A 139,356-nucleotide genomic window follows, 5' to 3' on the forward strand; every position below is an offset into this window, starting at 1 on the left:
TCAAATCCTCTGACATCGGTGAATGAGGGGTTCAGAAAATATGAGCCTCTCCAGCCTTTGTTTCCCGCTGTTCTCTTTTTTGCCGTCGTCTCCTCGGTACGTTTATCACCACAAGTATATGAAGTATTCACAGTGCAGCTGCCATCACTGCTCCCATTTCTTTTCCTCGGCATTTGAAACCATATGTACGCTTCGTTTAGTCTGTAGGTGCTGTCGCCCCGCAGAATGCTCTTCATGAATTTCTTGTCAAAGCCGTCGTCCAAGCCCTTGGCCCGAAAGAAAATTCCCGCCATGGTTTGCTCGCCGCGCATCTCGGCTATATACTCAAAACCTCGTTTATTCACAAAGAACACGAGGTTGTCCTCGGCAAGGATATCCGGTGCAAGCTAGAGTGAGTTTACTTTTTGAGTTTGAATGCACTCGCCCTGCTCTTTTTTCTTCATCAGACGCAACTCTGGTTTCGGCGCAAATGCTGGCTCAGACGCAAATCTGGTTTCGGCGCATGTGTTGGCTTTGATGCTGCTTTGTTCTGCTTCGCACGCTTTTTTGCAACGTAGAAGACGCTCAAGGATACCGCTTTGATAAAGCTGATTTAAAAAAGGCTTCATTGGATCGCATATCGCGGCGAAGTTGCAATCGAGTCATTAGTTTATACCAAAGTAAATACTTTTAGTTGAGCGTACATCGAATACTTACATAAACGAATAAGGGCAAGTAGCACACCAACCGCTGGCTACGTAGCGTCCAGCTAAAGAACGGGTCGAAAAGCAGCACTGTAGCTCCCTCTACAACTTCGCTTCTGTATGCGCAAAAAAGCTCCCCTCCACCCAACTCAGACAATACCCTTCCGCCACGGACGATTTGGTACGGCTCAGCGCATGCATCAGTCCACGAAATGTCAGGAAAGTTTCCTTTTAAAGAAAATACGGGTCTCTCCTGCGTTTGTTTCCCGCAATTTTGGTTTTGTCCGTGGGTCGTGCGCTCCTTGAATGCCACTCCCTCATTTCCTTTATCAATCTCAATGAAAGACACTTGCTTGTACAGTACCCTCCCAGTCTGACTGCCTTTCTGTGCAAATTACTAACTACATAGCCGCGTGTATGGCACTGAGCCGCTGAAGTCGCAGCAGATACATCGGCTCTCCCCTGGATATAGCCCCACATTTAGATTATCCTACAAACTATTGAGAGTCATGTAGATACAGGATCATAGTGTTGCCTTTTCACACATCTGGTTACAGCCCCGCATTTACGCATTCTTTAGCTTTGAGTCCTCGACAGCTGTATAGTATATCCAGCTCAGAAATGCACAGCCCCACAAACACAAAAGCGCGGGAAATTAGAAGCGCATGCACACCGCCATTTGCATATTTGCAAGCCTCAAGCCCAATATCAAACCCAAGATCCCCCTCCCAGCAAAACCTACCATGCCCTCCAGCACCAGACCCTCCGCCATTGCCAAGATCAAGGCTGCGGCAGCACCATGCCCTATGCTGCCGCGGCCGGTGGACGTGCAAGCAGAGATGGGCTTGAGCGACACCACGGTCGACGGCCTCATGGACGCCGCGTCGTCCGCGTCCGACACGTTGGCGAGGTGCCCTCGTCCTTGCTGTGCCCGAAGTGTGCAGAGGACATGAGACTGGTTCAAGTAGAGTTGGCGGTGCTAGCGATGGCCGTGGCGCACAGAGCGAAGCGTGCGCACAGGTTCCTTCTTCGCCAAGAGCAAGTTGCCTCTGCGCAAACTGGTCCGCCTGATCTGCCATTGGGCAGCTCGGACGGCGGTCACCAAATCCGCCGAGATTGTCGGTGTCAAGTAGAAGGCAGCCATGGAGTGGTACCATTACTACAGGGGTGTTTGCTCTAAGGAGTTGCTATCAATTCCTATGCAAATAGGTGGGGAGGGGCATGTCGTTGAAATAGACGAAACCTCTCTCAAAAATAAGTCTAAATACAACAGAGGCACGCATTTTCCCGACTACTGGCTGTTCGGCGGAGTTGATCGCACCATCAATCAATGATTGGCATCGTCATGTACGAAGATCGCACGAAACCGACACTGTGGTTCATCATCAAGAAGCACATAAAAGCAGGGTGAGGGCGTACCCTTTTCTACTTCTTTACTGAATCTAACGTATGTGTATGTAAACATTTGCAGCACGTGGGCCCCGTCTCAGGAGCTCACACGAGCCACGTGGAGGGCGCATGGGAGATCCGTATCAAGCAGCACATCAAGGCGATGCACGGGATGAAGAAATCTCGGCTGCCCATGTAACCTGTAGCGTACATGTTTCGCGCCCCCGCAAGCTACTGTGGCGAAAGTCCTGAGAGCTAATGTCCGCGGCATCGCTAAGTACTACTCAGGGCTCGCGGTTGATGGGACAGGAATCAATGGTATATGGTAAATTTAATATACCACCCATCGTTCCTCAGAATAAGGAATAAACCGCAAGAATGTATAGTTGAACGTTTTTCATTACCACCATGGAGAATGTCATTAACAGCAGCTACTGCTACAGCGCTACTCACTCCTACCGCATACTTAGTAGTAGACGTAGTCCTCATCCTGATTGTTTGTCGCCGCCTCTCCCGCCTCTTCGACAGGGACGATCTTGTCCAGGAAATTGAGCATGTCGTTGGAGCTGTTCTTTTGATTGAGGACGATGTGTACCAGATTCTCCACACGCTCAGGGGCCAAGCGGTTCCGCAGTGTTAAGTGGATATATTTATTGGCTGAGAAGTACCTCTCCGCCGCCGCGCTCGAGCAAACAACGTTGAATCCGACTTCAGCTACAGACTTTAGCAGAGGAAACGAGCCCAAGCCGTACCAAAAGTCAGTGACAGCAACTTTACCCTTTTTTAGCAGACCCATTTTGCGTAACCCCTTAATCGAAATTACGAGACCTTGGTAGCTTCAGTGCCTACAGTAATTAGTATATCGTCACAATTAGTCTGACTTCGTGGTCAGACTAATTCATGTAACTAAGGAATCTGTTGATTTAAAAATAGTCTGTCTTCACAAGGTTCATTATTAGCCTGTCATAAATGGGCTTGGCTTGGGTTAGCGGTTTGAATCCTGCCCGTTCATACACATGACCCGAGTTTAAATCCCCGTGTGTGGTGATTTAGCGGCACCAGTGTCAAGGCATTAAGAGCCGGTGAGATGAATTTCTTTCTTTCATACAAATGCGGGTGGGATGGGTGTCACTAAATGAACACTCGGTTTTAGCTATTTTTGTACCAGCTCTTTCTTTCTTTCCCAACTCGAGTACCCATTTCTTTCTTTCTTTCCCAATTCAACTTCCCATTTATTTCTTTGGATATACAGTATGCAAAGTGATAGTATGGATAGAAGGCTCTTTTTGCGGGAGAGACTTGTATTTACGAACGCCACTCGTGTATAGCAGACCGATAGAGGCAGTTTAATCATTTCCCAAACTGCAGAGGATGGGCAAGGACACGGGCGGCCCTGCAAAGTGTGGTGGCTGTGGTGGCAATGTCCGAGAAGTCCATCGTTGCCCAGATTGTGATGTCTCTATGCATCCGTTCTGTGGAACACCAGTCGGTCCTCACGGATTTGGTCAAACTATAAGATGTCCAAGCTGTACGACGAGACGCGATATCGCTGTCGAGGTATTACCACACAAACCGCAACAACTACAGCACAAAACTAAGTTACTGTCGCCATCGCCTATCATCGCTGCATTTGCGCGTGCTAAAAGGATTCAAAATGCCGCCCCAGCACCAAATGCATATTGTATTGACAACAGAGCGCGAGATCAAGTCCAAGCAGTAGATCAGTCTGTGCAATCCAGCGTCGGTACAAACGTCGTTCCGGTAATAAGATCGTCGGAAGAAGGTTCATGGACAGCGCGCTTTTTAAGTCGCCCTTCAGCTCAAGTTGCTACAAACATTACTCAGAGGAGAAAGGTGTTACGCTGGATGAAGCCACTGAGGAACGACACGGCGATAAACTTCTCTTCTCTAAATCTGTAGACAGCTTTCCTGCGATCTTCAAGTCAGCAACGCGTCGAGCTAACCTAGCAAAAGCTGCAGACTGGTGGCGTAAAAGAGCGAGGTATCTTAAAGCTGCGCGTGGTACGACGTCACCTTCGGGGCGTAGAGACGGTGATCGACATCGTGTTAACCGTAAATGCATTCAAGGTAGAGGACGGCGACCAAGTGCATGGGTTACATGGCTGTATCCGGTGCTTCTGGAGGAGTTTGATCGATTAAGGAAGAGTCGCTTAAAAATTGACGCACCACTTCTGCGCCAGGTTGCCCTCAAGCAGTTTCAAGCTCCATCAGCGCCCTATTCAGCTTTCTATAAAGATGCAAGTGGTGTGCCAGAATTACAACGAGGTGGATGCAAGTTTTCATGGAGAAGCACGAGATAGTACTTCGCGCTCACATGGGTAAGCGACAAGTAAGCCCCGAAAAGCAAGATCAAATTGAACGAGATGTGGCGGTACATCTAGGTCGCCTGAAGCGCGACTTTGAAAGCGGTCGCCTCGATAATGTGCCGTGGAGAACATCGATGAGACGCATTTTGTTATCGATTTCGATAATGGGAGAACTCTCGCTTTTGTTGGACAGAAGCAAGTCAAATACGCTGACGTAGCTTCAGGTGGACAAGGCATGACTATGGTTGTTCGTTTATCGGGGGGTGCGAGTGGATATATCCACCCTCCGATGACGATTTTTACAAATGCAGATCGAAGTTATCCGATTCGTGGTGTGGACGATAATGTCGAAGGCGTCTGTTATCGAACAGGACCAAAGGGGTGGATGGACAAGAAATTGTTCAGGGAGTACCTGCAAGAACCAAAAGCTATTCGAGCTGACACGCATGGTCGAACCAAAACGATCTTTCTGGATAATTGCTCAGGACATTTAGCGGAAAGTGAGTGTAAAGAGGAGCTTCAACGGATAAATGCGAGACTGTCCTACCTACCAGCGAACTCAACTGATCTATGTCAGCCAGCTGATTCATTCGTTATTGCCAAAATTAAGGATGCCTGGGCGCGCATGTGGAACAACAAGAAAATTAAACTGATAGAAGATAAAGCGTGGCAAAATCAGGTAAGGAAAGACGGCAGCTACTCTGGGAAGTTGAAAAACCCGGGCAAAAAGTTTTTCTTGGAGCTTGCAGCTACTGCAGTAAGAGAGGTGAACCAACAGCGTGACGAGAATGGAATTAGCCATGCACGAAAGGTCATGATGCGCTGTGGTCTGTCACTTAGTGTCGACGGGACATGGTCAATCAAGCAGCTTTTTCCACACTTACAAGAGATCGTGAAGAAGTACCCACATGAATTTGCGGGTGTCGCCGACGAGAAGGGAGCAGATCATTCTAGTGATGAATGCGAGGATCATGAAGCATGAAGTAGAGAGAACGTCGTAGTGCCAGTTGTGGTCATGAATGATGAAGGTACTGAGGCCCTAATGTAGATATTGATACACATTTCGTAGACCAATTTTGCGTTCACAATTAGCATGCCTTCAAAATTAGTCTGTGTCATTTGATGACAGACTATATGTTGTAAGCGCATCAACCCCCCCCCCTTACAAGAATTAGTCTGGGTCAGACTAATTACTGTAGCCATTGTAGTAAGCTCCACTACTACTAATTCATAGTGAACGTGTTGAAGTAAGCATCTCCGATGTGATGATGACTAGTGAATATAATTGTGCTATTTCATATAGACAAATCGTATATAACTGGACTGGTTGGTGGAGAGTAACTCCCCTCCAGAACACCAGACTCTATAATTCATCACTTCTCCTTATACTAAGTCCGACACAAGCGTCTTCTCCTTTTACCAAGTCCAACACAAGCGTCTTCTCCTTCTACACTCAAGACTTCCTCTCCACTATGGCCGCCTAGACCACTCTACTTTTGTCCTCCCTCCGTACTTGTGACGGGGTCACACAGCACCTTGCGCTAGAGGAAGTTATCTTCCGAGAGTATACAAACTCTCAGTGAACGGCAGCTCACATGTCCCCTCTATATTTAAAGAGAGCGAAGTGACCTAAATAAGGTAGATTGTAAACTGAGTATATTTATAGGTAGGTTAAGTTTGGGTTTAATACAAAATATAAGCTACCTATAGAAATGCAATGTCGTTTGACCGTTGGCTCTGAACGATCTTGGTACCCTGTACCAAATATCCCGGAGTATGACGTGTCATACACCTGAAGTGTGAAGTGTCACACTTCATGTAACCAGGGTACACTTAGGGCTACGTGCCCCGTTACATCCTCCCCCACTTAGGTTCTGTTTACCGACCAATCAGAATGAAGAGGTGTTCGTCAAAAACTCTCATTCTCAAAGTCGAAAACTATTGACTTGGCCGCGCGAGCGCGGCGGAGGCTCACTTTAACAGTTAGAGCCTCGAGCAGCAACCTGTGCGCTCTTCGTCTAGGTCTCCAATTCGACCGGTACCATGCCTCGTGGCACTGCAGAGAGCGGTGCTTAGACACGCTCCAAGGCTGCGACCGGTAAGGCGCAAGTCAAGAGCACTAAGCCTCACGGCAAAGGCTCGGCACTCAAGGAGGCTACTCAGGTGGCCTCCGAGGCGATCGGTTCCTCGGGTGACGCGGCTGTGGCCAAGCGAACAAGCAATCGCCGCAGTCCGTCGCCCTCGTCTTCAGACAATCGTCCGAGCCCTCGGTTCGTGGAACGTGAGTTCAACTCGGGCAGTGAGGACGATGCCGAGTCCGAGAGCATTCACGATGCTCCTGCGGGCTCTGTAGGAGGACACAGCCCAGTGCCCAGTGAGCACAAAGATGACAGCGTGCAGTCGCTCGCTAGTGATCAAGGTGATCACAGTCCCAGAACGTATGTGCGCTCCGTGGGTCCGGCCGTCAAGGCTAAGGGCGCTCCCAAAGCCGGTGGCGATGAGGAAGAGAATCCTCGCAAACGTCTCTCGCTTGCCGAGGGTCTTGCGCGTGCTAAGGCCTCTAAAGCCGAAGGCGCCCAGCCCTCAAAGAAGCGTACAGCCTGTAAGTCTCCACTCCGCGAGGAGAAGGAGACTCGACACTCCTATCAGAGTATCTTCGACTCCTCGGATGAAGAGGAGGAGAAGGAGGAAGAAGAGGAGGAGGATGAGGAGGGCGCTATCGTTGAGCCCCGGGAGGTCTCGAATGACCTCGACCAGCAGCAGGAGGATTTCCAAGCTGTCCAGCGTGTGCGTGGGGGCTCGGTGGAGACACCCGTCAGTCAGGGAGCTGCCATCAGCTCAAGAGGGTATTGGCCTCCCGAGGAGAGCTCTGGGGCTGACCTCTTCTTAGAGATTCTCGTCGCTCCTCGTGGCCTTGTGGGCGGCTACACCTCTAGGGGCATCTATGAACGAGCCCTTGCTCAGAAAGAACAGCTGTTCGCTGACAACTTGGAGGCTGCTCGGTGTGTGTTTCTCGCGCCACACCGCATTCCCCTTAAGGACTTCACGACTTGTCGTAAGAAGCCCGAGACCCGGGTGGTCTCTATCCTCTTTGGGGATAATCCTGGGTTATGCCCGAGAGCTGTCCCACGTGGCGTTCTTGTGAAGACATGTTCTGGGCATGGGTGGGGACTCTTAAGTACTCCCACGGAGTTACGGGAGCTCCATGAAGATCAGCTGCTGTCCCGCATATTGGACCAGCGTGATCTTCGTGTGAGGTTTGCCCACTTGATCAGCAAGCGCATGCTGCCAAGGGACATCCTGAAGCGCGCGGCTTCTAGCGCTCACGATGAGCGCGGGTACGGAATGTATTCATCGTCCGTACCCCGTTCGGGCAAGAAGCCCCGGACTACTTATGGAGCTGCCGCCGCTTCTGTTCCCAGATTGCGACAGCCTTCGGGCAGTCAATCAGGAGCCGTTCAATCGGCTCCCACGAGTTCTCGGAGTGAGCATAACCCCTCCACCTCACGAGGAGCTGTCACTTACCGCGACGCCGTTGCTCCTGGAGGATCCGCTCCACGTGGAAGCGGACCTCTCCATTCCGGTCAAGCAGGGGCGGAGGTGCCCTCGTACGAGTACGAGTACTCGGCTCCTCCCGAAAGCCACTCTCGTCTGAGTGCTCCGACTGCGGGTCCGACACAGGGCCCTGAGGTTGACCGCCTCCGTCAACGTGTCCTCGTGCTTGAGATTGCACTTGGCCTTGGGACTGGCGGTAATGCTGCCGCCCAGGCCGGGAATTAGGGCGAGCTCGCTCGTCTTGCGGGCCGCCTGGACCTGGTGGAGCGAGAGGTCGCGAGCCTGCACCTGCGGGTGGATCGCCGGGCCTCTTCGTCCGATCTGGACGAGGCCTTTCGCATGATCCGACGGATCGAGGCTTTGTTGCCACGTCTGGAGCCGCCTGCGGCACACTCCCGAACGTACGCGTATGGTGCGTACCCAGCGTACTCGGCGTATGGCGCCGGGGTCCGTTCGTATGGAGCCCCTCCGGCGTACGGTCTTGACCGCAGCCTTGCCGTCCCGACCGAGGCTTGGGTGCCTGCTCCGACGTCGTCGTCGACGACTGTGACCGGCCCTCGCTTCGAGGAGCTGGGTCAAGGGGGGTCTGCGAGTCAGCAACCCCCTGCGGGTCAAAGTACCGCTTAAGACGTCCAACATAGAACGTCGGGCGCGTCGTCATTGACTTTGGAAGGTCGAAGGTGTACGACGCACCATGTCTGGCCAGGACTGCAAAAGGTCCGATGAAGCGGTGCTTCAGCTTGTTGCTGCCGACAGAGCTGACAGTGTCAAGGGGTAGGCTCCTCGTGTCTAGCAACACTAAGTCCTCAACCTCAAATGTACTTAAGTTTCCTCTCCCATGTTTGTCTGAGTACTCCTTTTGTTTATCTTGGGCCGCTGTCATGGCATCGCGGACCCTGCTCACAATGCTCAGCTTGGTATCCATTAAGAATTCCACCTGTTTTCGCAGCGAAACTGGTCTCGCATCCGATACCTGGGAGATAAGGGCTTTCCGAGACTCTCCCCCACTTAGAATAGAGGAGTCAGTGTCTCCTCGAAGAGTGAGAGGCACTCTGTGGTGGCGGAAGCCGTTCAAGTAGAACGGCGTGAGCCCCGTGGACGCGTGCACAGCGCTGTTGAGCGCAAACGCAACAGCTGGAAGCTGCGTCGACCACGTACGTGGTGCTGCCGCGCACACACTGCACAGAGTGTCCTCGAGCACTCGATTGACGTGCTCTGTTTGGCCGTCTGTCTGCGGGTGGTCCGCAGTAGACATCTGCAGACGAGTTCCCAGTAAAGGGAACAGCGTTTTCCAAAACGCAGCAGTGAACCGCGGGTGTCGGTCCGAGACAATTGTCTCCGGGAGACCGTGATAGCTGAACACGCCATCGACGAGCAACCTTGCGGTTTGTTCGCCCGTAACAGTGACGGGAACTGGAGCAAGATGTACCATCTTGCTCAGCCGACACACGAACATCAAAATTCCGGTGTTGCCGTGTCCGTCGGTGGGAAGCCCAAAGATGAAGTCAAGACTCATCGACTTCCAACAGTCAGCCGGTACGGGCAGGCTATGAGTGGAGCCGAAGAATGCCCTGCGGGTTTGACCCGCTGACATGTTTCGCATGTCTTTACGTACCGGGCGACCCACTTGTACATGTAGGTCCACCAGAAGGACTGAGAGACCGACAAAAAGGTTTTTTCGCGGCCCAAGTGGCTGCTGGAGGGCGTGTCATGCGCCTCCGCGAGGATATCGAACTTCAGATCCTCGTCGTTGGGTACGACCACCCGTGGAGGATCAGTGGGCTCCACCCGGTAATAGAGGAGACCCTCTTTAAACTTATATCGGTGGAGCCGTGAGCGCTGTCGCGACGAGAGTCAGTCAAACTTCGCGCTCGTTCCGGCCATAAGGAACTTGACGATAGGCGCGACAGCCTCATCGTCCCGATACGCCATGCGTATCCGATCATATAGATCCGTTGTCACCCGCGTGATGTGGGCCAACTCATAGTCAGGACGCCGAGAGAGGGCGTCCGCAAGCACGTTGAGCTTGCCCGGCTTGTATTCGACGCGGAAGTTGTATTCCGCGAAGAAGGACAGCCACCTCGCCATCCTTTGGGAGAGGTGAAGCAAGCTAGTCGCCGTCCTCAAGGAGGCGTGGTCTGTGTAGATCACAAAGGGCCCAGAGCCCAGAAGGTGAACACGAAACTTCACAAGGGCATAAATCATTGCCAGAAGCTCCTTGTCGTGGACAGGGTAGTTCCGCTCGGCGGCTTTGAGTTGCCTGGACTGGAACGAGATGACTCGTTCGTGTCCAGCCGTGTCGGCCTGCAGCAATGCACATTCGATGGCGTAATCGGAGGCATCGCAGACGACGCTAAACGGCTTCGTCTCGTCCGGCAGGGCCAGGACAGGGGCCTCTTGGAGACTGGCCTTGATGCTGTCAAAAGCATCCTGGTGCTCCTGCTCCCAGCGCCAGTCGACGTCCTTCTGAAGAAGGCTCGACAAGGGCTTAGCGAAGCCCGCGTACCCTGCGATGTACTTGTGAAGGTAGTTGGCCAAGCCCAACCACTTTCGAAGATCCTTCTGGGATCGAGGCGTCGGCCATGCTGCTATGGTCTTGACCTTGTCTGGGTCAGCCCGAACGCCCACATTGCTTACGAAGCAACCGAGTACTTTAATCTCTAATGACGTGAAAACGCACTTGTCGATATTGGCGTAGAGCTTGTTCGCTCGCATTACGTCCAACACTCGACGGAGGTATCCTAGATGCACCTCCATGGCCGTCTTGCCTCCCTCGACACGGCTATGGACGAATATGTCGTCGAAGTACGTCTGTACGAAGGTACGCAAAGGGCGGAACTATTGCGTCACCAGGCGATTGAACGTCGCCGGGGCGTTAGACAAGCCCTGCGGCATGACGAGCCACTCCCAAAGCATGCCGCTTGGAGTGCTTACCGCGGTGAGCGGGATGTCGCTCTCTCGCATCAGGATTTGGTAGTATCCGTCTACCAAATCCAGCGCACTGTACAGTACGGTCCCGGCCATGTTGTTCAACAACACATCCTTTCGTGGGATTGGTGTTTGGGCCGGCTCCGTTGCGTTGTTCAGCTTGTTATAAGCGTGAACCAGACGCCACTTTCCGCTCGGCTTCCGAACGCAGAAAGTCGGCATCGAGTGCGGAGATTTCGACTCCCGCACCATGCCTGCCTTCGCTTTCGCGGCGAAGAAGGCATCAATGACCTCGCACTGTTCGCGCGGGAGAGGCCATTTTGCCTCGTGACACTATATTTTGTGCCGGGCACGAGATCAATCTCGTGCCGTACGCCTCGATCCGGTTGGAGTTGGGTCGGTGGGTGTTTGTTCACCACGTCCGCATGCTCCTTCACCAAAGGATACACCGGATCCTTGGGGCTCTTAAGAATCTCAGAACCCAAGCGCGCCTGACGCTGCTTGTTCAGGTCTTTCACGACGTTCTTGTCCAAAACAGAGGAGGCGTTCAGCTCCTCCCGAGTGGTCTCAGGTCTCATGAGTACCATCTCAGCAATCTCTCCAGCCTTGAGGTTGGTCAGGAAAGCCTCAGTCTTAATTTCCTCGTGGTGCAGTATCTCTGCAACCTCTGGCAACGGTTCCAAGTGGACACCAGATGCCTTGACGGGCAAACCGGTCTCGCCATCGAAGATGTGATAACACTCTTCCACTGGCCTTGTCGGAGGAGCCCGGGCCCTGGACTCCGAGTCGCTTGAAGCGACGTCGATCTGAACGAAGTTCGGATCCAACTTGAGGCGGCGGCGGCGTCGTTGACGACGGCGACTGTGACGGGGAGCATGTCTAGGGATGTCGTCGCTACGACACCCGAGGCACTCGTGGCCTCGTGTGGTACTGTGGTACCCACACAGGAAGCGTGTTCGACGCCTTCCTCTTCAGTTAAGGTCTGGGCGACCGCGTGTGGCACTGTGTTACCCACACAGGAAGCGTATCCGACGTCTTCCTCTTCAGTTAAGGTCTGGGCGACCGTGAGTGGAACTCTGCTACCCACTCTGAACACGCTGTTCTCAGTGTTCGTGACAGCCGCAGCTGTCTGCGGAACTAAGTTACCCGCCTGTGGACCTAAGTTACCCACTTGGCCAGCGCCTCGTCTAGGCGTTGCCACCATAAAAACATCTTCGGAGTCGTCATATACGTCGACGACTCCCAAGCACCTGCCAAATGCTTTGGTACCCTGGCAGCCCTTGCGGGTGCCCCGGGTCCTGACAGAGGTGGGAATATGAGTCACCAATGCTCTGTCGGACTGCGCAGGGCGGCTGGCACCGATTGCCTTGCCTCGCCAGTAGATCCAGGGCTCGTGCTTCTCAAGCCAGGGAATGCTCAGGATCATATCATATGGATTCATAATGAGAACAGTGAACTGTTCGAGGCTGTCAAAGTCTTCAAACTTGACGGCCAGATCCACTTGGACGTTGGGGACAGTGACGACCTTCCCGTCGGCCAGTCGCACTGACACCGTCCCGTTGCCCTTGCTGTCTCTCAAAGCATCGGACAACTTGTTGTTGTTGCGAGCAGCCGTCTGGCGGCGTGCGAAATTCTTCGACGCCCCAGAGTCAATCAAGATTCTAAAGGGATGATCGTATCCCCGTACACATCCGTGTGCTACGAGCAACCCGCCGCTGCTCTTCGCCGATTCGAGAGTGCGAAGACTCTCAGGGGCTAAGTCCCCGTGGTACGCGCCACCCGCGCACCCATCACGAAGACTTATTTTCTTTCCCAGTAGGGCGCCCCGCCCCTACTGGTTCCCAGCGTTCCCCTGTCCCCGGAATCCTGGCTTCTGCCAGCGACCCTTGAGGACGGGCTTGGGGAAGGACCGTCTGCGGAGTCTTCCGCAGGACAGTCGCGCTTGAAGTGGTACATCTTCCCGCAGCCGAAGCAGCGGATGTCACGCTGTTCGGCAGACCCGAGCTCCATGGGAACTGGTCCGTTGGGGCTTGTTCGGCCGGGAGCCGGCAAGGAACTCCCAGGCCATGCTGAGGCCGGCGTACCCGCCTGGCGATGGCTGTACTCTTCTTGAAGAGCCACTTGAATCGCCTCTTCAAGAGTGCTTGACTGCACCCGGAACAGCTGAGTGCGTGCGGGGCCCACTCGAAGGCCGTCCATGAACACAGTCATCTTGACGTGTTCGTTGAGTGGGTTTCCCACTAGGGACGCCGTGAGCATCCGTATCTCTTGCACATACTCGTGCAGTCGCGCCTCCCTTGCTTACACGAGAGGAAGCGCGAACGCTGGCGGTACTCGTAGCTCGCCGGGAGGAACGCGGCTCGGAGCTGCTCGCACAGCTGAGCCCAGGATGTGAAACATCCAGGGGATGTTGCTTCCCGTGTGTACATTCAACTCTTAGCACGGCCGCTAAGGTTGGAGAGTGCAAAAGCAACACGCAGTTGCTCGGTCGAGATCAGAGCCGCGTCCATCGCGAGCTCTACTTCTCGGACCCAGAAGTGAAGGTTCTTGCCTTCCTTCCCTTCATACGGCTTAGCCTTCAGCCGTATTGGCTTCAGGTGAGGCGAATTTGCTTCCGCCGCCGGAGCCTGCAGGTTCTCCCGCACATGCGCGATGAGGCCCTGCTCGTACGCGTCGAATGCATTGACGCGCTCGAGCTGCTCAGCCGGTGTTGACACCACCAGGCTCTGCAGGGCCTCCATCCCGAAGATGCCTGCCATCTTCCGAACCGACTCGAACTGAGAGTCGTTCATATGAAAAAGTCGTTCCTATCCATGGCAACGAACTTCGGAGAGGTTCAGGTAGTCTACCCGCGGTGGCGTGGATTGACTACTAGTGCTACCAAGTGTGACAAGGTCACACAGCACCTTGCGCTAGAGAAAGTTATCTTCCGAGAGTATACAAACTCTCAGTGAACGGCAGTTCACAGGTCCCCTCTTTATTTAAAGAGAGCGAAGTGACCCAAATAAGGTAGATTGTAAACTGAGTATATTTATAGGTAGGTTAAGCTTGGGTTTAATACAAACTATAAGCTACCTATAGAAATGCAATGTCGTTTGACCGTTGGCTCTGAACGATCTTGGTACCCTGTACCAAATATCCCGGAGTATAACGTGTCATACACCTGAAGTGTGATGTGTCACACTTCATGTAGCCAGGGTACACTTAGGGCTACGTACCCCGTTACAGTACTGTACTGCCCTATTTATCCCGGTCACCAAAGCTTGGACGAACTTTGAGACACAAAGTTACCCCTTTCCCTACATAAAACCCATATCAACATTTAGATATAAGGGGTAAGAACGGGCGTAGATTCCGATTTTGATGTCCGTTTTTACGTATAATTAAGGCTTCCTATTCATTTTAGCCGTTTACAAAGTCATCTTTTTATTGCAGAATTGTTTGCAATTTTGAGACTGCCACGTGCACCAAATCAGCGAGTCTATTGGTCAAATCAAGATAACATGTGGCGATTTAAGTCTGAATAGAAAAGTTACCGCAATTTGGCGATTGTTAATCGGATTATAATCGTGTTATAATAAACTTGCGTATGGAATATACAATCGGTAAAAAACGGGCAAGCGAAAACTCATTCAGAGTCACTTCCTTCGTCATCTTCTGCACACTCACTGTCTTGGTCGTCCCCTTCGTCCTCTGACACAAGATCGTACTGATCAGCTAGCTCCATGTATCTTGTTTCATACTTTTGAGCGTGTGTATACGCTTTAGTCCATGTGCTCGACGTGAGCGACGCAAATCCGTCGATAATTTTGTTTTTCAACTCGTCCATGTTGGACGCCGTGGTAATCATCATCGTGCTTGCGCTTTAAGTTGGACTGCCAAACTTCTTTGGATTCTGGTATCAATTCGCCTACAATTCCATTTCTTTCTCGACGAATGACCCCAGCAGCTACAATACAAAACCTGTACCACATTTATTAGCAAAATTTCATAATAACTATTAATGTTTTTTTTAAACACACTTACCTGGGCCCGCGACCACTTTTGGAGTACCTTACCTTGTCCTTATCAACCCACGACAGTTGGGCCGTGTGGTTGAGATTGCAAAATGTTTCGTCGAGATATACTTCAGGACGTACCGGATATTCTTTTCTGTTGAGGTTGGATATTTTTTCTTTAAATACTGCGTTCGGAACGCCACATTTGCCGTAGATTCTGCCACGATATTGCGTGACTTGCCCTTCACAAAGCGCATCCCCATCCTCCACAAAACACGGCGAAGGGAACGAACAGAAATGTTGATGTTGTGCTCTTCCTTTAGGCGCTTCACTAACTTTGGGGCTGCAACAGGCTTGCCACTTGAGTTCAGTTCAGACACGAGTTCACGTACGAGCGGCTGTATGCTTTCACCGAACGTTCGAGGCCTACCAAATGGTTTTGAACCTTTCATCTGTCATAAATCATATTACGACCAGTGAAATTGTTAAGTATAAATAATAACAGAAACGCCACAAACCACCACTCACCGACGCAAACTTCTGGTCGTGGTTCTTCTCCCAATGGCTCCATATCGCTGAAATCGTGCCCGTCGCGAAGCCCAAACTCTCGTGAACGTGATCCCTTACATCCCCCTTCCACAGCTGTGGCGAAGCAGCCTTTTTCCTCGGATGTATTCGTACGTCTTTACCACCAAATATTTTTCAGCTGCAGTTAATTTCTTACCGGCGACCATTTGCTCAATAATGCTCCGCTGTCGAGCCTATGAAGCTAGGAAATGCATATTTAGACTCAAGGCTGTCGAATGCAGTTTCCTAGAGCTAATTCGAGTGACCGAGTATCGAGAAATACGCATCTATATTTAGGTCACATATATTACTGTTTTCCGTCCAAGCCTTTATGGCCGGGATAATAACAACTCTGCGCAAATCATCACTTCAACAGCATGCAGGTGACATGCTATATCTAGGTTGACCTACATTTTGGATCTGGATGTGAGGCTATATTTAGGGAGAGCCGATACCGGCATCCTCCGCTTTTTACTGACAAGCATGTTTGGGTACAAAACAAGGGTAAAAAAGGTGATGTTTGCCGCGCGTTGTGAATCACGAGAAAGTGCATTGATTATTCGAGCAGCTCGTCAATGGTGTCGTGCTCGTCAGCTACCATGCCGATTTTACCATCTACAAGACTAAAGCTAGCTGAAAGCTGCTGCAAATTTGTCAAGGTCTTCAGGGCTGATTTGGCCCTGACGAGTCTTAGCTCGCATCGAAAGCCTGTGCCGCGCCTTAAAATGTTTCATCCAGGACCACGAAGCTTTAAAATCGGCAACCTCGTACGAATTAGCAACATCTATAGCTTTAAAATGCAACATCACGGAGGGAATAGGTACTTTCTCCCCCCGCAACTCGTTCACCCAGGCTACCAACTCCTCCTCAGCCTCGGCGGTGAGGGCAGTACCTGTGCTGAGCTGCCGAGCTGCCGAGCCTTCTTCTTGGCTCGTCCTCGAGCCGTCTTGCACGCTAATTCGATACTTTGCGCTTATCGCGCTACTGATACAACAGCTTGCGTCGCTGCTCTTGCGCAAACGCATCTAGATCACTATAGAAAGCTACCATAACAGCATTGATGTTGCCGCACTGCCGCCAGGCATCGAGCGCTGCTAGCTTTTCGGCTGCAGTAACAGAGGCGCGGTGGCGCCCCGGTGGCATCTTGAGAAGTGAGTGGCGCACAGCCGATTTATGTTTTCCCGTCCCCATTTTATGTGTTGTCAGTTACGAGTGAGGGACTGCGGTAGCGGTATTTGATTGGCTAAAATCGTTTGTCAGTAATAAGCGACCGTCAGTAAAAGAACGGAGGCCATCACCTCCCGTTGAAAGTTTAGGAAGCCTCCACGTAAATTTCCACTCAGCCAGTCGCACAATTAAATTAAATCAGTACGAAGCGCAACTTTTTCCGGCGAATTTCACTTTTGTTTTTGCAATTGTTTGGTCACTTCTGTTCGCACCTGTGCAATTGAAGGCGTAATGTTCGATGATGCATTCACCGCTGATGCCCCTCTACTGCAGCCCTTTATTCACAACGCCGCCATGCGTCCGCTCCTCCAGTTCGCCGCGTCCAAAGAATTTTCCTCCGTTTCTCCATCCTGTGGCAATAACTTCACGAAAGGCGTCAAGGTCTCGCCCGATGGCTTGTGCATGCTCACCAACAGCGACGACCACCTCCTGCGTCTCTTTGAAGTGAACAACACGTCGGACAGCAGCAGCATATTGCAGGCCAAAGAGGGCGGTGCAGTGTACGACTACGAGTGGTACCCGTTCATGTCGTCAGCGGATCCTAACTCGTGCATCTTCGTAAGCACCAGTCGAGACCAACCCGTGCATCTGTGGGACGCCTACACGGGCGAACTCCGAGCTTCCTATCGAGCTTTCGACCATATGGACGAGCTGGCGAGCGCTCAGAGTCTGGCCTTTAATTCCACAGGCACCAAGCTCTTTGCCGGCTTCGACCGGATGATTCGATTCTTCGATCTTTCGCAGCCCAGTAGGGACTTCAGAGCGAGGCCACTCAGCAAGACTCGACGCTCACGTAAAGGCCAACGGGGACTGATTAGTACGCTGCACTTTAATCCGGACCACTCTAAAATCTATGCTGCTGGGTCGTATGCGGGCACTACGTGTGTGTACACGGAAGATGAAGGAGAAGAGCTACTGGCACTACGTGACCATGACGGACGGGGGATTTCTCAAGTGAGATTTTCTCCATGCGGAAGGTTCCTGTTCACGGCTGCACGACGCGATGCGCGTATCCATTGCTGGGATATTCGTGCTACGAACGAGATTCTCCACACGTTCAACCGAGTGGCGGACACGAACCTGCGAGTGGAATTCGATCTGCACTGTGGCGGCAGATATTTAGCTACGGGTAGTCGAACAGGTCGCGTGATGTTGTATGACGTGCTGACCGGTGCCCTCTTGGATGAAAGTATTAATTTGCCAGACTGTGCGAATGGAGTGTCGTTCTTTCCGGACCCGACGAGAGCAAAGCTAGCAGTTTCCAGTGGTCAGAGGCACTATGGCTTGCCTGATGACATGCAGGAGGAGGATGAGGTCGTCACCAATGGAATGGATGTGGACATGAAGATTGTAGCGAGCTCAAAAGTGCGCAATGTGCTGCAAGTGTTTGACTTCCAAATGCCTCAAAGTGAACAAGTTAAGTAGTAAAACAAGTACACTTGCACTTCGAATTATTTTTTTTAGCATGTGGCAATTAGCGAGTGCGACTCATGCCTCCAAAGCTCTTGTCTTCCCTTTTTTCTCTTTCCTCACCTTGCCGTTTCCTATCGTTATCGCGTCTAGGTTGCGGAGCTGAGGGCTCCAATCTGCCTCTCCATCCAGTGGCACTTGGCTGTGGGGCTTCACTTTCCTCCTCCCTCTGTACTGCCTCCCTCTCTTCTTTAAGTCGCTGTTCCTGCCGCCTCTTCTGTACTTGTTCAAATATATTCTGTTGCTTCTTTTCGATCTTCTTCATCTTTTTAGCAGCTTTCTTTGTCTTCTTCTCCGCTCTCTTTCTCTTTTTTCTCTCCTTGTGCGTCTCCTCGGGAGCTGCAAACACGTCCACACCCTTGTGCAGATCAAAGTCGGACGCTAACTCTTTGCCTTCGTAGGCGTGACCAGGCAGGCCGCGCTGCTTCTTTTCTTCCTCGTCCTCCGAGTCGCTGTCTTCCTGCAGCTCCTTGGGCAGTTTGTATTTAAGCACGTGATCCACACGCAGCACGCGCTCCAGCAGCTTGAAGCCATTCAAATTGTCCACCGCCAGGATGGTACTGCGTTGGTCCTCGAACTTGATGAAGACGAAGCCCTTGGACTTTCCGGTCTTTCCATCGCGCACCAGGTGGATGTCCTCAATCTCGCCAAATTGGCTCAACACGCACAGCACGTCGCCTTCCGACAGCTCAAAGGGCAGGCCACCGACAAAGACCCATGCAGATTCGCTGTACTTCTGGTGCCACGATCCCGATAGAGGCACATTCAGCTCCAGCTCGCGCTCATTTAACCGCTGGATCTCCGCCACCACGTTCATTTCAATTTGTCGAGTTCAACAATCGAAAAATTCGAAGAAATTGCATTTATTCTCGTTGATAGTTTATTTTTAGTTGACGGAAATGGAAGTTGAGGCGAAGGAGAATGCATCAGCTGCGACGCCGTGCGGCTTGAGCTCTGGGGATTCAGCAACGGTTGTAGACGGATGTACGTATTGCGCAGATAATGGACTATTTTCTGGCAATGCGATAACGTCTGAGTCGACTGAGGGGACGCTGCAAACTACGACGAAGGTGGTGTTTCTAACCGTGAACGACGTCTACGAGCTTTTTCCAGACGTTAATGGTGTCGGTGGGATCGCTGAGCTTGCAACCATGCTGAAATCAATTAAGAAAAGAATTGCACACGATGCGCACGTTATTGTTACACTGAACGGCGACTTCTTGTGGCGCTCGGAGCTCGATCGCAAGGACAAAGGGTGCGTCACAAACTTTAATATGGTCACTGGGTGGAGACTAACCGCAGTTTGTTTCAGATCCGTTATGGTTGACATACTAAACAATATTGGCATCAAGTACGCAGTGGTAGGAAACCATGAGTTTGACTTTGGAGCGGAGCATTTGCGCGACCTGCTCGCTGGCGCTAAATTCACGTGCTTCGGATCGAACGTCCGAGCTAGTAGCAGCAGGGAGTTGTATCCTGGTCTGGTAGATACTCACATTATCCCTCTGAGCAATGGGATTAAACTCGGGATGTTTGGTGTGGTGACGACGGTCACTGGGAAGGACCCGTTTGCAGGTCCTAGTGTCGTCTTCGATGACGAGCGACCACATGCGCAGCGATGTGTCGAACACCTTCAGGCTCAAGGAGTCAATGCAATTGTAGCACTCACACATTTCAAGGTAGCGGGTGATATACGGCTTGCAATGCAGGTGCCGGGCATTAATCTCATTCTGGGAGGGCATGACCACTTTCCGGTGACCTGTGTTGCTGGAGTCGACACGCTCATCCACAAGTCAGGAATGGATGCGCTATGGCTGGGCGCTGTGGAGGTGACTTTGACCACACTGACAGCATCTCATAGTCCAGATCAAGTCGCAAATGTTCAAGTGGGTTTTCAATGGCAAATGTTGCTGAATCGCGGATATCACGCCCATCCGGCTTGCCTCGCTATCCTAAACAAGTATATTAGTGATGTGGAGCAGGAAGAGCTGGCAAAAGGAAAGCTCGAGCCATTAGGAACTGCTCTAACCGCCTTGGATGGGCGCCGTATCACGTGCCGTACGCAGGAAAGCAACATGGGAAACCTCGTGGCGGATGCACTGCGAGAAGGACTGGAGGCAGACGTCGGACTCGTGAATGCAGGGTACATTAAAGGTGATAAGCTGAATGACCCTGGGCTTATAATCACGAGGAAATGGCTGGAGAAGTACTTGCCGCTGATGAAGCCAAGTGTGGTCGTGGAAGTGTCCTTGCGAGAGCTGAAGAACGCACTTACCTACTGGTTACGCCGATACCCTGCTATGAGCTCATCGCAGCCTCATTTTTCCGGTATTCGTATCATCTACGACGTCACAAAAGCGACAACTCCAGTTATATCGTCCATTCGGTTATGTAAGGAAAACTACGAAGCTAGAGATGAAGCATCAGCAAGCGCGAGAGGTGAAGAAAGCGAAGAGCAAGAGGAGGAAGAGATGGACCGCTTGGTTAGCGTCGGAGTGCCTTTAGTTAGTAGCTTGGACGGCTGGCATTTCTTCGATAGTGCTCGTCAACTGCGATCGGGCCCACTTGTGCGCGATCTGGTGGAGAAGTTTGTCATTCAACGCCGCCAGGTCGACTATCCTCCGAAAGAAGACCGGCTTCGTGTCATTGAGCCTGCCTTGCCACAGCAGATGGCTCATAAAGCATCAGCGCTGTGAATTCGAACAGTGTACTTCGAAGTACTAAAGCAAGGATTGGCTGCATCGAAGGCAGAATCCGTGGGCCGTCGCGTACTCGTGTGGACTTCTGGCTTTCTGGAATTTAAATCGTGATACGTGCTATGTGTGTGGCACGGAGATCGCATCTTATCACACTGTCGAAGGATAAACTTTCGTTACCTTTTATTTACCTCTGCCCCCAAAACTTTATGAGCACATATCAAGCGCTGACTATCATGTCGACGCCGTCTCCAGTCTATCTCCAAGCATTTTTACGAAGCGATGATCCTTGCCGTGGGTGATCTGCAAGATACGCTGCGCCTCAGCCAGGTATTCCGCTGATTTTTGCTTGCTATCCTCTGCTCCTGTTCCTGCTTGTGCCTGCTGGCCATACAGGTCGCCCAGGGTAAACACATGCAGCCCCGTCATCGGATGGTTGGGGTTGTAGACACGTCGATAGAACTCCAGCATGCGCTCCCCGTATCCAATGGCTTCCTCCACGCTCCCACGCTCCATTTCGGCACTAAAAATCGTTGCTAGCGTCTGCAATCGTGCAACGCTGTGACAGTGAAGAATAGTACTCTGACGGTCTGCCAAGTTCTGTAGTGCATCGATGCATTGCTGCTGCTGTACAGCAAGGTCAGCCTCGCTGGTAACAGCACTGGTGGCATCGCTGACTTCCTTGAGTGCCTGCTCCACCTCTTGTTGGCGCTCCTCTGTCCACCGCTCTTGCGGAACACCATCAATATCTGCATCGAGATAAGCATCCAAACTTCCAGGTTCCTGAAGAGGTTGCGAGCAGCGCGGACAGCCGCAAGTAAAATGATATTTGCGTTGCAGACGTTGTTGTCTCTCGCGCCGTGGAAGCGCAATGTCGACTGTTAGATGCACAATAAACTGGTAAGTTCGACCATAGCTTGCGTAGGGTTTTCGACCCAACGTACCGTATGTCTGCGTGATCTCTTCGCCGGACTTGATGGGCTTCATCGCTCGGAACTCCATGTCAAGAGTTTTAGGAACAAACCTACAAGATGTCAACGTCAGCATGTCAAACCCACGAAATATCACTTCAAATATACCGTACGTACGTGACAGCGCAGTTGGGATCACAACTGTGGTTAATCATCGCACCGAGTGGGAAGCAGCCTGCGCCTAGCTCCAACAGCAGCTCGTCGCAAATGGAGAAGTTGTTGTTGCGAAAGCGACTTAACATGCGCGCCATCTCGTCCATCGAGAACGATTCTGCAGCAGCCACGCAAACGTTAAACGTATTCACAGTAGCCACACACCTTCCTCTTGCTATCCTTACCATCCACCAAGTTGATTTTCTGTGCCAGTGCCGCCAGGAGAAGAAGTTCTTGGTCGTCCATGTCCTCTTCGTACCACACGAGCTCTGAAGGCTGCAGTCCTTCGCCACCTTTACGTCTTAAGACGCGTCCCAGTAGCAGGACATCTGACACCTGGTCACTTCGCAGGCCGATTTGCGCCAATTGCGCCATACTCTTGCATTCCCTGCGATGGTCTGGCGCCCAGTCAGCCTGCTGACACGCCTTGGAGCCTGAGCACCAAGCAGCCAGCATGAATAACTTAAAGAGGAGAAATACACAGACGATCGACCGCTGGCGTACAGTAGAAGGCAGTGTGGCAGCGGCCGCAGCGGCTGAGCCGAACACCTGTGGCAAAGCACTTGTGACAGTGCGAGCCCCAGAGCTCGGGCAGCAGCACGGCGGCACTAGCGGAAGCACGAAGAGCCAGATCGCCCGCATTCAGATCAATCTGCGTCTCGACGCGTCGGCCACGGTCCCCTGAGACGTCCTCGGACGCGTCGACAGCGCTGTCGCTCACGATGCGCATCTTGGTGGTCATGAGAAATGGCTACCTTCACGTCGATTTGGATATCTCCAGATTTAGTTGGTGGTCTATCAATTTCCAGAATCAGAATTCAGATTTTGAAGACAGAAATACTCTGTGAGTCGCCGTCAAGTCGAGACTGACACCTTTGTCCAGAATTCGAGCAGTTCTTCGAAGTGGAACAGAGGATGATGCGTCGGCGCGGCAACGTGCTGCAGAACTGGCAATTTACCAGTGGTAACCACCAACGACCTGAGCAGCCGTCAGAACGAAGATTGCTTGAATGGCACCGGTGGACGACAGGAGAGGCGGGAATATTCCCAACAAAGACGATGATTTGGTAACAAATAATTACTACACGGTTACACCTACGAGACGACAAGAGGCGCTCCCGTTAATGCTGGTTTCTCCGACGCTTCACAACTCAGTAAATTTGCTCTGCGCCTAGATGGGCTTGTGCGTTATCGATATCTAAGACTTCGCAGATGACGGAGAACAGTGGCATCTAAACGAGTCAAGTGCAAGTACTGTACAGCTTGATACTAAAGAAGAATAGCTAATGTAAGGCGGCGTGACTTGCATGGAACCAAGGGCACTATCTGGGGCAAGGCCTTTCTGTTGAGACGGTGGCTTATCGCTCCATATCAACTGGAAGGTAGACACGTGGTCAGATGGGTCACATGCAGCAGGCCAAGCTCGTCTTTTGTCGCAACCAACCACTGCACTGCCGAATCTCAAGTACGCGGTGCTGCTCCTGATACGTTGGGGTCTCTGGTCAGTGGCTCAAATGGCTCTAAGCTCCGTTCACAAACCTCCGAGAAGACGAAAACTTCCGCACAAGACCTCTCATCCAGCTCTTACCTTGAAGTGATGGACTCAACAATATTGATGACGCTAGAAACGTCCCTGTGCTTTACTTGACGACGCCGAAGCCGATCTCCCAATCCTGGTGCAGGCACAACTCGGTGTTTCTATGCACCGGCTCATGTGTCTGCATCTTTGCCATCGTCGATATCCTCGACATGAGCACGATGTGGGATGAACAAGATGACAATCAAGTCGAAGACGACGACGAACGTCTGGCTGTAGTCGTGGAGCAGTGATGCACTTTTGCTTTCGCCTGCAATGGAGCTACCGGTATTGTTGACGAACTTGCTCATTTTATGTACACCACACTAAAATGTGCGCCACACGAAATGCTTCTTCCTTATTTGACAATTCTCTGGCGGAAGCCTCGTCCGCCCTCACAACAGTCGGCCCCGTGCGCCGTCGGCCTGCGACCTGCAGCGGGCATATTCTACTGAAACGCGGAAAACTATCATCTACGCAACCCCATATCTGTCCCAGGCGACTCCCGCGGCTTGTTCTCCTTTCTGGCCGCCGCAAGACAGAGGTAAGAAATCTGTAATTTACTGAGGGGGGCGTTCCCGCCCTCACGATTCTGGGGCCGCCAAACATCCAAAAGCTCTGAAATCAGGCCAACCTGGCCAGATGATCCCCGGAAAGCTGTCTTGGCAGCTTTTTGGGTTCATTTTACATGTTTGGAAGTGTCTCGTCAGGCCCGGTCAAAATATATTACCACTAGTGTGGTAATTTATTTTTTGGATCGGACGAGGAAGGAGTTATTGGTGTCATAGCAGGGAATATATGTTGCCAAGGGAACCAGGAAACTAACTGATGCTTTTGTGCTTGCTTTTTGTCGCGCTAGAGCCGAGGCCTTCCGGGCTAGTCTTTTCCTCACGGCTCAAGAGAGATTTCGCAGCTCAGAAGACCTTCAGTGAACCCAGACAATTGCCGCTACTGGAGAAGAGAACACGGCGGCTACTGAGAGCCGGCTCAGCAGACAATTTGATTAGCTCATGTCCGTTCCGCAGCAATCTATGCCCCCTGTTTCTCAGTATGCACCCAAGCCGGCAGTAGCTGATTCCACGTCCACCACTACAACCACACCTGCAAGCAACGTACGTTTTACACTTCTGACTGCTCGGATTAAGCGTGAGATGCGATCTTAATAGTGTTTTTGGGTAAACAGGCCATGAGTACTGGCACTTCCGCAGCCCCAGGGTCGCAAGCAGCGTCTACTACGAGCTCGAGCGCCATAACTGCAACAAGCACAAGCACCGCTACGCCTACCCCTGCTACTGTGGCCCCAACAGGGGGCGGGCCAGGAGCTACTACAGCGGATTGGAGAGATAAAGACGCCGATCGAGGCGCCAGACAGCAAATTGCGCGGATCATGTACGTAATTGTTGCGGTAGTTGAGTTGGATTTTGGTCGACTGAACGCTGGCCACTTACTTGCCTTACAGCTTGACGTTGATAATGAAGAGCGCGAACCGACCGACTTCTGCGAATTACAATCCCCGAGAGATCGCAAGGAGACTGGAGCACACGCTGTACATGGGAGCACCGTCGAAACAGGAGTACAGCAATGTGCAGACGCTGAAGGCGCGACTGCAGCAGGCGTTGGATAACTCGAGGAGGAGGCAAATGCAGCAACAGCAGGCGCGATTACAACAGCAACAGCTTCAAGCGTCGGGGGCAGGTGCCGATGCCGCGCAGCAGCAAGCCCAAGCTCAGCTTCTACAGCAGCGGCAACTCGCAATCCTTCAGCGACAACAACAGCAGCAAATGGCTGCGGCGCTGCACAACCAACGGGCCAATTTCCAGGCTGTTCCGTTCCCTGGAGCGTCAAGTGCAATGAACCAGCAGCCTTCCATTAGTCAGCCGCTGCAGATGCCAGTGGACATGTCACAAATGGCAGTGAAGACCCCTGGATCTATCGCAGCGGTGAGTACAGCCCCAATTACGACGGCTTCTTCGACTGCTAATGGAGCTGCGGTAGCAGGCACCTCAATTCTCGATGAGTTGGAGCGTGAGGCCGATGAAATGGCCAATGGAGTGAATGACCAGCCGTTGTCCATGCCGGAGACCGAGCTACAAGCTGCGACGACGCCCACGGGGACAGTAAACCCCAGTGCTGCCAATTTTGTGAACGTGACGCCCCCAACGGCGTCGCCAACGGTGGTCGGTAGTGCCGGGACAGGATCGTTCAACGCGATTCCATTGAGTATGCCGACTGACATCGGTGTTACAGCCTCGTCTGGAGGCCTGGTTCAGCCAACACCTTCAATGATCAGCGCTGCTTCGGCGGCTGCGACGGGAACCAACATGTACCACGGAATGAACCTGACAGGCCCACAGATTCAACAGATCCAGCAGATTCAGCAAATGCAGCAGCTCAGACGGATGCAGCAGCTTCAGCAGATCCAACAGCAGCAGTTAAACGGCAAAGTCAGCGCTGCTCAACTGCAGACTGGTGCGCCTGTCGTGACGACTCCGACGTCTGCGAACGCGAACGGTGCGAGTCCAGGAATGATCCCGATGAACGACGTGTCTATCGCTCAGAAGCGGGAGGAGCTTAAACGGCGTCTGATCCAGCTCAAGCACGCGCGGACATGCACGAGTGGAGAATGCGCGATCGACTACTGCAGTCGCACAAAGGCGCTGCTGTCCCACGTGTCGCGATGTGCCAATGCGCAGTGTACGACACTCGGCTGCAAGTCGACACGACAGCTGCTGTCGCACTTCCGCAAGTGCCGCAATCTGCAGTGTGACGTGTGTAGCGCTATTCGACCTCCGATGAACGAGAACGAGCAGCAGTTGGTGCTTCGACGGCAGCAGGAGCGGCTGTGTATGCTACGTCATGCCAGCACGTGTACAGCGCAGCAGTGTATCCTCCCGTGTTGCGCCGGCATGAAAGTTCTGTGGAAACACATCTGCGAGTGCCACCAACGTCAATGCCGAACGGACCACTGCATCTCGTCCCGTTACGTGCTTTCGCACTTCAAGCAGTGCAACAAGATGATTTGTGAGGTGTGCGGTCCTGTGCGCAAGGCCATCAAGGTGGTTGACTCCTGCAGAGGAAACTTTACGCAGCTCCAGCTAGCAGCGAGCCAATGTCCGGAAGGTGTGCGTGGCCTCATCAAGATTATGAACACGACCACAGCTGCAGGTTCGACACCTACTCCGCAGACAGCGGCGGGGGGTGACGCGGCTGTAAACGTCAAGACTGAAGGAGCGTCTGCGTCGGCTAGCCAGTCCAAGTCTACAAAGGAGACGACTGTGCTGGAGGAGATGAAGAAAAAGCCCCTGAAACTTCAAACCGAGAAGGAGAAAAAGCTGCGACGCAAGGAACAGGCGAAGATCGCGAAGGCTCGTGCCCAGGCAAAGGCAGCAGCGGCCGCGGCGGCTGCGCTTACGAGGCCTGTTGCTGCAGTGGCTCAACCTATCATCCACAACGGTCTTGTTGTTCGTGGCACCCAGGCGGAGCTTCGTGGCGACCACGTGTCGCATCAAGACATCTCGTTCCTGGACTCGATGTCGGGAGGTCAGCTGGATGAACACATCCGCTCGCTAAGGTTCAACTTCTGCGGCCACATTACGATCACCGAGCTGAAGAACCGACTGATGCCGCTGCTCCAGAAGCTGATGGACAGCGAGTACGGCTGGACGTTCAATAATCCAGTGGATCCTGTGCAGTGGAACATCCCCGACTACTTCGATATCATCAAGTGCCCGATGGACCTCGGTACGATCAAGAAGCGACTGGAAGCGGAGCACTACAACAGCGTGGAAGCGTTCGCTGGCGACGTACGACTGGTCTTTGAGAACTGCATCGCGTATAACAGCAGCACAAACAAGTTCAACATTGCGGCAAAGCAGCTACTGGCCTCGTTTAACAAGTCGTTGGCGTCGCTGAAGAATCAGCTGGAGAAGCAGCTCTTTAAGCGCTGCGAGCAACGTCGCGAGGAGATGTGTCAGCTGTGTGGTGGAGACTCGTTCAAGTTCGCACCCTGCATGCTCTTCTGTAGCGGTCCGTGTGCCGGTCGCATTCGTAGACATACGCACTACTACAGCGACCCTCGTGGAGAGCACCATTGGTGCTCGAGTTGCTACAAGCAGATGAAGGATGGTCCGATCGACCTGTCGCTCTTGCCCCAGCTGTCCAGTGCGGCTACGGAGGTGGCTCCTCCTCCTGGAGCGATCCCATTCGACGGCGTGTTGAAGAAATCGTCGCTGGTGAAGCGCAAGAACAGCGAGGTGGCCGAAGAACCGTGGGTGGAGTGCGACTCGTGCAAGTTGTGGTATCACCAGATTTGCGCGCTGTTCAACGAGCGCAACCACGCGATTTCTGGTGAGCAGGAGCCGTTCGTGTGCCCGATTTGCGTCAAGAAGCAACGCATTGCGGGCGTGAAGCCGTCGATGGACAACGGACTCAAGGCCAAGCGACTTCCCATCACACGTATGGCCAAGTTGATCGAGACGCGTGTGATGGAGGCCATCGAACAGGCAGGCAAGGACGAGGCTGTGCGCATGGGGAACATGGGCAATTCGGACAGCATCGGCTTCTCGAACGGCGTCAAGGAGTCTAGATCTGACACGCAGTATGGAATCACGATCCGCGAGGTGCTCAGTATTGATAAACAAGTCCAGGTGAAGCCCAGGATGGGCAAGTTGCTGGCAGGGAAGTATGAGAAGGCCAAGAAGGGTGATACCGTAGCAGCTGCAGGCCAGACGAAGTCACTGAAAAGACCCAGAGCGACGTCTGCTGCAGACAAGAAGGCCGCGTCGGCGTCAGCGTCTCTGTCATTGCAGCTGACGTATCGCTCGCGATGTATCTGCGTCTTCCAAGAACTGGATGGTGTCGACGTTCTCATCTTCACGCTGTACGTACAGGAATATGGACCCGACGCGCTGTCGCCCAACGCTGGACGTGTGTACGTGTCGTATCTGGACTCGGTCAATTACTTCCAGCCCAAGAAACTACGCACATTGATGCACCAGCAAGTGATGCTTGGCTTCCTTGAGGACTGCAAGAACCGCGGCTTCCACACGTGCCATATCTGGTCCTGTCCGCCGCTGAAAGGTGACGACTACATTTTCTTCTGCAAGCCAGAGAACCAGAAGATCCCAAAGTCGGCGCGACTGCGTGGATGGTACCAGAAGCTGCTGCAGCAAGCCAAACACGACGGACTGGTGGTCAACATTTCGAACTTGTACGCTGAATACTACATGAAGAAGAAAGCAGCCCACGAACTGCCCTACTTCGAGGGGGATTACTGGCCGCGACTAGCGGAAGATCTGATCAAGCAACTGGAAGAGAAAGACCACGGTAACCGAGCGAAGACCGGTGCTCCAGACGCGAGTCCTAGTGGGGCGAAGACGCCTGCGAATGGCTCCAAGACTCCCATCTCTCGATCTCCGTCGCCTGGTGAGGTCAACAATGAAAACGGCGCGGTGGATGGCGCAGAGGCCAAGCCGGTGTCGTCGAAGAAAGGAGCGATGACGCCGAGCTCTAAGAGCAAGAGCAAGCGCAGCAAGAAGAGCACGGCCACGGAACCGTCTGTGACGCGGAGCAGTGCGTCGAAGGCTCGCTCCAAGAAAAGCGAGAAGTCGTCGCGCTCCACGAGCAGCTCGAAGAACGTGGTCAACAACGACCCGCTCATGCAGAAGCTGAAAGGCATTCTGGAGCCTCAGAAGGAGGATTTCTTCGTCGTGGACTTGTATCCCAAGTGCCACAAGTGCGCAGTTCCTATCGTGCAGGACGGATATTGGGAGTTGAAGACGATCCCTCCACCTGCTTCGGTCAATAATCTACTGGAGGCTGCTAAGAAGTCGCGCTCGTCGTCATCCAGCTCGCGTAACTCGCCACCGCGTCACTATCGCTACTTTTACTGCAAATCGTGCTACGAGACCAACAAGACGCAGCTACTGCATCGTGTGGAGGTGTCTGGGAACTGCGCAAAGCGTGCGAAGGAGCTGAGTGAGCGTATCTTGCCGCTCAACGAGAAGGCGGCAGCGGCTGAGCTGGCGGAGCTGGATCTGCAAGAGATCAAGTTCGAAGCAGTTCTTGCGTTTGTCGATCCAAATGAAGACGCGGAAGACGAGACGAAGGTCAAGCAGGAAGGTGCAGAGGTGGAGAAGAAGAAACAAGCTGAAGTGAAGCCGGAAAAGGAGATCGGCAGTGAAGAGAAGGACGCTGAAGCTGGTGGCTCTGGCACAAAGCTAGCCGCTGGCGACAACGCTGACAGCAAGACTGCAGACGCCGCACCGGCCACTGAGAAGCCATCTACGTCGCCGTCTAGTGAGGAGAAAACAGGCAAGACGGCAGAACCTCAAGAGGCGAAGACGGAGACCAGTGTTGTGCAGAAGAAGGTGAAGCGCGTGATTGGCGATGATCTGGACGACGTGATCATGCCGTGCGAGATCTTCGACACGCGGGAGGCCTTCTTGCTGTACTGCCAGAACAACCACTGCCAGTTCGACCAGATCCGACGCGCCAAGCACTCGTCCATGATGGTGTTGTACCACTTGTTCAACCAGGGCACCACTGGCTTCACGTTCAGCTGCTCCAACTGCAAGACGACTTTGCTCAGTGGCAACCGATGGAACTGCTCGATCTGCCCCGTCTTCAATCTTTGCGATGCGTGTCACGACAAGACCAAGCACGAGCATCAGCTGCACTTGTTCAAGGTGGTGCCCATCCCGCGACCTGGAAACGAGGTCTCGAATGAAACTGTAAGCACCAAGGTCAAGGGTGTCGTGTCCAAGGCTGGAGGCGCAGCAGGACGCGCCATTAAGCGCGAAGCAGGCAGTTTCGATCTCAAGCGCGCGAAGCATGCCAAGGAGGCGGGAAAGACTACCAACTCTCGTAAGCGTAAGCTGCCTCAGGGCTCTCCAGTCACGACACCGACAGCTGCAGCGGTAAAGTCGGAGACACCGACACCCCCAGCGGACGGCTTATCCTCAGCGACGACAGCTAGCACTGCGACTACTGCAGCTCCGGCGGCTAATGGCTCGAATGGCAACGCAGCGGATGGGGACGCGGCCAAGAAGCGACGGATCCACAACATTGACCCGCAGCTTTTGCTCCAGTTGGAACACGCGAGCAGTTGTACGGTACCGAACTGCACGTTCTTCAACTGCAACCGCATGCAGGCAATGCTTAAACACGGCGCGATATGTGAGCAGCGACTGGCTGGCCCGTGCGTCTTGTGCAAGCGTATCATCGGTCTTCTCTCGGCGCATGCAAGGCAGTGTACCAAGGACTACGCGGCGTGCAAAGTCCCTCGCTGCGCCGACATCCGCCGCCATTTCCTCGCGCAGGTTCAGGCTCGGCAGCAGCAACTCCAGCGCGCACGACAGCAAGCTAATGGTGCTGCTGGTACGGATGGAACTGCTGCTGCCACGCCTGCAGCTACAGAGGAGAAGGATGCAGCGGCGTAGAGCGTATCGAGTGGCGTGATGTGTGTCGTGGAATTCGGAGTGACGTGTTGAAAACCTGCCAGTGCAAAGAAGAAGAGCCGAGTCGAGTAGGTAGGTATAGAAAAGTTTAGGAATAGGTAAGCGTGGCGCCGGCGTTGTCTGGGCGTCACTCTTTTTTTGCTAAGGAATGCGTGTTTTGTTCAGTCGCGCGCGTTGTTGGTCTGGTGAGCGCCATCTCGGAGCCTAACGCGGTGGGTGGAGTGAGCACTAGACGTTCGTCGTCGCTGCAACTTGACCAGAATGCTGCAGGCACGAGTGGATTGATCTTGCTGGTAGTGATCGGATCTAAGAGGTGGACGGATTCGTACACGGCGGCCACGAAGGCAGCACTCAAGCGAGCTGTGACTTCAGCGACCCCCAGAGCGTCTAAAGCGTCACGTGACTCGTCAGCTTTGGGGTTGTCATCGGGTTGGCTGCGTGGCGACCTGGAGCTGGGTGTATCGTTAAGCTTTACTCCCTGACAAAAGAGCTACAAATTCTGGGGTTAGTGCTTCAAGAAAAAAAAAACAGTTGCGTTGGTTATCGAACCTCTAGCGCACGCTTTAGCAGCCGCCGAATGAGTGCTGGGAGCTCTTTCAGTGCATCACTTACAGCCTCACGATCTACATGTACTGGTTGCTGTCGTGGTGATCGCGGCGACGTTGTTTGGGTTGTGGGGAATAACAAGGTCTGCCATGAAAATGGACATGTTGACGCAAGTTGAACTGCCAATTCTCGAAGTGTTGCTGAGGGAGCTTTAGTTCTAGCGTCGTGGTGAAGTCGACGAATTGCAAACTACGAGAAATGACGAGTTAGAGAACGGGGTTCTGGAGTGTGAGTGAGGAAGACGTACTCGATCGTGAATTTGGGGCATTGCACTGACAACTCGCTCCTCGAAAGGCACAAATTGCAACCCATTCGCTGCAATTGATACAACATGCAGAGCTCCTTCGTGACGAAGCTGCAACTCGCAACTTTTGCGAAAAAGTCAGTATTTTTGTGAGTGATACCAAGTTGTAGCGTGCTCACCTGGTCCACGCTAGACAAGATGAGCAAAATGCGTCAGCCTTTATGAACCGGATCACCCCCTTAGCTACTGGTACGTACGCGGCAAGGAAGTTACTCGTTGCGCTGGGAATTGGCCACGCTGCATGCGCTGAATATCTCGAGCTACAACGAACTCAACCCCCACACGTAATGCAGAGTCCGCAAGCTTTTCCGCGAGCGAGTAAGAGATCGCCATCTTAAACATCTACTGCAGCAACCTGTCTGTCCGTCACACTAAATTGTCGTGCCTGTCACGCTTTTCCGGACAAATCATTGGATAAAATAATTTAAATATTCCTACTGGCTGCCGAGCGCAGCGAAGGTGGCCACGATTGGCCTAAAAGCTGCCGAGCGCAGCGAGGCGGCCCAAATCGGCACCTTCTGCAACCCTGCGGGCCTTTGGGCCCGCCTGAGCCACAATCTGCCAGCCTATCATGCGAGTAGTGAAGCGAGCCGTAGCGAGCGAAACGGAGGCAAAACACAAGGAACGACATTCATTCTTTCCTGCCGCGTAGCGGCGGCACTCGGCTAGTCTTCACACAGCGCCAATACGTCTTTGACATCGATTTGCGCTGTCGATGGTGGCGATGAAGACATGAAGCGAATCGAACTCCACGGGCTGCCCATGATGCTAACTCGAAAATAAAAACAGAACTAGTGAAACTGCCGAACATCCCAGACCTACAACATTAACAAGCAGTGGCACTGCTTGTTAATGTTGCCAGTGGCCAGAATGCGCCGTAGACTCTACGGTAGACCTGTTGAATTGCACATGGTTCAAGGTCACACAGACACGAAACCAAGCGGAATTAATACATGTACAGGTATTAAAAGTCGATGGGATCACGCAATGTTACATGTAGGTGGTTACAGAGGAGAACTTTCATCGGCGATTGCCTTCCCTTTTTGATTCATCTTTTTGCACCTACTGTACTGGCAGAGCTGTTCCCGAAACTGCAAGATGGGCGGAATTCTTCGTGAGCCCGTCGTACTACGACGTGCATGCTACGACCAGATAACCAAATATCATATGATATTTTTGATAGTAATAGTACTATTTTCGATATTATATTTTAATATTAACTCATTTTTGCAAAAGTTAACATAATATTTTAATATTAGCTCGGAGAGCTGAAAAATATTAGATACTACATGATATTTTATGATATTTTCCCACTTAAGTACGTTTCTTGCCAGCTTACCTCTGTGAACCGAGCGGAGCCAAATAACTTTTTCGATCAGGTTCTAGAAAAGCAGTAGGCTTTAAGAATGACGATAGTATTTCACTGTGACACAGACAAAGGCGATCGAGATGGAAAACTGCAAACGCTTGCAGCTGTTAAACGTTGATAGAGCGAAATCAAGACATTTGTTCTTGTTCTCTACCGATCTCCTCGTCCACATCGTGCGTCTAATAAACCTGCTGCCTGTGGCGCTAGATTAATGCGCTCAGCAGTGCCAACACACGACGCCAACCTTGCCGTCACTCTCACAATTGTCCCTCCCTCAGGGTTGATTAGTAATACTTCAGCTAGTCGAGCGTTAACGACATCTGATTAGTGAATTAATCCCGATTACGCAATCTTGGAAAAATATAATATAGGATTAACTAATATTAAGTTGATATTTAATAATAGCATATTGTCTCAGAAGAAAATATTAGGTGATATTTCTTATATTAGCTGGTCTACAGGTGATATTTTCACAATATTAACTTCACCGATTTTGGAGTACCCTGGCTACGATGCTCCTTGAGCGATTAATCGAAAAAATCACAAAACATGTACATGTAATGACCTTCTTTCTTTGAAATTTCGGAGATATCAGACCGCAACGTTCGACTACTGTAGTTAATTGGCAAAGTCTCCGCAAAAGACTTCATGGTCGTGACTCTACTTTCGTGCTGGCAAGATCGTAGTTCATGGTGCCGAATCTCAACACCAAGTACGTGTACGTTCATGCCCATTTACTCTCCGTTATCATCTACATGCCGAATTGCAGTACATGTAGTCCTCAGCGATTCCGGCATGTACCCGGCGATGGATTGATCAGTCCTCCGACTGCAGCTGTCATTAGTTGAACCGTGTTGCCAGTCGACGTCCACATGATTGGTGCTCTGCACAAGCCGCTTTGTGTTCATCCGTATGATTGGTCTGGGGCACCCCTCCTCGCATCACAGCATCAGCACTGCCTAGTCTCCGTTGCATGACCGATCTTGTTTTGCCGTTGCGACGCCAGTTGTCGACTATCAGGTCGCTCTTTTGCGTCGGGTTATCCAGTCACGCCGGCGATTGTATATGACCGAAAAGACCTGTCTTGACGTGACCCCATCCTCCCCCAATACATGTACACCCGCTCATTTTCTATGTCAAACCGCTCGTGTCATTGAAGCGCTCTCTGTGACGGTTCACCGCCTCAGCGTAATGCCCAATTGAGTCATGATTGGCGCAAGGCATGCGCTTGATACAGAGGAGCTCAAAAGCAGTGTGCCATCACGCCTCAAGAGACCCGTGCCACTTCTTCCGCTGGTGTCTCCATCGTTGGCTGGCTGCGGGGTGGTCAGTGGTCACCGGCAACGATGAATGCCAACGAGATGCTACTGCTTGGTTAGCTTCGGAGACCATTTCGAAACTCGCCTCGTCCAGCACAGCACCACCAAAAAAGGAAAGTGGAAAGGAGACAATGGTCTTGTCCGAACACGCTTCATTCCTGTCGACACCTCGGTTGAGCAAGAAGGTGCAAGGTGACGATGACTATCTCGAGGCCAAGTCGCCCAACCCGATGGCCAAGTTTGAAGAAGGCGCTCTACGTGAGGGCCCGCCCCCGGACACGAAGAGCAAAACCTACATGGGCTTCCTGTTTCAGTACGTCGGTGCTGGAGTAATCTACAGCATCCTGTACAGCTTGACGTACCCTTTCTTAAACAACTTCCTGCGCATGTCTGGTGTGGCTACTGCATCGGCTACTGTGTTGATCGCGCTTCCCTGGTCTCTAAAGACGTTCTTCGGTATCATCACGGACTGCTACCCGATCTTCGGCTACCGTCGTCGTCCGTACATGGTCATCGGATGGATCGTGTGTGGTATCTGCTCCTTCGTAATGGCTGTTCTACCCGAAGGAGATCCGTACTACCCGGACAACGCGTGGGCGTCTCTGACAGAAGCGCAGCTCACACCCGAGCAGCTCTCCGAAATCAACTACGACGCCCCCAACAACGGCACCAAGTTCATTCTGCTCATGGTTGTCGCCAATTTGGGCATGGTCTTATCCTTCACGGCTTGTGGGGGTACCTTGGTAGAGCTCTCGCAACGGGAGGGCGAAAAGCGCCGTGGTGACCTGCAGACGATGATCTGGGTCGCTCGTCAAGCTGGTGGCGTCGTCGCTTCGGCTCTTGTGGGCTTTGGTCTCAACTCCGAGGAATACGGTGGCACTTTTGCCGGTTCGATCCGTGTGGGAGGTCTTATGGGCGTTTGCACAGTCACGTCGTTTCACGGCCATTGTGGCGTGGTTCTTCATCGAGGAGGAGCGAATGGAGCGCCGCTCGATGACTGTGGAGGTCGCCAAGCTGTTCGACTTGATCCAGTACCGCGTGGTGTACCAGGTGCTGGCGTATCAGTTCTTTGGCAACATGTTCTCCTACGTTAGTGTGACCGCTGCGACTCCGTTGCAGAGCGTTTGGCTCACTATTACGCCTGTGAACAGCAACGTCGCCACCATCATCTCGACGCTAATTTCTATGGCCTCGCTGTTAGCGGTGCGTCAGTGGGGACTCAACTGGAACTGGCGCTGGATGATTGTGATCACCCAGTTTGCGGTCGTGTTCGTGGACTGTTTCCCGACCTTCTTGACGATCTGGGATGTCGTCCGAAGCCAGTGGTTCTGGCTCGGTGTGCCACTGCTGGAGCAGGTGCCGTACAACATTGGCTTTGTCGTTTCGACCTACTGCATGGTCGAGGTCATGGAGGAGGGCAACGAAGCTGCTTTCTACGGTCTCGTTGTAGCCATTTCCAGTCTGGCGTCACCGTTTGCCACGGTTATCACCAAGAACATCGACGCCAACTTTGACATTTCCATGGCTGATCTCCAGCGTGACGACACCCGAGTGCGCGAACAGGTCACATACGCCTACCTGTGCTCGTACGCCTGCAAGCTCTTCTCGACGGTGTTTGTGCTGCTCATTCCGCATCAGAAAGCCGAGACGCAGGAGATGCGTCGCAACGGCGGCAAGAGCAAACTTGTGGGTATCATTGCGGTGATCTTGATAGCCTTTACGTATGTGTGGACCATCATGACCAACATCATGTCCATCTACCCCAGCACTGCTTGCCTTAAGATTGCTGGTGGCGACGGCTGCTAGAATACTTACACAGATTTATCGATGTCAGTGAAATATGGATCTTCATTTAAGTCAATACAAGTTTTTTCATTTTACTTATAGCGGACCACCAGCACGGACAGCGATTGCATCACATTGACTACATGCATTAGCTTAATACCACAGTAGTAGTAGTAAGACATGAGTCATCTCAATCTACAGCACCGCACTACCGGTTCTTGAGTGCGTACAAAATTACGTTACCAGGGCTGTCAGCAGTGTTCTAAACGCTGGCGTCTTTGCATGGATATCCTCAATTTATCAATGCTGCATTTGTTGGCGCAAATACAAGTGGATGTTCAAGTCGGCAACTGCACCATCGAGTGTTCTGATAATATCCGAGCGACAAACTTTTGAGACACCGCTCTGCTGCGAGATTTAAAAAATACTTCGTACGTGTGAAAGCGGGGAGAATGAAGGCTGCTGGCAAGGATAATTTCGAGCTGTGTTTCTGCTGCGGCTATATTGAATCAAGCAACGCATGTATTGTTAGACACCGCACCTGGAGTGAGTGGATTCTCAACGTACCGTGCTGTCCTCTTTACAACAGACACCATCCCACAATCCGAGCTTTCCATTGGTTCTCTTCCCTTTTCCTTTCAAATTCAGCTTGTCATCATAGGTTCACTTGGGAATCTGTTGGCGACTGATTTGCCGATTTGCCTTTTCCCCTCCTATAATAGCCGTTGGCAACTCATTTACCCACTTGTCGCCCAGGCGCCGCCACCTCTCAATAGAGGCCCGTTAAATCCGCCAAAAGATCGCTCGGGCATACATGGCGTACCGAGCCGACGGAGGCGCCCGCGCGCCCGTGCGGCGTCAGGCCGAGAGCAACTACTTGGACGTCGACCGCGAGCAGGCGCTGCGTCGCCTTGAGAGTTTCCACGCGTCCGCGCGCGGCCCATTCGAGCTTTTGCAGACCAAGTTCGGCTTCCAGCGCAGTAGTGTATCCAATCAGAAAGAGAACCTGGGCTGCTGGATCACCAATTACCAGATGCGCGTGCGCGCCGAGGCCCCGCAGGGCGCCGCTGAGAGCGTCGACTTTGTGACTCGCTCGGCGCTCACACGCGTGCACAAAAAGTTTTTCCGCAACTATGTGGCATGGTGCAAGTTTTTGCGTACGGCGCCGCGCTGCTCGGACCCGGAGAAGGAAAACACGTCGAGAATGGAGAAGGAGCTGGCGCTGTTTCTGCTACTTTGGGGCGAGGCCGGCAACTTGCGCTTCATGCCCGAGTGCATCTGTTTCCTGTACCACAATATGGCTGCAAAACTCGAGTTTTTGGCGACTTTGCCAGATGTGGACGATGGATTTTATCTAAACGAAATTGTGCGGCCAGTGTACAATGTAATTGCGCAAATGCGCTTGGCAACTGCCCCGAAAGGCCAGCGACCGTTCGACCACCAAGATACCACAAACTACGATGACGTCAACGAGTTTTTCTGGACCAATTTGTGTCTGGAATGTGACGAAATGAACGTGGCAAAGATGCTGGAGGTGCAAGACCACAAGACGTTCAAGGAGAAACGCAGCGTGTTCAACCCCGTGCTGGCGTTCTTCCGCGTCTGGTACTTTCTCGTCGTGGTGTTCCACACGATGGTCGTCATCTCGTACGTTTCCTACATGGCCGAGGGAGACGACAACGGCGGCTTGGGATTCTTCTTCCGAGTCTTCTCCAGTGACCAAACCAAGATTCGCGCACACGCTTTCTACACGATTTTCTGCACAGTAAGCGGCCTATTGGCCATGAAGGTGGTGATGCAGATCTGGCTGTTTGGGCTGCGTCTGTACAAGGACATGTGGATGGCTGTAGGCGTCTTCTGTCGCTTGTTCTGGCACACGTTGTTCTTCGCTCTGTTTATGGCAATCAACTTCTCTCCGGACGAGTCCGCGCTCTTCGGCTCCATGAGCAGCATGTTGCCAGGTGGAGGCGAGGCCGGCACGTACCTGTCCATGGGTCTAGTGTACATCGTTATCTACTGCATCCCAGTGCTAACAGCTGCGACGATCCGGGCGTTCTTCCCTAATATTATTTGGGGAATCCGCATGATTAATGCACTGGACGGCACCAGTCGACAGTATGTGGGACGCAACACGGCGCAACCGTGGGCCAACTACACGCAGTACAGTATGTCGTGGTACATGATCTTCTTCTGCAAGTTTCTGTTCGCGCTGCAGTTCATGATTCGTCCTCTGATGGCGCCGTCCCTCGAGATCTACGACCTTGTGGTGGACGACGACGGAATCTTCCAATCAGGACACAACATCATGTTCATCCTGGCCTTGTGGGCTCCTATCTTCGTCGTGTACATGTACGACACGCAGATTTGGTTCATTTTGTACCAATCGATCGTCGGGTTGGTCATGGGCAAGCGGATGCACCTCGGACACTACGTTGGCTTAGCTCAACTGAAGGTCGGCATGGCCGCAGCCCCCAAGTTGTTCGACGACAAGGTCGTGTCTCTGAGGACCAAAAAACCAAGTCCGGAAGCCGTCACGCCGGTGCCTGGAGGCGGCGAGGGTGAGTTGCGTCACCGCGACGTTGTGCGTCTTCGCTTTGCGATCATCTGGAACCAAGTGGTGGACAATTTCCGCCTGAACGACCTCCTAGATGACCGCGAGACGGTGATCCTGCAGTACCGTATCTTGAACAAGGGAGAGCGCATCCAGGAGCCGATTTTCCTATTGGCTGGCAAGTTGTCGAAGGCGATTGAAGTGGCAGCTAAAAGTCGCTCCAACAAGTGGGATATTGCCACGTTAGTCAAGAACATCGCGACGGCCGATGCGTTAGAAGGCATGAAGAACGGTATGGAGCTAGTCCGCGACATCTTTTACTTGTTATTAGGCGAGGAGGAAGAAAAGGGAGCGCTGAGTGTGTTGGAGTACATCTTCTCGTCTCCAGACGTCGTGAGCCTGCTGGACTTGACGTACTTGCCTCAGCTGTCGGACAATATGGTGGAGCTTCTCGCTGTGATCCTGGACATGCCAGAGGACATTGCGTCCATCGACGACTTGGCAACTGCGCCGGAAGAATTGCGTATGGAGCTGCACGTGCAAGTCTCTCAAGTTGTGGATCGTCTACGTGCCATCGCGTTGACAGTGGAGCTGATGCTGAACGACGACGCCGTCTCGCGTAAGCTGCACAACTGCCGCTTCCTCCAGACCACAGCCGACTTGGAGTTCCAGGCGCAACAGCTCATTTCTCTGTACAAGGCGGACGCTATGACAGAGACAGGATTGATCGCTGTGCACCCGTGTGAGGGACCTGCTACTCCGCCGCCACGTTTCAACCCGGACGACTTTATTTCCAGCTGCACACGCCTGTTCTTCCTGCTCCGATTGGACGTCGCCAGCTCGCTCCCTCGCTGTGAAGACGCTAAGCGTCGTATGGGCTTCTTCCTGCACTCGTTGTCGATGGAAATGCCGCGCGTGGACTCGATGGAAGCCATGCCGTCGTTCTCAGTCATGACGCCGTATTACTCGGAGACGGTGTTGTTCACTCTGGACGAACTGAACAACCCCGTGCACTCGAATCCGCTGTTTTCTGAGCTGGAGAAGAAGCAGAAAGCCAAGGGATGGACGGAGCTGACGATCATGAAGTATCTTATCACGTTCCACGCTGAAGAGTGGAGCAACTTTCTCGAGAGAATGGGCGCTGGTTCGCTCGAAGAAGCTCTAGATATCAACGCCCAAGAAGTGCGTCTATGGGCGTCTATGCGAGGCCAGACTCTAGCACGTACTGTGCACGGGATGATGCTGTACGAAGACGCCATCCGTCTTCTGCGCTGGCTCGAAGTGTACTCGCTTCGAGACATGAGTATCCAGGAGAAACTGGACGAGATGAACCGCATCTCAGCGCTCAAGTTCTCGTACATCACGGGCTGTCAGATCTACTCGAAACAAGTGGCCAATGGCGACCCTCGTGCAGCCGATATCGACTATCTGATGAAGAAATTCCCGAGTTGGCGAGTGAGTTTCGTGGATTCAATCACGGAGAAGGATGGAGACGACCGCTTCGACTGTGTATTGGTCAAATCTGAAGGCGGAGAGATCGTCGAAGTGTATCGTTACGAACTGCCTGGCAACCCCATCTTAGGCGAGGGAAAGCCCGAGAACCAGAACGTCGCGCTGCCCTTTACACGCGGAGAATACCTGCAAACCATCGATATGAACCAGGAACATTACCTCGAGGAGTGTCTGAAGATTCCCAACTTCCTGGCGACCGCGACACAAAGCGAAGAAGTGACTGTGATCGGCATGAAGGAGCACGTGTTCACCGGCCGTGCGTCGTCTCTAGCTCGCTTCATGACGCTCCAGGAACTGGTATTCGTGACGCTGACGCAGCGTGTTTTGGCCAAGCCGTTGCGCTCGCGTATGCACTACGGACACCCAGATGTGTTCGAGAAATCGTTCGTCGTAACCAGCGGCGGAGTGTCCAAGGCTAGTAAAGGCATCAACCTGTCGGAGGATGTCTTCAGTGGCTACAACGTCACTCTTCGTGGCGGTCTGGTGACCCACGTCGAGTTCATGCAGTGCGGCAAAGGCCGAGACGTGACGCTCAGTCAGATCAACGCGTTCGAAGCCAAACTATCCAACGGATGCGCCGAGAGTTGCTTGAGTCGTGAAGGACATCGCTTGACCAACTCGTTGGATTTCTCTCGACTCAACTCGATGTTTTACGGCCACTTCGGCTTCTACATCTGCAACGCACTCACGGTCTTCTGCGTCTACGTGTACGCGTACTGCAAGCTGTACGTGGCGACGCATTCCGAGGTGGAGACCACGGCCATCATGACGACTGGCAGTCTCAACTCGCTCGCTAGTGTCATGACGACGCAGTATCTTCTCCAGTTCGGTATGCTGACGACGCTGCCTTTATTCGCGACTTTATTCGTGGAGTTCGGGATCAAACAAGCGTCGCTCAAGGTGATCGAGTTGATCTCGACGCTAGGAATCGTGTTTTACGTGTTTCTAACCGGCACGAAGGCGCATTTCTACGACGTGGCGCTGATCCGTGGCGGCTCCAAGTATCGCGGCACGGGTCGTGGGTTCTCGATCACTCGTGACCCGATGGTGAATTTCTTTAAAGAGTACGGCGTCTCGCACTTCCGCAAGGCTGTCGAGTTGATCGGAGTGATGGTCTTGTTTGGGATCTACGGCTCCTTTGACATCGGCTCGGACGCGCTGGAAGAATACTGCGCTACTGCCGATTTTGACTGTGATAAAGACCCCGACCAGATCCCGGCGAACATCACGTCGCTTGCGGCGTTCAGCGAGAAATCCCAGAGCTACGGGATCGCGTCGTTCGCCGTGCTGTTCCTGGGTGCGTGCTGGCTGATGGCTCCGTTCGTCTTCAACACAGACGGTCTGGTGCTGCAGAAATCCAAGGTGGACATCGCCAATTGGTTCGCGTGGATGATGCGTTCGCAACACAAAGACGACGGGAACGAAGAAGAGACGGGCAAAAACGCCAGTAGCGCTGCGTTCCTGCACCCGAAAGACGGCTGGGACGACTGGTGGAAGTCTGACGTCGACTTGATGCTGCCTCTGGGTCCCATGGGGCGTCTCACGTACTGCATTCGTGAACTGCGTCACCCTCTGGCCATGTACTATGTCTTTATGACGGAGTTCGATCTCGCGTGGTTCGCTCTACTGTTCGGAGCCATGGGAGCCACATGGGTGGTGCTCTGGTTCGGTAACCGAGTGCACCACTGTGTGTCTAAGCATCGCAAGCTCAACTCGCTGTCTATCCAAGGTATCTTGTACATGGTGTCTGTGATTGGCGGTATTCTCTTGGTCCCGTTGATTCTTGGAGCTATGGGCGGCTGGTCCGTGCACAAATGCTTCACCTTCTCCATCGCCATGTTCTTAGGATTCAACTCGATCGTGCAGTACGCGCTGGCATTCAACGGTGTGTTTGGTTTGGAAGTGGCGATGTGGAGTCCCATGATGGCGTTGGGGTTCCTGATGGACATGATTGTGGGTCTGTTCTTAGTGATCCCGCTGTTCCTCCTGTCGCTGTTGCCGTTCATGCGTATTCTCCAAACGCGCGCGATGTACAACGGTGGATTCTCGCGTGCGTTGAGCTCTGGATCGGAAGTGGCGGCGTCGCTCGTTATCCTGCTTGGCGTGATGGGAGGATTCATCCACGGCTTCATGACGTCGTTCGTGTACACGCTGGGATACATCAACGACTCGAGCGAGAACTTTATGAACCGATCATTTTACTACTTCGTCATCAACAAGCTGCCGGACAAGGGATCGGAGATGCTGAACTACATGGAAAACGGCTACTTAAAGATGACGTGCGCTACAATGAGCATCGTCGCCGTGTTGTTGTCGCTACTGATCGGACGCGTGCTCGGCCGACGCGTCAACATGGCAATTGGTGGCAGTTTGATCTTCGTTTCGGTTGGTCTAAACTTCATCCCAAGCACGGCGATAATTATCGTATCTTGTGGCTTGGCGGCGATGGGAGCGGCTATGATGGCGATGAATTATCTGCTCTGGAGCTTTGAGATCTGTACGAAAGGCTGGCGTGGCAAGAGTGTGACGGTCTTCTTGATGGGCTCAATGATCGGCTGGTTCGTGCACTCGCTGCTGATGGCCAACACGAACGCCACGACCATCTCGGAGGACTGGGACAACAAACCCACTAACATGTGGCGCTTCCAGCCTTTGTTCGTGCAACCGGCGCTGATCCTCGCTTTCTTCGGCATCTTGTGGTTCGTGCCGGAAAGCCCCGTGTGGCTACTGGCACACAAGCAGGACGAGCCGGCGCGCGCCGTGCTCATCCGTCTGCGTCGACGGCAGAACGTGACGCCCGAGATGGACCTGATCAAGGCCGAGCTGGTCCAGAAGACCAGACAGAACCATCTCATGTTCCGCTTGGCTATCGTGTTCGCGCTCCAGGCGGTCTTCGGTCTCATTATGTCTCAGACGCTGTTGATCCGTCGTACGCTCCAGGTGAACGCGGACGACAGCGGCAATGCCAACAACTACTGGCAAGTGTACTTCGCGTTGTGCTGTGCTACGGGCTTCGCGTTCGGCAGCTTCTTGGTGGATAATGTGCGTCGCAAGACGATCTTGAAGGAATTTTTACCGTTCGTGGCGTTGATGGCGTTCACGTGCGGCATCATTGGTGCCGTGTCGGAGGCAGACGGCGGGCTGGTGCAGGCTCTGCTGTGCTTGCTGTACATCTCGGCCGGGTTGAGTCTCATGAGTGTGGCGTGGCTGGCTCCACTGGAAATGTTCCCGGCGTCGCGTCGTCCGCTGTACTGGACATTGTCGCTGTGCGTGTTCTACCTGGTGCAGGTCGTCGTGTACTTCCTGGACCCGTCGTTCGCACTCGCGCACTTCATTCTGTGCATTTGTTGCATCGTGCTCACGGCCGTGCTGTTCCTGTTCTGCGCCAGTACGAAACTGGGTGCAATTCAGACCAAGGCCGAGAAGAAATACCAGCGATCCATGCGCGAGTCGGCGCCCGAGATGGCAGAGTCCATGGACGTGCACGAAGACCAGGTGGACGACTTACACAAGCAACAGACGCGTATCGCGCAGACGTCCGCGATGAACCGGTCTGCCGGCGTCGCCGGCGCGTCGGCTGGCCAAGTCAACTTTGGCATTTCGGGAGTCAGTCGTGTAGTCGGATACAACGGCCCGCCGGCTAGTAGCGCGGCTTCACACGCGCGGAACAACGCGACGCAGTTCGGATTCAGCGGCGTGAATGTGGATGAGAACGACGAGTCTGTTCGTCAGACGACGTCCGAAGCTAGAGATCACTTCAGCTTCCACCGTCTTGAGAGTGGTGAGGAACCGGGTAACCCACGTATGCTCCGTTATGGACTGAGCACGGGGTTGAGCAGCGCTAACGAGAGCTCTCAGGCCTCGTCCACCGACATGTCTGCCGCGGCTGCTGAGCAGCAACATCTTGCCAAGCAACTGTCGTCCAGTTTCGACTTCGAGGCCGAGTTCGAGGAAGAGCACATTGATGATTTGCGTCAAGGACAGGTTAGCTACCCGCGCGGCCAACCTCGCTCCGTTTCGTTCCTGCAGTCACAGCGGTATCCTGACGCCGACGTGCACGCAGAGACCCAGTCCGTTCGGCTGTAGGGAAGGAAGGGGGGAACGTAGTCAGATAGTTGCAACGCTGCAAGTATGAAACCGCAGAATATATTTTTCGTTTTATTTAATTAATGTTGCCGGTTCGGTTGCTGATGGTGGTGCACAACCATTTTAATATCGGTCCTCGAGTCGCGAACACTTCAGTCCTGCAACCTGCCACGAAGAACAAGAATAATTGCCTCAATATTTGAGCTCTGGCTCTCGCTGCGCGACCAGCAAGCCAAATCTTTCACCATGGAACGATCAGAGATGTGGATAGGACAAGGGACAGTCAGTGGCTTCGATCTATGATCTCTTTGGTTGAGAGCGTTCTCCGTCACCGCGCTATCCAACGCGGCAGTCCATCGACAATCCACGTACATGCAGTGCTCAGCTCGAGACTACATCGTAGACGGTTGCTCCTGCTACAGAGCGACAAAACGGGCGTGGCCATCAATTCTTTAGGCAAGTTGACGTTTCTGGCAAAGCTTCCTTTTGCACCAGTCACCCATTTGTGCCTTTTTGAGCAAAGTTCGTGCGCCATTTTTCCACATGTTCAGAGCCAAACAAGACTCCACAACACCGCAACATCTGGCGGCACGACGTCCCGATAGCCAAACACAGTTTGTTGGCCAAACGGTAAAAACCCGCCCAGGCCTTCCGCACCCCAGATGGTGCCAGACTCTGGCCCAGAGTGCGAAGCCATTGTCGTTTCAGGGATAAGACAGGCGCTCCGCCTCTTTTCCATTCCCTGGAGGTAGTTTCTCATTTGCTGCATTGCTCCCCCTTGTCGTTCAGTTCATAGCAAAACACCATGAGTGTGTGCGGATCAACACTCTTGGCACTGAGTCTAGTGCTCTCGCTGTTTGGCACCAGCTCAGCCCACTGGGAGGCACTCGCCGCCAGCTCCACCGCGGAATGCTGCGATACATGCATCGGCAAGACGTCGGACGCTGTTTACAGCTACGACCCCGTGGTGTTTGCCCAGTGCACTAACGTGACCGGCGGCGTGTGCTGCTTCGACTGTGGCAGCATGGGCGACCCGTCGTACGGCGACACGATCTCGTACGCAGACGACGGAGTGACGGCCGTTGTCAAGACGGGGACGTACATTTCCTTCACGTGGAGTGGAGTTGAGAACGTCACATACATTTCCCTCAAGACCGGGCAAAAGAAGACCGTGACGCCTACGATTTCCGACTCAAAGGCAACTGTCAAGTCGGACACTTTTCTCATCTGTGCCAAGTCGGCAGGCACCATTTACTTCCGCGGATGGGGCAGTGACAGTTGCCGCGAGGCGTCTCAGGAACACTCGGTCACAGTCGAGGCCAGTGACTCAACCACCAACACTTGCAACGCCGACGACGTGGTGGTCCCCACGGTGTCCCCCGACTCGGGTTCCGTCGCTAACGACGACACCGTGGAGAGCTGCAACGCCCAGCGAGCGACTGTCCAGGTCGTGGACGGTACGCGGACGTGCGTCTGTGTGTCGGATTGGGCCAATCCGCCTGAATGCGACCAGTGGCCCGTGTGGAAATGGCTTGTCACGATTGGAGGTGGTGTTGCCGCCTTGTTTTCCATTATCATTTCCGTTCGTGCGTTCCTCGCTAGTCGTAAGAAGAAACAACAGGCGGAATTTAATGAGAATCTGGCGCAGGGGGGCGCCAAGAGCGACGTCGAGACGCTCCAGGTGACGCCAGAGCACGGGTATGCTGGAAACACCCAAGCCCCCTACAAATACGACCCCGAGGTGGACCGCAACCCCGGAGGCGCACGGAAGGCCGACGACCGCGAATTCACGCTGTGAGAGATTCGTAAAAAATAACGTTAGAGCGATGATGACTCGAGCGAAAACTAGTTAGCTTCCCCCTTCTCACCTTGGACGTGGCTCCTGCTCGGCTGACATTGCTGCGATGTCGATGAGGTGGAAAGGATACTGCTGTAGTGGCCGTGACAAAAACAGCAAGAGAGCCGGCCGAGGTGATCGTATGTGAAATATACCCCCGTTCCTTTTGAGCTCTTGTTGCGATTGACAAAGTGGCGGTACTGACGACGACCAGCGGCAATTTGAAACGATTGACAATGAGAAATGTCTCTCGGACGGGTGTCGTCGAACACTGAGATCTCATCGACTACACGCGTGACAGGTACAGGTATTGGAGTCCAACGTCCAATTTGGACGTAGTGTTCTGCATTCACCTGATACTAAAAGTATTTTCGCCAGCTTTTGTTTTAATTTGCAAGCAACTGCTCCCTAGAGAATTACGAGCCTCACGGCAACTTGCTGTCAGCAAGTGCTGACTCAAAACAGAATGCCGATCTGCGCTCATTTGCGAAACGTGTACAGTACAGTACAGATGTAAGCAAATCTTCGAAACTCTCGACAAGGATTCCTTGCTGCTGGTAGATTTTCGAGATGGAAAAGATCGTTTTTGAAATCGGTTTTCCAGACGAAGCAACGTCCAAAGTTTTACCAGGCACGAAGTGACCGAACAGGCTATTGCGATAGTCACCACCTTCGTATGTAGCGGTCACTATCGTCGTCACGACACACGTCCCGCCTCTTTTATTCTGTGTAGTTTCACATTCGTGCATTCGTGCACTAAAGGAACGAAGCTGCCATTCGCTTCACTTCGCAGTAAAAAGCTTCGTGAGTACAATGGCCCCGCACCGATCGATGATGTTGGCGCTGTATGTAGTCGTGTCGGCCTTAACTCTCGGTGTCACCAAAGGCCACTGGGAGGCAATCGCTGCCAGCTCCACGTCGGAATGTTGCGGCACGTGTATCGGTAAGACGACAAGCGCGGCGTATTCCTACGACCCCGTTATCTTTTCTCAATGTTCGAACGTGACCGGCGGCGTGTGCTGCTTCGACTGCGGTAGTTTGGGCGATCCGACGTACGGAGACACAGTCTCGTACGCTTCCGACGGCGTGACGGCGGTCGTCAAGGCCGGCACGTACATTTCCTTCACTTGGGGTGATGTGGCGAACGTCACGTACATTTCCCTCAAGACCGGGCAGAAGAAGACGGTGACGCCCACTGTTTCCGATGCGTCAGCGACCAAGAAGTCCAATACTTTCCTTATCTGTGCCAAGAGTGCAGGGACGATTTACTTTCGAGGGTGGGGCAGTGATACCTGCCGCGAGGCGTCTCAGGAACACGCGATCACGGTCGAGGCGGGTGACTCCAGTGCTAGCACGTGTGACGCCTCGGAAGCGAGTATTCTAGACACAGAGGCGTCGACTTCCAGCGCTAAAAGCTCTGGTTCCAGCTCGCTTCCAGCGGACGACACGGTGGACAGCTGCAACGCCCAGCGAGCGAGTATTCAGGTGGTCGATGGCACGCAGACTTGTGTCTGTGTTTCGGACTGGACGAACCCGCCAGAGTGCGATCAGTGGCCCGTGTGGAAATGGATCGTCACCATCGGAGGTGGTGTGGCTGCCTTGTTCTCGATCATTATTTCAGTGCGCGCACTTCTGGCAAGTATCAAGAAGAAGAAACAGGATGAAGAAGACAAGGACAACCTGGCCCGGATCACTCCTAAGAGCGACGTCGCGACGCTAGAGGTGACGCCAGATAGTGGCTACCACGGCAACTCGATGATGATCCCTACGGCGTACGACCCGCAGACCGACCGCACTTCTGGTGCTCCTCGGAAGCCTGTCGACAACGAGTTCACACTCTGAGGAAACAAAAGCCCTATCAAAACCAATAAAAGTTTTAAGCGTAACCAGGTCCTGCCGGGTTGACTCGCCCCCTCATAAGTTCTCGTGTGAGTCGCTTTGAATACATGTAGCGACTACGACCAGGTCGAACAACGCGCTCCATGCCATAATCGATGATACCTTTTTGATCATGTCGAGTATTTTTTTTTTACTTTCTTTATTTGTAAGATGTCGGACTGACGACATCTTGTGTGGATTGAAACAATTGGCAGTGCAATCGGCAACAGCGAGCCCAACGATGCCTTGAGCAAGTTGCCTTGAGTCAGTTCGAAAACTTGCAAAAGTCGAACTTAAGTTGCCTTGAGTCAGTTCGAAAACTTGCAAAAGTCGAATTAAAGAAAAAACTAAGGAAATACAGAACTGAATTACTCGTGGCTATCAGAGCGGAGCTCGCATTCGGAACACGACAAACTCCTCATGACCAGGAAGCGAACGAGCTGTAAGACCGACGACATGCACCTCACATGCTTCAATGCAAGCAATCGACTAATTGCAGATTGTGAATATCAGATACTCGAGATTGAAGTGATACATTCCCGAGCACGTTGCCGTCCAAGAATTTGCAGGTCGTCGACTCTCACAGCTCACACATCACGACGTGATGTGTACGTGATTCACGTGCCAAACCTTCGGGAAAGGCAGTCGATAATCTGCCATCACCCTAACAGCCGACACCATCGTCGTTTCGAGACGCCACCTCCGCCTCTTTATATTCCTGTCGTAGTAGTTTTGTGCTCATGAAGCTCGTACACACGACTGCAGCGTTTGTAACTGCGCCCGTGCGTCATTTCTCTACTTGCAACGCAAGCAGCAGGATGAACCGCCGGTCGGCGGTATTTGCGCTCGTTCTTGTCGTCTCGGTAATTGCACTCGATGTGATTCAAGCCAACTTGGCCGCCAGTTCCTCCTCCGAGTGCTGCAACACTTGCATCGGCAAGACCTCGTCCGCCCCCTACAGCTACGACCCCGTTGTCTTCAATGACTGCACCAAGGTAACAGGAGGTGTCTGCTGCTTCGACTGTGGTAGCCTGGGCGACCCAGCCTATGGTGACAGCGTCTCATACGGAGACGACGGCGTGACGGCCGTCGTGAAGGCTGGATCCTACATTTCGTTCACGTGGAGTGGCGTGGAGAACGTCACGTACGTGTCTCTCAAGACCGGCCAGAAGAAAACGGTGACGCCTTCGAGCTCGGATACGGCAGCGGAGAAGAAGTCCGACACGTTCTTGATCTGCGCAAAGGCTGCCGGCACCATTTACTTTCGAGGGTGGGGCAGTGACGCGTGTCGCGAGGCGTCTCCGGAGCACGTGGTGACTGTGGAGGCGGGCGATTCCGGCGACAATACGTGCAATGCGAACGACGTAAAGATACCGACTTCGGCTCCGAGTTCTAGTAAGACTTCGGGCTCCAGCTCGCTCCCTGCGGATGAGACGGTGGACAGCTGTAACGACCAGCGAGCGAGTGTGCAGGTGGTCGATGGCACGCGGACTTGTGTGTGCGTGTCGGACTGGACGAACCCTCCCGAATGTGACCGGTGGCCTGTGTGGAAGTGGCTCGTGACGATCGGCGGTGCTCTTGCGACAGTGTTTTCAATTGCGCTCTCGGTGCGAGCATTCGTGCAGAGTAAAAAGAAGAAACAAGAAGAGGAAGAGAATTATCAGATGAACCTGTCCACGAAGAAACATGAAGAGGACTATAAAGAGAATCTGGCTCCGATGGGAACCAAAAGCGATGTCGGACCGCTGGATTTGACGCCCGAGACTGGGTACCACGGCGCTGCTATGACTCCGTCCAAGGAGGTGCAGCGGACTCCTGGAGGCACGCGGAAACCAGATGAACGCTTATTTTCGCTATGATCAGAGTGTTATAATAAATGAATTTATTGTACCGCGAGGATCGGTGCAACCGGAGGATTGCTCGTTTCCCTCATTCAATGAACCGTCCTGACTTATCAGCTGATATCCGGCTCTGGAAATTGATACAGAAGTACCCCTGAATAAGCGTACGGGGTCGTCTGATTAATTTGCAAAGGGAATTCACGGCGATCTCTTGATCTGTAAAAACCGTCCCCAGCCCATCTAATCGGATATAACAGGGTATACGAAGTACAGGCTACACTTATTCAGGGGGACTTCTGTACTGTAAAACCTGACTTCGCTCAGCGTGACAAATAATTAATCGGACATGTACCGTACCGTACGAATGGGATCTTGTTTAAAACAAATCAACTACTACACAATACGCTTCGTCTTAGAGCAGGACGGCGGCAACGACACTTGCGATGGCAACCATAATCGTTGTAGCAGGCATCATCGTTGGCACCGCCGAGTTCGAGTTCGATGCCGAAGACGTCGAGGATTCTGATCGTAGCGAAGACGCAGTCGATCCACCAGCAGACGAATCACCAACATCCACGGATGACGTTCCAGATGACGAGCTATCCAGAGAAGACGCGGTACTCGGCGAGTTGTCCGTCAGGGATGAGGACGAGGCGTCTGCGCCACTGGTGAAGGAACTTGAAGAATTGTTCGAGTTTGCCCCAGCAGGATCGTTATTTGATCCCGTGGCAGTACCAACGGCACTTGCAGTCGATTCCGTGGTGGCCGACCCCAAGGTATCCGATCCAGTCGGTCCTGCGGTACCATTCGACGTAATGGTAACCATTCCCGATACGTTGGTTGATGCACCAGTCGTTGCTACACCCGACGCGTCAGTGGTAGCTGGTCCGGATGCAGTGGACGTGGTGGCACCCGTTGGAGCCGTTCCTGACGCGTTCGCCGTGGCTGACCCAGTCGGGATACTCGTAGCGGAGCCAGTCGTAGTTGCACCCTCTGCGGGTCCAGACGAAGGCGAACTGGACGAAGTGGCCGAGCCAGGGCAAACCATCGCTTCACCGCTGCACATTTGGCCACTCGAGCAGTCGCTCAACGTGTACTGGCAGCTTGTCGAGCACAGGTGAGCAGTAGCTGACGTGTCCGTGGTGCACGTGCAATTTTGGCCACATTCCGACATGCTGTTACCGTCACCAACGCGGTTGCACAGAGCGTTGCAGTCTTTGGACGTTGAGACTCCGCCATTGACAGTGCAGACGCGACGGGCGCAATTGCCTTGCGTGGACTGAAGGAAGCGCCCAGCTGAGCCCTCGACAGAAATCGCAGCCACCATCAGCAGACTCACAAAAACTGGAATGGAGCGAACCATGATGACAAGGGTTGGTGACGGTCTTGGCTCTGAGAGGGAAGCTGGATGTCAACTCCGATAGGAATTGGAAAGTGAGGAGTGCACTCTTGAAAGTCCCGGGGAGATGAGCGGCAGCGAGAGAGAGGATCGTCTCTCTCGGACGGCCGGGTCTCGTTGTAAGTTCCTCTGAATCTTGTCCTCATTGTGAGCACATGTGGTATCCTATGCCTCTTTGATCAGATAATGAAATATGGCGTCGTACGGTACGAGTCGTACCAGATGTGTTTGATTGTCGTGGTTATCTTCTTTACCATACAAAATAGAAGCACACTGTGGTGCAGTTCCATCTCTAAGCCAATAGAAATGTTCATTGAAGTTGAAGAGAAAGGGCACGATGCACTAAAACGAGCTGCAAAGTTTATTGGGTTGTCGGTATCGCGCCGATTGAGCTGCTGAAACCCAATTCTTACGTTGTTGAAAGCTTAAGAGGGGCCGATGTCTTCTCCCAATGCTATTTCCTCAGGTCTACGAGCGATACCATATGTTGCTCAAAACGACCGGGTTTTGGACTTAAAAAAACCCGTAACTTCTTTTCGTTTGATTCGCAAACATGACCAATCAATGAATTCCAGGTAGGTACGTTGTGTAGCGTTGGTGTAACGGGATACGTAGCCCTAAGTGTACCCTGGTTACATGAAGTGTGACACTTCACACTTCAGGTGTATGACACGTCATTCACCGGGATATTTGGTACAAGGTACCAAGGTCGTTCAAAGCCAACCATTGGGCAAACGACATTGCATTTCTATAGGTAACTTATAGTTTGTATTAAACCCAAACTTAACCTACCTATAAATATACTCAGTATTACGATCTACCTTATTTAGGTCACTTCGCTCCCTTTAATTAAAGAGGGGACCTGTGAACTGCCGTTCACTGAGAGTTTGTATACTCTTGGAAGATAACTTCCTCTAGCGCAAGGTGCTGTGTGACCCCGTCACACTTGGTAGCACTAGTAGTCAATCCACGCCACCGCGGGTAGACTACCTGAACCTGAACGACTCTCAGTTCGAGTCGGTTCGGAAGATGGCAGGCATCTTCGGGATGGAGGCCCTGCAGAGCCTGGTGGTGTTAACACCGGCTGAGCAGCTCGAGCGCGTCAATGCATTCGACGCGTACGAGCAGGGCCTCATCGCGCATGTGCGGGAGAACCTGCAGGCTCCGGCGGCGGAAGCAAATCCGCCTCACCCGAAGCCAATCCGGCTGAAGGTTAAGCCGTATGAAGGGAAGGAAGGCGAGAACCTTCACTTCTGGGTCCGAGAAGTAGAGCTCGCGATGGACGCGGCTCTGATCTCGACCGAGCAACTGCGTGTTGCTTTTGCACTCTCCAACCTTAGCGGCCGTGCTAAGAGTTGGGTGTACACACGGGAAGCAACATCCCCTGGATGTTTCACATCCTGGGCTCAGCTGTGCGAGCAGCTCCGAGCCGCGTTCCTCCCGGCGAACTACGAGTACCGCCAGCGTTCGCGCTTCCTCTCGTGTAAGCAAGGGAGGCGCGACTGCACGAGTATGTGCAAGAGATACGGATGCTCACGGCGTCCCTAGTGGGAAACCTACTCAACGAACACATCAAGATGACTGTGTTCATGGACGGCCTTCGAGTGGGCCCCGCACGCACTCAGCTGTTCCGGGTGCAGTCAAGCACCCTTGAAGAGGCGATTCAAGTGGCTCTTCAAGAAGAGTACAGCCATCGCCAGGCGCGTACGCCGGCCTCAGCGTGGTTTGGGAGTTCCTTGTCGGCTCCCGGTCGAACAAGCCCCAACGGACCAGTTCCCATGGAGCTCGGGTCCGCCGAACAGCGTGACATCCGCTGCTTCGGCTGTGGGAAGATGGGCCACTTCAAGCGCGACTGTCCCGCGGAAAGACTCCGCAGACGGTCCTTCCCCAAGCCCGTCCTCAAGGGTCGCTGGCAGAAGCCAGGATCCCGGGGACAGGGGAACGCCGGGAACCAGTAGGGGCGGGGCGCCCTACTGGGGAAGAACTAAGTCTTCGTGATGGGTGCGCGGGTGGCGCGTACCACGGGGACTTAGCCCCTGAGAGTCTTCGCACTCTCGAATCGGCGAAGAGCAGCGGTGGGTTGCTCGTAGTACACGGATGTGTACGGGGATACGATCACCCCTTTAAAATCTTGATTGACTCTGGGGCGTCGAAGAATTTCGCACGCCGCTAGACGGTTGCTCGTAACAGCAACAAGTTGTCCGATGCTTTGAGAGAAAGCAAGGGCAACGGGACGGTGTCAGTGCGACTGGCCGACGGGAAGGTCGTCACTGTCCCCAACGTCCAAGTGGATCTGGCCGTTAAGTTTGAAGACTTTGACAGCCTCAAACAGCTCACTGTTCTCGATATGGATCCATATGATATTATACTGGGCATGCTCTGGCTTGAGAAGCACGAGCTCTGGATCGACTGGCGAGGCAAGGCAATCGGTGCCAGCCGCCCTGCGCAGTCCGACAGAGCATTGGTGAGTCATGTTCCCACCTCTGTCAGGACCCGGGGCGCCCGCAAGGGCTGCCATGGTACCAAAGCATCCGGCAGATGCTTGGGAGTCGTCGACGGATATGACGACTCCGAGGATGTTTTGCTGGTGGCCGCGCTCAGAAGAGGCGCTGGTCAAGTGGGTAACTTAGGTCCACAGGCGGGTAACTTAGTTCCGCAGACAGCTGCAGCTGTCATGAACACTGAGAACAGCGTGTTCAGAGTGGGTAATAGAGTTCCACTCACGGTCGCCCAGACCATAACCGAAGAGGAAGACGTCGGATACGCTTCCTGTGTGGGTAACACAGTGCCACACGCGGTCGCCCAGACCTTAACTGAAGAGGAAGGCGTCGAACACGCTTCCTGTGTGGGTACCACAGTACCACACGAGGCCACGAGTGCCTCGGATGTCGTAGCGCCGACATCCCTAGACGTGGGCAGCAAAGCCCGACGTCACGGTCGCCGTCGTCAACGACGCCGCCGCCGCCTCAAGTCGGATCCGAACTTCGTTCCGATCGACGTCGCTTCAAGCGACTCGGAGTCCAGGGCCCGGGCTCCTCCGACAAGGCCAGTGGAAGCGTGTTATCACATCTTCGATGACAACACCGGTTTACCCGTCAAGGCATCTGGTGTCCACTTGGAACCGTTGCCAGATGTTGCAGAGATACTGCACCTCGAGGAAATGACGGCTGAGTCTTTCCTGACCAACCTCAAGGCTGGAGAGATTGCTGAGATGGTCCTCACGAGAGCTGAGACCACTCAGGAGGAGCTGAACTCCTCCTCTGTCTTGGACGAGAACGTCCTGGAAGACATGAACAAGCAGCGTCAGACGCGCTTGGATTCTGAGATTCTCAAGAACCCCAAGGATCCGGTGTATCCTTTGGTGACGGAGTATGCGGACGTGGTGAGCAAACACCCACCGACCCAACTCCCACCGGATCGAGGCGTACGGCACGAGATTGCTCTCGTGCCCGGCACAAAGTATTGTGTCACGAGGCAGTGGCCTCTCCCGCGCGAACAGTGCGAGGTCATTCATGCCTTCTTCGCCGCGAAAGCGAAGGCAGGCATGGTGCGGGAGTCGAAATCCCCGCACTCGACGCCGACTTTCTGCGTTCGTAAGCCGAACGGAAAGTAGCGTCTGGTTCATGCTTATAGCAATCTGAACAGCGCAACGGTGCCGGCCCAAACACCAATCCCACGAAAGGATGTGTTGATGAACAGCATGGCCGGGAGCGTACTGTACAGTGCGCTGGATTTGGTAGACGGATACTACCAAATCCTGATGCGAAAGAGTGACATCCCGCTCACCGCGGTAAGCACTTCAAGCGGCATGCTTTGGGAGTGGCCCGTCATGCCGCAGGGCTTGTCTAACGCCCCGGCGACGTTCAATCGCCTGGTGACGCAATTGCTCCGCCTTTTGCGTACCTTCGTACAGACGTACTTCAGGGCTTGTCTAACGCCCCGGCGACGTTCAATCGCCTGGTGACGCAATTGTTCCGCCCTTTGCGTACCTTCGTACAGACGTACTTCGACGACATATTCGTCCATAGCCGTGCCGAGGGAGGCAAGACGACCATGGAGGTGCATCTAGGACACCTCCGTCGAGTGTTGGACGTAATGCGAGCGAACAAGCTCTACGCCAACATCGACAAGTGCGTTTTCGCGTCACCAGAGATTAAAGTTATCGGTTGCTTCGTAAGCAACGTGGGTGTTCGGGCTGACCCAGACAAGGTCAAGGCCATAGCAGCATGGCCGACGCCCCGATCCCAGAAGGATCTTCAAAAGTGGTTGGGCTTGGCCAACTACCTTCACAAGTACAGCGCAGGGTACGCGGGCTTCGCTAAGCCCTTGTCGAGTCTCCTTCAGAAGGACGTCGACTGGCGCTGGGAGCAAGAGCACCAGGATGCTTTTGACAGCATCAAGGCCAGTCTCCAAGAGGCCCCTGTCCTGGCCCTGCCGGACGAGACGAAGCCGTTTAGCGTCGTCTGCGATGCCTCCGATTACGCCATCGGATGTGCATTGCTGCAGGCCGACACGACTGGACACGAACGATTCATCTAGTTCTAGTCCAGGCAGCTCAAAGCCGCCGAGCGGAACTACCCTGTCCATGACAAGGAGCTCCTGGCAATGAAATATGCCCTTGTGAAGTTCCGTGTTCACCTTCTGGGCTCTAGGCCCTTTGTGATCTACACCGACCACGCGTCCTTGAGGACGGCGACTAACTCGCCTCACCTCTTCCAAAGGATGGCGAGGTGGCTGTCCTTCTTCGCAAAATACAACTTCCGCGTCGAAAACAAGCCGGACAAGCTCAACGTGCTTGCGGACGCCCTCTCTCGGCGTCCCGACAATGAGTTGGCTCACATCACGCGGGTGACAACGGATCTATATGACCGAAAACGCATGGTGTATCGGGACGATGAGGCGGTCGCGCCTATCGTCAAGTTCCTTAAGGCCGGAACGAGCGCGAAGTCCGACTGGCTCTCGTCGCGACAGCGCTCACGGCTCCACCGATATGAGTTGAAGGAGGGCCTCCTCTATTATCGGGTGGAGTCCACTGATCCTCCACGGGTGGTCGTACCCAACGACGAGGATCTGAAGTTCGATATCCTCGCGGAGGCGCATGACACGCCCTCCAGCAGTCACTTGGGCCGCGAGAAGACCTTTCTGTCGGTCTCTCAGTCCTTCTGGTGGACCCACATGTACAAGTGGGTCGCCCGGTACGTTAAGGCATGCGAAACATGTCAGCGGGTCAAACCCGCAGGGCACTCTTCGGCTCCACTCAGAGCCTGCCCGTACCGGCTGACTGTTGGAAGTCGATGAGTCTTGACTTCATCTTTGGGCTTCCCGCCGACGGTCACGGCAACACCGGAATTTTGGTGTTCGTGTGTCGGCTGAGCAAGATGGTACATCTTGCTCCAGCTCCCGTCACTGCTACGGGCGAACAAACCGCAAGGTTGTTCGTCGATGGCGTGTTCCGCTATCACGGTCTCCCGGAGACGATTGCCTCGGACCGACACCCGCGGTTCACTGCTGCGTTTTGGAAAACGCTGTTCCCTTCACTGGAAGCTCGTCTGCAGATGTCCACTGCGGACCACCCGCAGACAGACGGTCAAACAGAGCGCGTCAATCGAGTGCTCGAGGACACTCTGCGCAGTGTGTGCGCGGCAGCACCACGTACGTGGTCGACGCAGCTTCCAGTTGTTGAGTTTGCGCTCAACAACGCGGTGCACGCGTCCACGGGGCTCACGCCGTTCTACTTGAACGGCTTCCGCCACCCCAGAGTGCCTCTCACTCTTCGAGGAGACACTGACTCCTCTATTCTAAGTGGGGGAGAGGCTCGGAAAGCCCTTTCCTCCCAGGTCTCGGATGTGAGACCAGTTTCGCTGCGGAAACAGGTGGAACCCTTTATTATTACCAAGCTGAACATTGTCAGCAGGGTCCGCGATGCCATGGCAGCGGCCCAAGATAAACAAAAGGAGTACTCAGACAAACAAGGAAGAGAAAACTTAAGTATATTTGAGGTTGGGGACTTAGTGTTGCTAGACACGAGGAACCTACCTCTTGACACTGTCAGCTCTGTCGGCAGCAACAAGCTGAAGCACCGCTTCATCGGACCTTTTGCAGTCCTGGCCAGACATGGTGCGTCGTACACCATCGACCTTCCAAAGTCAATGACGACGCACCCGACGTTCTATGTCGGACGTCTTAAGCGGTACTTTGACCCGCAGGGGGTTACTGACTCGCAGGCTCCCTTGACCCAGCTCCTCGAAGCGAGGGCCGGTCACAGTCGTCGACGAGGTCGTCGGAGCAGACACTTAAGCCTCGGTCGGGACGGCAAGGCTGCGGTCAAGACCGTACGCCGGAGGGGCTCCATACAAACGAGCCCCGGCGCCATGCGCCGAGTACGCTGAGTACGCCGGGTACGCACCATACGCGTACGTCTGGGAGGGTGCCGCAGGCGGCTCCGGACGTGGCAACAAAGCCTCGATCCGTCGGATCATGCGAAAGGCCTCGTCCAGATCTGTCGAAGAGGCCCGGCGATCCACCCGCAGGTGCAGGCTCGCGACCTCTCGCTCCATCAGGTCCAGGCGGCCCGCAAGACGAGCGAGCTCGCCCTGATTCCCGGCCTGGGCGGCAGCATTCCCGCCAGTCCCAAGTCCAAGTGCAATCTCAAGCACGAGGACACGTTGACGGAGGCGGTCAACCTCAGGGTCCTGCGTCGGACCCGCAGTCGGAGCACTCGGGCGAGAGTGGCTCTCGGGAGGCGCCGAGTACTCGTACTCGTACGAGGGCACCTCCGCCCCTGCTTGACCGGAATGAAGAAGTCCACTTCCACGTGGAGCGAATCCGCCAGGAGCAACGGCGTCGCGGTAAGCGACAGCTCCTCGTAAAGTGGAGGGGTTATGCCCACTCCGAGAGCTCGTGGGAGCCGATTGAACGGCTCCTGATTGACTGCCCGAAGGCTGTCGCAATCTGGGAACAGAAGCGGCGGCAGCTTCACAAGTAGTCCGGGGCTTCTTGCCCGAACGGGGTACGGACGATGAATACATACCGTACCCGCGCTCATCGTGAGCGCTAGAAGCCGCGCGCTTCAGGATGTCCCTTGGCAGCATACGCTTGCTGATCAAGTGGGCAAACCCCACACGAAGATCACGCTGGTCCAGAATGCGGGACAGCAGCTGATCTTCATGGAGTTCTCGTAACTCCGTGGGTGAGTACTTAAGAGTCTCCACTCACGCCCAGAACATGTCCTCACAAGAACTCCACGTGGGACAGTTCTCGGGCATAACCCAGGGGTATCCCCAAAGAGGATAGAGACCACCCCGGGTCTCGGGCTTCTTACGACAAGTCGTGAAGTCCTTAAGGGGAATGCGGTGTGGCGCGAGAAGCACACACCGAGCAGCCTCCAAGTTGTCGACGAACAGCTGTTCTTTCTGAACAAGGACTCGTTCATAGATGCCCCTAGAAGTGTGGCCGCCCACAAGGCCACGAGGAGCGACGAGAAGCTCTAAGAAAAGGTCGGCCCCAGAGCCCTTATCGGGAGATCCAATACCCTCTTGAGTTGATGGCAGCTCCCTGGCTGACGGGTGCCGCCACCGAACCCCCACGCACAAGCTGGGCAGCTTGGAATTTCTCCTGCTGCTGGTCGAGGTCATTCGAGACCTCCCGGGGCTCAACGATAGCACCCTCCTCTTCCTCTTCTTCCTCCTTCTCCTCCTCTTCATCCGAGGAGTCGAAGATACTCCGATAGGAGCGACGAGTCTTCTTCTCCTCGCGGAGTGGAGACTTAGAGGCAGTACACTTCTTTGAGGGCTTGGCGCCTTCAGCTTTAGAGACCTTGGCACGCGCAAGACCCTCGGCAAGCGAGAGACGTTTGCGAGGATTCTCTTCCTCATCGCCACCGGCTTTGGGAGCGCCCTTAGTCTGACGGCCGGACTCTCAGAGCGCACAGAGGTCCTGGGACTGTGATCACCTTGATCACTAGCGAGCGACTGCACGCTGTCATCTTTGTGCTCACTGGGCACTGGGCTGTGCCCTCCCACAGAGCCCGCAGGAGCATCGTGCGTGCTCTCGGACTCGGCATCGTCCTCACTGCCCGAGTTAAACTCACGTTCCACGAACCGAGGGTTCGGACGATTGTCTGAAGATGAGGGCGACGGGCTGCGGCGCTTGCTTGCGCGCTTGTCCACAGCCGCGTCACCCGAGGAACCGATCGCCGCGGAGGCCACCTGAGTAGCCTCCTTGAGTGCAGAGCCTTTGCCGTGAGGCTTAGTGCTCTTGGCCTGCGCCTTACCGGCAGCGGCCTTGGAGCGTGTCTTAGCACCGCTCTTTGCAGTGCCACGAGGCATGATAACCGTCGAATTGGAGACCTAGACGAAGAGCGCACAGGTTGCTGCTCGAGGCTCTAACTGTGAAGTGAGCCTCCGCCGCGCTCGCGCGGCCAAGTCGATGGTTTTCGACTTTGAGAATGAAAGTTTGTGACGAACACCTCTTCATTCTGACAGGTCGGTAAACCGAACCTAAGTGGGGGAGGATGTAACGGGGTACGTAGCCCTAAGTGTACCCTGGTTACATGAAGTGTGACACTTCACACTTCAGGTGTATGACACGTCATTCACCGGGATATTTGGTACAAGGTACCAAGGTCGTTCAAAGCCAACATTGGGCAAACGACATTGCATTTCTATAGGTAACTTATAGTTTGTATTAAATTCAAACTTAACCTACCTATAAATATACTCAGTTTTACAATCTACCTTATTTACGCTCTCTTTAATTAAAGAGGGGACCTGTGAACTGCCGTTCACTGAGAGTTTGTATACTTTCGGAAGATAACTTCCTGTAGCGCAAGGTGCTGTGTGACCCCGTCACAGCTGGTAACATTGTGGTATGATATTCGTGTGGATCAAATATACACCGCAATTTAGACGAAGTTTTCAATATTCATCCGTTTGAACATCCATTCTCCACTTTGTTGTGAATATGCTGGGCCGAAGCGAAGCATGTTTGTCTTTCCTGTAGAGTGGATGATAATGGAAAACACTTCAGCTTTGTTGCATCAGGAAAACGTGATAACCCAACATATATATACTCGAACCTTCATTCTGGTGCATACAGGCAGCCTTCAAGTAAAAGGAGCACCCGTTTTAAAGTTGCGCATTGGGCTTTGCAAACAATCATCACGAACGCAAGACCGACAGTGTGCTGACAGTAATTTTTTTTTTGGATGAGGGCGCATTTTGGGTCACCATAATCAACCCCTAGATTAGTTCGATTGTGTACAGAACGATCGAATCCTCGTTTTTATTTTTGTTAAAAATTAACTAGCTGTGTGGAATACATTATTTAAGTGCACATTTATCAGGTTACACGAATGTTGACCCAGTTGACGACAAATTAATCCTCGTTGGGCTGCCCAATAGCTAGCTTACGCTACCTACCTCCCAGTAATAGCATGTTGATAAATTCAGTAGAGTACGACATGCTACACAGGGTAAAGTAGATTACATTAGTGCGAGGTCTGGTGGGCCAAATCTTTAACAGTAATTGGCCGATTCCGGACACCAGTCTGGAAGCGCGCCATACGGGCCATGCTGGATGTAATCCGACCCGATTATTTATTCCGGATGACAGTGGATAGGTTCAAATTGCAATTCAATGAATTGAAAACAAATCATTGGCTTGCTTTGCAACTATCTTCTCCCCCCTTCATTCTGCTTTTTTCAGCGCGGACCCCTCAAGTGCCGAAGGTCAAGTACAACCCCCCACATCCTCACGCCCCCGTAGATCAGCGGTCGAGCGGGAGACGATATCTCCAGGCCGCTGGTTCGAGCCCAGCCGGGGGCAACTTGTATGTAATGTGCTATGTGCTGTGCTCTGCTGTGTATTTGTGTGTAGGAAAGCGTGCTGCTATGTGTTATGGTTTATTTACTGCTGCCCACAAATGTGACGATGAGGTACATACATCAACAGCAGCGCCGCTTATTTTTGCGCAAGGAATTGGGCGCCAAGTGTCCTGTACGCCTCGGGATGTAACGCGCGCAGCTGGCTCCAACGCTTCCGCAGCGACGTTGCCTTGCGGGCTATATTTTTGTGGTCGAAGGCATGGAGCCTCTCGTTTGCGGCTGCATCCATTTGAATCGCCAATTCCCAGACTGAGAGCTTCCAAGCCTGGTACGCAGTGGGGTCGGCTCGTGACGGTAGCGCAGCAATGCTGAAGGGTTCTAGTAAATTATCATCATTACGCTTACTGCCGCTTTTGCATCTGCGCGTTTGTTATTCTCCATTTTACCTTTCACGGTCTCCCAAATGTTGTTTGCGGACCACTTTAAGGTTTAGGAAGATGCCCGCCAGTGTCGATGCTGTTGCAGGTGCTACAGAGAGTGTGCGTGCGGCTACAGGAGTAGCATTTGCCTCTGTTGGTTGCAGAGCACGTTCAAGGGTGGCAGGAAGCTCGGATGACTCAACCAAGGCATCTTCAACGCGGGCAATACGGTCGTTGATCGCCGTTAGCTGGGCCAAAATGTTCTCCAAGGTCGATGCAATCTGCAAGTCGCCTTCAGTAGCAGTGCGGCTGAGTTGCGCGTGGCTCATGGTGCGCCAACGAGCTGACAAGTGGGAGACCCATTCACGGCAAGTCGCGGTTGTGATCGCGCACCCCGGGAATGCGTTTGTGGCGGCGAGAGCTCGCTTCAGCTCGTACAAGTAGCATGGCACGTACGCTGGAGTAATAGCACTATTTGCTGTACTGTGCCAATGTGAATTAGCAGCGCTGCATACGTAACATTCACGACATCAATAGCGACATTCAGCCGGGCTTAATTTCCGTGGCCACATCAGCATGAACAATATGATGTTCCACAAACACACGGATATCAGATAAAGTACATCCCGGAAAATCATTGGTCTGCACATTTGAACGGAGATTCCGTTCTTCGATAGCACTAGCCATTTTGTCTCGAATTTTAGCAGCTCGCTTGGCTTCAGAGAGATATCCACTGTATCGATCGCATATTAAATTCACATTTGAGAGAAGCAAGGCTGTTGCCTTTGCTAGGAATCCATCAGCAGCACGAGCTTTTCCACTTTTCTTTGTCTGTTAAAAGATTGCAAGGGCTGTTGGTAAAGAGTAGAAGTTTTGCATCGGCCCGTTAGTTGCATTGGATAACAAGTTTTTTGTCTTAGGCGCTACTGCTTAGATCTGTTGATACCAGGAATTCATTGAAAATCTTTACTGCAGCGAGCTCCTGCTCTACCGTGCCAGCAGGCATGTCAAGCCCGCGATGCACCCTCCTCATCTTCTTCGTTACAACTAAAAGGAAAACAAGGAAAGCCGCTTCGTACAAATGCAATTCTCTTCTGCCTATACTCTAGAAACTCCTTTCTGGTACGCACTTATTGGATAAGGATCGTTTTAGCTTGACTTCACTATGGTATCTTACTATTCGACCCGGTAAGATTCAGGAATTAGGCTGGAATAGTTAACCCCTACCCCTATTGATGCATGATTGGTAGAAATGATATCTGGGTATACTCCCATTGGCTATTTAGGGATTACAGCTACAGAAGGGGTTGGGTGTCCGGCACAATAGAGCTTATCCTATAATTTGGTTTTAACCCCCCACCTGGAAAACCTTTTTGCCACCCCTTATAAACCATTTAGATAATGGTTTTGTGAAATCTTGGCACAGTGCTCAGAGTCGCACAATCAAAGAAGCCGACTGCAAAGCGACCAAAATGGTATGTCATTCACCGCCAATCTTTAATAAGCTAAATTTGTGGACAGCAACCAGTGTTCTTCCTGTCTACTCAGGTATCCACGGAAATGACGACGGTTTTGCGACGAGAAAAAGGAACGTCCACTACAGTTCATTGCCCAGGCGGCGTCGACAAGCACGATCAACTACGACTACAGTCGTACTTGCTTCAAACACCCTGCAGGTAAGCACTATTATGCTCTTCCGGAAGGTATTTATGTGCTGATTTTTACATGAGACAGATTGCGAAAGTACTATTGAAGCCTTCTGCTCGAGCTCATCGAACTGGCCTTACTAAATTGTAGTCAAGGCGATCCATAACATCATTAGCAAATAAGCCATCACCGACCCCCTCCGGAAGCCGTTCAGCAAGCGTAGAGCTAGCAGACCTCCAGGGATGCCTAACATAAACCCAAGTATAACTTTTTAAAGATAATAATAATTTTCTTTATACCTTTAAATGAACCAATACCCTCTTGTTTAGGCTTACGTTCATCCGCCTTATCCTCGCAAAACGCGTTATTGATATCAGGGTCATTCCTGCGGCATTTCTCACTATATCCGCATCGATATGCATTTCACGGCGACGGGAGAGCGTCTCCGGATTGGACAACCCTGCCAATAACGCCAACCGGGACCGCTCGAGCTACCTTCCGCCCGATATGGTATTCAAACATTGCCTAGTAGCTGTTGACACTGGACCGTATGCATCAGACCAAAACATTTATAATAACTGGGCATCGTTTAAGCTTTAAGGGCGAAGCGGCTTTGCTTTAGAGGCCCGCACGTCCGCCCCGTTTCTCGCTAATTCATGCGGTTCGGGATCAAATTTAATTACATTGTTGTTTGGCTACACTTTGTGTAGTTGTATTCAAACTTAAATAGCCCTCCCCGTGGCTATGATGTCTTTTCTTATAATATTTCAACCGGTATCACGATTTGACGAATTGATTACTCAAATTCAGCACCTCCTGGTTCAAGTAAGAAAGACGGATCGCTTTTACAAGAGATTAAGAGAAGAACCTCAAATCCTAAGAGCATCACGAGACGCAATGCTCAAGGACAATGCTCAAACCGCTATAGCAAGTGCAGCCCGTTCGTTCAGGAACAGACTACGGAAAAATTCGGAGCAAATAAGCTTATTCTTTATACGTAATAGCGAATGACAGCACAATCAAACTGTCTCGAATATGGAAGCATCGCTTAGACACGATTGTTCTGAAGAATATCCGATCGAAGAACGTATGGCTACAGAATGGAGTCACGTGTTTGGTGCCTCTCATGCTGATAGCAATCAAACTAATACACAGCAAGGAAAACAGTTTATACATGTGCCTTATAATCAGCAACTTTCGCCGAAAGAAGCAGAAGAGCTATTACAGAAACGAAACTTGGATGGCGGTAGAGCATCTAAAGAGCCATAAACGAGGTGGTACAACAAATCTGCCTCATGAGTTTTACAGGGACTTTGTAGCACTTTTAGTTACAGCCTTGAAATTTTTCAACTGCATTTTGAGTGGTGCGAGGGTACCCCAATCCTTGTTGGCAGCCACAGTGATTCCGCTTCGTAAGAGCGGAGATTCGCCGAACGCAATGGACAACCGATCTATTGTATTGTTAAATACAGCGTACAAGCTGTTCGCTCGAATAATCGCAGAATGCCTTCACAAAGTACTACCGAAGCTGAAAAGTGGCTCTCAACAGGTACTTGTTCGCAGGAGAAGTATTAACAAGACAGTAATGATATTGAGAAGTATTGTGGACATGAGCACCAGCGACGAAAAGATGAAATGGAACGATTCAGCTGCAGTACTTTGTCTAGACCTACGAAAAGCATACAATACACTGGATAGCAAATTTGTACAAGCAGATCTTGGAGCTTACAAATTCCTAATTACAACAGCAGCAAAGCACAAGGTTAACCCAGCGCTTTTGCTCACGCCAAGGCCACACGGAGGCCTCGAACTACAACAAACTAATGCAGCGCTACGAACAACCCGAGCCAATTTAGCTGAACGTTGACTAAACGAGGTCAAGACAATTACGCAACAGCATGGCATCAGGCGATGCACACAGGACGGCCAATGACGTCGGAATGCTGTTTCATTCAACCTACAAGTTTAAAAATGGTCAAGCTTTGTAAAAGATAGATTCATGGGAGCCCCAAAACAATAGACCAGAAATTGGGACTAAGTTGTGGTGGGCACACTCAGCAAGCATTATTCCAACTTCAGCGCAGCAGGATGATATCAAACAGCTACTGAGACGGGGGGGGGCTAAACTAAGCGCATGTTTTTGGATATGATGGAATTTACGTCATCAGATGTTAACACGGATCATCTACCAGATTACGTGGTTCCCTTCCTTCAAAACTCAACTTGGCACAATAGTGCGGCGATACTCGACGTTCAAAGAAACCCACATAGACAAAAGGATCCCCTCGCATTACTCTCCCAAAGTCTGAGTGACAGTTTCGCAAATATTGACATAGAGTAGACCCGAAAGGAAATTTGCCGGATTCAGATTTAGCCGCCGATCAAAACAATCATGTACAAAGTATGCCAAAGCGAGCAGATATTCAGATGGTGCCGAAGCTTACTCCTAAGTTTGCCGTGGATCCTCTACACTCTTGCACTCCGATACAAATATTTGCGTCACCTGAAGTAAACGAGGAGCTTTAATGGGAGGCAGTAGGTTCGGAATTCTGGAGAAACAGCTAGTAAACGTGAGCTTGTAATGAGGGGTACTCTCGAAATAATGGGATGAACCTGGTACATTAGTTACGCGGCGGATGTCTTTAGACAAACCAATGACGTTTTGACACGGAGAGCGTGAGAAAAACGGGAGGGGGTAGCCTTCATGGCTCACCCTCAAACTGCGAAATATCAGTAGACCGTCCCTCCATTGGCATAAGCGCTTTACCTCGGAGAAATTGTTAGAAAGCAACGTTACACGGAGATCAAGTGCATGCAGAATCCTAATTACGCGCTGTAATCCAGAAGATTCAAAGCCATAAAAAAACTCAGCATGGCAACAGAAAGCAATATCGCAAACAACAAAACAACTTTGGGAACGAAATGGACTCTTTACGGATTTTCAAAACTGGACAATATATCGGATAACAATTGGAGCTCTCAATCCGTTTCATGAAGGATACCTCTGTCGGCATTGCTGCCACTACGCTGGTAAATCCAACTTGGAGGGGAAGGGGCCGTGCAAGAGCAGGAGCTAGAGTTAACAGGTCGCCAGTGACGGATGTCACTGGGGTAGCCCACCGAGGTGAACCACAACAGGGACCGGCTTAGGGAGAGGACATTTTTAGGCAGCTCGCAACCTCGGGCAGGTCTTTGAGCCCGGCCTCGTGCCTCACGAAACCCGAACATGTAAGATACAAGTGAGCTCGGACCCTTCCTGTGCGGAGGTCAAGCTCGCACCCGCTCTAGGTCTTGTGCTCCACGGCCATGAGGTCAATAAACAGTCCCCTCTGCCCACGTGGTCGCTAGCCACGTTCCCAGCCACCCTATGTCTCGCCAACTCATCATGACTCGCCTCACTTAACTACTAATGCACTACGTTCAATTAGACGTACACGCTCTCCGCTGGCTTCTCGACGCCGGCGAACCTCACTAACGCTCTACGGAAGAGCGCTCGGAAACCTCGTGTGTTGTTGGGTAAGACTGGTCCTCACCGCAGCACCTTACGCGTAGTTATATTTAGCTGCTTGATCTGAACACTTTCCGTCCAAATGGCAACTGAGAGGTGGGTGCGCCAGACCGCTCACCTATTGCTCTAGTTCCTAAGTCCCCGCCGCCTATACTACCGCCTATATCTACAGCTTGGACCTTGTCGAGCGAGAGCTACCCCCTCAAACTTCTCCTCACCTGCTCGTTCTGAATCCAATGTCGCCCCGCCTGGCGATCATACACCTTGCTCGTTCTCCTCTGTGTCTGCTCTCCTCGGGATCTTCCAGCACGTCAGCGTCCCTTCCAGCTTCAACGTGCCTTGATCCCCTCTGGTGGACGCAGCGCCTCTCGCCACGAACACCACACTACTCGTCACCGAACGCTTCGACTGTGCGTCACCTCACTCATCCCCGTCCTTCGTCAGGTCAACCGTTACTACCACGCGGTTCGCCACTGACATGGCGTGCTCTTCACGTGCCCAAAAACACCTATGTCCACAGCCACAATGCAAAAAATGCCCAGAACCCACTTACTCATCAGCTGACGAAACAGTCGACTATATCATTTGGGAGTGTGACAAAGCTCATGGGGCATGAAAACATTGGATGGACCATTGGCTAGCTAATGATACGGTAATTGGTGAAAGATAAGCATTACAATCATTCACAGCTGCAAGCCAACCGCCCGCGACTACCGAATAGTTTCTTGCAAGCGGCCAGCAATGTATACGTAGATGGACACCGCAACATGAAGTCGCTATGAATATATTGTGGATCATATGGTCTACGATAACACCAACGCTGCTATAGAGACTACGCTATCGACATGCCTTCAATAACCTCACTTCCAACATAAAGGGAACAGCGTCCATCATATGCGCAGCAGGAACTTTGCAAGTCATGGCTATTGCCAGTGCGTGGAAAGCGCAACCTGAAAGACGTATACACGGATATTGCTTAGAAACGTATCATGCAGTAATAAAACTTTCAATTCAGGAGGTCACGCACACAGCTTTTTCGAAATAGCGGCTAATGTACCACAAGCAAAGCTTTGTTCAAGGAGGATGATGGCTGGTCTACCGTTTAAATAGAAGGGGAAATAGAGGCTGACCGCAGCAGGATTAGTCGTGTTTCATGCTCAAGTGCTAAGCAACAATTATGGAAATGTCTTATTTAAGCAAGGCGCAGCAGACATAGCTATGAACGAAGAAGCTAGTATCGTTTTCTACACGTAGAAAGCCTGGAGAGACCACCTTCAGTCGAACACAGCTTTCCAGAAGGTACTTGATCAAACACAGAACAACTATACATGTTTTTTTGGGTCCAATGGGTCAAGCCAACACACAATATTCTGCGAGCAGCGAAGATGCTCGCTAGGAGGAAAGAGTCAAAGATATATATCTTATCAAAAGACAGCCGCAACAATGATCCAGTGAGTGTATTCCTAGAGACAGAGGCGAGAAGTCCACGAAGCGGCCCAACCACGGGGGAAACAATCCGAAAGACGACCACTCTGATTGATCGTCTTAGTGCATATGAGGCTTCTATTAAAAAAAATAAACCAAATAGAAGGATACCTTCTATATCTTATTATCGTTTGGCTTGGGGCCTGTCTGCTCGGATGTCAGACATTCGATTTAGGTTGATTCGATGATAGCATCGTTGCAGCGAGCGTTGATCGAATTGCTAGCCAAAAGACTGCGGACTCTACCAGCTCATACAATTCAATGTAATTAAGGTGTACAAGCAGCACAATCAAAATGGACAACCCCGCCCACCGTGATCCATACAGCGCCGAAAGCAGTTTCGTCACCGTTATTAGTTTGAGGTCACAACACCTTCATTTCCGCAGGACAATCAGTAGGATTAGATCCGTTGTTTGGAGCACCTAGGCTGGCGAGTTTCCCGCGAGCTCTTAAGTGATACACGTCTTATTGGCCGTTCCTAAGCGTCATGCACAGCTGCTCATCCCTGTTTCCTGAACAGCGTGAATTGCCAACATGTACTAAGCGGCCTCTTCAGCTGTTCGCTTCTGTGCAGCTGGAATACGTGGTTCTGAAGACACGTCGCCGACGTTATGACTGCACATAATTGGAGCTAATTAATTTTAATGCGGTTGCTCCCCTTGAAACCCTGCAATAGGCTGGATACTGAAAAAGAATATGCGAATTTATCACGTTGATTTCTATTTCGGATCAACCCAACTGCTCGCTGAAACCAAGTAAACTCTTTCAAAAGATGTTGTGGTGCCGGATGCGGAGTAGAATCAAGTATATTTGCGTAATTTATATTTACTGTGGGATATCTACCTTCAAAATCCAAAAATAACGCTGCTACTAAAACGATGAGCAAGGAAGTACATGCAGTACTTACAAATGTTTTTATACCTCTTCGACTTGACGTCAGTTGATACTTAGGGGCTTCCAGATTTGTTTAAATATCTCGCTGTATTGATATTATTTTTATTAGCTTTTAGCAAACGGAACTGTTGCTGGCCAGGATTATAAACATGGTAATGTACAGGATGGAAACCTGTATGCATCCAGGATTATGAAATACAAATTACTTTCCAGCCCTTCTAATTCCGACTTTTCTTATTTCCGATCGAGAGAAAAATGGGTTCTCATTTTGGTTTCGAGGTCGAGGATGAAACGTGTCTCAAGCGGCGGAGGCGGCAGCGCCGGAAGCGACCGCGCCGGCAGCAGCAGCGGTGGGACGAACGCAGGGGGATCAACGCGTACATCGGGTGCGTCTGGTGGTAGGCGAGTGTTTTCGCTCCCGTGTCGTGGCCCGGAACTGTCAGCAATGGAGACGAAGATAACTGGTGGTGAAGAAATAGAGATTTCGAGCGATTGTGGGGGCGGGACCGGCAGTGGACCGGATTATCGATCAGGTTCGGTAACAAAACGTCGACACTGGCCTCGTCCCTCTCAACTTTATAAATTTGCACTGGTGCTGTATTGTGGTGAAGGCTCGCGTCAAGCGCAGCTTCTTCTATGACCCGCTGAACCAAGGGCCATCCATGAAGGCATCCCAAGCAATCGCTACGCAGCTGAAAATTAGACTACTTGACTACGAAGTTATTCCGCAGAATAACCCCATCCAGTTCGACGGGTATAGCTGTGAAGTGTTCGTCGCATGGATGTTCATTCACCAAGTTTTTACCGGACCTCCCCTGGACATTAGCGAGGCGTCGTTACCACGGCGTAGGCTCGAGTTATTCTACTACCTGTTAGCGGGGAATCTACTCCCCGCTCAAACGAAAACTCAAGCTGCACAAGGTGAGGAGATGCAGGACAAGATGGCTGTACCAACCACTACTGAAGATCAAACAGGAGACGACGATGTTCCACCAACTCAAGTGGCGCTTCAGGTACACACAATAGCTTAAACTTGAAGAGTACACGTAGCTTCGTGTTTCAAATGCATCCAGTGTTGGATTTCATTTTTGTGTTTGACAGTCAGTATCTTGATCTCGAAAGGACTTAGATCTGTCCGGTCCGCAGTTAAACCAGGATTTTACCATGATAGCTTCATTATAATCATGTATAAATCGTGGATCAGGATTTTCACTGTATTATTCAGTATCTTTCCGTATCTTCCCAGGAAGGGTACTGAGTTAACACAATATTTTATTGTCCAGGATTAACCCTGTATCAATTCCTGGATATAACCATGATTATAATCTTGGACCGCAACAGCTGCCTTTAACAAATGAGGGGGCCATTTTTTGTTTGCTTCTACATAGAAAAAAAAAATAGCTAGTAATATAACCTATTAATAGGAGCGCACGGTCCGATCCAAAGCGAAAGGCTTTGAGGCGAAGCTCCTAACGCGCGCGTCTAGGTGAATGCCCCGAGCACACCGGCATTTTATCTACGAAGACACGGACCATCTAGGCTGCATTCAGCGAAAAGAGCTCGCTTGTCAGGGCTCGTTTTTATCTTATTAAAGCGTGTGTTCATTGGTCAAAATTGCTCACCGCAATGAAACCCTTTGGTGTGAACCACATCGATTAAATTTGTACAGTTATTGTAGCAATAAAACTGCAGGTATGATACAATACTCTTAAAATAAAGAAAAAGAAAAACATTATAGCCTCCCATACTCTATTTTGTTAAAGCTGATATTTGACATCGCGTGAAAATACACGTCGTTTTAATTGCAAGGTCATGAGTTCTTGTTTCCAATAACTTTGCAGACCATAAAGAACCCTGGTCAGATGCCCTCTATTATCAAATGACATAAACATCATTAATTAGCTCTTACTTGTATGAAAGCTATCTATCGCCGAGCCTATAACTAGAGTCACTACACTTCGAGGAGAATACTGACCCTCTATAAGCATTGCGTGAATCGATGTCTTCCGCCCTTGTGCTTGTATCTCCTTTTCGGATAGCAATCTCCACAAAGATCATAATCGAAGCAATCACTGTAAGCAGGACAAGAAAAACATACTCATGAGATTCATTTGTACTCAACACAAATAGAAACTCACGAGACGTACTTGCAGCGGTAATGGGTAGTCTTGCATCCCGAGCCAGGCTCTGCTTCTGTGTCAATCTGGCGTTCGCAACGATTGCTGTATTGTACACCAAACAGCTAGTCGTTAGACGATAAAAAACCATGCCTCAAACGCGTACGACCAACGTACCACACGATATCCTCCTCAATTTCTTCCTCCGTCTGCTGCTTCTCTTCTTCTTCGTCGTCATCGTCGTCATTCATACCAGCTGCTAGTTTATTTTTGCACTGGCACTCTCCAAAGCAATAGATGTGCTTGCCAGTTGCATCCTGATGCGATATTACCTGGCTGTTAATCACGAGTGGCTTGTTCTTCGCTGCTTGCGTCGCGTCTGAGCCAAGATCCCAACCAGCTTGGGCGCAAAGGTAGCGGATAATATCGTCGCAGTCGCCCAAGAGCGACATTTCGAACTCCTCTTCCTCGTCTTCCTGCTTCTTCCCGCCGCGTTGACCACTGACGCGACTCATTGTTCCACCCGCTGAGAGTTTTTTCGACTTTAATTTCTTTTTCTTCAACGCCGTCTTGTTGATCACAACTTGAGGGATGTGCGAGGGCAAATAACCTGGCATTTCCATGACGGGGGCAACTTTAAGTGACGTGCCCATAACGAGCAGTAGATCGGCCTGTAGCCGGTCCTTTGTGATCATGGTGCTCACTTTGTCGTCCAGAATTTCGCCAAAAAACGTAATCTCGGGCTTCAACACACCACGGCAGTTTGGCTCGGAGCACGAAGGGATGACCCCTGCCTGAATCACTGGCATCAACGTGCTCGTCGGCACGCGCTTCTTACAGCGCATGCAGGCCGAATAGGCAAAACTCCCGTGGCAAGGAATGCACCTCGTCACCCCGGCAGCTTCCTCTAGTCCGTCAATATTTTGTGTGTACACACGCAACAACTTCTTCTTGTCTTGAAGTAACTTCAAGAACCAGTGTGTAGGCGACGGTTTGGGTGAGTTGGCAAAGGCATTGCGCACCACTTCAAAGAACGGGGCCGGGTCTTCTCGAAAGTAGTCGATCTGGAAGAGACACTCTGGCTCTGGCAACACAACGTCCATGTTGCGAGCCATGGCGTAGATTCCGTCCTTGGAACGGAAGTCTGGAATGCCGCACGACACACTAATGCCTGCTCCGGCGATGACGACGATCTTCTTGGCCTTCTTGAGCACCTTGACAAAATCCCTGATGGAGTCCAGTGTCTTGCGAGGTAGAGCACTTAGCGAGTCCACCTTGGCTTCTTGAAGACACTCGTAGCAGCTCGTGTTGCCGAGGATCGAGGTCGACTGGAAGGGCTTGCCACACGCCTGGTGGTACCTGTATCATTATATGTGAAAAGAGCATTGTAATAATTGCGTTTAGAGCGTTTCCTACAGGTATTTGCTTGTTCCAAAACAAATTGATGACCTACATCCTGGAACAGCTGTCACATTGTAGCATGGTCTTTTTGTAGGTTCTAGGCGGCCGATGGCAGATAAAGCACTCGGCGCCTTGTTTGCGCCGCTTCTTCTTGTAGTTGGAGCCGTAGCTCTCGTCGTCCGAGTCGTCGTCCGAATAATCGGGGATTTGTTGGCCCGAGGATAGAACGGCATAGTCCACGTCAGTTCTTTTGGCCTTTCGAGTGGGCCGCTCGGATAGCGCCATCATTATCTGTTTAGGCTGTTTTTTCGATAAAAAAATGCTGGACAGGTCGCTCTGTGAAGGTGAATCTGGGAGTGAGGCCGGTACAGAGGGGGGCTATCGTCGTTTTTTTTGTGTTTGGTTTTTCTTAGTTTCCAAGAGATTCGATTAAGTACGATTACACCCAGACACTTGGAGCTAAAAAGGAGAGGCGAGCGCTACAGACCACCGGTTGGGATGGGAAGGAACTGGAAAGCGACGACAACAATGTAGCACGATGATAAACATGGCAATCAAAAACTCTGTTTTATTCTAATTTTGCGCGTCGAACAAAGAGAGTTTGTAGTTTCTGGAGCTCAAACTGTCCGTGAATTAATGCCACGAGCGATACACAGCTACGTACTTTGCTGTCAAACCATCTTTTTCGGGCAACGGCCACGTGGGGAGCGATTCGCGATCGGCAGGAGCTGTTGTGCTTCTTAATCGGTGATACGCCGATTTTACGAGCCAAAATTTGGACAGCAGATATGTGTATCAATATTATAAATTGCTCTATGGGTAGAGAAGACTTTGAAATTCGAGCTTGTCTAATCATCTACGCTCAATTCAAGCTACTGTCCGCAGCGAGTAGTTGTGGTATAGTCATGTACGTACCCAACGTGTACACTCTCACAGAACGGAGATGAGCGGAATCCAGGAAATCACGAATGCACTTCCGAGCTACATTTATAAAATACTTTATTGAAATGGTACGAAAAGCGATTCATGAGGCTCGCTCATCATGTAGACGTAGTGTTTTACCTAATCATGTTGTGCGTGGATGTTTTGGGCCCTTTTCGATACATATTAGCAGCAGGGATTTGTACTACCGTACAGTACATGTACAATATTTGCCTGGAGTCTATTTAATTTATACATTGCTTTTTAGCTTTCCCAGGTTGCATCACTGGGGGCGAGGCTTACCTAATTCTTCTCCGAGAACTTCTTGATCAGGCGACCCAAAGGTTAAAAAAAAAATCTTGTCATAGTTGTTTATGGAAAAATCATTTTCTAAGTTTATATATTCATATGGCGGGGGAAGCTGGGGAATCGTATCGAACAGGGTATCGGTTTTGGCAGCATTGTACAACAATAGTGGCAATGTGAGCGACACGCTCTTTTTTCGAATTTCATGCACTGGCTTGTTTTTCCTAACTGAACATCAAGAATGATCCAATGTGAGTATAACCCAACAAACACGAGCAGTCTCGCTGTCACTTGGCCTTTGTTAGCAGCTACCGTGTCAGAACTCGTGGAGTATAAATCAAAACCGCCACTCACTATTATATCTTCAGTGAGCGGTGACCTTGAGTTCGAGAACAATCCGATCGTCCAATCATTTGTGGAGAGCATGCGCACCGGTACATCAACAAGTAGGTATCTATTAATAGTGGTACTTATCAAATATTTATTGCCTTTTTAAACGTCGTCAGTGAGGAGCTACCCAGAGTTCAAATGCAAGGAAATACTCTTATTGTTGCAGCTATAGAAAGTTAGTGCTTACTTGCAACGAATAATTAGACAATACGTCGACAACCTCTTTCATTGCTGCATTCTTGTCCAGGGACGTAAAATTTCAGGTGTCGACCTAGTCTGGATGTTGGGACAGCGATAACTACGGATATTAACATACGGACGTCAACATGGGAAACTAAAAAACGAGGCTGGATAATACTGTAGTATGGTGTGTACGATAAGAAGAGTCTTTTATTTTCGAGCAATTATCACTGCACAGAGCCAGCGTACTGTAGTCTTCTTCGCCAATTAATACTGACCGCAGACTCTGAAGTTCCCACAGCGCTTGCCACGTGGTATCGTATGATGTCGTCAGTTGCAAGGTACTTCGGGTCAGCAAAGTACAAGAACGAGATACATATTCTTCCATGTTGAAATAAGTACAAGCGTCAAAGCCATTGAAAACAAATATTTATCTCTTTAAAGGGGGTATCATATTATTCATGTCAAACAGTGGATTACGAACTGCTCCAGAGAACAAGCTTCAATTTAACAGTTGGCGACATTTAAGAGAAGAAAATTCGGGCAAAATAACAACCACGTACTTAAACACAGGACGATGATATTCCTACGACACCATTGCCAGCTGGTCGATAAACTGATCGCTAATGCTGCTTTTGATGAATGAGTTCGGCGGTCCTTTCATCTGTAGGTAGTTTTAATGAGTTAGGCACGAATTTGTACTAATAAAGCAGTAGGTTCTAGCCATCCTTTACAAGGAAACAAACAGCACCATAACATACAAGCTCACCTTAGGCGCTGCGCACAAGACAACATTATTTAGGAACGAAGCGTTAGGGTTGAGCTCATGTGCCACCATCGCTGATAGAGTTTATCAATGCAAGCACGGAAACCTTTTCGTTTTTTAACGTAGCGTACCGTGATCCAGGGGGGGGGCTATTTTTATTCGTATTGCAATGGAGTGGCAGTACCATCATTTATCTTTGACGTCCATGTAAAACAGCAACAGCAGCAAATTTGCTGGGCGTTCAAAGCGCTCTGCAACTTTCCACTTACTTTGATGATGATTCGCAACCCCCAATCATCCCACATCTCGCTCGGCGAGCGCATGGGTTCGAGCGACTCGCTCGCAAATCCAAGCTCGTGTATTGCTGCGAATACAATAGACCAACACTACCGCGCAGCATTAAACTCAGATAAATAATTTTGGTACTATAAATTTTCTTATTTGAATAATGCAGTTTGCACTGCAATAAGATTGACGTCGATCAGTTATAAAGTTCGGACTGCGCACTGGAGGTGCCGATGGAGAGCTGGAATGCTACGCAGATGTTCGTTTTGTAAAGCGTTTAGTGGCTAATTACAAGAGTCTAATATATTGCTGATCCTCCATTATTCTTTTGAAGAGGTTAACCCAAGCCTGTGATTCCATTCTATTATATTCTTGAAATCAAGGTTCTGAATTGCGCCGACTGATTTCTAATTTTATGTAAAGGCTTTTCAAAGGGTGAATATTTTGTGGATTTACAAAGCCTCTCTAAAATGGTTTTGGCGACGATAAAAAGGAAAAAAAATACATTCCTCTTGTCTGCATATCACTGCAGAATGTTGCGAGAAGTCTGCAGATACCTGCCTAACTGCCTAACATGGTAAACTCGGAGTAGCTACCATTTCCGAAAATCACGACAATGTCATGCATAAAATGCAGATGCTGCTTTAGGTCGTAGCAGGAGTAGTATACGCTTTAAGGCGAGTTCATTTTCTGAACGAATGCACTATTTTTTTAGTCAGTTTGGACCTCTTCCCCGCTAAATGTACCATCCACCTAAAATTTTAAATTATTATTAATAACGTGGGAGCAGCATCTTGGCTATTATTAATAATATATGAAGGTAAGGTCAACGATTAGTTTAGTAATGTTTTTATATGTGTCACAAATTATCTATGAGATTAGGTCAATTTGAAACTGTGGACACTCGATAGCTCGTGATTTAGGCTTTCCGCTCTCTTCTACTCATCCGGAGGGCCCTCGCATAAAAAAGAGCAGTAAGGAAAACTACAGTTTACCGGTATCTGTACTTGTAAATACCAGTATAAATCGTTCCCGTTGCAGAGACCGTTCCCGTTGCAAAAACAAAAACGTTTTACTTTCAGATTCGAGGCAAACTCATGAACTCGGTCACCGGGCCCTTGCTGCCGAATGGATATCTGGCCGTGGACCTCGTCCTACCGGATCGCGTTATACCTACACTACTTGCCGAAGCTAAGGCCCGTACGTACACTGGAGTTTTCAATCGTGTCGGAGGTGGCGACGACTCCTACCGCCAACAGTCTCGCGTGGATAGTGCTGCGTTGTCGCCAGCTCTCTTGAAGCTGCGTAAGGCGCTGGCTGTAGTCATTGGAATGCTGCACCCTGGTTGGAAGCCAGGCGTATTCTCGTTCATGCGCTCGAAGCCAGGCGGAACAGAGCAGGAGGCCCACCAGGACTCCACGTTCCACGGTAGCGGCCAGTAGGTGGGGTAAATCTCATTACATCGCATTTGAAGGTTCATATTGCAAATTTCCTTTTTTTTTAAATTATTGGAAGTTGAAGTAAAATTTAAAGTTGAAGCTGCAAGAAAACATATATTTAGACGTATAGCTTCTGTCTGGTCTACTGCTTCTCGTTTGGCTGCTGGTCAGTAAAGGGGATACGGCCGGCAAAACCCCATGAACGCGGTGGTAGGAAAGGGTCTTCGAAACTCAAAATTACGTCTCCTTCGTGGATGCCGAACTGTTGCATATCTTTTGCCTTGATTCTTTCGATGCTGGGCTTGTCGTTTCCCCTTTCGAATCGTGCGGATTGTAGCTGGTTCTTGAATTCTTGGCACAGTGTGCTTATCTTGATCCCTATAAATCCACCAATGCTTGTCGAAATCATGAGGAGCTAAGAACCGTTGCCCGTTGGACTCGACGATCGAAATTAACTCGTGCAGGCATGGTCTGCCGTGTACGACACGGAAAACACCTGAGCACTTGCTACGCTGAACCCCGCTGTTTACTATCTTCTCCGCATCTTTCCACAGCCTCTCTGTTTCTCCAAGAGCTACTCGTGTGATAATACGAACTACTCTGGAATAACGGTTCTTCTGGAATATGTGAGGTGCAGTGACTGCGTTTTGCTCCATAAGTAAGCGCGTCTCCGACGCCGCGATCGTCCACCAACTCAGAAGCTTCTTAAACACCGTGTAAAAATCTCCTTGACTCGATTTTAATTTGCTCTTGATCTTGGCATGCGTTCCTTCAACTGTGGAAGTATCGCGGACACCAAAGTGCATGTACTTGTTTGTACAGTGTTTGACAATCCTTGTCTTGTATTTCCACCAATGCAGATCGAGGTAATCTGACACTGGTTTGCACTTCTCAATTAGATCCTCGCGCTTGGCATTGAAGTCGGCTTCTGTTTCGTCGTCCACAGCCTCGTAGAAACTCGCCATAAATGAGTTCGTTTGCCAAGAATTTTCCTTCTTTGGTTGACCAGGAGCAGGGTTCTCAACGTCCACCTGACCTAAATGCTTTCTTGCCATGGCCTCGACATTCTTGTTCATGTGCCAACGGCAGACCATTGATGGAATACCTGGAAATACTCGGTCGAGAGCATTTAGACACGCCAGATCGCGGTCCGTCAAGATCACCCGCGCCGGATCGATATCGTTCTCGATCATTAACAGTCGCAGCATATTGAAAGCCCATACAAAATTTTCATCCTTTTCACCGGGGAGCCAACACTGCGGAACCGGAAGAACCGAGTTAGCCCCGGTGATCACGATGATATTGAGCAAGGGGAGGCGGTATTTGTTTGTCTTGTAGGTACAGTCAGCTACCAGAACGTCGAAGTGAAACTTGAACAGCGCAGTAGTCGCTGGGTGGGCCCAAAAAAGATGAGTGACTTCGTTTGTCTCGGGGTTAAGGCGAAACTTGTAGAAGAACTTGGGCTTAACGAGTTCCTGAAACAGGGCCTCAGTTGCCGTTCTAGATGCCAAGTCGTGTCGACGGCTTGCATCCTTGGCGTTAGAAATGTCCTTGGCAACGATGAGAGAGCGTGGGTCTGCGCTTAGAACTGTTGCATGAATCGTCGAAGGCGTGGCCCCGGCTGCTGTCTGAAGCTCAACCAAATCCAGAGTGTGTGAGGCCAGTGGTTGTGATGTTGCTTGGATGGCCCGACGCCTATGCTGCGCATGTACGCGAACATCCCGCGAAGGTTGATGGTTATGATGCGTGCTTCGAGCAGTATGAACAATCTTCCACTGGCCGGCAGTGTCATCTTTATCTACAGCCCTAATCCCTATCCGCATCGGGCAAGCCGAGCGCTTCGATCCCCGTAGCGTACGCTTCCGATCATGCTCGGTCAGGTGTTGAGTGTTCTTAGGGGCCCCTGCACGGTCACACACGTAGTTACGAGCCCAAATTTCGCGTTCGGGGCCACCCTTGTACCGAACACGTCGGCGAGAGACGTTGAAGCCGTGATCTAGCGTCCACTGGTGCAGCGCGGCTTCAGCGGCATCGTGAGAGCTGTAAGTGGTCTCTGGGGGCGGCTGAATAGCGTGAAGGGGGAGGTTGTTGCCGCTCATGGCTAATCAAATTGTATTTGGTGACCTTTCGTTCGTCTATAATCTTCGTCTACAGCTTACAGCCATTCGTCTACACGAAAGTACCGGTTTATACCGGTAGGTACATCACAATCACACATGGACCTTTTGTGCGAGGGCCCTCCGGATGAGGGCCCTCGTTAGATTCTCCCGTTTCATCCATTTTGGCAAAGCGGATGATCCGAGATCCACTATATCGGATCCAATTTGCTGAACGCCGTCGAAATCGAAAGTAGGGGTAAGGTAAGATTGCTATCTCGGGCCGGATATGTCGATGGGCACTTCGAATTAAAGGGGAAGTGCCAGAATTGCCGTCTTTGGACGGCATAAGTGATCTGCCCAAACTCATTTGCTAGAACACTTCCAGTCTAACCGCCATAGTAGAATTACTAGCCGAGCGCCGCCGCTACGCGGCGGAAATTTAGGTTGAGCTCTACTTGCTTTGGCCCTCCCGCCTCCGCTACGCTTCGGCGTGATAACTAAAAAAACGATGAACCCATGTGTACCAACATCGATTATTTTTAATTTCATTACTTTGGGTCAGCATGATGCTTACCTGGCTTAAGAAATAATTATTCTAATGATCTTGAATCAAGATTCTTGGTGCAATCTCTTTTTTATTGCTGGCTATCACTGCGTCTTCATCTTTCACCCAAGACCACCAGCACTTCAAATAACATCTATACAAACGCTTCACAATATGCTTCGTTTAGCGTCGTGCTCGATATCTCGGGCCATTTCTGAGCCGCTATGAAACTTAGCTCATACCAGCACAAACGATAGTAATGGCCTGTCCAGCTTGCACTACTTACCTGCTTGTACTGCCTATTTCAGCTTGTAAGTAACTAAAGATTGTTCACTTCTCATATCAAACTCAATGAAAGCTAAACTATATTCAAATTGTACTATTTTTAATGTATGTAGCGTTCATTTTGTGCTAATTCAAACTTAACACTCGAATCTGTGCCAGTTATGATTGAAACATTTGAATATTGTGTCGCAAGACGCCTTGCTGCTGCTGCTGTTGACGGTAGTGTTTTCTATTTGATAATTTAACGATGATTTCAGGATTATTAGACGTCATTTAGGCTCCAAGTTTATTAACGTTTCTTTATGGGGTCTACATAACCAACTATAATTAACACCTCTCGTGTTTTGTTGTTGTCTTACGGCTCCACTTAGAATCGTATCCTACGCCCTTGTCGGCGACACGTCTGCCCGTTAAGTAGTATCGGAGTTTGCTGTTTAAACAACTCTTAGAAAACAATGGTTTACAGCAGTAACGCATATGAATTCATTTTATTCAATCTAAAACTATCTATCTTTATGGATCAAGTGACAACGTTTATTAGCTGCGTTGTTCGTACGGCCAGTTCTTACGACCAGCTTCTGTTGTACATGTACTACGATTTGGCAGCTCAGTCAGTTACCTCACTCTCAGATAAATTATTAATATTTCTACAACAAAACAGTTGTAGTTATTGAAGTCATTGTAACTTGCAGAAACTATTAAGTGCAGAGTATTACATATTTTAGTATAACCTCGAAAACACGCATTCCTACGTGTACGCTAAGCACCTTGCCGCTTAGGAAGCGTCTTTAGGGGCTACTTCATTTAAGAATAAGAAGCACTCAAATATTAATAGCAACATCCCATATTAAAATAGTACAAATTGAAACTTCGTGCGTAGTATTCAAACGATGCCGCCATCGGATGATGGATAGTCCTGTGCAAATCTCCATTTGTTCTCTGTGAACCACATGAATTTACTGATGTAAGCTACATAATTCAGTTTTAACCAATCGAAGCCGCCTTCGCTCCGCTCGGCAGCCAATGATAAAGCTCAAAAACCTGAGCGTTTCGTGTGACGGACGGACAGACACCGTGCTAGCCTTAATACTTTAGGATATAGTTTAATTATAGCACTCTTTTACTCGGCAATCGCGCTACAGTATGCATACGTTTAGTGTTTATCTCTTCCTCAATAAGTAAAACTGAGTTGTGGGTGGTAAGGTCGTCTGGAGATGACGTCGCCCTCATCATTAAGACCTTAAGTAGGGTCACATATAGCTAATTCAAGCCTTATTACCCTACACCCTGCCCAATTTATATAAATCGGGCCCCGAGATAACACAGCAAATCAAGCGGCAAAATTGACGAAAACCACAATATTAGCTGCACCCCGAAAAAGTACCAGAATCCGCTCTTCAACCAGTATATTGCTACTACTGTACAGAAAACGACACATTAATACGACACCCCTGTTTGCCATCCTCCATAGTACTGTAAAAATACCATATTTACCACAGGCCCCACGTACCTCCCTTAGAGCATTTTTAACCGTTGGGACAATACTAAAAGTCATATCTGGAGGCAGTCGATAAAATCGTGTTCAGAGGTGCTAGAAACGGTGCATATTTGGTATTTTGGGGTGATCGTGGCTAACTGAACTGTTCAAATTCATACAGAAGTCCCCGTAGGGGGTCGCCTCATCAATTTACATAGGGAATTCACAGCGATCTGGTAATTTGTCAAAAATGCTCTTAATTTAGGTATAAAGGGGCATATGAAGTGCACGGTACGCTTATTCAGGGAGACTTCTGTACGACGTCGCATTTTAGATTTAGCATTGTCCATACGGGTGAAACTGCTTGTACACACTCCTGGACTCAATTATAAGGCAACAACCCGAGCGTTAGCACACCCTTGCTATTTTGAAGCATGTTTTGCAACTTGTGTGAAAACCGCACCGTCAAATAATAAAAAGTGACTGAGTTATGGGCGTGGCCGTATACCGTAAAACACGGATCCAATGCTACACACGGATCGAGTGCAACAAAGAGTAAATATGCAGATCACATGATGTGCAAAAACAAAAAGGCGAATCTTTAAAGGCTTAACCCCTCCTACTCAGTGTATCCATTTTATTGTTCTTGATCTACCTCTAGAATCGGTGCTTCTTCTTCTGCATAAGTTGGTACTCTGAAGCGGTCTTCTATATCTCGAGGCCCAGTAGGTAGTATCCCGCTCTTGGCGAAGCCCTTTCGAATCGTCGCCGGCGAAATTGAAGCCCACCCTTCTGCTACAAAGCGCGAAATAGGTTGACGTTTCTCTTGTGGGGTCTTAGACACGGCCCAAACTTTTTTAATCGAAGTTTGATTTAAACGACCTGGACAAGCATCTAATTTTGGGAGCTCATGATCAATGTGGTAAGCCAAGTAGCTCTTTCTGCATTTTAATAACAATTAAAAAATATTTATATTAAAGCAAAACGAAAACTTACCGCACATAGTCCGTGAATGGCCTCATCACAGCAACGTCCATCGGCTGCGCCAGCCCTGTTATCCCCGGCGGAACAAACTCAACCTGCGTGCAGCAGTCTTCTTCGAGCACGGTACGAACAGAATTCATCTTGTGGACTTTTAAGCTGTCCAATAGGAGTAACCTACAGCCATCTATTGGGGGTTTCCAGATCTATTACAATGACAATTTAGAAACTCATATTTTAGCCGATATTGTACGTACGCGTTGAATCCACTCTTGCATCACAACTTTGTTGCAAAACGCTTTTTTTGGACAGTGTGTTCGCATGATGAGTGTCCGAAGGACGGATTCCAAACGTCCTGTGACACCGGGCCGCCAGGAATGCCCGCAAAAACTACGAGGGGAGGCAATTTAACTCCCGTGGCTGATGCAGCTAGAAATACAGAACAGCGAAACCCATTCACCTCACTTCCTACAATACGCACAGCTAGTAAAACAATATTAATAAGTTCAAATATTTTTAGTAAACTAAAATTATACCTTGTCTGGCGTCCACAGTTGGAGTTCCAACGAAGTCGATTGTTGTCTTGCCATTCACGTCAATGTAAATTGCAGTTTGTCCATGTTGAACACAGAGCCGTATGCCACGGGCCCACGACGGGCCCGTGGCATATGAAAGAGCTCCACACTCTTCAATTGCGTACTGAATTGAGTGGCTAAACTTTGAAGTAACAAGACGAAACACAAAATAAGAAATAGAAGTTAAACAATAAACAGTATTACTAGCATTACCTCCATGCCGGATCTTATCTTGCGGCCTTTATGAGTAATGCGTCTGATAGAAAGTCTGTTACGTTTGAGAAAGCGGCGCAAAACTCGATATTTGCACCGCGGGAACGACGCGCAAAGAGCTCTCCATCAAACCTAGTATGCATTAGAAGCAGACATTGCATGGAAACGCAGAGAGATCGATTTTTGCGCATTTCTGTAATCCACGACAACAGTCTTAACTATATACTATTAAAACAATTACTAGTATTCGGGATTTAATGCATAAATAAAAATACATTGCTCGAGATTCGGGTGTTTAACGTAGAGGTTTTGGCGGCTTGGTACAGAGGCGTAGTACTTGTTTGGTGCGGCACTGGCAAGAACATTTTTTTTGCCGCATCCACCGGTACATTGTTGATCGGTGAACGTCTAGCTAAGCAGCCAAGGCGACGACTGAGCTGGCCTCTCCGAGGCGTAAAAGCCCTCGCAGCTTGGCTTTGGTTTTGTGCTTCGGGCGCCGTGTCATTTGCACAACGGGGGCGGGTGTCATTTTGGCGCGGAAGTGATATTGTTGGTGCGCAGTGAACACAAGTTTTTACGGGTGTAAGAAGTGCGCACGCCTCTATGCAATTGATACTAGAATTGAACTTTTTACCAGTGTAGCATTGGATCCGTGTTTTACGGTAATTGTGTCCAGGAGTGTAGCTAATATAGCCAGTGGCACAACGTTTGATTGAGTATGATCAGGCTAAGGCGGTTGTTGTGATGAACATGTCTGAAATTTAGCGGGTATATGACGAAATAGCTCAATTCTGTTAATTTATGAGATATTCCAATGTAACCCTTTCAGAAAGTGCCTTAAAAAATGGATTGGGTGAGCACGTGATTTCATGCCGCGGAATCCAACTGCCAGTCGGTAAACTTCAATTTTTATCAAATGGACTGTTTATGCTTTCTATTATCACTTTGTATTAGGTTTCAGGTTCGACAGTATTATCATGGGATTTCACAAAAATCAAGTTTTACGGAAGCACCTCCTATGAAGTTCGGCAGGATATCACGATACAGGGGCTCATTTAAGACATGTTCATCTACTCACGATAATCGTAAAATACAAGTAGCCACAGGGTAAAGTACTAATACATAGATTGGGACTTTGTCTGTCAAATCGGTGTGGCCATGTCTGTAAACATACCACATCGACCCTACCCTATTAAAAGCAAAGTTCTCTCCTAAGTGATAATATTTATAACCAATCACAACACTCTATTCGAGACAGACGGGAAAAATCAGCACGTTTCGAAGCTGATTAAAGGCTGCGCTGCTGGTGTAGACGCCTAAATGAGTCATTGCTGGAAACACGCGATGGGCACACCTCATAAAGCAGGAACCAGCAAAACGCCAGAACGCTGCGCTGGTATTGCTGGCAAATATAACACAGGCTGGGGCTGCTGAGCTATTTGGCTGCTGGACACTCAGTGAGCGAAGCCAGCTCTAATATCTGTCATGTCCTCACAGATAGGGACTAAATGCGTTAAGCAAAAGCTTAAAAAACAGAAATAGGTTCTTTTATTGGTCTGTGACGGCGGCTAGGGGCATCTCAACAACCCGCAGCTTAGTGGACTAACGACTATGCGTTTTTCGAGAGAAGTTGAAGAAGCTGTGGCTGCGTGGCTTAGCTTAATGCGCAATGAGGGACGCCAAGTCACATCTCAAACGGTAATGTCCAGAACCCCAAATGTAGCCGCTTTTAAACAGATCAGCGCTACATCTTTAAGGTATCGCACTATTGGAAACGCTAGTTCATCAGGAGACATAACCGGTCCGCATACTACACTAGAAGACGCGGAAGCTGCAAAAATAAAGCTCTGCGTTGAAGTGTGGACCACAATAGTTAAACGCGGGATCAGTACATCAACAAGCGTATAGCTAATGAGTACGTCTAAATAATGTTTGCATATGCCGCAGCCGTAATCTTCGAATATCTACCTCGCCGACAATAAGTACCAAAGGAAGAGGATTGCCTGGGTAAACTATTGTGGCAATGACAAAGTTAGCGCCTCGGAAATGCTGCTAAATGACTAGGACGGACTCAAGCATGTGCTCTTTGCAGTCCTCAAGCGCGGTGTCTCCGACCACAAACATATTGAAGAGGGGTGCAACTCGGCTCGTCACGAATTTGATGTGCGTTTGCAGAAGGCGATGTTTGGCCTAAAAGTATCCCATAACTGCCATAGCGATGGCAAATCAACAGCATGGCGGAATTCGCACACATCTCACAAGAATTGCGTCAGATTCACTTTGGAGTACAACGAATATGATCGAGAAAGTATTGTTGCTTAGGGACAACTGATCTGGGCACTGAACCCAAGAATTTAACGACTATGCATTATTGATAAATGATGTGCCGATGAAGGTAGCATCACGTTATACCTACGTGTGGCAACCTGCGTATCCGGCTTGAACCCGCCATTTAAACGTTGACTAAGCAAGCGCTGGATGGCCAGCCAACGAAGTCAGATCCCTTATTACCACGCGCTGGAAAGCGATCGTATTCAGGAGCGTCGTAAGCTGTCGGACCAAGTTGATAGGATCGCTAGAATGGGGATTCATGAAGTTCAAAGAGAACATATAGATGGCCTACACAACCAAATGTCATGCTCTGCATTCTTTATGGCGGCCCCAAAACATGGATTTGCGAGAGCTGGGGGTGGGGACAGCGCCGATATAATTGTCATTGGCTTCGAAAAGACTGGGCTTTTAGATGATAAACGTGAAACGAAGGCAACTGTTCAGACTCCTGAAGTCGATACAATCACATATTTACTGGAAAGCTTGGGGCAAATGGTTAGGTAACGAGGAGTACGCCAGCATATAGCCATAAGGCATAATTAGACGAACCATTTGTACTAGGTTCAACTAAGAAGGTAGCCAAATGAGCTTGGACACGTAGATCAGGTGGCAATTGTACCGCTATCAATGCGAATCGAGGCAACTTAGGCTCTTGTCGTGTCCATCATGTTTGGAATAGCTAAACTTTTACATTTTAACATGGTAAATCTCTTCAAATCAGGCGTAAAGTGGGCAATTTTCGGAGGTCAGCCAAATTTGAGCTCACTCAAATTTGCCTGTTTCGTAGATATTTTCGGAAGGGGATACCGTATGAAAATCTTATCATAGTGAGGGGGTTAAAATGCCTTTGTTCGCAGTGGTTGTCGATTTATGGTCGACTAATCTCGGTTTTAGTTATTATTTCTTAACGAAACATTTAGTCCGTTTGGCTTACCATCGAATACAAACAATAAGCTTTGTGATGTCATCTTTCGGTACCCCGATTTCTTGTTTTTCCCTGACAACGTGTCAGCAGACAAACAAAAAGGGAGATGTGCAGGTTATCTTCACTAGGAACCTGCAATGGAGCTCGTCTCCGGCAGCAAGTTATGCTGTTTTAAGCTGCTTTAGTGTAAAGTTAGATGCTTATATTAAAGAGGACAAGCGTCTACGCCTGTTAATGCAAATTTTAGATACAACACTAAGTCGTATCATCACTGTAACAAGGTTACATGGTGTGGAACACACAGGGGTACGGAGTACCCGGAGACTTAACAAACTCTCAGTACATAGGTTGGAGAGTTAACATACTCTCAGTACATAAGTAGAAAAGTTAACAAGGTCTCTCACTACGTTGGCTGAAAGCCACACGTTATGCATATGATTAGGTTTAGCTATGCTAGATAGTTAAAGAGATACATTTACCCCTAGGCGGCTTGGCCGCAATAATAGTAAATAAACACTTCTGGTTTTGAAGCATAAAAGTTAAGGTATTAACTTTGAGCCCTGGTCTTGGGCTGTAAGTGTCCTTTGGATAAGGAGCTTAGTATTAGTGACTCTTTGAGTCAAACGTCTTCCTCTGACGCTAAAGCTACGGCAGCCCCGCTGCACTTGGTAGCACTTGTAGTCAATCCCGCTCCTGAGTCGGTTGACTATATCCTCTGCGAGGATGGAACACCCCGTGTTCGCGAATTTGCCCCCGGCGCAGCGGGACGCGCTTACTAAGATTGTGTCCTTGCTTGGCCCGGAGGGCGTGGCTCATCTCGCATCGCAAGGTCCAGAGGCGGTCACCGCCAGGCTGGAATCGTTCTCCCGCTACGAGAACGCGCTCTTGGATCACGTCCAAGAGAAGATGAGCGCCGCAACGGCGGCGGCGTTGATGACGCGTGGAGAGTCTATGAGACTGAACCGCTCATGGTGAGCGTAAAAACCTTCGAGGGGAAGGATGGAGAGAATCTCCTTCTCTGGACCCGTGAGGTCTAGATGGCCATGTGATCGGCCCTGCTCCAGTCTGAGATCAGCGCGTGGCGCTGGCTATCTCCAGGCTTGGAGGTCGCGCTCGCGAATGAGCACTAACGTGCGGCACGTCTGTTGACGCTGCATTCCCCACTTGGGATCAGCTGAAGCAACAGCTTTCGCGCGTATTCGCGCCGCCTAATCAGGCGTACCGTATCCGGTCGAAGTTCCTTGCTACCCGCCAGGGTAAGAAGGATTTATTGGACTATGCCCAAGAGTTGAGAACTCTTATCGCCGGAATGGCGGCGGACCCTCTTCCGGAACTGGTCAGCGTGACCGTGTTCATGGAGGGTCTTCGTATGAGCGCAGCTCGGACGGAAGTGTTCCGTGTACACCCTAACTCTTTCGAAGAGGCGGTAGATGTGGCATTGAATGCCGAGCACAGCTTCAGGTCGCCGCGACCTGGTCGGAGCGCTGGTAGCGCAAGCTCTTCGAGCGGTCCAGAGCCGATGGACCTCAGCTATGCTGAAGATGAAGAAGCGGGGCTATTTGCTGTGGAGCAGCGCGCCGGCATCCGCCGATGCTTTGTGTGCAATAGCGCTGAGCACTTGAGGGCCTATTGCCCTCTGCGCAAGAAGCTCGAGGCTCCAGCGAGACAACCCCCCGGGTCATCGCCGGGAAACGACAGCTCCCAGTAGGCGCGGGGAGTTGTCGTCTTCCCCTACTGGGGAAGAACTGAGTTCTGTTGTGCCTCGAAGAGGTAGAGGGCAACGGGGCTCAGCCCCGAAGAGAGCTGAGCTCTCTTACGAAAAGTGTGTGTGCAAGCCGGCCTTGTCGGTCGTTCAAGCGAACGTGAAGGGCTTTGCAAAGCCATGGAGAGTCTTGATTGACTCGGGAGCCTCGAACAACTACGCCGGTCGCTCCACCCTGAAAGGGGGTCAGCTGTATGCTGAGGCACTGGTAGTTGCAACGAGAGATACGATCTCTGTCCGTCTCGCGACGGGGACACTGGTAACTGTGTCGAAGGTCTCTGTCGACCTTGGAGTGAAGTTTGAGAACTTCGATAGCGTGGAGCGCTGCTTAGTCTTAGACCTGGATGCGAGGTATGACCTCATCCTTGGCATGGCATGGCTGGAATGCCATGAGCCATGGATCGACTGAAAGTCGAAAACGCTGAATGCGTCGCACCCTTCTCATAGTGGAGCTTTGGTGAGTCATGAACCCACCTCTGCTAGGAAGCAGAAGCGCTTTTGGCGCGAGCACGAGGCCGAGGCGGCCGTAGTGCTGGACATTGGTATTTCCGAAATTGTTAGCAACGAGGTTGCTGTTTGCCCTGAGGGCGTACGTGATGCGGCACGTTATCCGCTGAGCGGTGCAGGTCAAGTCAATGACCAACTGCTGGGTCCTGGTGAGGACGAGCGCGGAGTGGCGCTTAATCCACTGAGTGGTACGAATCTGGTCGATGACCTACCGCTGCGTGACCCGAGGGTCGCGGTCGACTGCGAGTCGAGGCATCATGGGCGGGGCCCAAGAGATGCAGGTGAAGTGACACCTAGTTCACTGTGTGAAGGTCAAGGACCTCTTTGCTTTCAGCCGAGTTGCTTGCGAGACACTGTATCCTCTTCGAGGAGTGATGGTGCTGCCCCACCCGGTGGTGGTGACGGAGATGTCGCCACACCGCCCTCATCCGGCCGGGCTCGGTTGCGGAGGGAGAGGAGAAGAAGACGCAGGGCGTCTGTGACGTCTTCGACGTCGGACGATGTGTCCAACGTGACGAGCGGTGATGCTCCACGTGATTGCTGCGAACAGCTGTACACACTCGTGAACGGTGTGACGGGGGAGGTAGAAGGCGATATCAGCCTTAGCACTCTGCCCGCTGCAGATGCTCTGCTAGAGCTGGACGAGATGTCCATTGCCGAGTTTGGCGAAGCCTTAAAGGCAGGCGAGGTAGCCAAGGTGGTCCTGCTGGGACCTGAGGAGAAGTTGAACTCCTCATCCGTCGTGGACAACGCGGACCGAGAGGACACAAAGAAGGCGCTGAGCGCAAGAAGTGGATCGGCGATCCTCAAAGATCCTTCGGATCCCTTCTACCCGGTGGTGAAGGAGTATGGATACGTTGTTTCGAAAGACCCACCGACGGGCCTGCCTCCGGATCGAGGCGTGTGTCATGAGATTGACCTGGTTCCTGGAATCAAATACTGCGTAACAAGGTAATGGCCTTTGACAAGAGAGCAGTGTGACGTCATTGACGCATTCTTCCGTGCGAAGCACGAGGCAGGGATGGTGCGTGAGAGTAAGTCTCCGCACTCGACACCCACGTTCTGTGTCAGAAAGCCGATCGGCAAGTGGCGCATTGTTCATGCTTTTAACAAGCTAAATGCGGCCACTATACCGGCACAAACGCCGATTCCTCGCAAGGATGTTCTGCAGAACAACATGGTAGGCTGTACGTTGTTCAGTGCGCACGACTTGGTCGATGGTTACTACCAATTGCTCATGAGAGCGAGCGACATTCCGCTGACAGCGGTGAGTACTCCGTGCTGTATGCTCTGGGAGTGGCTGGTCATGCCCCAGGGGCTGTCGAACGCACCAGCAACGTTCAATCGTCTTGTGACGCAGTTGTTTAGGCCCCACCGGGTGTACGCTCAAACGTACTTTGACAATATATTCGTTTATAGTCGTGCTGAGGACGGAAAGTCAGACGTGAAGAACCACATTGACCACTTGCGAGTGGTGCTCGAGTGCATGCGCACTAATAAGTTGTATGCCAACTTGGACAAGTGCGTCTTTGGCGCGGAGGAAATACCTTTCCTCGGGTGCTTCATTGGGAAGCGAGGCTTAAGGGCCGATCCTGCCAAAGTCAAGGCCATCGTGGACTGGCCGGTTCCCAAGAACCAAAAAGAATTACGCAAGTAGCTAGGCTTAGCCAATTACTTGCGCAAGTACAGCGCGAACTACGCGGAGATGGCTCGGCCATTATCAGATCTCCTTAAGAAGGACGCACCATGGTGCCGGAACGTCGAGCACGACGGAGCCTTTGAGGCTGTAAAGGAGAGCCTCCTCCAGGCTCCGATCCTTGCGCTACCGGACCCGGATAGTCCGTTTAGCGTCGTCTGTGACGCCTCCGATTTTGCAATCGGTTGTGCTTTACTACAAACAGACGCCGAAGGGTGTGAACGCGTGATTGCGTTTGAGTCTCGCCAGCTCAAAGCTGCAGAGAAGAACTATCCAGTTCATGACAAAGAGCTACTTGCAATGAAGTATGCTCTAGTCAAATTCAGGGTACACCTGCTAGGCTCTAAGCCTTTTGTGATCTTTACTGATCATGCGTCGTTACGCACTGCGACACAGTCGCCTCATCTCTCTCAGAGAATGGCAAGATGACTTTCCTTCTTTGCCGAGTATAACTTCGAGGTGAAGTACAAGCCGGGGCGGCTTGATGTAGTGGCCGATGCGCTCTCGCGCAGGCCGGCCTACTAGTTAGCTCATGTCACGACAGTGACGTCGTCAGTGCCTGACTTGATACGCGGAGCGTATGCACAAGACGACATGTGCGTAGCGCTGCTACGGGCTCTTGGGAGCGAAGCGTTTAAAGACTCTGACAAGGAATTGTCTGGGCGGTTACGCGCGAGGCTGCATCGATACTCGCTCGATGGCGGCCTGCTGTACTACAGCACCGACTCTGAGGATAATCCTCGTGTAGTCGTTCCTCATGATGATGATCTCAAGTATCGAATCCTCTATGAGGTTCATGATACGCCCGTGGGCGGGCACTTAGGTCGGGAGAAGACCTACGGCTCGATGAGCACGATGTACTGGTGGCCCAAGATGTATAAGTGGGTCGGCACCTATGTACGCACGTGTGAGACGTGTCAACGGACGAAGTCCGCGCAGAACACGGCAGAGCCATTGGCGAGTTTGCCTGTCCCCAAGGGATGTTGGCAGTCCATGAGTATGGACTTTGTGTTTGGCCTTCCCAAGGACAAGGCAGGAAACACGGGGATTGTGGTCTTTGTAGACCGATTGAGCAAGATGGCTCATCGAGCGGCGGTGCCGGACACCATGGATTATGAAGGTACAGCTTTGCTGTTGTTAGACCGAGTCTTTCGGCAACATGGCTTGCCTGAGACAATTGTCTCGGATCGAGACCCGCGCTTCACCGCGAAGTTCTGGACGCCCCTCTCTCGAGTGCTCGGCACTCGTTTGGACATGTCCACAGCGGACCATCCGCAGACCAATGGTCAAACCGAACGCGTGAATCGCGTTGTGAAGGATATCCTCCGAAGCGTATATGCTGAGGCGCCAAAACGCTGGAGCCAGATGCTCCCACTCGTTGAGTTCGCATTAAATAATGCAGTGCACGCCACGACAGGCTACACTCCGTTCTATGTGAACGGCTTGGTGAACCCTCGCGTCCCACTGACGCCGCCACGCAGTGGCTCAGGGCTTGATGGGGGAGGGATAGCCGAGCGGCTAGCTGATGTCAGCCCTGGTGCGGCTCGCAAGCAAGTCAATGACTTTGTCTCTTTGAGACTGGGCGTAATGCGTCAAGTACGCGACGCTATGGCTGAAAGCCAAATCATGCAAAAAGAACATGCAGGTGCCAAAGGCAGACGCAATGAAGAAAGGTTTGAGGTCGGAGACCAAGTTTTATTAAATGCAAAAAACCTACCTACTCATGCAGTGTCTGCAGTCTTTAAGACAAAATTGAGACCACGGTTCATAGGACCGTTCAAGGTCGTGGCCAAGAAGGGCCTAGCGTATACGCTTAACCTTCCGAAGAAGATGCGCACGCATCCAGTCTTCTACGTTGGCTTACTCAAGCCGCATCAGGACTCTGCTCAGGTAAGCGCGGAGGCGTTGGTGCCAACGGTGGCTGGGCCACGACAGGCTGCGCAACAGCGGGAGGCCGAACCACTGCAGGCTGAACGACAGCAGGTGGCGGGGCCACAAGACGCAACAGCAAATCGATCTGACCTTGCAGCTGAGCGACTTGACGCTTAAGGTCCGCGACTCGGTTCTGAACCGACTGTGGCTGTTCAAACCAGTCCACGCGGTGGTTCGTCTCATCGAGACCATCTGCAAGGCGACTCAGAGAGTCAGTCGTATCATGGAGATACCGGTTCAGAGAACCCACACGCTGCTCCAGCGCGAACACGTCGCTGCGACTCGCGACGCGAGAGTCCAGCTGAGGCTCGGCCTCCTCCTGCTCTGCTCGACGAGCACAAGGAGCTCCACTTCCATGTGGAACGCCTGGTGACGAGGCGCAGGCGCCAGGGTCGTACACAGTACCTTGTGAAATGGAGGGGTTGTCCTCACTCACAAAACTCTTGGGAGTTTGAGGTTGTCCTCCAGCAGGACTGCCCTGACGCTGTCGACGCTTTTGATCGGGCACACTCACTGCCCCGCCGCTACGGCGTACGACCGCGTCGTCAGGCGCCGAGCGCTTCCCGCCGCTAGAACGCGGGGATGACAGGTCGGTGGCTGAGCTCAAGCGCCGACCAGTGGCTGTAGCAGCCGGCTCATTGGAATGAGCGGCGCTCGCAGCATGAGCGAGAGGTGGTGATGCCTCGAGGTGATGGGGACGGGGGTCCCAGTGTTTGTCGACGTGCTTTCGACTTAGCGAAGTCTAAGCGCAAACGTCTCTCAAGACGAATATCAGTTTCAGAGAAACTTGCTCGAAGAGCATTGTAGGAGGGGAGCCGTCGAGCTCTTTCCACCCAGCTTCGGAATTGTGCTTCATAAGCACGCTGGGATTCCCTAGGGTTGAGAACAACCGGAATGGTTCGCATAGAGGGAACCGGTTGGCGGTTGAGCTGCATTTACAGGCGCGCCTGATACTCTTGAGGAGTTGTGACTTGTGGAGTCAGATATCGCTCTCGGAGCCGGTGCCGCTGCACTGGCTCATCAGCAGTCGAGGCCGCAGGCCCACACGTGTACGTGTTCAGCGGCTGCTGCGCCGCGAGGCGGGCCGCTTCGGCAGGGTTCCGCGGCTGAAAGCCGTAGTCACGGCGTGACGTTAGAACAAGTGGTCGGACCACAGGTCGGAACGACTGCGAGCGCTGCTCATTGGACAGCTGACGGCCTTGGGCCTCGTCCAGGTCATTCGTAATGACGTTGTGATCGTATCGATCTTCCTCGTCATACCGCGACGATAGCGGTGGCGCATCGCGCAGCGCGCGAATCGGATTCGAACGTTCAGAGAACGGATGCGGTGTCCGCGGGTCTCTTCTTGTTTAAGATCGCGCCGCCGAGCGGCTAGACCTCACAGAGGAAGCTGGAGAAGACGCGGCACCAGTGTGCGACCTCGGAGAGGTTGGGTTGGAGTAATCCTCACTACATATGGGCTCGTCGTAGTCGACTTCGCCCTCTTCAAGTTCCGAGAACAGAACATCGTTCCCTCTGGGCGGCGCCCGCGGCTCTGACGAGCTTTGAGCTTTGCTTTCTTCTTGTTGACGGCTCATGGAGCGTTGACCGTGTCGACGGCGATACTGTTGGTGGTACTCTGCCACGGAAAGAGACGAAGATGCTCTTGGAGCAGTTGCGGAGCGCAGTTGAGGGTCTGGGACCGACGAGGCAGGGGCGGCGCGACGCGCTGGAGACGTTGGGCCGTGAGCCGGAGTGGAAGTGCCAGGCATCAAGGATGCGAACGCGTTTGTGAGCTCGTGGAGCTGCAGAACGCAGAGGTGAGGTCTAGTGACCTCCGTCGTCTTGACAAGACGTGACCTCGCTGAGAAAAGTTTCGAGAACGGAATGTTCTCATCTTAGGGAGGGAGAGTGTAACGGGGTTACATGGTGTGGAACACACAGGGGTACGGAGTACCCAGAGAATTAACAAACTCTCAGTACATAGGTTGGAGAGCTAACATACTCTCAGTACATAAGTAGAAAAGTTAACAAGGTCTCTCACTACGTTGGCTGAAAGCCACACGTTATGCATTTGATTAGGTTTAACTATGCTAGATAGTTAAAGAGATACATTTTCCCCTAGGCGTCTTGGCCGCAATAGTAGTAAATAAAACACTTCTGGTTTTGAAGCATAAAAGTTAAAGTATTAACTTTGAGCCCTGGTCTTGGGCTGTAAGTGTCCTTTGGATAAGGAACTTAGTATTAGTGACTCTTTGAGTCAAACGTCTTCCTCTGACGCTAAAGCTACGGCAGCCCCGCTGCAATCACCAACATTCGAGGCCCGTTTGGTCTATACTTTGGCCGATATGCTAGAGTATAAATTAATGGTGTCAAACGTTATTACGAACATCAAACGAGGGCTGCAGCCCAACACAGTCACTCGGCAACCACACACAAAGAAACGTTGTTTGATGTCGCTAGACCCTACTTATACAGTATAGATACCAACTCCAATCGGGTGATATGGTTATTGTGGATTGCGTGTCGTGTTTGCATATGAAAGTGAGCGTTCCTACTCCGAACCAAAGATCTGCCTGTAGACAACGTTATGTTTGTAAACCCCATCCTCATCCCCCGGCTTTAGGTAATCGACCTGCGCCTTGAATCTTGATCTTGAAGGCACTTGTGACATTGCAACGTACAGCTGAACGTGGAAGAAACAAGGCGTAGCTAGATACAGCCCCAAGTACTGCACCGTTAATCGTTACCTCTTGTTAATGGTCATCGCAAAGGCCGGTAGGGTTAGCAAAAGATGTCGATGGGTCAAATCCGTATGGCCGCATTATTGAGACATGGAAATTCAGGAAAAATAAGTCAATTAATTTGGGTAAAGTAGTCGGGGCCAGTGCCACCGGTCAGCTCATATGAATCCATTAGGATTACGATTCCCACGCTCTACCATTAAACTACATGGGCACATTCCAAATGACTGGGACCATGTGAGCCGTACGCAATTTCTGGAAGCGGCATCAACTTTCCCGATTCGTCTGATTTGGCGCGATGGAACGGCATATTTATTGCGTCAACACCCACGTTGGTGACCTTCGATTTCCATCCGCGGAAATTTAACTTTATGTACAAAGGAGCGATGTATCTTTATTATATTTTACCAAAACTAAGTCCTTTCTGTTTCTAAGATATGGTCTCGGAAATGCTGTCGTACGCTTGTGTCCAATCAGTGTACGAGTGTTTTCATCTGCTCCTCCCCGTGGATGCAAAATGAGGACATAATGAAAATGTAACGATGCATTAAACTACGTTGTTTTGACCACCATCAATGTGTACACCACTTAGTGTCGATTTTGGCCCTTCGAAGCCGCCTTCACTGCGCTCGAAGGCTAGTAGAACGCGCGAATTTGCGTAACTTTATGAGCCCTATTCGTGTCTAAAAGAGCAACGTTTGCATAGTTAAGGCGAGTCACAAATTATATAGGTGCATACGAAAGGATGAAAGGAAGTAGTCCCAGAGAGGCGGATAGTAGCGATGCGCGAGAAAACGTTAATGCTAGCAAACAGGCTCGCTACAGGCGGACTTACGGACAGATAACACACTCCACTTGAGGGAAAGACTAGCCGTTCGCCACCGCTAGGCGGCGGTGGTGGCAAGTTTTAGTCCCAGGGGAAATGGGCACCAGCCTTCGCTTCGCTCTGGCGGAAACATGTTTGAATGCAAACGTGATGTATTTGAATCATCCAATGATAGGAAGAGCAGCAGCACCAAAATTATCAAGGCTTGCACGCACCAACTATACGGTATGCGTCACTATTGAAATGAACACACGCACTAAGAAAAGGAAATTTACACCACCTCAAGAGATAAAAACACTTCTACGTATATTGGCAATGTTCAGTGTTATACAATTCAACTACAATGGTGAATGATACTGATAACGATCCCTATGGGAAATGTAAAGAAGAAGAAAAAGAACGGGGCATCTGTTGGACCTGTAATACGCGGAGCTGCTAACAATACGATACATCTTCTCTGTAATCTTTGTAGTTTTGCCCTCAGAGTGGCTGCACGGGTTTCACGGATCACTGGGATGTCTTGCAATTATGTGCAATGCACACTCATCTGAGGGGTCCTAACTACATGTACTACATTAAAGTTGTAGTGTGTTTTACGTGTATTTTTTTGAGGCCACAGATGTTGGGAATCACTTAGAAATTGACGAAGACTCTATGGTGATGAATATGTAAGCTCAGCGTTCTTCGTCAAATTCTTGCGCCCTCGCAAGGTCATCGCGACGATGTTCTCATGAATGAGGTATACTTGAGGCCCCGTACAGCGGAGGGCCAAACGTCACCTCGGAGTCACACCCGCCGTTGGATGTTTTATTATACTACGCAGTAGCTCCCATCTATAATAAATAGGACGTGCACGATACAAATCGATGATAGATTCGCAGCGACCCGTGTCAGCATTGCAGATAGCTATGTGGAAAGTGTACAAAGCACTAAGGTATGTTAAAATATTTGTTGTCTTGACACGGAGCCCCTGATCTCACCTACTCAAGCTTTTTGTCTTCATCATCGTATTTGGTCGATAATCCATAGTCGTGTTGGGTGCGATGCTGGATCACGCTCATGAGCTATCCTGGAGCCTGTCTTGATACACACGAACGCGGTCGATTTTCATGCGCATCGAAACCGAGTCGTAGATGGAGTTGGTTTCCGGGTCGTTGCCATCACCGTCGCATGAAACACTATACTTATAACCTTAGTAATAGGCGACGTTTGGTCCTAACGACATACCGTTTCGACCGATAGCGTTTTCAAAAAAAAACACTTGGTTACAGTTTTTAACGTGCTATTTTTTAGACTCTAATTCTTAGGTGCACTGTAACAGCAAGATGTCCCGCCCTACCATCAAGGGGTCCAAGAAGAAACGAAAGAAGTACAAGCGCGTACGAGTCGCGTACCGTCACAAACCGGACGTTCTCAGCTACATCAATGCTGATCATACACCTGGAGAGGCTCTAGACTAGCTCTACGGCTCGCTAACAGGAAATGAGCGACGGTCTAAGCATCAGCTTATCAGCAAGTGGCGAGCCAACGAAGCCAAAATTACAGTGGCTTGCAACAACAGCCGCTCCAGTCACCTCAATTTCCGCGAGCGAGGAATGACTACAGTCCTTTAACAAAAAGCAGAAGAAGAAATTGTTCTTTGGATCAACTCACTTCGAAAGGACGGTGCCCCCGTCTCGCGCACTTTACTAAAACTAAAAGGTAAAAACGTTGCAGCACACTCTAGGCTAGATGACACTCAGTTTTCTGCCTCAGTTTTGTGGATGCATTTTGATGCACCGCCACAAGCATTCTCTGCGGTCGAAAACGCGTCTAGGGTCAGACCAAGCCGACAGACACAGCAGAATTTGTAAGGGGATTTAGAGGGAAAGTGAAGTAGACAATTGTTCAAAAGAACTGTGCTCAAGTGCTTAGCGCCGATCAAACCGGTACGTTTTGAGCTTAATGAAATCTTTGTATTTAAATTTTATTTTATTATAAAAACATTTGTAAAAGTGTTTTTTACAGCCGGGTTTTTCGAGTAAGTCCCAACTCAAACAGTCACTGATAAAGGCATCAAGATGTGGGTTTGTTGTGGTAATAAAGATAAAGGGAGAGCAGCTACAATGCTACTTAGAGAGTGGAATGGAATCAAATACGACAATTTTATTCTCTTCAAAGTATATCAGCCCTAAAAACGAAAAAAAAACAAGAAAAAGCAAATTTCGAAACGAATCGGAGCACGAGTTTGGCGTGAAAAAAAGGTTTCCAGGACAAATTACCCAGCAAAATTTAGGGAAACAAGACAACCTGGTGGGCTGAAAAACATTCGGTGAAGGTTTTGAAATTTCACTTTGCAAATCGTAAATATCGCTTGGCAAATATTTTATTACTTTGGGATGACAGTAGCGCTCACAGGACTAAACTTCTCTTGGATTATGCCGCTTCAATCAACGTTGTTCCGCTTAAAGTGCTACCGAAATATACCTAAGTGTGTCAACCTGCAGATATTTTGTGGAGCAAACTATTTAAAAGTCAGCTACGAGGTAACGATTTCGCTAGCTGCACCCAGTCGACCTTTGATAACGGATTGGATCACGTAGTGCTGGTCGGACTTGTCTGCTACGACGATAGTAAGCGGTTTTGCAAGAGCGGGCCCTCTTATGGATGTTCGCGAGGTTAGCGGCGATGAAGACAATGTTCGGCAGTGGATCCGTAAATATAATATAATCGCACTTATCTTTCTTACATTAAATAAGTAAGTGATTGGTCTGAAGCAAACATTAAAATAAAAAACTGAAAATAAAAGCCAAATCCCAATAAATTACCGCTGCTATTGAACATAAACGTTTTGGAGTTGTCACAAGTACCAAAAATGCACAGTCACACTTTGTTTGCAATGCTCCTTGTGGCGGACACCCAGTGACCTACACTAAGCTGTTTCTTGACGCCACATCTCACAACTTATGCGTCACTACCATCCTGACAGCCTTACGATGAAAGTACACTTTTGCTTTTTTCACCATCACTGACATAAATAACGGACAGTGAATTGAGAGTGACATCAATAAGTTTTTTATGGCAAAATAAATATTGCGATATCAAAAAAAAATTCAGATTCCCTGGAGTTCAGGATATCAACAATGTTGTTGCGAAGCTGGAGCGCTACAAAATTACCGAAGAAGAAATCAACTCTGAGGGCGACATCGAAAGCAAATGTATAGACAGTGAAGACGATAGTGATAACGATGCCGCTTAATAAACCGAAGCACTGCATTGACGTTTGATGTCGAAAAAGAAATGTGGATTGACAGTAGGTTACTAAATATGTGCTGGAACAACTTTAAATATTAGGATGTGTATGGCTACTTTGTTACACACTTTGCTCAACTTTTGTCGCCTATTACCAAGCCTGTACTGTATCTTTGTTCGCTCTGCTCTGTGTCGACATCATGTACCCATTCGATAGTGCAGATTCATGTAGCCCCACGAGGTGCAAAGCACCTGAGACTACAAGGACATCCGTTCCCTATTCATGGCTCAAAGAATATAGTGTCAGCCTTTTAAAGGGGCTACACGAGTACCTTATCATCCGAATCGAGTACACCAGTGGATTGACATCGAACGAGATCTCGAATAATATATAAACTAAGCGCTTCGAGCGAATCACAACGGCGTAAATATCGTGGGATACCCCCTTTTGCCCCCAAGAATAAATACTACTACTAGTGGTATTTATGAAGAAAAAAAAAGCGAGTAACAAAGAATATCAGACATTAGAAACTCGTGCTATCTCGAATTCATCATCATTCCCATCCCAGAGGTGTGTTCTCGCTTGCTGAATGTTTTCTGGTCATTCCAGTAGTCCAAACAAGCTAACCGGATGATTATAGGCAAACCGCCCATATCTTCGACCATTTGCGAGGCTACACAGCGAGAAGGTAATGTAGCATGCGTTGTCAGGTCCACGCTATTCGCTACCTCGTATAGGGGTGGTACAGCGCCCGCTGCACCAAGCCCATCTTCCTACTCGGCTTTTGGCTCCGTATTTCCCAGTGCCTTCACTTTAAAATGACAACAGATGGCATCGGCGGAGCACAGGAACGCCACCAGGGCTGGCATCTCACACGCAGCGATAAACACCTCGAAGTACGCATTGCAGCTACGGAAAGACAAGGAACACAAACACGCCAGCACTTCTTGCGCACTTTCATATCTCCGGGCTTTGTAGGTACCAGAGAGGAGGACGCAGGACGAGCACGACGACCGAGTCCACGTCGCACTAGCCTTCTCCCACAGAGTTCTCGTATTGCGCACACAGCACGATGCTGACACTTGGTGTCCTGAGACTCTGCAAGACGCAGTAAAGACTCCAGAAAGACTTCTCCGAAGCTCAGGAAACACCGTTTGGACTCTAACGCGGTTAAGTTGGCAATTCCGAACGCAGTTCTATTCCTCAATATCATGTCTGCGTACTGTAGTAAATCTGCTAAAAGAGGAAGCACTTCAACATCAAGGAGCACAGACTGCATTGTCCGCACGATGGCGATGATTGTGAGCGTAACGACAGCGTTTCGTTGCGTCTCCAGGTCGCCATTGAGCGAGCCATCGGCAGGGACCACTAACGTTGGAACAAGCGCATCTTGCACGATATTGGTAATGTTGGCAACGTTTGTGGAGACGTTGACAATGCCCATATCTGCAAACCGCTGCCTAATGAAGTCTGGCCCATTCATCGCAGCCATCAGCGGAGCTAAACCTCGAAAAAATATTTGCTGTGTACGCGTATTCCGCTTACATATTGGCGATGGTAGGAAGCGCTTCACGTTGTACGTCCACGCTCTTCGCACGTAGCACAAAGTAAATGTGCGTTAGAAATCCATTGTTCACCATCCGCACTTGGCGAGTACTACATACACCTGATGAGCAACTTTTCCATCCGCTAGCTCAGATGCACGACTTGTTGACGAACAGCTTGGCTCACCGGTTCATCAAAGCCCAACAATAGCTTGGAACTGCACGTTGGTATCTTCTGGGAACGCGAACGAGATGATAGTTGGAAGACAACTGGCCGCTCCAATCAGCTCTATATTCTTGGGGGTGCTGCACAGATTCCAAACGGCGAAGATGGCGAAATGGAGGCACTTAACGTCACGATTTGTTTACCTTTACCTAGAAACTAGACTTCTTCGCTTGAAGACGCAAAATACTAAAGGAGGTACATGTTAATACAAGACATCACACTGTAAAGGTGAAAAGAGAGAAAAAAAAAACCTTCGCAGTTGTTATTGAGAGGGTGCAATAGAGATCCGAACGCAACGATCGAATTCAAGACCTTTCTTTCACCTGCGTCAGCGTTTGTTCTGGGCTCTTGTCTCGCGTGCTCTACGCGTGGGAGTCCTCGACCGAGAGAACTTTGGTGGATTGTTTGTGACTGAAGTCTCCAAACGCGGCATTGGAACAATACCTTGTTGGCATTGGCTGGATGCAGTGAAAACATATTCAACGCCACCTGCCATTTCAGCGATACCTATATCGCCCGCGTTGCGCGGCGCAAGGATTAATGTCTCATTGCTGTCTTCGCTGTCAGCGTACGTCGCTGAGCCATATCCAGGGAAACATGCATCAGAATCCTCTCCGACGCCAGCCGCATTCTCACTATCTCCAATCTCCGCACAGATCTTTGCTGAGGAGCCGAGCGTTCAAATCTTTGTGGCTGCATGGGGATCCCATGGCAAGGGAGCCCAGCAAACAGAGTCGCTTTCATAACGCGTAAACAAATTCTATCTTTGGTCCAGCAAAGGCACATGCATGTGCGACCTATTGCATCTACTATCCATCCACCGATCGGCATTTTCTCCCACATGATCCTAGCGTAATTTTCGGATTCGTAAGTGCGCGCTGACGATGGTAGTACATAGTCGTCAGATGAACTAAGGCCAGTGGGAAGTTGAGCCAGCAGCAGGTTTAGGAGCCACACGCATGACTACAGAACCTTCGGCACGGTGTACCACTACTGCGTCCCACACCTTTTCTTCAATACACAGCAAGCAATCTTTTCGACACAATTGTTATATCGACAAAATCCATAATTGATGATACATGTGCAATACTTGATAAACCCAAGCGAACAACGAGCTCGACAGGGTTTGCACGCTGACTATCGTTTATAAGCTTATGCGTTTTGTGAAACGGCTCCAAAAGGCTGCTGGTCGTAGCATACCCTGTAGGTGTATGAAAACTTGCTAACGCAAAAAGCAAGCCCCTGTAATCGATTAGGAAATAATGTCGTTCGAGACACGGCGAAATCGCGAGTTTAGCCCACCGGCACCGCGCCAGGACCTAAAAACAAACGCGCGCTTCCGTTGATACTGCTCTTCATCGGGAGAAAATGCAAACCGTAAAGTTTCTGGAAATCATCTTTAACGAGATCAAATCCAGCTTTGCATCACTTGCATGTTTAAACCTTTTGTGTCACATAGAACCAGCAAATCAAAATGAAGGCTCCAGGTAGATCCGCAGTGCAGCCGTTGTGCTGGGCCTTGTCTGCGTCCATCGTGACGAAGTCAGGCGAGAACGGAACGCCAAATGCATTCAAAATGACCTTTTCGTAATTAGGAAACGTACCATGCAATATCCTCTTTGCGATGTGCATCAGTACACAATAGGTAAAAAGGCTCCACTGCGATCTGAAAAAACCATTACAGAAACGGGGTATTCTACTACGCACAGTTGTCCATGTGCAACAGCGTAGGACGAGAAGAGTCCTGTTGCAGCTCGACATAGCGCTCTAAAGACGCTTGTATGTCAAACCGATGCGAAATAAGTTGCCGAGAGCAGGCTCCACAACGTCGTCCACAATTTTTGTGTCGCAAAATACTAGCAGCGAATTTGGGTCTGATTCAGATGCGTAAAGAATCACTGTCGTACATGCGCTGGGGAAAAATTATCAGCACGGGCTCCATACTATCTGATCGGGTTTTGCGCCGCCATCCTTTCTGTTAGTTCTGGGTCTATGTAAGCTACGAGATAGGTCTAGTGATGTGCCCATTCTTTAATTTACGGAAAAGGAATGCGTACAGCGACTGAACTACCATACATGGAGAAATATTCACCTTGTATTCCAGATATGACTTCGATGGAATGGGAGACGGTGGAGCATCGTCGTGCATGGTATGATCTCCTTGCTCAAAACAGTGCTTATCCGTCGCTTTCTTGACACTCTAGAATCTTGTAGTAACAAGTGCAGGTTTCTGCTGTAGCTTTGCAGCGTTGTGATTTGCATTTAGTTACAATGTACCGCATTTCATGCCACGTTACAGCCAGGTCATCTTCGTAACGTTCAACATGATCAATTGTGCAGTGATGAAGCTCACTTAAAGGCCGTGAAAAGCTTGGTAATCATCGTGGTAAACCACCACCGTGATTATTCTCCATGGTATCAATGCTCCAATAACACTGCTGTACGGTTAATTTAAGTTACTTAGATGAAATGAAGCTACGCTCTTAGCTATTTTAGTATTAATAGTGGTTAGCCAAATCTATTTGAGAAAAGATAAGTTCTTGCGAAACCACTCTTAATTTTGGTGTGGTGTACTGCTCTTTCTTTTGGTGACACTTATGCGTCGTTTGTGCTATTTGGGTGTTCGGTAAAATAAAAACAGTGCCTTGGATGGCTCTCCACACGTGGTGTCCCGCGGATGAGAGCCATCCAAAGCGCAGTATTTATTATTGCTGCCTGAGTGCGCGTTAGTTAGAATTAGAAGGCGGCGCCGATGTGCACGCTCAATTTAGTCTTAAATGCTGAAAATTAAAACTGTGGGCCTTGGGGATATAGATTTCGTGTTAAATGGTCAATTTAGTACACACTGCTAAGACCACGATGATTTTAACTTAATAGTACTTTTGCAATAGTTTTACTTTCAAGATTATTCGCTTTGTACTATTTGAATTATGTTTTGATATTTTTGGGTGCCATCTTTTGTAGTAGTACTACACATAATTGTTATATCATCGTTATATAGATATGCGCACTTTAATAATATTAAAGCTAATATAAACTTTTTTAAAATGTCTATACCACCGTCCCACCAGACACACACGCACTCCGCCGACGCAAAAATTATCGTTTTTCTTAGTATTTCGCGAGGTGTGCGAACCTAAGAGAATGTGCGCGCTTTCCAACACGATACGTAGCGTACACAGGGGTTCCGTAAATGCTATTTTTATTAAATATAATTTTTATTTTGCAGTAAAATAATTAATTTGCGAGCTCCCATTTCAAAATTAAATAATTTATTCCGCGCTCTCTCCCTAACGAGTTTTAATTATTGCTAGCGCTAATTGGCTGAAACAGCCCAATAAAACGCCAATCAAGCGGGATAGAAATCACTGAATGGTAATTCCGCGTCGGCTTCAAATGAGTTTTTGGAAAAACGGTATGCCAACTTGCTCGGGGTATCCATGGATACCTCCAATTACCGAACACGCTGTACAACTAAGGCAACGCAAATATGGCGAACAGAGATAGAAACAAGAATCAAATTGGACGAATGTAGAACTTAAACGAATACACTAAAAGCAAAATGAGCGCATTAACTCCGCGTTGGTTTGCTCCTTGGTGGTTTGTCCAAGATATTGAGGAGTAGCAGTCTGACCAGGCTCATCAAATCCGACTCCATCCGGTCCGTAGTTACTGTGAACGCGGTTTGGAGCTAAGGAAGAAGGTGTTTCGAGTCCAAGACCATGGTTCCCGCTGGCTTCAAGTTGCTCTGAGCTCCAGTGCTGTGTAACATAGGGAGACATGAATTTTTTGTTACGCGTGTCAGCGTAACTAAGCTTGCGCTGGAGATGCATACCTGACGATTGGGTTGAAGCTCCTTCGCTTTCCACACGTTTAGCACGAGTCCGAGCTTTCTGCAACTTTCTCTTCTCGAGTTTCCGCAGAAGACGTTCCTCTTCCGACGACGAAAGTGAAGACGACGGAGATAATGACGAAGACGAATAGCTACTCTCGTAGTTCCGTCGGGTCTTGGTTTGTCTTCGCTTGGATCTGCGTCTATTTTCCTTTTCTCGTCTCTTTATCTTTTCAGCTCGACGACGTCGACGACGACGGTGTTCATCTTCAGACGAAGATAACGAGGGCTTATCAGCTGGACTTTGTGGGAACGTCAAGATAACAGGGACGTCTGCATCCTGTCGGCTCTGTTTGTGGTTACTGGATCCGCTTCTGGACGACACAGAGCTCTGTGTCGACCGCTTCTTAAGTCCTTCGTGTTCAGAAGCCTTGGGACAAAATGAATCCTTGCCGTATCTCCTCGGAGATATCGAGTTATCGTCTGAAGACGCATCACTATAACCCCTTCGTTTAGAATATCTCTTACGATGACGGCGTTCATTCTTTTTGCGACGATGGCGACGACGTTCGTGCTCTGACTCGGAAGAATCCGAAGTTGGTAGTGCATTGTGTGCTACTTGGTTCAGCTCTTCCACCGACAGCCGGATCGTTCCGAAACTTGATATTTGCCGGCTTGGAGGGAGTGCTGTCGTGTTTACGGAATCAACGCCGTAGATAGTGTACCCACTTGAAAGCCCAAAATTCACCTCTTGCTGGTCGCTTTCTTCCGCATCCGCTTGTAGCGTCAAGTTTTCGATCTTCTCGACAGCAATTTCCTCGTTTTTCACACCACGATTCTTGAAACTCGACGGTAACTCAGAATCCGAAAGTACGTCCTTCTTCACACCTCGGTTCTTAAAACTAGCAGGCAATTCCGAATCCGAGTTGCGACTATCTTTCTGTTGCTGTTCCAGTTCCAACTTCCTCGCACACTGCTCTCTGTACCTTTCCTCTCGTTCAATTTGCTGCTCCAGTCCGGCATGTCTCACAGCGTCTTCCTCCATTTTCCGCCACTTTTCCTCTTGTTGCAGCTCCAGCTCTCGTCGTTGCGCTTCCTCCAGCTCGCGATGCTCCTGCATCAATCTCTGAATCGTTTCCTCGCTGCTTTGCGAGTATCTACGCTCGGGAACGGCCAGCTGCGCATTCTCCTGCAGACAGAGCTGCAGTCGGATCTCGCCACAGGGTTTGTCGTTCTTGTACAAGTGTACCCATTCGTCGATAGTTTGCCCAAGTTGAAGTTGCCGCAAGTGGACGACGCACGCCCCAATTGCCGGACTGTATATCAGAACGTGGTTCTTAACGCGGATGGTCAGCACCTCGACATTGGGGTTCTTGACATTCATTTGGAACTTTTCGTTCCAGTCCTTTGTGGGGCTCGTCTGTACTTTAGTATGGTACGTTTGGTGGCCTTGTTTCTTGTCAAGACCGACGAGGGATTTCCCCTGCCCAAAACCTCCGATTATGGGTTCGTCGCCCAAATACAATTTGCAGTAGGAAGCTTGAGCTATGGCCGGCAGGTGTCTGGCCGAATGCACGCGGAGATAGAGCGTGAAGTTGCCGTAGAGAGGCCGCAACGACGACATGCTGACGGGTCGTTGAGGGACACTTGACTGGTCGGATGAAGATCGCGGCGTATCGCCACTGGGTTTGAACCCCAGCGCCGTCGTGAAGGCTCGGAAGCGGGACATTGGAGGGCCTTCTTGCGCCATATTCAGCGACGATTGAGAAGTGAGCTGCAGCTGGTGTTGCCTTTACATGTACTAAGGGAAACGGGTGAAGTTAAACACCTACTGGAATCAAGTCAAAACGGGTTTTTAGATTCAATTTCAGTGGCAGAGGGAACGCAAGCAGCGTTACTACGTGACAAGATTGATCGAAGTGTGCTTCAGTCAGTTGTGTGTATCCCTTGAATGTTGATGACGAAATACGTGTCGTGACGTCTTGCTTTAGTTTGTCATTTGGAATTATGTTGCAGCTTGCAACTTGCAAAAGGGCAATAATTATGCGGCAACGACTTTTTTTAGTCGCGTGTATTTGCTGGAACCAACATATTTTCATGATAAGCAAAGTGGTTACTGCACCTCTCGTTCAACTAAAAGTACTGCGCTGTGGTGTCGGCGCCGACCAAGCCCGAGAAGTCTTGACCTGCTAATGCGGAAAGGTCCTGTCCCCCTAGAAACTGGCTCATGTCAGGAACAGTAAATGGGATGCCTCCGCCTCCAGCATCGCCACCGCCAGCTAACTGCTGAACGCTCGTCGCCACAGACGCTATATCCGAGAGAATGGAGGCCACATCTGCAGCTGTACTGATCTTTTCGGCCATTGTCCGTTTCTGCTGAGGCTGAGGAGGCAACGACTCAATGTAGTTCGACGACGATCCTGCTCCGTGCTGAGACTTTGAGTACTGCGGAGGGCGTTCACTGTATTTGTTGGTCGGGTAGTTCGAGTGGTCTGGACCGTATGAGTTTGAGTGAGACGGAGCGGACGCTCGAGCGAAAGAACTCGCTTTGCCTTCACGGTGCGATCGCGCTCTTTCCTTGATCTTCTTATGCTTCCGAGACTTACGCTTGCGGCGCTCGTCTGACGATGTCGACGAAGACGAAGACGGCGACGAGGAAGACGAGGAATAGGATGAGGAAGAATCGTATCCATCGGCTTCTCGTCGAGCTTTCCGCTTCGCTTTGCGTCTTCGGCGACGCTCTTTTCGTTTCGCTTTCTTCTCCCTGCGACGTCGTCGACGATGACGACGTTCTTCCTCAGAGGAGGACGTTTCCTCTGAGCTTGACGGGTCATGTGCAGATAACCTCGTTTGAGGGATCTCCCCTTTTAACTTTGTGTCCGAAGCTCTAGGGAACAACGGAGGGCTGTTCGCTTCGCTTTCTTTCAACCCATGTGGCCGCGTACTAGCATCCCGGTCTTTCTCCTTGCGTTGGATCCGCTGCGTCCCATCTTCATCGGACGAGTCCGAGGGCAAGGCGTCGTGCATCACTTCTCCCAACATCACGTCGGTAACCTCCACAGCTTCCGGAATGCGTTCATGACTTCCGTCCTGTAAACCAGAAAAACTCGATGTTGACGTCGATGATGTCGCGACGTCATCAGCAAAGTACTTAACGTTTTTCGTTACTTCTGGTGTTTCCTCAATCTTTAAGTTGCGCATCTTCTCTGGCAACACTTGAGCATGAAAAACTTCCTCGTGAGTCATTTGTTTCTGCAAATAAGTCTGAACTTTCGCCTGCTCCTCTCGTTGCATTTGCTCATGAAATGCTTGCATCTTTGCCATCTCCTCAATTACCGTCCGTTCTCGCTCTTCGGCTTCTCGTTTCTGTCGTCTCAACTCCATTTCCATCCTCTCGTGCTCTTCAAACTGTCGACGTCGTATCGTTTCCTCACTTTGCTGCGATTGACGCCGCTCTCGCTCTTGTTGGCAATGTTGCTGGATCAGCCTTTGCATCGGTGACTCGTTTACTGCCACAGGAGGCTGTTGCAGCACAGGATCTTTCTCCTTTAGCAACAGCTGAAGACGGATATGACCCGCGGGTTTGTTCTGCTTGTACAGAGGGAACCACTGCTCCGCCGGTTCCCCTATTTTCACATTGCAAAGCGGAATGGCACATGCGCCGATAGCAGGACAGAAGAGCATCAGCTGGTTCTTAACGCGGATGGTTAAGATCTCGATATCCGGGTCCATCACGTGGAGCTCGAGCTTCTCGTTCCATTCCGGACAGGATTTCTGGTCTGTGTACAGAACTTTCGTCCGGAAAATTCGGTGAGTCGAAGGTTGGCCATTGTCGACCGCCAAAAGGTTGCTGAATGAGGCTCCAGCATTAGCGGATCCTTCGACCACTTCGGTGTTGCCGAGATAGAGTTTGCAGTACGATCCACGCCCCATTGCCGCCAGATTTTGAGCGGAATGTACGCGGAGGAACAGCGTGAAGCCGCTCTTGGGCAAAGTTGGGTTGCCCCATCCAGCTAAGCCTCTGCTTGACGTGGAGTGAAGACGCTCCATCGGATCGAAGGAAAGTTGCGGAATGAAGTCGGTGGCGAGGAGCTACAGAAAAATGTGTACCCATCAAGACGTCGAGTAATTCCGGATCACCTTTTTGGAACGGTACGGCAGATGGGGCGTTGTAAGGGAGGGAACGTTATAGAGCGTTTGCCTTCCTGCCGAAAAAATAGTACTAAAAGCGCAAGTACCGGTACATGTACTGCGTCAAAGATATCAATGTGTTTACTAGTATATTAAGTTTCCACTTGACAACCATTTTTATTTCCCGGCTTACGATCCGAAGAAGGCTCCGAAAGGTCCCAGACCGAGGGCACCTAAACCGATAGAAGCCGCGGTGCCTAATCCACTGTTGCCGGTGTTGTTGCCGTTGAGTTGCTGTATGTTGGCAGCGATGGTGGACATGTTGGCGGCAGTCCCCATCATTTCGTGGAAATTGTGACCGCTAGCCTGCTGCTGGTAAGACGCAGGGTAACCGGCTGGGAAGGGAGACTGGGACTGTTGCTGCATAAAACTCTGTGTCATTTGTTGCTGCTGTCGGAGTTGCTGGTTGATCATGGCCATGGTATTCTGTTGTGCCTGGTTCTGGAGCTCTAGCATCATGGCGATGTTGGGTGGAAGAGGTGATTCGTTCACTGTTGCTGCTCTCTTCTTCATCGCGATCTCGAGCAACGCTTGGTAGTCGGTAGAGTAAGGAGAGTTCGGAACGGGGGTTGGTGTGGACTGTTGGTTGGGTCTCAGTACCAACTTCAAGTGAATGTGTCCAGCGGGGTGAAGCTGGAACCACTGGTCCAAAGCCTGCCCCGGATGCAGGTGTGCCAGATAGACGTTGCAGCTGCCCACAAGTGCGTCGCTCGAGTCTTTCACGCGGACTGTGAGCACTTCGGACTGCGGATTGGTCGCATCAAGTTGCAATTCCTCATTCCATTCGACGGGCAGGTCCTTATGAATTCGACTGAAGCTCGTGTACTTTGGCTTAGACGTTGACTGCGTAGGGCCACCAGGGCCAGAGTTGTTCCACACGAAAGTCGTGCAGAAGGCGGCGCTCGCAGACGTTGACAAATCTTGTGCCGACTGGACGTGAAGAAGCAGCGTACAAGAAGTATTTTGACCGTAGCTCATGATTACACTGTAACTTCCAGCGCTTGCTCGGAGCTCCTCCAATTCCGTAATGATCGTGAGGCGGGAACGTCGCGATCATCAACTGATGATCGAGTCGAAGTGTAGCCAAAGAATCTTTGCCCATCCGGGCGTAAAACTCATCCAATCTGTCGGTGGGGCGCCAAAGAACGCACAATATCTGAGTGGATACTGTACTGCACGATTTTGAAAGAATACCGAACAGCAAAAAGGAAGAATACAAACATTCACCGCAGATGATGATCCGACGCTACCGGCATTATTCTACAGCGAAGCTCAATTTGCTACTGTGACACTCAAAATGCCTGTGAGCCCTGAATCATTATAAAAGTTTTAGTTTTACTCTTGACAAGAAGCCCAACGAGTTGCTGGTTAGCCATAAGCCATCGTGCTTGCTGTTCTTGCTCCTGGAGTTTTTAGCATAGGATTGGTAGAGGGTCCAAACTAGGAGACACTTTTCCCCTTAAAAACACTTAAGTATCAATTTACGTCACTAAAAATATTTTGCTAGGTTTGGTGTAATACGTTTGCTAGAAGACGACGGCTGTACCATGCTTATCAGATCTGGTAACCTTATTCACCTTGCTTCCGTCAGGCGTTGCAGACTTTACTTTCGAGAGGTTTTGGTTGTGCAGGTGGGTTTCCTTGGAGTATACGCGATGGTGATGTCGCTCCGAGCCAGACGACGATCCGGACAGCCACATTTCCGGTTCCTCATCCGATTCCAGCGAGTCGTCCGAATCCGAATCCATTTGCAAATCCGGAATGTATTTCTTAAGTTGCATTTTCAATTTGCGTAGTCTTGCCGTCTCCTTCCGCACTTGCCGCAACTTCTTGTCTAGTCGCTGTTCATATTCCGACATCGGTGACACTGGCTGTTCAGTCGGTGGCGGACTCGGAAGTTCGTTTTCCTTGTTGTTATCTCGAAATGCCGCAGGAGTTCCAAGCGGTGGCAGCACCTTCGGAGACGACACACCTGGAGGGGGCGGCCACGTCGAGTTGCCTCCTCTTTTGTGCCGATCTCCCATCGCCACCTCGTCCATTTTCCGGCCAATTAGATGGCTTGCTTCTCGGTCCACTGGTCGCTTCACCTCCACTGGCGGTCCACTCGACGTTCTCTCGAGTCTGCGCTGTCGTCGTTCGGCCTCTTGCCTCAACTGCTTATCGACGAGTCTTTTAATCGCCTCATCGGCCTCATGGTTCGCCGCTCTTGCCGCCATGATATCTTGGTTCGGCTGTTTTCTTCGGGGCACCAAAGATATCACAGCCTTATCTTCTGGTACAATCAGTAGCATGACTCGAATGCGTCCGGCCGGTTTCTTTCCCTTTTGCAGAGGAAACCACTGCTCCAATCTCTCCCCTGGCAACAAATTTGCCAGCGAGACTGCGCACGCCCCCACCACGGGGCAGAAGAAAAGATGATGACTTTTCACGCGTATACTCACGATCTGCGTCGCCAAATCGACGCCCGGGCGGATGGGCACCTCGAATGCCTCATCCCAAATGGTCTCGGACGGCGCCAGCGCGTTGGGCTGCTGGTGTTGTGTGCGCGTACGCCGCACCTCAAGATGCCAGGCTTCATCCACGTCCTCGTTGGACGTGGAAGAGTCGTTTGAGTCTTTTTTACTCAGCGCCTTGTGACTGCCCTCTGTCATGGCCGTAGCCCCCACGTAGAGCTTGCAATAAGCGCCCTGCGAAGAAGAATGCTGCAGTTCCTCGGCGCTGTGGACGCGTACTACCAGCTTGTATCGCTGCGCCTTCTCTTCAGCTGCAGGAGCCATGGATTCTTAGATTTGTTGAGCGATCTGCACGTGTGCTGGGAGCGCTTAAACGCGACGCGGAAAGTCAGCAAATGAGGCGGCGGAAGAGCACATCGCACTCAAACTGCAACGGAGTCTGAGGGAAAGAAATGGCACAGTGTACCACCTATCTGACATACCGGCAGATACAATTTTGACCAAAAAAGTAAGCCGGCCATTAAAACGACGCTTTGATCGTCAAAGATTCGTCGTCCAGGCAGTGCTGGATGGACCAACGACGAATAGAGGTCTTTCGGTGTTGTAGCGAAGGCGACCATCAAGGAGGTGTTTCACCGCTACCCAACTACGGCTTTACTCTCGGCCACCAATTATCATAAACTGGGGTTCTCATAATTCAGAGGTAAACAAATCGATGGTTCAAAAATATCAAACTCGTTGGTTTTTACAAAAATAATAGATGCTATGGCCGCCCGGCCGGGTTGAACGGAGCGATTTGCTCATGCACTAGAGTATGAGTGCAGGTGTTAAATACGCCCATATCTCCATGGCTTGCCGGTTTTGATACGCGGAGGAGATGTCAACCTGACTGGCTGACATTGTCGAACAGCTTATAACAACAGGAAAAATATTCCACAGACCATCCTTCCGTGTATGTCATAGTTTATGGTCTTTATTCAGTAATAATTCAGCTTTGCAGCTCACTAACCGGTAGCTTGTTAAAATGATCAAAGGGATCCAAAATCTATTCGTATCTGGAGTGTATAACTACTTGGGATATCACGGTCGAAAGGATTGTAGGTACGCTAAATTTTACGCTCTTTTTTACTGGTGAAATTTTGAGGTTTTCGAAGCAGACTTGACTACATTCTCACCATCAACGAGTTATCGTCAGCCGCTATTTTGCTGCTGTGCTTTTCAACACAACGACTTTAGTCCTCTTCATTCTCGTTACGGGAGTTGATGTGGTTGAGTTCCTGCAGCAATTGCCGCAGCTCGGCTTCTCGACCACCGTGTCGTGGTCTGTCATCGTCCTCTTTAGTGTCCAGCCGCCTAGTTATCCGCGACGCCTCACACAGAGTTGTCCGCGCACGAGTCACGTCCATCATTGCGCGGATGGGTGAACTCGCTCCTCCACCCTAGCGTCAGCAATTGAGCAGCGTTAGATTTGCTCAAGCGACAATTGCTGGCAACAATTGTAGCCATCTCGCCATTTCATCCTTACCGTGAAATGTTTCGGTGGCGTCGCAATGCTCAAAGTGTTGCCATAATGTTGTATCGGCTTCTTTCCACTCGCAATAGCGTTTAGAGAGCAGCGGATCTGCTCCATGCGCTTGTCAAAATCTAGTACATGTATGTCGGTAGTCAGCAAAGAAAATGTCAGATGATGAGTTGAAGTGGCCAAAAAAGTCAACATGGGTTCAACCGAAGAGCTCACCTTTGAAGATGCTATCTGCATCGGGTTCCCTCTTGCTACGAAGGGAGCTAGTGTCACTCACGACACTTGGAGCACGAGTCTTCGTGCGTGCGCTGATATCGCTTAAGGCGATGGACTCTGCGTCCGAATTTTTTCGCCACGAAGACTCGAGCTGCGATGACAAGTTCGTAGACGTTAAGGGACGTGGAGTTCCATTGTCGCTGTCCTGAGAAGAGTGTCGGATACTAGACGACTGCTCCATATGCAAAGGCTCGTCGTTATTTTCGCTGGCCGCCGAGACGCATTCGCTTGTATCATCTTCTGGATGGTCGGAGCCTTTTGCGCTATTATTCTCATCATCCGATAAACGGATCGAAGTTGTGTGCGATGCTCGGATGGGGCGTGGAGATGTCTCTAAAACAGATAAAGGACTTCTTTTATCTCGTTTCGGAACAGACTGTTCGTATGTTGCTGTTTCGGATCGCTGGAAATCTTTAGAGAGTAGCGTGAAATGTTTCCGCAGATCTGCTAGCTGCTCAAAAGTTTCGTTGGCTAATTTTTCCGCCTCGTGCTCGAGCTCCTCACGGAAGATTGGAGTTCCGGTACTTGGATCTGATTTAAAGAAGGAGCGATGCACATCCACCATGTCCTCCACGCGGATAAACACCTCGCGCATCTGTTTACGGAATGCATAGAGGTTTTCACGGAGGTCACGCATCGAAGATTCAGTCGATCGTGAGGATTTCCTACTGGCTGCTGTACTTGTAGCCGAGACTGAAGAGCCCGGCGACGAGGGACGCACTCTCCTGTCACTAGCTCTGTCTGCAGGCAGTGGGGATGAAATGGACAGTTCCGGATACCGGTCTCGGGATCTTTGCGGACCAGAATCGCAATCGGAACGAGGGGAAGCGGGTGAAATGGATGTCTCCGAGTTTGTTCGGCTGAGGCGTTGTTCATCTTGGTTCTCAAAGCTTGGAGCGAGTGATGAAGTTCTGATCGCTGGCGCTTTGCGAACAGATTCGTCGTCCTCGTTCCCAAACGACTTCACGCTAGATGCTACTCGAACTGATACGGGTGACTCAGCTCCGCGAATGGAGTCAGCTTTGTCATTGGACTCGTAGTTCTCGGATTCACCGTATCGAATAGAAGAGTAGGACATCGAGTCCGAAGCAGAAGCTCGTTGACGACTTCTTTCATGGTCTGAGGTTCGTGGTTCATCCCGCTGACTCCACCGAGACGAGACTCTTCGGTCACGATGAATAAACTCATCGACGTCTCGCTGGTTATCCTGTCGACTCTCTCGATCACCTCGTGGTGCGTCTCTACTACTCCCAAGCGACGTGAAGTCAGTGCTCAACGTACTCCCTCGGGTCATACTATGTCCACTTGAAAAGCTGCCCCTGTCAAAGTCGGAAGTTCGTGAAGATCTCGAACGCCGTGATTCTTCCCTGGAGTGTCGGAGTGGGCGGTCATTCTCTTCGAAGGTGTCATAACCGCTTATATCTTCAAGGGTTCTGTTATAGTTGAAGTCGTCTGCATCCCGCGAGGCCCTCGATGTTCGATCGATGTGTGTTGCAGAAGATCCATCTCCACTCCATCCGCTCATGTCTAATTGTCGAGGCAGTGGCCGGCGAGAAGCGCGGCTGTCATTTCCTAGAGGCATCGTCTTAGAAGAAGTTGCAACAATGAAAAACTGACCAAAGCCACAGTCAGGGAAAGGTCGTTGAGTAAAAAAACCGATCGCATTATTCCTTTCAACCGATTATTTAGAACCCACACGTATCCTCAAATCTAGAACGAGTCGCTGTTGCTTGCAGCACTGTTACAGCAAATGTTACAGCTAAAATCCATGGACCAAGATTTCAAATAAAAAGAGTCACATACCTGGATTCTGCGAATGATCCACCCGACAGTTCCAGTTCTTGATCCGATTCACTCGCATCCAGCAGCTGAGCTCGCTGTCGCTCCTCCTCTTCTTTTGCCTCTCGTTCGTGTTCCGCTGCCAGCTCCAGCTGACGTTGCTTCTCTGCAGCTTTGCGAGCAAGAACGCGTTGTCGATACACGTCGATGGCGTCTTCGTCCTCTTTCTTCTTGGCCTCTTCAGCAGCTTGTTGTCGTTCTTGTTCCTCTTCCTCGGGAGTTTTTGGCAGTGGGTCTTGTGCAGGTGTAGCAGCTATATCGTCACCCTCAACACTATTCTGACTACCAGAGCTGGCAATTGACTCTTCTGCTACTTGTTCGTTGTCACAATGAGCATCGCTCGTGGTATCCTCTTCAGCATTGTCCATTGGAGCAATCTCCACAGTCATTTGTAGTGCGACCGCGTCAGATTTCTCTTCAGAGTAGCAGAGATCCGCGTCATCGTCTTCAGCAGTGAGCTCCCACAATGTTTCTTCTTTATCTTGTTCCTTTTTGAGTTCTTCTTCTGTCTCCTCAGCCTCTTCGCGCGTTCTCTCTATCTCAGCCACTTCTTCTTGTCGACGATCTTCTTCCGCTTGCTTTTGGATCGCAGCTTGAAGAGCGTCAGCTTGCTCCTGTTCAAACCGGATCCGCTCTTCTTCTTGTGCTTGAAGCTCTTGCCTCAGACGCTCTTCTTCTTGTGCTTGAAGCTCTTGCCTCAGACGCTCTTCTTCTTGTGCCTGGCGCTGTTGTCTTAAACGCTCTTCCTCAGCTTCTCGTTCTTCTCTTCGCTTAGCTGCCAACTCGTCTTCAAGCTGTTGTCGACGTTGTTCCTCCAGTTCCTCATTGAGCTTCTGTTCTTCAGCCAGTCTTCTCTCTCTTGACGCTTCTTCCACTAGTCTCTGCTTCTCGTCTGCTAAGCGTTGCTCCGCCAGTCTCTTCTCTAACTCGGCAGCTTCTTGTTCCGCTGCACGTTGTCGTTGTAACTCCTCTCGAAACTTTTCCTCTTCCGCTCGCTTCTTCTCGTATTCGCGTTTTTCCGTTAGTTCTCGTTCAATCCGTTCTCGCTCTTCTTTAAGCTGTTTCTCCTCTTCATCGTCCACCTGAGACGTGTGTGATAAGGTCGATGGTCTCTGTCTAGCGTTTATATATTCACTATCGCGATCTTGCTGGAGGTTTGTCATCATTTCCATCATCTTCATCATAAATGCACGTTCTCCTCCTCTCAAATCAGACGAGTCGTTGCCGCTTGCGCGCTGCGCTCTGAAGCTCACGGTGTCTCTCGCAGCGCCATGTTTCGCATTGATCGTCGCTTGCGCTTGCGTTAACAGCGAGCTCAAGCTCGACACGTCATGACGTAGAGACTCTACGTGGACTTTTTCGTCCTCGTATTGGCTCTGGTATTTTTCAGCTTGAGCCTCGGATTCGACCAAGCGACTTTGCATCTCCCGTAGCTTTAGAACCAGCTCGTTCTCTTTCCACTGCGAACGTTCTCGTTCTTCATCTATCACCTGCATGAACCTCTTGCGCTCAGCGACAATGGCGTTGGCTTCATTGAGCTTCATGTCGAGTATCTGTCGCTGTAGAGACTTGACTTCGGCAGCAAATGACTTCATCTGTTCTTTGATCTCTGCGTTCTTTAATTTATAACGCGATAGCTCGTTACTAACAAGCGTTTTTTCAGCGGTGAGACAAGCGTTCGTTGTGTTAATATCCACCACGTTGCTCTTGTGTTCACTTAGTTGAGTCTCCAATTCTGTCACTCGCTCTTCAAGTCTTTGTCGGGTTTTATCCAGTTGAAGTGCTGAGCTTTGAGCTATACGTAATTCATCTCCTGATTTCTGATAACAAAAAATATCGAATTGTTAAATAACAATAACCGTTAAACATAGCAATTTGTAACATACCGACAAAGCAGCTTCCAGCACCGCCACTTCTTGTTGTAAGCCAGCCACTTGGGTCTTCATCGTCTTGAGTGTCCCTGTCTCGGTTGCAAGTGCTCTTTCACGCTCAGCCAGCTCGTCCTGCTTTGTCTGAATGTCGTTTAGAGCTTGCTGGCGTTCAATATTCCACGCACGCTCTTTTTCCCGCAGTGTTTGGGCCACAACCGCCTCTAAGTTTGCTTCTTGGGTACACACACTCTCCTCCCACAGCTGGAAGCGCTGCGTTTCACTAGCGAAATGTCGAAAATCGCTCTCGGTTTTCACTTGCAACTCGGCTTCCTTGACTCGCAATCTCTCCATGTCTTTGAACAGCGACTGGCGCGTTTCAAACAGCGACGTCTCCAGTTCCGTCCGTCGAGCAGCAAAAGCAGTTTCTAATTCACGTTCGTGTTCTTGCAGACGCTCCTGCTTGTTGCGATATTCTTGTAACAAAGACGCGCGAAGGTTATCCACTTCTCGGGTAAACCGCTTGCGTTCTTCAGCTCGCACTAGAGCAACTTCAGTCGATTTGTATCGTTCCAATTCCTCTCGAAGTCGCTTCTCACAAATATCATCGTATTCGCGTTGATACTGCACCATACGCTCTTCAAGAGATTTCTGGGGTTCGAGCTTTTGAGCGGCACATTCCGCTAAGTAAGAGTTCTCCACTCGTCGCAATTCATTCTCTGAAGTGAAATTATCCGAATGTTACTTCAGAAGGTTTGATAAAGCTGGTAAAGCGCCACGCACCCAAGACGATGCGATGGTCAAAGCAATCCATTGCTGTCTGCGTGCCCGAGTCCATCGTCGCGAGCTGGAATCGACGTATCAGCTCCTTTACAAGCACGAAAAGTAGTGAATGCCCCGTGCTTGCTCGCTCCAGTTTCTGACGCAGTAAAGTTCATCTCATCAGTATAGACACGAAGGTGTCAATGAGATCATGTGACTCACTAGTTTGTCCTGTATATCCGAGCTCACGTGGAGTATCTTCGTGTTTGTAAAGGCCATTGTTAATTGCACCAAAGCTACATAAACATACTTAAGTAACAAATACCTCCAAGATCGTGGCGCTGTCTACTTGATTTCGTGCGCCTCCGATTTCAGGTACGAACACTGCAAGAGTGTTCTCTAGCCCCTTGGACGCCAGATACTCCGCCACCAAGCCGTGGACTAACTTCTCGTCAGGTGTAGAGCTTACTGCGTCTTGGTTAGCTCGCCAAGCGTTGTTCTCTTCGTCTCGATCGTCAATTCGTCGACGCTGCTGCTGAAGTTTCTCGATGAATTGTCTTCGGAGCTGCGCCTGTACAGGAGTACGCGTGAGCATCTTCTAGCCTCAGTATGCAGCTCTTGACCTCACTCGAATAAGCTCAACGGTGCCGTCGTCACGGATGGACTGAAACATTTCCTCCTTCATCGCCTCCAGCGACATCAAAGGCTTTCCATCTTTATCCCGCGCCATGCGATTTCCCTCAATGAATAGTCGCAGGTGTGTTACAAAAATAAACGTATCTTTTCGTAGCGTAACATTTTTTTATGTAAGGCCACTCATTTCATCACTCTTTGCTATACGTGTTTACAAAAAGTCACTTTGGGTTCTGTGTACCATGTGTACACACTTAAATCCACAGCGACTCGTCGTCTTCGTCCTCGTCACTGGAGCTCTCTTCCTCGTTCTGGTTGCTGAGCGCTTCCTCTCTCATCCTGACCAGTTCCTTCTCCGTCTCCTCGTATTTCTTCTGCTCCTTCTCCTCGTCTCGCTGGGCTTTCTTCTGCATGAGTTTGTTCACGACCAGCGCCGCTCGGATCTTGTCCAGAATCTCCTGCGGGATGTCATTCTTCACCAGCTGCACCATAACCAGCGAGCGGTTCTGCAGTACAGCCTCTAATAGAGCTTTGCCCCCTTCCTCGCCAATCCCGTTATAGGCAAGACCCAAATACTTAAGCGAGATATTGTAAGGGATCATTTGGGCTACGGCTTTGGCGCCTTCGTCTCCCAGTTTATTGCTGGACAGACCCAAGTGTTCCAGACTTTCATGGCCATACAGAGCGTCACTTATAGCACGCGCGCCTTCGCCTGTGATCTCGTTGCCCCTTAGGTCCAAGTGCTGCAGAGTGTTGTTCGCTCTTAGCATGTTGCCCATGCTCTTGGCACCCACATCTTCGATCTCGTGACCCGGAAGCAACAGGCGACGTACTGTACGGTTCAGCTGGAATACGCGGCCTACGAGGTCTCCGCCAGGGGAGCGGAGCTTGCGTTTCTTGGCCGCCATGTCTTTCAGGTCCAGCTCGCGGATTTTGTCCTTGTTGGCGCGGATCTTTTCGAGGATTTCCTTCAGGGTGGCGGCAGGGCGCTGCGTGATCAGGTGGTCGTCGTCGTGGCGCACGGTCATCGCCGACAACACAGAGGTCAGCACATCCACATCGGACTTATCGCTCGACATTGTGAGGTCTTTGCGGCTTAATTGGCAAATGTGGAATGACTCAGATAGGATTGATATGAAGACGGAGTGAAGGTCAAATATGATTGGAAAGGGTATCGGATTTAGAGAGCAATTTTTAATAAATTCGAGATAACGCCAAAGGTGATTTAAAAGGGTATAAGGGACTGAAAGCTGCGTGGACCGTGTCCCATACCGGTACTTGCTCTAATAAAGCTGGGAGTAAAACAGAAAAAAAAGTAGGTAAGGTGACTTGACGCCAGATTACTTCTTTACTGAAACAAAAATCCCTCCATGTTTATCTGCGTCTAAGTTACCCTTGTCTAACATGAACAATGTCGGTTGCTGCTTAAATACCAAGCTACTGCCCAGCTAGCATGGGCATCAACGACATCGTGTTCTACTAGGGAAGTGCACAGCCGCTTACGCAGGTAATGAACACGCATCACACCGCGGGCCGGTATTTCATTTTGGAATGGTACAGTATTCCTTGCCGCAGCTACCGTGATCGTCTTGCTTAACCCATTTCGGACATTTGGTGGGTATGATGCGTAAGACCCTTTGCACTCCTTTCGACAACTGGTAAAAATCTGAGTTTCTAGGAAACTGCGTACATGTAGACCCGTACAGGCAACAGTTGTCATCTTCACATACAAGCAACATTGGTATTAACACGAGTATCAACTCTCCAGCGATAAGCACAATCCAATCCGCTTCTCTCGTAGCAAACTCCTTCTCGCGGTTTAACATTTAAATTAATCAAATACCGCAGGCTGCGGGATGGCAAACCACAGGGAGTACTCTCTCCAGCCGATTGTAGTAGGATAACATCAACCATCTCAGTAAGCTCCCATTCCATCTTCTCACTTCTCAATTCACCTCGAGTTCGCCCCCAAATCCCCCCCCCCCTCCAAGACATGATGCCTTCCCTGACTTCGTTCGTCCTGATCGGTCTTGCCCTCGCTGGGTCCGTTAGCGCTGAAGATTGCTCCACCGAAGCGCTTATGAAGCTTGCGAGCAGCACCAACCTTGCTGGCTGCACCGCCGACACCGGTGTGAGCGTTTCGACCATTTCGACCTTGACAATGGACCAGGTCATGGCTGTTTGCCAGAGTTCCTCGTGTATGGGGCTAATGGACGACGTGGCGTCGGCAAACCTTGGCGATTGCACAATCCCTGGCTCCAATGTTTCAGTGCAGAGCGACATCCTCGATCAAGTTGGGTCCATGTGCAGCGGAAGCGGAACAATGGGATCAATGGCGGCGGGATCTTCGTCATCCTCAAACGGTGGCACCAACGTCGGTGATGAGTCGGGAACCAGCTCTTCTAGCAGTGACAAGGCCACCGGCGGCTCCAGCTCCACAAGTGGAGCTGGCAACACGGCTGGAACTGTGACAATTGGATTTGCCTCCGCCGTTGTGGCGGTTGCCATGATACTGATGTAGTTGAACATGTCCGCAGCGTACATCCGTTAATGTCAATGTAGTTTCTGGATCTGGTTTTGTTTTACTACGTAGTTTAATGCTAATTCGTGCATCAAAAGAAATGCCGGCACATCCAGGCAGCTACCATTGCAAGAAGTGAAGTAAATTCTACTAATACGTAAAACCGCGTCGTAGTCAACAGGTTTGTGGATACAGAGGTTTTTAGTGTCGAGCCTTTGATTTGAGCGCTTAAATACCTGTGACGGTGTCATAAGATACATGTACCCGAACGACCGACCTCCCTTCTACGTTTGATCTTATCACGTGGGATACATTCCATCCCATTTGGTTTTATTAATATAGAAATCAAATTGCAATTTTTCGGGACACTTTCATGCTGCTACGAGAGCATCTGTGCCCAACAGCCATTTCTACTGGAGTGACCGCACCAGCCGCACGATGTGTAAATAGCACGTGGTGGATGAGCTGACCCCATAAAATTTTTATTTATTAAAAATGAGGTGTGAGCTATTGAGAACATCAGGAAGGGAGATTTTACTCTTGTACAACTACTGGTACTTTTCAATTCACGAAGGACACCGCACAACAACGCAGACTTAAGATGAATTCTATGTTCTTCTGGCTTCTTGTCGTCAATGTGGCATTAATCGCGTCCGGGAATGCGGCGGAGTGCTCTACATCGGAGCTCCTGACGATAGCAAGCGACACACACCTGGAAGGGTGCACTTCAGATGTGGGGTTTGGCGGATTTTCGGCCATGTCGGCGCTTACGGCCGAACATATTCAGGCCGTTTGCGATAGTTCTGACTGCATGAAACTCATGGACAGCATGCGGTCAATGAATTTCGGCGACTGCACCATTCAAGGCACGAATATCTCACTCGGGAAAGACATCTTGGCCCCTTTCGAGCGGGTGTGCAGCGGCAGCGGGTCTGCGGACTTATCCTCTAGCAGCGTCGGTGATGAATTGGTCGGTAGTTCTGCAAGTGGCCCAAGCTCATCCGCCCCTACTACATTGGTGGCTGCCTTTTGGAGCTCTTCGATAACGCTGATATTCGCTGCGGTAGTCATGTAATTGGTTGCGATTGAGTAAATATATAATAGTGTAATTTTGGGTTTGTAGCTCTCGTAAGCGTTTCAAAGAGGTCTTAATTTATACTTGAAGCAACATATTATACTGGGAATGCCTCATAGCGGTATGGACTGGATTAATTCCACACAGTACTACTGTGTACTGTACAGTAGATCGAAAGCAACATTCGTGTCACCGGCAAACATTTTTTTTTAATCTGGCGTCGCCCTTGAGAAGCATTGAATTGCTCACAAACACAGAAAAATGGTAGCAAAAGTCGCGTATTGTACGCTGTACCGGTATTTTGTGCGGTAAAAAGAAACAAACAGCCGGTAGACACCAGCCAAAGGGGTCTTGTGTGCTGTCTTATTTTCTGTTACAGGACAGAAGCCACTTATCTGAAGAATTGCCCACTTCCATGAGGTGTATTGTGCAAATTCGGTCACTGAGCAGTACTTTCGCGTGAACACAACTATTCCTCGCCGCTGATCTGAAGCAGTCGCCAGACCATTCTTCATCAAGTGGAAGGTGTTCTAAACAAATTTGGCAGCAAAAAAAAACGGTTGCAAAAAGGATCTGCGGGAAGCCCAAGAAAAGTAGTTTGTGCTGCCAACACAGCTTCTGTGGACCAGATAGATTTATTGAAGAAATTGAACTCGAAGACAAAATATTTATCCTTCCTGCGAATCCAGGCGCAAGTTGTCCAGTAGTGCGCCCCTTGTATCATTGAGGCGATTGGTAGTAGATACGGACACCGGAAAACTTTTTATAAATTAAATTTTACCTATCAAAACTCGAAAAGAAAACAGCGCCTTTTTTCTAATTCGAAAAAAAAATGTACTTGCATTCCCAGTGTAAGTCGCAGACGACCTAGTTTTGAAAAGAATTGAGGTACGAATTCGTCGCACATATCACGATATTGAATATTATTACTGAATATCTAGAGCTCATATTACTCTCAACTCCTAAAACTGACACGAATTCAGCACCGGGAATATGACGGATTTGTAAATCTTATTTATTTCTATTTTCTGCAAGTGCATTGTTAGGCATTTTTCTACTCTGCCGTAGGCCTACATTCTTTGCTTTTATTATAGCGTCTGTAGAGTGTTATACTACTTGCCGTGAATGATGTCCTCCTGCAAAAACCAAACGAGATGAGTTTTGAGTGGGTTATCGAGTGCAAACCATGCTTGAGGTGCCGAACGAAAGCGATATGGTCAAATGACTATGTCGGGGACACACCAGAATGTAAAGGGGCCAGATAAGGTAGTAAATTGTCGACGGGATGCGCTCTCACTTAATTATTTACCGCTCGTTGCCTTGTACCGATCAAACTTCTACTGTTATCCTGCATAGGTCATGTCAGCTTTTGCCATCTACGTGTTGAGTCCATTTATGTGGCGACAAGCGATTGAGATTGGCACTTTCATTTTTGGGCGTTAATACTTAAGACTTAACGATTTTGTCGATAATCCACCAAAGTGCACTCTAAAAATCCATTCCTGTCCAAAACCATGCCCTGCGTTGGAAATGATGGACGCTGTAACGATATCAAGTTTGTCGAAACCAGAGCGGATTCTTCAAATGGGGCAACGATTGAATAGGAAAACAAGGCTAACTGTATTACATTGGTGCTTGGCCAAATCTACCGAGGGGGACTGAAGACCTGCCTATGTCGGATACCGTTCGTATGTACATTAATGCGGCGCCTAACGCTACAGATCCGCGTTTGGCTATACTACGTGTAGCAACACTGTCAGGACCATAACTGTTGTTAAGATACATCCCATGATGACCGTTGTGGCGCTGCTAGTACTTGAGCCGCTGCCTCCTCTGTGTGACGAATCCGTACATATTATTGCTGAACATGTAAAACAATATGGTACCTAAATATGGGTACAGTTTACGGTAAAGTTTACGGTAAGCTTACGGGACGGAATTTAGTGACTAAACAAGATCACGGGAAGGACTAAACAAGATCAAGGAGTAGACACGATAGAGTGTAGACGTCCTAGAAATTCTAGCTAACAATAGTCAATTTTCAATTTGTTGCCAAACAACACAAACGCTTCCTCAGTCTATTACATAGTAGCACTTGAAGAGTCCAAGCATCGACTCGTATCCACTACTTCGACCTTCGAGCTGAGACCTGCACCGTTATGGAAGAGACCAGCACGCCGCAGTCATTTGAAGAGGTCATCGCACTTCTCGCCCGCCAACAAGCGGAATTTCAAGCAATTATGCAGCATCAATACGCTGCCAGCGAGGCACGCATCGACGCGCTCACATCGAGGCCAACAGCGGCCCGCCAAAATCAACCTCCAACGTACTACGGAAAGCTAGACGAGGATCTCGAGCTTTGGGTTTTTGCCGTGGAACAATATTACGCGGACTATCATCCTCAGATGACGGAGGAGTCGCCCCAATTTGTCACGATGATTTCATGTCATCTGGGGGTGACCCCTATGAGCTGATATCGCCAATTTTCAGCGGACTGTGACGCGAGAGGAAACGTGAAGACCTTGGCTCTTTTTAAAGCAGCCATGCGCAAGCGATTCCTACCACCTGACAGCGAGTATCGCTTACGGGAGCGACTATGTGCGCTTAGTCAGACCACGTCACTTCATGATTACGTGGCAGAGTTTCAAAACTTGCTCATCCAGTGCACGGTGCAAATCAGCCAGCTGGAGCTGCGTTTCTACTTCCAACAAGGGTTTAAGCCGGCAACCGCAAATCATTTGCGAGAACATCACCCGGCGACGCTCGATGAGTCTATCCAACTAGCGCTTCGTTTCGATCACGCAGGGCAAAGAGCCATAGCAGCTAATGAGGACTGGCAGAGTTCAGCGACGTGTCATCGCTGCAAGAACGTCGGCCACATCGCTCTAAACTGCCCGACGAAATAAGCACCTTCTTTCAAAAGGAGGTCGTGTGACGAATCCGTACATATTATTGCTGAACATGTAAAACAATATGGTACCTAAATATGGGTACAGTTTACGGTTAAGTTTACGGTAAGCTTACGGGACGGAATTTAGTGACTAAACAAGATCACGGGAAGGACTAAACAAGATCAAGGAGTGGACACGATAGAGTGTAGACGTCCTAGAAATTCTAGCTAGTCAATTTTCAATTTGTTGCCAAACAACACAAACGCTTCCTCAGTCTATTACACTGTGACGTTGTCGGTAGATACGGCGCCGTTGCTGCTTGATGATGACTCAATTGCACTACATCTATCTGTGAACGCGTCGATGATGTCTGTCTGGAGATATATTTTCGTCTCTGGAAGCCTGCAGCTGCCGAGGCCCAATGCTGCGATATCCTTCATTAGTGCCGTGCAAGCAGAGCTCGCACAGATGGCTCGGTAGTGAGCTCAGATATCGTCGAAATGCTGCTGAATCCTGCATCAGCGGAGCATCCAGCCACGTGAGAATTACTCGCGATTCCAACGAGGTCCGTGGTAGCACAGGCGTCGTCCGCACCAACGCCACCGACGAGTGTCATGCTGATTGCGACAAAGGCAGAGAGCGACGAAATCATGCTAACGTTACGTTGTTTTTAATCTAGGGGAGAGCTGCGCTTCACAAGGCAAATTGTGTTGTGTTTGCGGTCAACTGGAACGACAATCTGCAAACTGAACACGATCCGGAATAAGATGCCTTGTGCAGACAGATATTGAAGCCACTACTTGCAGAAACTTAAAGTTTATCCGTAAACCAGCTTGTACTTGTGTTGATAAGACTTGGACCAGATTAGTTATTCAGCTGAAAATATCTAGTTGGCTAAACTAAAACGTTTTCTGTGTAAAACTACAAGAACAATACAAAATAACAAATAAACGCTTGACAGAGGATCTGACATGTTTATTTGTGGCATGCGACCGGGGTTATTAATAAACGTGTTTGTCTGAAATGAGTTTTCATTTTCTTTGTCCAAAAACCCGCAGTAATATAATCATATTATTAGCTTCGAAGTTTAAAAATATCATATTTTAGCTTTTAGAATACTAGGAGCAAAACGGGGTTGTAAATACTGATAGAAGTGGGGGTGAGAATCACGAAACGCAAATGGATAAAATTTTCTTAATCGTCGCAAGCCCGACATGTCGGCAACGTATACTGGTCAAATACGGCGCCGACATCAGGGCGACAGCTTAACGTGGTTCGCCACCCTTGAGAACGGCTGCAACCGCAAGACATTAAGCTGTCTGTCGACTGCTTCTAAAGACTGACGATTTACTAGCAGATGGCAGTATTTCTTCTCTCACAGTTCCTACAGTGAAATATATATGGTGAGCCTTCTTATATACTAAGTAGTGCAATACTTATCTAAAAATTCAGATTTGCTGTGCGCTACGTGTTTCATTTGAAAGGGAATGGTAGGTACTGCGGAAACCTCTTCACGCAGTGGGGCGTGGGTGGATTTGCTGAGCAGCTGAGGTCCTTAAAAAGTCACCATGACATTGTGCAACTACTTGTTAACCCTTAGGAAATGTTTCATTCCAGGCGTCGACTTCAACCGACAATTGCGCTGATACCAGAAATCACTTCGCATCCCCTTAGACTTGAGAGACTATTGCGGTTGGACCGCTTTGTCGATGATGTAGCTCGTTTTGAGCGAGAGCCCGCGTTAATGAGAGATGGGCCAGAAGCTAGAGAGTTACATCTAAGCCCTTTCGCTATCTTTCTTAAGACGAAAAGCTGTCTATCAACAAAAACCTCTGTTAACCCTTCGACACAATTTCCACTTGCCGTATGTTAGAGCCTATGGCGCCGATAAGGACAAAAACGGACAGAAGGGCTGCATCAGTTTCTTTAATAGAGTGCAGAGAGACTAGTCGAACGTATGTTTGGGGAGAGCCTCTCAGCGAATCCGGTGGAATGTCATCACACGCTCACGCTTGTCACTCTGCTCTTCGCTCCCAAGGACGCACACCAACGTGGTCTATTAACTCGTCCCTGACCGACTCAAAGACATCACGCGACATGCCGCTGCTCCTGTTCTGGTTGTCCATTCTCTTCATCGCCAGCTCGGTTAGCGCAGACGACTGTACCATTGAGCAAATAAGTGCGGTGGCGAGCAACTCACATGTGGATCCATGCGCGAAAGCCATGGAATTCGTGGAGATTCTGAGTTTGGCTGCTCTATCTAGCGATCAAGTCAAGTTGTTCTGCGCAAGCGGCCCTTGCATGGCATTATACGACGATGTGCGCACAATGGGTCTAGGCGACTGCACAATTCCCAGCACGGGGACCTCGATGCAAAAGGACATTTTTGAACCCGTCACGGAAGCTTGTGGCAGCAGTGGATCGCCAAGCAGCTCTACTGACGCCGAAGTAGAAGTGGATGAAGCTTCGTCCATCAGCTCGAGTTCAACGATCACAGTCTCCATCGTCGGATACGTCGGCGTGACTCTCTCCGTCATGTTGTTCTAGATCAAACGTACTGATAGTTAGCGGGTGGGCATGTTCTGCAGAAGATTTAGAGTGAAAAAAAAAAACAATAATTTGAGCCGTTCGGGTAAAAACTTTATCTAAAAATCAACGGTAACCAGCTTCGACAGCTGCAATAATGGAGCTCTTTACAGTGCATGTGCAGCTTGAATGGATGGGTGCTGGCGCAATGACCTCCTCTCCGGACTTGCTTACTTCGTTTTCTCTTCAGTTGTGTAAAAATTAATACAAGTCGCTAAAAGATTTCTAATCGAGGATGATTTTAGTTCGCGACAAAGTGCAGCGAAGCTCAGTTTCAGGCGATATCGAGACATGCTTTTGTCACTCTCTATTGATCAGATCAAGGGAATTGCGGAAGCACAGCGTGTACGGCATTGTGGGAGGATGTTGAGGCAATGGGTTGGGCGGCAGCTTTTCCCAAGCAGCCCAACTAAAAATGATGCAGGGCGAGCCAACTCTTACGCTGGTGGCTGTTTCACTAGTCACGCTCAATGTCACCATGTTGAATATTTCGCTTCATTTTTACGTTAGCTTTTCGAACTAGACACAAAATAACGCCTCCATGGCGAATTTTGTTTTAACCACTTCTTTTTTTCTTATTTGGGCAAGAAAGGCTTGGTCTCTCCACCATGCAGCATAAAGTTGTTGTTGTCGGCGTAAAACACATAGTGCTGCAAGATGAACACCACGTCCACAATAATACTCACAAAGCCCAGCGAGAACTTGACTGGGTCCCCCGTCATGGCTGTCCAGTCGTTCGTCGCTGCAGAGTCCAGCAGCTGCTGCCCAATGGACAGCAACCCTCCAGCAATATCCAGCAGCACGTTCCAGATTGTCCACCCCACCGTCGACTTGCGCTGGTAATTCAGCGCAATCTGCGGGAGACACTTCACCAGCGTCGTCATGAGCTTCACGTAGCTCAGCAGATACAATAAGTTCAACGTATTGATGAGCGAATCTTCGTTATTTCCCGTGAACAAGACTGCAAGCCCGAAGACAACAGCGGCGACGATAGTCGCGCCGGTCCACAACATCGTGGGCTTGCTGACCACCTGTCCGCCTCGCGGGTATATTGCGCACTGGAAGAGCGATACGGCCACCAGAACCGCCGCATGCAGAGAGAAGAAGACGTCGTTGAGCTCCACGGCGTTGCGGTGGCCGTCGTGGCGCCGCATGTACTGCTCTTGAACGCTCTCGCTGTAGTAGAAGGCCACGTTAAAGATGGAGTAGCACGTGAAGCCCAGCATATTGAGCACCGTGTAGTCCAGCGACAACCCCACGACGCTGCGGCGTTGGCGGTTCAGGAACACTTGCGGGTAGAAGCTCACGCTCCAGCAGAAGAAATAGATCCAGCCAATGATGCTGGAGACGCGGTTCCACGGCTTGGGGATGTGCGCATTGGCGTCGAGCGAGAGACCAAAGAAAAGCCCGAACAGAAGAATTAGGATGGAGATGACGACGACCCGCTGGTTGACGGGCAGCTCCATGAAGGAAAACCCCATGAGTGTCGAAAGGAACGAAGAAGGCGTTTTGATTCCCAATCGACCGCACTTGAAGTGATGAAATGTGACAAAGATGAACCGGTATGAAGCGATTCATCGCGGCGAATCAGACAGTGCAATTCGATCGACGTGCGGTTTTACCAGCGAATCAGATGTCGCCGAAAATATGACAGTTTTAAGCTCAAAACCGGTAAAAGCTCACAATCGCAAAAAAATGACAGTTTTGCACTCAAAACCAGAACAAGCTCAAATTTACGAAAAAAAGGACAGTTTTGCACTCAAAACCGGTACAAGTTCACATTTACGACGGTATTTAACTTTTTGTACCGCTTTTCCGAGCTCCAGCTGTTGTAATAAATAATAAAAAGAGTATTTGTGATGATCAAGATTAATACAATACAAGTAGCGCTAGTACTAATAAATGTACTACGTAGTAGTATCTGGCGGCAAGACGATACCCGACATGCGTAAAACAATACCGACTCTTCTTCGAAACTACAACCAGGACTTAAGGCTTCCGCATCACATATCAAAGGACGTATTACAAAGTTTTGGTTTTCAGTGTACACAGGCAGCTTCACACAAAAAAGAAATAAATGTTGTAGGTAATTCAGGCTGTACCTTTCATCATCATTATACGTTACACCTTTGATCATCATCTTACGTTACACCTTTCATCAGCATCATACTGGGCGTACTATTATTAATAATCGTATTCGCGTTTCATCACCGATTTGCCAGCAGATTTAGCGATACTGGACTCCTATTCCTAGTCTTTCCTTTGATTAAATGATGGTAGAGACTGTGAGCTTGATCCTTGCGAATAACGTTAATTGCGTATCTATAGAAGATATTTTGTCTTGTGATAGTTCAGCTGGATTTCTAGGCCATTCCACGATGCATGTACTGTTGATTTTTTTTGGGCTGCTCAAAATTTAAATAATATCAATACAAATGTTTTTTTTTAATTATTAAAATAAATTTGATAACTAACATGTAAACTGCTATTAATAGCTCTATTCACACTATAGATTTTACGCAGGCACAATCACTGCTTGTGCCTGCAGAACCTCAGAAATGGAACTGTACTTCGATGCAAGATGGGATTGTTGGGATTGTCGAGCGAGCAGTTGTTTGCTTTATGTTGCTTTTATAGCGAGCTTCTCAAATTGTAATTTGCCACCCAACGCGCGGAGCATGCGATTCTTCGTGGTATTACTGGCTACCCTATTTGCAGGAACTTCTGCTTTATCCGCGGCTATGGAAGCAAATGTCGGCCTGCCAGTCGATTTTTTAAGAAACAACCCTCGAGATGCTGCTCCTACCAGGAAGCTACGAAGTGACAGAACGGAGGACAGCGAACAGCGAGCAATCAGCTTCAACGCTCCCACACCATCAAAGTTTGTCGAATGGTTGTTTTCACCCAAGGTGGCAGCGGCGAAGAAGCTCAATTTAGCCGAAAAAATCAGGATCGAAAAGTGGATGTACAAGCAGAAGAACTCGGAATACGTCTTTAACAAGCTAGGTCTTAGCGGCGGGCTGGATGGGATTCTCACCAACCCGAAGCTACATCTCTACGCAGCCTATATCGACCGGTTCAACAAGCAACACTCCACGAATAAGGTCTCAATGCTTGACATGTTCACGACGACTTATGGAACTGACGGTGTAATCAAACTTCTTGGAATGGGAACAAGCGACGCAACTACTATGAAATTTACATCGAGACTGCGGACGGAGCTCGCAACTAGTTGGGTCACGTCGGGGAAAACCGCAGACGAGATTTTCACGCTGCTAAAGCTGGACAGGGGGGCATATAAAATCTTCACGACTCCGCCGATGAACAAGGAAGTCACCAACTCAAAGCTTTATCTGTACGCACGCTACCTTGATATATTTAACAAGGAAAAACCCAAGGAGCAGGTTTCAATGCTCGACATGCTCAGTAAGACCTACGGTGAGGACGATGTGGCGAAGATGGTTGAACTGGGGTTGAAAAACCCCAAAATGGAAAAAGTCTCATCATTATTGCGGGGAGATCTGTTAGGTAAGTGGCATAACAGTGAAGAACCCGCGGAGAATGTTTTCAAGATTCTAAAGCTTGACGAAGCGGGATATGACCTCTTCGCGTCTCCGCAGTTGAATACATGGTATGTCCATATCAAAAGCAGTTATGATCGAGCACCCGAAGATGTTATGCTGGATGTGTTGGTTGGACATTATGGTTACGACGGCCTATCAAAGATTTTTATACTTGGAGAGCAAAGGATAGATCTTTTTAAGAAGCTTCCTATGGATTTGGAGAACATTATGGTAAAACGGTGGCTGACAGAAAGCAAATCATCGAACCAAGTTTTCGAGCTATTGAAGCTGAATAGAGGACTGGACGGTCTTCTGATTAACCCCAACTTGAGAATGTGGGAGAGCTACAGGATGAAGCTGAGCTCACAAACACCTGAGAAGGTTCCTCCGGCGATAAGCACGGTCCTGACATTCTACGGTGTCAAGGATCTGTCCGCTATGCTCGAGAAAGCGATCAACGTTCCTGCAACTGCGAGTATTGCAGCGAAATGGCAGCATGAGCTGGCTAATAAGATCAAGCGATAGCAATTTAGAATTGTTTGGTTTTATACTGTAGATAGGCAAATACAGTTTATTGCTATCAAAAGTGCATTTATTTCTCTAGACTTTACTGGCTAAACTCGAGTTTGATGTACTCTTAAGTACTGAAAAGAGGCTTGCATGGCACTTTCTGCTCTCCCTGAAAACCCTCTTTTTTTTTTGCTTCTCGGCGTTAGTGTTCTCATGGCGTATGGGAGTTATACGGTCGGTGCTCGAGAGAAATGAGCGTAGCAATGTACAGTATTACCTTTTAATATCAGAAAGCTAAGGTATTCTGCATGTAGCTCAAAAGAGTGGGTAAAATATTTGAAATGGTAAAATAAACCAAATTGTAGATATTGAATACTGTATGAGCCGGAACGGTAAAATATTATTGCTACAGTATTAGCCATGTACCCACTTCAACGTTGGTTTCATATGGCTACATCCCATTTGAGTTCTCAGCCAATCTTCGTTCTTCTTTCACATTTTCCCCTCCAATCACATCTCGTTATTTCGTGGAAGATATTCTCGCAAGCGTCGCGACACGCAGTTAGAAACAGTCGCATTCCCCAGTACGCCGCCTCATCTCGAAGGCCATGGGCGACGCTGCGGAGCTCAAGAAGAAATGCGAGAGCCTCAAGGAGACGATTGAGAAGACGCGTGAAGCCAAGAGTGATGGCGGCTTCCAGAGCGCCAATGCCAGCTCCGGCGCCAAGGCGATCCTGGCCCCACCCAAATGTCGACGACTATTGAAAGGCCACTTTGGCAAGATCTACGCCATGCAATGGGGCGGAGACAGCTCGAGTCTTGTGTCGGCGTCACAGGACGGCAAGCTCATCGTGTGGAACGCTCAGACCACCAACAAGATCCAGGCCATCCCTCTACGCTCCAGTTGGGTCATGACCTGTGCCTTCGAGCAGAAGCAGCGCAACATGGTCGCCTGTGGCGGGTTGGACAACTTGTGCAGCATTTTCCACCTATCACAGGCGCAGGTGATGCGCGCCACCAAGGAACTAGCCGCCCATGATGGCTACCTGAGCTGTTGCCGATTCGTCGACGAAGCGAACATTGTCACTAGCTCGGGGGACTCCAACTGCATCTTGTGGGACGTCGAAAGTGGCGAAGTAAAGACCACATTCCGCGAACATTCGGGCGACGTCATGTCCGTGAGCATTAACCCACATAACCCCAGTATGTTTATTTCGGGCTCGTGTGATTCGACCGCCAAGGTCTGGGATATCAGAACGGGCAAGACCACGCACACGTTCCAGGGCCACGAGTCGGATATTAACTCGGTCGATTTCTTCCCGAGTGGCAACGCTCTGGGTACCGGCTCGGACGACTCGAGTTGCCGTCTCTTTGATCTTCGAGCGTATGGAGAGCTCAACAACTTCAGTAACGACAAGATTCTATGCGGCATCACGTCCGTGAGCTTCTCTAAGTCGGGTCGCTTCCTCTTCGCGGGCTACGACGACTACAATTGCTACTGCTGGGACGTGCTCAGCACTTCCGGAGCGCATATCTACCAGCTCGCGGGACACGAGAACCGTGTGTCTTGCCTCGGAGTTAACCCGGCAGGTCAGGCACTGTGCACAGGCAGCTGGGACACGCTACTCAAGATCTGGGCCTAATATCTGGCAAAAAAAAGAAGGTGTCATAGGCAACTTCACCTGCAGCATTTTATATCAGATTCTACCTGCATTTTTCAGTTTTTTTTTATTTTGGTCTATTTCAAGAAAGTGGATATAATCTAACTTGTTAGAGCGTGTGCTTAAATGTAAGGTACCCAAGAAATTGTCGGAGCTCGTGCCACTCGATACGTCGCGTGGCTTGACCAGGTCGTGGCGAGACTTGAAATGATTGAGAATTATGCCGCGTTTTCTCAGTTGATCCCAGGTCGATTCTGGTTTAGGCGGCGCGTTTATAGGGTCTAAATAGTCTATAAAATGGAAACTAGACCAAGTTGAACTTCTGGTAGAGTTAGTCTGGCAGACGTCTGACGTTGCGAAGAGAAGGTGGATCCGGTTGGCGAATGATTGGCTTCCGGTGTGTTTATTGGCCTCAAGACCATACGAAACCCACTCCATCACGTTGAGAGATCCCTATCTGACGCGTTCATGAATTTCTCGACCATTTTTGAGCTCGGTTTCGACCCAAACATAAGCCAGATCAGAATATTTAGCTCTTTGATATTGATTGAGTGTTCTCTTTCGCAAGGAACTTCATTGTCTGCAGTTAGAAATCGATCTCGTGTTTTCCAGCTGCGTTTCCTATTCGGAGCACTGGATTTTCTGGGGGGTTTTCGGTTTGGCAAAATATTAGAGTGCTGCAGATAGTTTCTTCAGCATCAAGTCGTACTGCGTTTGGTCTCGGAAAGCTCTCTTGTAAGTAAATCAAACTCGACGATTATCTCTTCAAACAGATAATTTTATGTAGGGGGGTTGATTTTTAATTGGCCAGAAGCCTCTCCATTATATTGTAGTGTATGTATCCTAGCGCAATTTGAGGTATTGTAATGGAATAGTATACCGCACGTAGTATATTACTTGGTAGAATCCATTAGTACTAGCTCAAAATATAGTACTTTAGCGAGCTTGTTAACAATTTATGTGTTCGTCGTATTATATTGTGTGTTGCAACTCTCGTAGTGACAAAGCACCTCCTGTGGCTATTTCGCAACCGCAGCATCAACTTTGGTTGCCATACTCCGGCTTGGTGCAGACAATACGGAAAGCGCACGGGGCTGGAGAAAACAAACCTAAATATGCTCTAAAATGCACTAATTGCACTAAAAGATACTGATACAAGCTAATTGAAGCTGCCGCAACAACGGCCTCCCGATGGAGGTGAGCGGGTGCGCTGTTGCGTAGCCGCAGCAAATTTGCGCGGGGTGCTCGCGTGCTGAATGGTCAGCTTAAGCTAAAGCTTAGCGCTTAACGCTTTTATCTATTCTCTTAATGCTCTTATAGACTGATGCGCTCAGTCGTAGGAAAAAGGAGAAGTGAGCTTCCATTAGCAACTTAGACCACCATCGCGCGAGCGATGCCGCCTGCAAAGATCTTTCCCTGTGCAGGCTGTTTTAATTTTACTGATTCGCTACGTATGTGTTTCTCATGCCGGCTTCACCTATCCTTATTTGTGGAGCCGCCTATCTAACCAGTGGACACTTCCCACGTACTCGTAGGCTCACTGGCATTAACATCATTATCTAAATACTCATTCTAACTGTCCCATGCAGTGTTCATCGATGTCAGTAGGTATTTCACTCCAATTGTGCCTCTCAGGGTTGTAAAATTACTTACCTTAGTTAGGACATATATGTAAGTAGGTAGTACTGGACAGCCCAACATCCTTTTTCTACTAGATCCCTTGCAAATAGGAGCTTAATTTGAATGTGGTCGCTAGCTTTATGGTTTCCTGAACTCTTCGTGTACTGATACCCGATCTACTATCACAACATAGTTACACAGGCGTTGTTTGAGGATACCTGTGACGGGGTCACACAGCACCTTGCGCTAGAGGAAGGTATCTTCCGAGAGTATACAAACTCTCAGTGAACGGCAGTTCACAGGTCCCCTCTTTAATTAAAGAGAGCGAAGTGACCTAAATAAGGTAGATTGTAAACTGAGTATATTTATAGGTAGGTTAAGTTTGAGGTTAATACAAACTATCAGTTACCTATAGAAATGCAATGTCATTTAACCAATGGTTGGTTTTGAATGACCTTGGTACCTTGTACCAAATATCCCGAAGTATGACATGTCATACTCCTGAAGTGTGAAGTGTCACACTTCATGTAACCAGGGTACACTTAGTGCTACGTACCCCGTTACATCCTCCCCCACTTAGGTTCGGTTTACCGACCAATCAGAATGAAGAGATGTTCGTCACAAACTCTCATTCTCAAAGTCGAAAACCATCGACTCGGCCGCGCGAGCGCGGCGGAGGCTCACTTTACAGTTAGAGCCTCGAGCAGCAACCTGTGCGCTCTTCGTCAAGGTCTCCACTTCGACCGTTAACATGCCTCGTGGCACTGCTAAGAGCGGTGCTAAGACACGCTCCAAGGCTGCAGCCGGTAAGGCGCAGGCCAAGAGCACTAAGCCTCACGGCAAAGGCTCTGCACTCAAGGAGGCTACTCAGGTGGCCTCCGAGGCGATCGGATCCTCGGGTGACGCGGCTGCGGACAAGCGCGCAAGCAGGCGCCGCAGTCCGTCGCCCTCGTCTTCAGACAATCGTCCGAACCCTCGGTTCGTAGAACGTGAGTTCAACTCGGGCAGTGAGGACGATGCCGAGTCCGAGAGCACTCATGATGCTCCTGCGGGCTCTGTGGGAGGGCACAGCCCAGTGCCCAGTGAGCACAAAGAAGACAGCGTGCAGTCGTCCGCTAGTGATCACGGTGATCACAGTCCCAGGACCTCTGTGCGCTCTGAGAGTCCGGCCGTTAAGGCTAAGGGCACTCCCAAAGCCGGTGGCGATGAGGAAGGGAGTCCTCGCAAACGTCTCTCGCTTGCCGAGGGTCTTGCGCGCGCTAAGGCCTCTAAAGCCGAAGGCGCCAAGCCCTCAAAGAAGCGTACCGCCTCTAAGTCTCCACTCCGCGAGGAGAAGGAGACTCGACGCTCCTATCAGAGTCTCTTCGGCTCCTCGGATGAAGAGGAGGAGAAGGAGGAAGAAGAGGAAGAGGAGGGTGCCATTGTTGAGCCCCGGGAGGTCTCGAATGACCTCGACCAGCAGCAGGAGGATTTCCAAGCTGCCCAGCGTGTGCGTGGGGGTTCGGTGGCGGCACCCGTCAGCCAGGGAGCTGCCATCAACTCAAGAGGGTATTGGCCTCCCGAGGAGAGCTCTGGGGCTGACCTCTTCTTAGAGCTTCTCGTCGCTCCTCGTGGCCTTGTGGGCGGCCACACTTCTAGGGGCATCTATGAACGAGCCCTTGTTCAGAAAGAACAGTTGTTCGTCGACAACGTGGAGGCTGCTCGGTGTGTGCTTCTCGCGCCACACCGCATTCCCCTTAAGGACTTCACGACTTGTCGTAAGAAGCCCGAGACCCGGGGTGGTCTCTATCCTGTTTGGGGATACCCCTGGGTTATGCCCGAGAACTGTCCCACATGGAGTTCTTGTGAGGACATGTTCTGGGCATGGGTGGAGTCTCTTAAGTATTCACCCACGGAGTTACGGGAACTCCATGAAGATCAGCTGCTGTCCCGCATCCTGGACCAGCGTGATCTTCGTGTGAGGTTTGCCCACTTGGTCAGCAAGCGCATGCTGCCAAGGGACATCCTGAAGCGCGCGGCTGCCAGCGCTCACGATGAGCGCGGGTACGGTATGTATTCATCATCCGTACCCCGTTCGGGCAAGAAGCCCCGGACTACTTATGAAGCTGCCGCCGCTTCTGTTCCCAGATTGCGACAGCCTTCGGGCAGTCAATCAGGAGCCGTTCAATCGGCTCCCACGAGTTCTCGGAGTGGGCATAACCCCTCCACTTCACGAGGAGCTGTCGCTTCCCGCGACACCGTTGCTCCTGGAGGATCCGCTCCACGTGGAAGTGGACTTCTCCATTCCGGTCAAGCAGGGGCGGAGGTGCCCTCGTACGAGTACGAGTACTCGGCGCCTCCCGAGAGCCACTCTCGTTCGAGTGCTCCGACTGCGGGTCCGACACGGGACCCTGAGGTTGACCGCCTCCGTCAACGTCTCCTCGTGCTTGAGATTGCACTTGGCCTTGGGACTGGCGGTAATGCTGCCGCCCAGGCCGGGAATCAGGGCGAGCTCGCTCGTCTTGCGGGTCGCCTGGACCTGGTGGAGCGAGAGGTCGCGAGCCTGCACCTGCGGGTGGACCGCCGGGCCTCTTCGTCCGATCTGGACGAGGCCTTTCGCATGATCCGACGGATCGAGGCTTTGTTGCCACGTCCGGAGCCGCCTGCGGCACACTCCCAGACGTACGCGTATGGTGCGTACCCGGCGTACTCAGCGTACTCGGCGTATGGCGCCGGGGTCCGTTCGTATGGAGCCCCTCCGGCGTACGGTCTTGACCGCAGCCTTGCCGTCCCGACCGAGGCTTGGGTGCCTGCTCCGACGCCCTCGTCGACGACTGTGACCGGCCCTCGCTTCGAGGAGCTGGGTCAAGGGGGGTCTGCGAGTCAGCAACCCCTGCGGGTCAAAGTACCGCTTAAGACGTCCGACATAGAACGTCGGGTGCGTCGTCATTGACTTTGGAAGGTCGATGGTGTACGACGCACCATGTCTGGCCAGGACTGCAAAAGGTCCGATGAAGCGGTGCTTCAGCTTGTTGCTGCCGACAGAGCTAACAGTGTCTAGAGGTAGGTTCCTCGTGTCTAGTAACACTAAGTCACCAATCTCAAATATACTTAAGTTTCCTCTTCCTTGTTTGTCCGAGTACTCCTTTTGTTTATCTTGGGCCGCTGCCATGGCATCGCGGACCCTGCTGACAATGTTCAGCTTGGTATCCATAAAGGATTCCACCTGTTTCTGCAGCGAAACTGGCCTCACATCCGAGACCTGGGAGGAAAGGGCTTTCCGAGCCTCTCCCCCACTTAGAATAGAGGAGTCAGTGTTTCCTCGAAGAGTGAGAGGCACTCTGGGGTGGCGGAAGCCGTTCAAGTAGAACGGCGTGAACCCCGTGGACGCGTGCACCGCGTTGTTGAGCGCAAACTCAACAACTGGAAGCTGCGTCGACCACGTACGTGGCGCTGCCGCGCACACACTGCGCAGAGTGTCCTCGAGCACTCGATTGACGCGCTCTGTTTGGCCGTCTGTCTGCGGATGATCCGCAGTGGACATCTGCAGACGAGTTCCCAGTAAAGGGAACAGCGTTTTCCAAAACGCAGCAGTGAACCGCGGGTCTCGGTCCGAGACAATCGTCTCCGGGAGACCGTGATAGCGGAACACGCCATCGACGAACAACCTTGCGGTTTGTTCGCCCGTCACAGTGACGGGAACTGGAGCAAGATGTACCATCTTGCTCAGCCGACACACGAACACCAAAATTCCGGTGTTGCCGTGTCCGTCGGCGGGAAGCCCAAAGATGAAGTCAAGACTCATCGACTTCCAACAATCAGCCGGTACGGGCAGGCTCTGTAGTGGAGCCGAAGAGTGCCCTGCGGGTTTAACCCGCTGACATGTTTCACATGTCTTCACGTATCGGGCGGCCCACTTGTACATGTCGGTCCATTAGAAGGACTGAGAGACCGACAGAAAGGTCTTCTCGCGGCCCAAGTGGCCGCTGGAGGGCGCGTCATGCGCCTCCGCGAGGATGTCGAACTTCAGATCCTCGTCGTTGGGTACGACCACCCGTGGAGGATCAGTGGGCTCCACCCGATAATAGAGGAGGCCCTCCTTCAACTCATATCGGTGGAGCCGTGAGCGCTGTCGCGACGAGAGCCAGTCGGACTTCGCGCTCGTTCCGGCCTTAAGGAACTTGACGATAGGCGCGACAGCCTCATCGTCCCGATACGCCATGCGTATCCGATCATATAGATCCGTTGTCACCCGCGTGATGTGGGCCAACTCATAGTCGGGACGCCGAGAAAGGGCGTCCGCAAGCACGTTGAGCTTGCCCGGCTTGTATTCGACGCGAAAGATGTACTCTGCGAAGAAGGACAGCCACCTCGCCATCCTTTGGGAGAGGTGAGGCGAGTTAGTCGCCGTCCTCAAGGATGCGTGGTCTGTGTAGATCACGAAGGGCCTCGAGCCCAGAAGGTGAGCACGAAACTCAACAAGGGCATATTTCATTGCCAGGAGCTTTTTGTCGTGGACAGGGTAGTTCCGCTCGGCGGCCTTGAGATGCCTAGACTGGAGCGAGATGACTCGTTCCTGTCCAGCCGTGTCGTCCTGCAGCAATGCACACCCGATGGCGTAATCGGAGGC

General features: G+C 50.4%; 25 protein-coding genes, 1 non-coding gene and 1 pseudogene across 26 annotated transcripts; 17 read left to right on the plus strand and 10 right to left on the minus strand.

Annotated features, from left to right (window-relative positions):
* Window positions 1-16,873: 16,873 nt before the first annotated feature.
* Window positions 16,874-17,870, plus strand: PITG_06350 (uncharacterized protein; the record flags this gene model as incomplete). The annotated part of the gene is made up of 2 exons (XM_002998438.1): window positions 16,874-17,628; window positions 17,865-17,870. The coding sequence occupies 2 exons, from the start codon at window positions 16,906-16,908 to the stop codon at window positions 17,868-17,870; spliced, it is 729 nt and encodes a 242-aa protein (XP_002998484.1).
* A 278-nt stretch (window positions 17,871-18,148) lies between these two features.
* Window positions 18,149-18,961, minus strand: PITG_06351 (U2 snRNP component IST3; the record flags this gene model as incomplete). Its single annotated transcript, XM_002998439.1, has 2 exons — window positions 18,149-18,382; window positions 18,494-18,961. The coding sequence occupies 2 exons, from the start codon at window positions 18,959-18,961 to the stop codon at window positions 18,149-18,151; spliced, it is 702 nt and encodes a 233-aa protein (XP_002998485.1).
* Window positions 18,962-19,295: 334 nt separating this feature from the next.
* PITG_06352 (uncharacterized protein) lies at window positions 19,296-20,840 on the plus strand (the record flags this gene model as incomplete). The annotated part of the gene is made up of 3 exons (XM_002998440.1): window positions 19,296-19,399; window positions 19,457-20,478; window positions 20,599-20,840. 3 exons carry the CDS (start codon window positions 19,296-19,298, stop codon window positions 20,838-20,840), a joined length of 1,368 nt encoding a protein of 455 aa, XP_002998486.1.
* Window positions 20,841-20,987: 147 nt separating this feature from the next.
* PITG_06353 (uncharacterized protein) lies at window positions 20,988-22,694 on the minus strand (the record flags this gene model as incomplete). Its single annotated transcript, XM_002998441.1, has 6 exons — window positions 20,988-21,461; window positions 21,540-21,718; window positions 21,785-21,864; window positions 21,929-22,082; window positions 22,150-22,398; window positions 22,469-22,694. The coding sequence occupies 6 exons, from the start codon at window positions 22,692-22,694 to the stop codon at window positions 21,075-21,077; spliced, it is 1,275 nt and encodes a 424-aa protein (XP_002998487.1).
* A 2,318-nt stretch (window positions 22,695-25,012) lies between these two features.
* PITG_06354 (uncharacterized protein) lies at window positions 25,013-26,766 on the plus strand (the record flags this gene model as incomplete). The annotated part of the gene is made up of 3 exons (XM_002998442.1): window positions 25,013-25,484; window positions 25,527-26,705; window positions 26,762-26,766. 3 exons carry the CDS (start codon window positions 25,013-25,015, stop codon window positions 26,764-26,766), a joined length of 1,656 nt encoding a protein of 551 aa, XP_002998488.1.
* Window positions 26,767-26,827: 61 nt separating this feature from the next.
* Window positions 26,828-29,696, plus strand: PITG_06355 (uncharacterized protein; the record flags this gene model as incomplete). The annotated part of the gene is made up of 3 exons (XM_002998443.1): window positions 26,828-28,964; window positions 29,034-29,589; window positions 29,657-29,696. 3 exons carry the CDS (start codon window positions 26,828-26,830, stop codon window positions 29,694-29,696), a joined length of 2,733 nt encoding a protein of 910 aa, XP_002998489.1.
* A 251-nt stretch (window positions 29,697-29,947) lies between these two features.
* PITG_06356 (uncharacterized protein) lies at window positions 29,948-30,906 on the plus strand (the record flags this gene model as incomplete). Its single annotated transcript, XM_002998444.1, has 3 exons — window positions 29,948-30,057; window positions 30,100-30,755; window positions 30,800-30,906. 3 exons carry the CDS (start codon window positions 29,948-29,950, stop codon window positions 30,904-30,906), a joined length of 873 nt encoding a protein of 290 aa, XP_002998490.1.
* A 3,820-nt stretch (window positions 30,907-34,726) lies between these two features.
* On the plus strand, window positions 34,727-36,401 carry PITG_06357 (uncharacterized protein; the record flags this gene model as incomplete). Its single annotated transcript, XM_002998445.1, has 2 exons — window positions 34,727-35,521; window positions 35,571-36,401. The coding sequence occupies 2 exons, from the start codon at window positions 34,727-34,729 to the stop codon at window positions 36,399-36,401; spliced, it is 1,626 nt and encodes a 541-aa protein (XP_002998491.1).
* Window positions 36,402-37,194: 793 nt separating this feature from the next.
* PITG_06358 (callose synthase, putative) lies at window positions 37,195-44,529 on the plus strand (the record flags this gene model as incomplete). The annotated part of the gene is made up of 1 exon (XM_002998446.1): window positions 37,195-44,529. One exon carries the CDS (start codon window positions 37,195-37,197, stop codon window positions 44,527-44,529), a length of 7,335 nt encoding a protein of 2,444 aa, XP_002998492.1.
* Window positions 44,530-45,299: 770 nt separating this feature from the next.
* PITG_06359 (uncharacterized protein) lies at window positions 45,300-46,536 on the plus strand (the record flags this gene model as incomplete). Its single annotated transcript, XM_002998447.1, has 1 exon — window positions 45,300-46,536. One exon carries the CDS (start codon window positions 45,335-45,337, stop codon window positions 46,325-46,327), a length of 993 nt encoding a protein of 330 aa, XP_002998493.1.
* Window positions 46,537-47,179: 643 nt separating this feature from the next.
* Window positions 47,180-48,208, plus strand: PITG_06360 (uncharacterized protein; the record flags this gene model as incomplete). Its single annotated transcript, XM_002998448.1, has 1 exon — window positions 47,180-48,208. One exon carries the CDS (start codon window positions 47,180-47,182, stop codon window positions 48,206-48,208), a length of 1,029 nt encoding a protein of 342 aa, XP_002998494.1.
* Window positions 48,209-49,062: 854 nt separating this feature from the next.
* PITG_06361 (uncharacterized protein) lies at window positions 49,063-50,103 on the plus strand (the record flags this gene model as incomplete). The annotated part of the gene is made up of 1 exon (XM_002998449.1): window positions 49,063-50,103. The coding sequence occupies one exon, from the start codon at window positions 49,063-49,065 to the stop codon at window positions 50,101-50,103; it is 1,041 nt and encodes a 346-aa protein (XP_002998495.1).
* An 11,136-nt stretch (window positions 50,104-61,239) lies between these two features.
* On the plus strand, window positions 61,240-61,309 carry PITG_26422. Its single transcript has one exon. It is a non-coding gene; the product is annotated as a tRNA-Ile (tRNA).
* Window positions 61,310-71,239: 9,930 nt separating this feature from the next.
* On the minus strand, window positions 71,240-73,124 carry PITG_06363 (uncharacterized protein; the record flags this gene model as incomplete). The annotated part of the gene is made up of 5 exons (XM_002998450.1): window positions 71,240-71,333; window positions 71,409-71,483; window positions 71,556-71,836; window positions 71,885-72,737; window positions 72,832-73,124. The coding sequence occupies 5 exons, from the start codon at window positions 73,065-73,067 to the stop codon at window positions 71,240-71,242; spliced, it is 1,539 nt and encodes a 512-aa protein (XP_002998496.1).
* A 33,785-nt stretch (window positions 73,125-106,909) lies between these two features.
* PITG_06365 (uncharacterized protein) lies at window positions 106,910-108,826 on the minus strand (the record flags this gene model as incomplete). Its single annotated transcript, XM_002998451.1, has 1 exon — window positions 106,910-108,826. The coding sequence occupies one exon, from the start codon at window positions 108,824-108,826 to the stop codon at window positions 106,910-106,912; it is 1,917 nt and encodes a 638-aa protein (XP_002998497.1).
* A 270-nt stretch (window positions 108,827-109,096) lies between these two features.
* On the minus strand, window positions 109,097-109,945 carry PITG_06366 (uncharacterized protein; the record flags this gene model as incomplete). The annotated part of the gene is made up of 2 exons (XM_002998452.1): window positions 109,097-109,327; window positions 109,460-109,945. 2 exons carry the CDS (start codon window positions 109,943-109,945, stop codon window positions 109,097-109,099), a joined length of 717 nt encoding a protein of 238 aa, XP_002998498.1.
* Window positions 109,946-110,737: 792 nt separating this feature from the next.
* On the minus strand, window positions 110,738-111,744 carry PITG_06367 (uncharacterized protein; the record flags this gene model as incomplete). The annotated part of the gene is made up of 3 exons (XM_002998453.1): window positions 110,738-110,783; window positions 110,825-110,997; window positions 111,043-111,744. The coding sequence occupies 3 exons, from the start codon at window positions 111,742-111,744 to the stop codon at window positions 110,738-110,740; spliced, it is 921 nt and encodes a 306-aa protein (XP_002998499.1).
* A 5,157-nt stretch (window positions 111,745-116,901) lies between these two features.
* Window positions 116,902-117,763, minus strand: PITG_06368 (uncharacterized protein; the record flags this gene model as incomplete). Its single annotated transcript, XM_002998454.1, has 2 exons — window positions 116,902-117,644; window positions 117,709-117,763. The coding sequence occupies 2 exons, from the start codon at window positions 117,761-117,763 to the stop codon at window positions 116,902-116,904; spliced, it is 798 nt and encodes a 265-aa protein (XP_002998500.1).
* An 811-nt stretch (window positions 117,764-118,574) lies between these two features.
* On the minus strand, window positions 118,575-119,414 carry PITG_06369 (myosin-like protein; the record flags this gene model as incomplete). Its single annotated transcript, XM_002998455.1, has 1 exon — window positions 118,575-119,414. One exon carries the CDS (start codon window positions 119,397-119,399, stop codon window positions 118,575-118,577), a length of 825 nt encoding a protein of 274 aa, XP_002998501.1.
* Window positions 119,415-120,313: 899 nt separating this feature from the next.
* PITG_06370 (putative GPI-anchored serine-glycine rich elicitin INL3a-like protein) lies at window positions 120,314-120,841 on the plus strand (the record flags this gene model as incomplete). Its single annotated transcript, XM_002998456.1, has 1 exon — window positions 120,314-120,841. One exon carries the CDS (start codon window positions 120,314-120,316, stop codon window positions 120,839-120,841), a length of 528 nt encoding a protein of 175 aa, XP_002998502.1.
* A 566-nt stretch (window positions 120,842-121,407) lies between these two features.
* Window positions 121,408-121,968, plus strand: PITG_22799 (elicitin-like protein INL3B; the record flags this gene model as incomplete). Its single annotated transcript, XM_002998457.1, has 1 exon — window positions 121,408-121,968. One exon carries the CDS (start codon window positions 121,443-121,445, stop codon window positions 121,914-121,916), a length of 474 nt encoding a protein of 157 aa, XP_002998503.1.
* Window positions 121,969-124,459: 2,491 nt separating this feature from the next.
* Window positions 124,460-124,822, plus strand: PITG_06372 (uncharacterized protein; the record flags this gene model as incomplete). Its single annotated transcript, XM_002998458.1, has 1 exon — window positions 124,460-124,822. One exon carries the CDS (start codon window positions 124,460-124,462, stop codon window positions 124,820-124,822), a length of 363 nt encoding a protein of 120 aa, XP_002998504.1.
* A 326-nt stretch (window positions 124,823-125,148) lies between these two features.
* PITG_22800 lies at window positions 125,149-125,450 on the minus strand (annotated as a pseudogene; the record flags this gene model as incomplete).
* Window positions 125,451-126,833: 1,383 nt separating this feature from the next.
* Window positions 126,834-127,447, plus strand: PITG_06373 (putative GPI-anchored serine-rich elicitin INL3b-like protein; the record flags this gene model as incomplete). Its single annotated transcript, XM_002998459.1, has 1 exon — window positions 126,834-127,447. One exon carries the CDS (start codon window positions 126,905-126,907, stop codon window positions 127,352-127,354), a length of 450 nt encoding a protein of 149 aa, XP_002998505.1.
* A 521-nt stretch (window positions 127,448-127,968) lies between these two features.
* On the minus strand, window positions 127,969-128,874 carry PITG_06374 (Lysosomal Cystine Transporter (LCT) Family; the record flags this gene model as incomplete). Its single annotated transcript, XM_002998460.1, has 1 exon — window positions 127,969-128,874. One exon carries the CDS (start codon window positions 128,872-128,874, stop codon window positions 127,969-127,971), a length of 906 nt encoding a protein of 301 aa, XP_002998506.1.
* Window positions 128,875-130,071: 1,197 nt separating this feature from the next.
* PITG_06375 (secreted RxLR effector peptide protein, putative) lies at window positions 130,072-131,481 on the plus strand (the record flags this gene model as incomplete). Its single annotated transcript, XM_002998461.2, has 1 exon — window positions 130,072-131,481. The coding sequence occupies one exon, from the start codon at window positions 130,072-130,074 to the stop codon at window positions 131,479-131,481; it is 1,410 nt and encodes a 469-aa protein (XP_002998507.1).
* A 450-nt stretch (window positions 131,482-131,931) lies between these two features.
* Window positions 131,932-133,446, plus strand: PITG_06376 (guanine nucleotide-binding protein G(I)/G(S)/G(T) subunit beta, putative; the record flags this gene model as incomplete). The annotated part of the gene is made up of 1 exon (XM_002998462.1): window positions 131,932-133,446. The coding sequence occupies one exon, from the start codon at window positions 132,075-132,077 to the stop codon at window positions 133,107-133,109; it is 1,035 nt and encodes a 344-aa protein (XP_002998508.1).
* Between the last annotated feature and the right edge of the window lie 5,910 nt (window positions 133,447-139,356).

This window comes from Phytophthora infestans, genomic scaffold (assembly GCF_000142945.1).
Source record: "Phytophthora infestans T30-4 supercont1.8 genomic scaffold, whole genome shotgun sequence".
NCBI classification, from domain to species: Eukaryota; Oomycota; class Peronosporomycetes; order Peronosporales; family Peronosporaceae; genus Phytophthora; species Phytophthora infestans.